This window comes from Anolis carolinensis, chromosome 3, assembly GCF_035594765.1.
Source record: "Anolis carolinensis isolate JA03-04 chromosome 3, rAnoCar3.1.pri, whole genome shotgun sequence".
Taxonomy (NCBI): Eukaryota; Metazoa; Chordata; class Lepidosauria; order Squamata; family Dactyloidae; genus Anolis; species Anolis carolinensis.
In genome coordinates, this window is record NC_085843.1 from 233,452,601 (window position 1) to 233,596,779 (window position 144,179).

At 42.2% G+C, this 144,179-nt stretch overlaps 2 protein-coding genes across 6 annotated transcripts; one reads left to right on the forward strand and one right to left on the reverse strand.

The window, feature by feature from the left end:
* Positions 1-668: 668 nt before the first annotated feature.
* ldb1 (LIM domain binding 1) lies at positions 669-79,260 on the reverse strand. Of its 5 annotated transcripts, none has more exons than XM_003224229.4 (11): positions 78,843-79,259; positions 16,388-16,490; positions 14,354-14,398; positions 13,521-13,596; positions 13,234-13,336; positions 11,031-11,203; positions 10,225-10,347; positions 8,687-8,770; positions 6,235-6,358; positions 5,724-5,866; positions 669-4,237 (listed from the first exon to the last, which is right to left on the reverse strand). In XM_003224229.4, exons 1-11 carry the CDS (start codon positions 78,865-78,867, stop codon positions 4,007-4,009), a joined length of 1,230 nt encoding a protein of 409 aa, XP_003224277.2. In that variant the 5' UTR covers positions 78,868-79,259; the 3' UTR covers positions 669-4,006. The 5 variants fall into 5 exon arrangements, with proteins under 5 accessions (XP_003224277.2, XP_008114273.1, XP_008114276.1 ...); XM_008116066.3 differs by having other exon boundaries at positions 5,718-5,866; positions 78,843-79,258; XM_008116069.3 differs by lacking the exon at positions 78,843-79,259 and adding an exon at positions 40,973-41,392 and having other exon boundaries at positions 5,718-5,866.
* Positions 79,261-100,659: 21,399 nt separating this feature from the next.
* Positions 100,660-130,713, forward strand: pprc1 (PPARG related coactivator 1). The gene is made up of 14 exons (XM_008116070.2): positions 100,660-100,814; positions 108,566-108,706; positions 109,968-110,120; positions 116,340-116,438; positions 116,903-119,732; positions 120,604-120,657; positions 121,569-121,629; positions 121,835-121,902; positions 123,943-124,780; positions 126,615-126,767; positions 128,195-128,261; positions 129,266-129,387; positions 129,889-130,040; positions 130,322-130,713. Exons 1-14 carry the CDS (start codon positions 100,707-100,709, stop codon positions 130,423-130,425), a joined length of 4,950 nt encoding a protein of 1,649 aa, XP_008114277.2. The 5' UTR covers positions 100,660-100,706; the 3' UTR covers positions 130,426-130,713.
* Positions 130,714-144,179: the final 13,466 nt, after the last annotated feature.

The following is a 144,179-nucleotide window of genomic DNA, read 5'->3' on the forward strand; positions in this document are numbered from 1 at the left end:
GGTTGGCGGTTCAAATCCGGGGAGCAGGGTGAGCTCCCACTGTTAGCCACAGCTTCTGCCAACCTAGCAGTTCGAAAACATGCGAATGTGAGATCAATAGATACTGCTCCGGCGGGAAGGTAACGATGCTCTGTGCAGTCATGACGGCCACATGACCTAGGAGGTGTCTTTAGACAATGCTGGCTTTTCAGCTTAGAAATGGAGATGAGCACCAACCTCCAGAGTCAGACACGACTAGACTTAATGTCAGGGGAAAACCTTTACTTTTAAACTACAGAATGCATTATTGTCACCAAACACAGCTCTTCAGAAATGGAAAGGGAGGTGGTAAAGAATGTGGTTTTGTAACTGAAACATTTACTCCTTGGAGGCATCTTGTTGGCTGTTCCTTTCCAGCCAAATCTTGGAATGGTTACTTTTCCAGTTGACGATTTCCAGGGATAAATTCTCACAATTGAGTAGAACTTACACAAATGCTGACTTACCATTCACCTGGGAGTAGCAATGGGATTTAGGCCTTAGGCCACACTGACAAGGGACTCTTATGAGTTGTAGTCTGCCCTACTTCAGACTGAACTCTAAAAGGCTGGTTTTCACATGGGAGAGAAAATCCCACCCCTTCCCTTCTCAGGATCCAGATGAGAAATGAGTCTGGAAGGAGAGCGCCAAACCGAAAAGTTGTTTTATTGGTACCATACATGACCATAAATGGCACAAACTATGCAAAAAAGGCTTTACAGTGCCCCAGGGGGAGGTGGTAGGTTGGAAGGTAAAAGGTGGGGAGAGCGGGACAGAGCACACGTCACCAGTTCATGCCGAGCCACAGCAATGGGGGACGTGACACTCGTATCTTTAAGGTACAAAAAGGATACAGAAAAAAATCCTGTAAATTATAGCCTTGATGATCATATTGCCTGTTTCCAGGGGGTGGTGGTGCAGGATGAAGTATCTGGACCCAGGAACACAGGACTTACTCGCCGCCCACACTCCACCCCTTGATTTCAGATTAATCTAGGTGGGCTCCTCCACATAAGAGGAGGATTTCTTGGTTTCCAGAACAAGTCACATGAAAGCCAAGCCCTTATGATGGGCTAACTGTTATGATGTACTGGGTTGCTGTGAGTTTTCCGGGCTGTATGGCCATGTTCCAGAAGCATTTTCTCCTGACGTTTCCCCTGCATCTACGGCAGGCAGGCATTCTTAGAGGTTGTGAGGTATGTTGCAAACTACGGAAGTAGGGTTTATATATCTGTGGATCATTCAGGGTGGGAGAAAGAACTCTTGTCTGTTTGAGGCTGGTGTGAATGGTGCAACTGGCCACTTTGATTAGAATTGATTAGCCTTTTTGTTTCAAGGTCTGGTTGTTTACTTCCTGGGGGACACCTTTGTGGGGATGTGTGGGCTGGCCCTGATTGATTCATGTCTGGATTTCCTCTGTTTTCTGAATGTTGTTCTTTATTCACTGTCCTGATTTTAGTGTTTCTTAATACTGGTAGCCAGATTTTGTTCATTTTCATGGTTTCCTCTTTTCTGTTCAAATGGAAATGAACCAACCTGGACACAGCATATTATCTGAGAACACAGAAATGCTGAACCACTCGAACAACCACTATATCAGACTACACAGAGAAGCCACTGAAATCCACAACCATGTGGACAATTTCAACAGAAAGGAGGAAACCATGAAAATAAACAAAATTGGCTACCATTATTAAAAAATTCAAAAATCAGGACAGTAAATAAAGAACAATACTAAAAGAAACGGAGAAATTCCAGACATGAATCAATTAGGGCCAGCTAACACCTCCCAACAAAGGATTCCCTCAGGCAGTAAACAGCCAGACCTTGAAACTGAAAGGCTAAACAATACTAATCAAAATGGCCAATTGAACCATTCACACCTGCTTCAAACAGACAAGAGTTCTTTCTCCCACCCTGAACATTCCACAGATACCACACACATAGTTTCCAACATGCTTCTGGAAGTTGGCCATACAACCCGGAAAACTCACAGCAACCTAGTGATTCCAGCCATGAAAGCCTTTGACAACATATTATGATGCAACTGGCCAAAATACCTTAGTAGATATGGGGCAGGAATCCTGCTAAAGAAAACATCCTTATGGCAAGGGACCATCTTGGAGAAACAGCCTGAGTAAGGCAAAGGGATGGTTACGAGGACAGCTCAATCTGTGACCCTTATAGAATTATACGAGTTGGAAGAGATCACATGGGCCATATAGTCCAACCCCCTTAAATGCAACCATATTCAGCGTCTGTCCAGCAACGAGACACCACCCTACACTGTGCTCTTCTCTCAAAAAGAGAAAGGAAACCCTCCTTACACATGGTGACTTTGAGGCTTCAGTGACACAAAAGGAGGTTTCTCCAAAGTTGAGGCAAGAAACGCAGGTGGAAGAACGTAAGTGACATTCAAACATTGGAGAGCACAGGATGGGTGGTTTTAGGAATGGGCCATGATTTCGTGGGGATCCAGTGAACCTGGACTCTTCCCATCCAAAAGGATGGATCTGGCTGGCTTGTTAGAAGACCTTGCTCTATGATGGTGGAAATGAATGCCCTCTTTGACTGAACAGGAGGCATCTCCTTTCCCAGGTTATGTTTCCTAAGCACTTCCAGCTGTCAGTCCTGTCCCCTTGCCTTCTGCACTGCCCCAAATGGATGACAGAAGCCTTAGGAACTTTCCAGACACTTGAAAAGGATGCCCATCTTGAGGAATCCTCCCCCCTCCCAACCACCATTAATGGGGGCGCAGCTGCATTAGTGAGAACACAGTGAAAGAACAGTATCATACACACGGCCTACAGCGCAGAAATATACAAGCACGAGGTACACAAACCCGAAAGGTGGGGAGGAGGAGGAAGGGGTGGCAGAGAAAGGGCGAGCAGCACACACAAGTTACACAGAGGGGGCAAAGTGGGGCAGCCATGCTGTCCTCAAGAGGATTGTATAAAGGAAGTCTGCAAAGTCTCTCCTTGGTTTGAAGCTCTCGGATCTGTATATAAAAACAAAGACTCCCATTGGTAGACAAGCCTGTACAAAAATCAGGATTGGGGAAAAATAGGGAGGGAGGACAGATTCTTTCTTCTCCATATTTTTTCAAACTTACAATTTTAACATTTTTTCTTTAAAAAAACCCAACAAGTGAAATGGGGGGGGGGGGGGGGTCAAGATTGCTGTTTTCTGTCATGGCGGACCAGGCAGAGGGTTGGCCCTCTTCTTACGGATCAGACCAGAAGTGACAAATGCCCCTCCACGTCAGTAAGAGGACAGTTTTCTACCCACATTCCATGAGTGTAAACCCTACACACTCCATCCCCTCCCCCTTGGCTCTCTGGGCTGTTTGGCAGAGCAGGAGGAATTGCAATGCCAGGCTTGCAGCATCCAGGAGGGGCTGCTCAAGACCCATCTCACAAAAACTAGCTGCCCCAGTACAGGTCATATTGTTGCCTACTTTCCTGCTAGAAAGGAGTTCTCTGGATGCTGAAGGTGAAACTGGACTCATAAAATGGGCCATCCAATCGACCCTAACCATTCAGCCTCCTTTCTCTTCTGTGGTATTCCCTGCCAATCACGCCAAGGGTTGCACAATGAACTTGGAACCACCATCCCATGGCAATGGTGCTTGGGGTCTCTGGATGTGTGTGTGTATGTGTGTAGGGGGAGAAAGAATTGAAATTCTGCTGGGGGAAAGGGAAGACCCCGGCGTCGCCTGGCCCAGCGCCCCAAGTTCTGCCCCCAAAGGGGCACAGCCAAGAGTGCAGACAGCAGGGAGGAGTGGCTGGGACAACTGGAAACAGGTCGGTGGGCAGGCTGGGTGCAGCGGTGCCCATCAGCCTGATACACCTCCACGCCAGGCAGCCAGCCCATGCTTCTTCACAAATTGTCCAGGTAGAACGGTTTCGACTCAGTCCGTGCGGGGTGGAGGGGGGCAACCAGCCAAGGCAGGTAAACCAGGCCAGGCTGGGCAGCGGGTGGAGGGACTTTACTGTGATGCTTGTGACGTCGGATTCTCAGACTTGCTCTCCTGACTGGAGGGGGGCTTGCTGTTCCAGGGGCTGTTGGCGCCCAGCGCGGGAGAGTTGTTGAAGCTGTCCTCGTCGTCAATGCCGTTGGCAGCGTCGAACTGTGTGTTCTCCAACCGTGTGATAAGGCGCTCGTCCTCATCGCCAAACTCCCCACCCATCAGGGTTGGTTCGCCCACCACCATCACATCCTGAGGAGGGAAGAGGGTCCCGAAACATAATCGAGGTGGAGACTGCCCTGACCTACTCCACAATGCCCGGGGGAGCCAACCGCCACGGAAATCAAGGGCCGCCTGCCTTTCACTGCCCGGGATGGAAGGCCCAGATTGCTTTGCAGCCATTTGGCTGGCTCTGTCCCTCCTCAAGTCCTGTCCCTATTCCTTACTTGGAACTAGAGATGTGAAAGCCTGGAAAAAATGAAAAAAAATGGGCGAAATGTTTTTTTTTCCTCCCCCCACCTTTTTCCCCTCAAAGATTTTTAAAATGATTTTGGAATATTTTCTTTCATAATGATATAATGTTTAAAACAAGATATTCACATATTTACTGCTCTAAACTCACTTCAAAATCTATGTAAGAAGACTTTAATGTAAGACTGTGAGCACTTTAAGATCCTTAGAATTCCTGATCTTGGTTTCCTTCTTTTAGTTCATTATTCTCCTAGGCACTATGTCAGTTTAATTCTGTTGGGTTTCATCCCTGGACTGCACAAGTCTTTGTGTCATCAAGTTTCTAGTCTTCAGTGAGTAGCTAGACTAGAGACAAGGCTAAGATGGGGGATTTCTTTCCCCACATTTCTATGCATGTTTCCCAAAGGGCTTTGTCTTTGACACTACTGCTAGCCACCATCTCCCCCCACCACCTTTGATAATCTCCTCCCTCGTGAGAAGAGCTGGCTCTGGCATCACAGGATCCAGAAAAGTTTCCTTCTTCTAAGTCAGTGGTTCTCAACCTGTAGGTCCCCAGATGTTTTGGCCTTCAACTCCCAGAAATCCTAACAGCTGGTAAACTGGCTGAGATTTCTGGGAGATGTAGGTCAAAACACCTGGGGACCCACAGACTGAGAACCACTGTGGTGGTTGCTGTGCTGAAGACTAAACTAGACTCTAGATCTGATTATTCTGTGGAATAGGAGGGGAGGTACCTCTTGGTGGATCCCTGGCTTATCCATAATAAACTGGCAAGAATTTCCGACACTTACTTCTCTAGCAAAAGCATCAGACAAAATGCTTCCTTATTCCTATATTCGGCTGTCAAAAAAGATGGGGAAAAGCAAGTATAGGGTTTTTGATACCTGAGCTTGGTTCTGTCACTAATCACAAACCTCCAGGTTGAGGATATGCTTAGAGCAGGCATGAACAAAGTTCAGCCCTCCAGGTGTTTTGGACTTCAACTCCCACAATTCCTAACAGCCTACCGGTCCAAAACACCTGGAAGGCCGAAGTTTGCCCATACCTGGCTTAGAGGCATTCTTGCTCCTTAATTTTTGGCAGATCTTCACCTGTCTGAGCCACTATTCTGCACCTGGCTAGGACTGGAAGATCTCAAGATTTGCAGTTTAAAATAGTTGCTGGAAGCTTAAATTCTTCCTGCCTTGCCATGACGTCCAGTCCCAGGCAGGTGCAGGGCTCACCTTTACAAGGAAAGAGAGAATGAAAAGGGGATGCTTACAGGTACCTGACTGGAGAGGGCGAAGGTGCTGGCTGGGCTCTTCTTCTTGCTGTTGCTGTTGTTGGTGTTGCCTCCCCCAGAGCTCATGGTGCTGCCCCCTGACATCTTTCTTTTCCGGCGCTTGCTAGGCTGCTGGCGAGCAGGTTCAGCTGCAAAGGAGTTGCCAAAGGGAATGCCAGTCAGACATCTCAAACACAGTGGAAGAATCTGGTCTTTCCTCATTGCTCCAAAAGCCAGACCATAACTTAACATTCAAGAGCCCCAGGATGCAAGTTTCCCCAAAACCTGCTTCACCTTTCTCACTGACCTACATGTCCCTCATTAGGGGTTTCATTTGTCCATCCCTTAAAAATGCTTACAAAGCCAAGAATTCTGGCCAGCCACAGAAGATGCAAATTCTCCTTGGATGCTGCATTCAGTTGAAGCACAAGGACCCAGCACCATCTAGTGGACCCCATGGGAAGCACACTGAAGCCACAGAACATGTCACCAACATATCAGCCTGGAGGACACTCACCAGGTGGTGCCACCATGCGCTGCCACTTCTGGAAGAGGCATGTCTTGAGACAATCCCGAGGACTGAGGCTGTAGGTCTTATGCCGTGACATCAGTTCCTGCATTGGTTCTAGGATTACACAAAGCTGAGAAGAGAAAAAGAAGGGAGGGAGGGTTACATATTTATTTGTTTATTATTTATTTGTCATATTTATATCACATAAAGGCACAAATCAATGCCATACCACACATATCTGGCGAATAAAACATATATATTTAAACAACCACTAAAAACATAGCAACATTAAAATTATTAAAATCACATAATCCAATATCGTAGTCCAGGCTGTTCCAGTTATCATTACACCATTCCACATTCATATATTGCACTAATAAATTAGCCAAAGGCTTGGTCCCATGTCCATGTCTTCAAATTTACCCTAAAGGTCAGCAGGAAGGGGGCTGATCTAATGTCACTGGGGAGGGAGTTTCACAACCAAGGGGCCACCATTGAGAAGGTCCTGTCTCTCGTCACCACCAACCGCATCTGCGAAGGAAGCGGGACTGAGAGCAGGGCCTCTCCAGACGATCTTAATCTCTAAGATGGTTCATAGAGAGAGACACGTTTGGCTAAGTAACCCAGGACGGAACCATTTAGGGATTTATAGGCTAGAGCCAGCACTTTGAATTGTGCTCAGTAGCAGACTGGCACCCAGTGGAGCTGACGTAACAGAGGAGTATGTTCCCTGTACTTTGCTCCAGTGAGAAATCGGACTGCCGCCCGTTGAACTACTTGAAGCTTTCGAACAGTCTTCAAAGGCATAGGGTGTGTTGCAGTAATCTGTTTGGAATGTAACAAGAGCGTGGACTACTGTGGCCAAGTCTGACTTCCCAAGGTACAGGTACACATGGAGTACAAGTTTTAAATGTGGAAATGCTCCCCTAGCCACCGCCGAAACCTGGGTTCCAGGCTCAGTGATAAATCCAAGAGTTGCAAACCCGTGTCTTCGGGGGAGTGTAACCCCATCCAGCACAGGCTATAACCCTATACCCTGTTCAGCCTTCCAACTGACCAGAAGTACTTCGGTCTTGTCTGGATTCAATTTCAATTTGTTCGCCCTCATCCAGATTCTCAGTCGCCAAGCACCAGTTCAACTCCTTAGCAGCAGGTGGAAAAGAGTGATAAAGTTGGACGTCATCATCGTACAGGTGACATCGAACTCTAAAACTCCAGATGATCTCTCCCAGTGGCTTCATGCAGATATTAAACAACATGGGGGACAATACAGAGCCCTGTGGGACCCCACAGGACAAAGGCTGCAGGGCCGAGCAGGTGTCTTCCAACAACACCTTCTGAGAGTGACCCTCCATGAAGGACCAGAGCCACTGTAAAACAGTGCCCCCAAGCCCCATTGCTGTGATGTGTCTCAGAAGGATACTGTGGTCTACAGTACTGAAGGCTGCGGAGATGTCCAGGAGAACCAATAGGGACACATGCCCCCTGTTAAGTTCCCTGTGTAGATCATCTACTAAAGAGACCAAGGCTGTTTCAGTTTCATGTCCTGGTCTGAAGCCAGACTGCAATGGATCCAGATACACAGTTTCTTCCAAGAACATCTGGAGTGGTGAGGCCACCACAAAGGACAACCCTAGACAAATCTGCAGCCAGATGTGGCTCTACAGACCTAGAGATTTTGCACCTTGGGCAATAAACTGAAGAGTCAAACAAGAGCATGTGGCACCAGCAAATAATGTGGATTATTAAACATCCATTGTTTCCCATTTTAAAATTTAGCATTACTTTCTGGGATGACAATGCCTTAGTCCCTCTTTGTTAGATAAGTACCCGTGAGTTGAGACCTAGTTTCTAGATATGGGGTACATGTACAAACAAAATGCCTGATTTTTCTGCAGCCCAGCTTAGACTAAAGCATTTCAGAGAAGGGCAGCTGTGAAGAACACAATAAAGCCAATACTATGTATTTGTTGTACTCTTTCCATGTAGTTTCCTATAGAACATTTGTCTAAAAGGATTTTGTTAGGACCTTTCCTAGAACTAAGGATATATATATAGTTTGAAAGCATGGGAATTTGGAGTAGTTTTTCATATATAGTCATATAGAACTGTTTTTTCAATTCTGGCTAGATAATATATTACCTAGTACATTTGAAAAGAGCCAGTTAGGAAGAAAGTGCTTGCTTTTACATACAGATTAACAATTGGTCTCCTCTAAAGCTTGAGGCAACTTAGGAGATATCTAAAAATCAAGTAAACCTATATACTCCCAATACATACACAGTAAAACAGTGTACTAAAATGAATGTCAAAACAATGGTAAAATCAGAGTTTTCAAAAATAAAAGAAGCATCACTTCTGAAGTGCCATCTTTGAAGCATAGCCTTTCTATTTACTTCTTAAGACTAAGTAGAAGAGACAAGCAAGAAGTGGATTCCATAGCCTTGGGGCTACTTACTCGGAGGTAGTTGAGTGTGGAGTTTGAAAGTCCGCATCGGGTGATGTTCTTGGACAACTGGTCCAGCATCTGGGGATCTTGTGCCTGGAATGGGAAAGTTTGGTGGAAAATCGAAAAGTCAAAACAAGAATACGTGGCACCCAAAAGTGCTATATGCACCAAATATTAGAACCCTCAGATCTGTAAAGATCTGCTAGACAGGACCAGCACTAAGAAAATTAGCTTTTAACGTAATAACATCATCATCATTATCATCATTTTACCCCACTTTAGCTCTCTAAAAAGAGACCCAAATCAGACTGGGGCCAGGGCAAATGCCTTTGCTAAATGAAGCATGTGATAAAAGATGGTAAGGTTTTTATCAATGGCTACTGGTCCCTGTATGCCAGTTGCTGATGAACATGGGAAGAAGGTATAGCTGTATTCATGTTCTGCTGGCAGGCTTCCCACAGGCAACTCATCAGCTGCTATATAATTTTAAAGATGGATTAGATATGCCTCCAGTCTGATCCAGCATGCCTTTTCTTGTACAGACACATCTTAGTTATGAAGTTAGCATGTTTTGGGTATTCCTTCTTTTTTTAAAAAAAATGGTGCCAAGAGTACAAATGACATGGAAACAACAGCTGGAGGTTCCTATACCATGAAAAAGAGCAGCTCAACATGTTTAAGCAAATGATTTAGCCAAAGCTAACAATATGCATGTGTAAAATAAAACATGTAGTTCAGGCAAGCCTTGCATAAATAAACAGCCACATTTGGATGAGCTGGAACAGAATCCTGCTCTTTCCCAGCTCAAGTTTGTTTACTGCATTGTTTACTGCAGGCACATTGTTGTAATATGATACAGGAAGTCTGTCTTTTGCCAGTCCTTCTTCACTATTTTCCCAATAGTGATGCTGCTGTTCATTTAGCTCTTACTAATCATTATTGCCAATATTTTTTTATCAAATGTGTAACCTGGGAGGGTTTTTTTTAAATTCTTTTGCATTACTTTACCCACTTTGACTATTTTTAACAATAAAAGGAATCAGGACTGGATAACTTAATACAGGATTGTGGGCTAAATTTTGACATGTTGCAAGCCACACCCAGAAACACACAAACAACCTGGCAAAATAATGCAAGAAGAGACCAGACAACTATTTCCAGGCCTTGTATACTGGCCTCCTGACTTTTTAAACACAAAATCATCACTCCTGGATAAGCAAAACCCCATTCCCCTCCACAACTTTTTCAAATCCTTGGGGTGAGTAGGTGTTGGAAGGTCATAAAAAGCCCATAAATGGAATAAAAGCCACATGTTTGACACTCAATTTGGGAATTTGAGATTCAAAATCCACTTCTGCCTTCCTGGCTTAGGCCCAAAGAAACTCAGCTGAAGAAGGCCAGAGATGCAAAAAGCTGCAGTTTCTGGCAGTTGAACTCATCAACAGGAGGCAAGCACAAGCTGCTGAATGCCTTCATCTCCAGAAGAAGGCTGACATAATCACTTAAACCAAGTTGAGCAGACATCTGGTACCCAGCACTGGACTTACATGCATAGCAAGGATGCTGCGGGGAATGAGTTCCCGGTGCTGCCGGATGCTGAAGTGCCACGTCTTTATCCTCATCATGTCATCAAACATGAACTCCAGGTAGAGACGGCCCTCCACACATACCTGTGCAAGTGAGAAGCAAACATATATGAGCTCTCTCCACAGTGTAGATAAACAAGCATGGCCTGCCATGGCTAGTTGTAACCAGAGCCTCATAATAATAATAATAATCATCATCATCATCATCGAGAACACCTTGACTGGCTTGTGCCAGAGATCGAACTACAAAGACTCTGGAACAAGCCAGTCAAGGTGGTCCCAGTGGTGATCGGCACACTGGGTGCAGTGTCTAAAGGCCTGTACTTAAACACAATCGGCGCTGACAAAATTAGCATCTGCCAGCTGCAGAAGGCCACCTTACTGGGATCTGCACGCATTATTCGCCAATACATCACACAGTCCTAGACACTTAGGAAGTGTCCGACGTGTGATCCAATTCAACAGCCAGCAGAGTGTCTGCTGTGGACTCACCTTGTTGTGTTTCAAATAATAATAATAATAATAATAATAATAATAATAATAATAATAATTATTATTATTATTATTATTATTATTATTATTATTATTATTATTATTATTATTTATATACCGTCTTATCTCCTCAAAGGAACTCAGGACTCTTCCCTCCAAGAAATGAGTTCCATAAAGAGCTCATGATGAAATGGCAAACTACTTGCATTTTCAATTCAAGGCAAGAAACTGCTGCAAAGTGGAGCACATGTGCCCAGGCTGCTACTCTCTCTCACCTGGGTGAACATCGGTTTGCCATGCTGGGTGACCATGGTACACTGGTCACAGTCGAGAGAGACAAAGTTGTTGTGGAAGGACTCTTTAGGGTGCTTCAGGACATAATACAGCTCAGTGGCACCTCCTTCGAAGATGCTGCGGAAGTAGCGGGGAATCAGGGTACGGCCAATCGCTGCACGGAGGGAAGAAAAGGCAGACAAACACCAGTGACTTTTCAGCCATAATTCAGGAGTTCATTCCTAGGGATGGAGCTTTCCCCCCACAGAGGATCCCAACCATCCAATGGAACTTTTACAGATCTAAAAGGAAATCACTACAAAGAGGAGACCAAATTAAAGGTTCAAACCCTGCTCCAGATTATGGAAGGCCTGAAGGAGGATGCCTGTGCTGCTTCTCCCTGCAGCAAGCTTACTGTCCATCATGATGATGACAACAACTGCAGAACCAAAGACCATATGTCTGGACTTCCTGGCCCCAGCCGTAACTGCCCACCCTTGCTCTAAATAGAGATGGCACACATTTTCATTCTGAAACAATTTGCCAGTCTCCTTGAATATGGAGGATAAAGAGGAGTGTGCTTGCTGAACAAACAAAGGGATCATGAGGCCCTCTTGATAGCCCAAGTGCTCTTGATGTCCACTTGGCAGACAGTCATCGCATTTAATATGATGATACCTAGTACATCAAATGCTCTTCCATTAGACCTCTGACGTGCTCCAACTATTCATAGCTTTTGATACACTTTAACAACTTACTTACGCAAACCTTCTCTGTTCAGTCCACCCTGACGTTTATTGCACCACGTAAGAATATATGCAAAACTGTCTACCATGCAAATTTTATGTTTTAGAAAAGTTTACAGCTTCAAAGCTTTTGGATAAAAGCAATATATATGTGTGTGTGTACATATGCAAATAAAATAAACAAATGACAAACACAGTCTTGTAATAATCGTTCTGAAAACTGGAGGATTTTGGAAGAACTAGTACTTTTGGGTTTCTAATGAAGATGGAAATTTTAATACGTGGCTTTTACTGCCTTTGTTCCCAATCCTGTTAAAGATTGTGCCTCTAGCTCAGTGGTCCTCAATCTGTAGTTCCCCAGGTGTTTTGGCCTACAACTCCCATAAATCCCAGCCAGTTTACCAGCTGTTAAGATTTCTGGGAGTTGAAGGCCATCTGCGACCCAAAGGTTGAGAACAGGTTCAGAACCACTGCTCTAGCTGCATCCACCCTCTCCCAAAATCATCTTAAATATCTCCATTTAGATGCAAGAGTCACTTCTCCTGTATGGTTTTTAACAATTCTGGCTGATAGCTCGAAAGTCAGCATACTGTTATTGATGTATTTTGACTGCCCTAATAAAAAGTATCACTCACTCACAAACACACACACACACATATATAATTTTGCCGCATGGCTAACATATGTACATAATACATTATTTCAATTTCTGATAAACCTTGGACAAGACTGCATTTCAATCAAATAGAAGTTATTCAAAATGGAAATCTAAGCTGGTTCTTGGTTTTGGATGTTGAAAACATCAAGTAAGTGAGATTTTTTTTTCTTCAAACAATTCAAACAAAGCTAATTTTCAACTGCTCAAAATGACCTCCAGTTTCAGCTAGAAAACCTATGGCCACTTAGCAATATCATAGGTATTAAATGTCCATTGAGGCAACTGGACTCCACCAGAGCTATTATTGGATACTGTGGGATGAAAATAAAAAGCTGATTTTTACAGCCCTGCAAGTAGTGTATCTGAAATGGAAAATTACATGACTCTCCAGACATTGTTACACTACTGTCAATTCTACCCAGAAATGATGAGGGATTGTGGAGAGATTTCCTGGAAGTTCAGGAAATCTGGTGGGCTGGCATTCCCAATTCTTGGGAACAATCATTATCCCTCAATGTCTGTACAATGTACCATGTTCTTCTGGATCCCCTCTTCATGACTTCTGCAAAGTCAAGTGGCTCTGATAGAGCTATAAGCACTACGTTCCAGATCCCAATGTTATAGCCAGCAGTGGAAGGAGGGAGGGACTACTCTGGACGGGTTAACTCAAGAGAAACTGGGTATCATTTAGGTATGCAACTGAACTCTCATCCCGTTACAACATCACTTTGGAAAATTATGAAAATTGCCTCTTGAGCCTATGATAGTAGAGAATGTCAACCACCCCAGCCAGGGACTCACTGTATCTCTTTGGTCCATCTTCCAGACAGAAGGTGATTGTTAACATGGCGTCATCTTCAAAGAACTCAGTGGTGAAGGCATCCCACCACAGATTGTCACATTCCTGTGGGCAAAGAGGAGGGGAGTTATCTATGAGGATAGGAAAAGTTTCAAAGAGGCAGCTAGACTTCAACTGCACCAGGGACTGACATATTCTGTTACTGCCCTAGACTCCCCCTTTCCCTCCCCAGCTATGGTGACAGCATCCCCATCTTTGAAACCACTGAAGCCTCCCCACAAAAGTGTACCTCTGTCCAGTTTTGCAGTCGCTTATTGAGCTCAAATATCCTGTAGTCAGTCTGGTTGCCATACGGTGTGTGCCTCCTGCCAATAAGTAATAAGAAAATTAATTTTAAGCATGCACTAATTTTTTAATTAATATTTCACAGACATATTTTTTAAAATCTCAAATTCAAAACATTCCTGGTTCCAAGTATTTGCATAAGGGGCACTCAACCTGTAGTATAGCATTATAAAATAATACATTACAACATACAATCGGGAGATCACCAAGAACAAGCGAAGTTGGCTGAAAAATATAATCACTTTTAAATGCCTGTGTAATTATGTTTTGACTTTGTATAGAAAAGATTGGCACAATGGCACTAGTTATATTTCTACAGGGAGAGAATTCTGAAGTTTTAAAAATGCTTTGTCCCAAGCACAAGGCTCTAAAGATTGCTCCGTATCTTCTCTACCTTTGAAATACAATGGGTAGAACATTGGTAAGACACAATGGGTAGAACGGAGTGGGTAAATCTGAATTTTTGTCCCTACACAGTCATTAACTCACTGGAAAACACTTAGTGAGTGGGGTCTTACATTTCTATTCTGAATATTAGCAACATTTAAAAGTTTTTAAATACATACATACTGCATTCATATATAAGTTAATGGTTTTGTTTGAGTGCAGCTAAACTTAACATTTCAGCTGCAGTAGACCAGTCTGAACACAGTTTCATTAACCTAAAATGAATGTCTTGCAGTTGCCCAAATTGTTGCCAGTACACTTGCCAAGTTGCACCTGTCTTTACTCTAGCTAATGCAAATGAGCAAAAGGAATAGTGATGAAAACTCTTACCCAATTCCAGGCTCCAGGTATGTTGGTGGATACATAGGAGTTGGTCTGCCAAGAAATAAAGACAGTACAAGATGGATTAACCAAGGTCCTGCCCATATCAGTTCATTACTATGCAAAGAGTCAGCCAGAAAGATTACTTGGAAAAGGACAGGGATGTCTCTGTCTTTGGGCTTCTTTATAATATTTTTACTGCTTAGTTATTTAGTTACAGTATTTATATTCCACCCTTCTCACCCCAAAGGGGACTCAGGGTGGATCACAGAACATATATAAGGCATTCAATGCTGTTATACATAGTCAGGATAGACAACAGAACAGATAAGAGGTATATAGGCATTTCCCATTTTCAGCATCCTGGAGGTTGTGCTTGACTCCAGCCACCAGGGCAGGGGGTGCTGTTCTCCATCCTTCATGTCGAAGAGCCCTGTTCACAGACTTCTTCCTTTTGTAATCGCTGGCATTTTTCTAGTATTTCCTTATGGTGCTATTAAAATACCTCCCCGCTTAAGCGGTACCTATTTATCTACTCACAGCTGTTTTCAATCTGCTAGATGGGCAGTGAGCTGGGCTGAAGGTCAAGCACACACTCCCAACCTAGGCTTTGAACTGCCAACCTTTCGATTGGCAAGATTTATTGCAGCTGGTGGTTAACCTGCTGTGCTAAAGCCCGGCCCATTGTTTCCATTATGTGCTTAAGCTACCACAAATATTCACATGTAAGTCAATCCCATGTGTGAATCGAGAGCAACTTTAGAGACCAAAATTATGGATTTTGATATGATCCACTGATAATTAAAGGTCATTCCATGGAGAGGGGAAGGTGCTAGAACTGCCCCAGGTAGCCAGTTGCCAGTTTCCTATCCAGGCATTCAAGAAGACCATTCCCTAATCTACTCAGAGAAGGGGACTATTCCTCTCCCACCCTTTCACCCTCTCCCTCTCTCATTGCTTCTTTTAGGTTTTCCCACGATGGACTCACCTCTTGCCTTTTACCACTCTACTCAGAAAAGGCGATGGTTTCTTTTTTGATATCCCATATCTCTCCAGTGTTTCCTTGCATCCACTTCTTATCAAAAAAGTATAACATTTTTATTAAGATACCCATGGATAGGTTGACCTAGATTTCTGAGGTTTTGTTTTTTTTAAACCTAAAATTTATACAGTACCTTTTAATTTTAAATCTCTCAGCTTTGTCTGGTCTTTATTTTCTTTCCTTCACTCTTCATATTCTTTGCTTACCTTACCGTGACCATGTAAAACTAAAGGATAAATGCATGGCTAGTTGTGAGCTGCCTGCCAGGTGTGGGCATTTGCAAAGCCAGCAGTGGATTGGGACCTGGGACTCCCCTTTCCACCTTTCTCCTCCACCTCACTGACAAATTCTTAGCTTTCTCCCATCAATATCTAACTTGCAAAATTTGTGTTTCTTCCCACAAACACATTCCTGTCTGCATCTGAACACAAGGAATCTGAAAGTCTAACTCTTACCCACCCTGATACAAGAGATCCCATTGTTCTCTAGTGCCTGTATCTCTAGAATTGGAATTGCTCATCATTTTCACTCTTCTAGGAAGAAGAGAAGCTGCAGAATCAGCTGGGAAGAAGGGCTAAGGACTTAAGCCAGTGGTTCTCAACCCATGGATCCCCAGATGTTTTGGCCTTCAACTCCCAGAAATCCTAACAGCTGGTAAACACTTGGGGACCCACAGGTTGAGAACCACTGGGCTAAGGGCTTAAGGGTAGTGTTCAGTATTCTGCATGCTGAGCTTCACTCATTTGATTTGGGAAAAGGACAGCCTTAGCTTATGGCTGCAAATCTGCAAATGACCAGAAAAAAGCAATAGAAACAGGGCTTAGCTGTCTTTTGGAGGGGAGAAGCAGAGGACACCCCACAAAGTTGTACCACAAAAGAGCCTCTCATTCACTTTGCATGTTGTGAGTCTCTTGCAGTGTTGATTGTGTGTGTTTTGTATTCCTTGTGATGTTCTTACTTTCTTTGTAATTGTGTAAAGGTTAATATAAAGGAAAGCTTACCCCACATCTCGATCCAGCATAGTGCCTGGGTGGAAAGGGGGGAAGGCGTTGCCGTTTGGGGGCTCCTTTGGAGAGTACAGCTTGAATGACTTAGAGGAACAGCCTAAGACAAAAGGAGGGGGGAAAACAATAAATAAAGGCAACGTCTTCAGGAGTAGACCATAAGAATGACATATCTGTCTTATCTTCATGATGTTACAGTTCTTTCAGCTTCCACCCTGCTACCATATAATTCATGACTCAACCCCTTCTGACAAAAGAAATGTCGTAATGCAATATGTTACATTAGGCATAACATAAACATAAAGATGAACTGGTTACATTTTGCCACACTGTGATCACTGGTAAAGGGAAATATAAGGTTCCCCAAGCCAGGAAAACACAGCAGAGCATTACAGCAGCTGTACTTTCTTCTACACTTCCAGAAGCCAAAAGGCATAACAATAGCTCTCATAACTACTGCATTGTGTGGTTCCCCAGCAAAGGAAACAGAGCAAAAGGCTGTGGATGTGTGTGTTCCTTCCTTCTGATGCAAAGCCCCAGAGAAGAGGTCAAAAGTTTTTCAAAGCACAATGCTATGCCTGGCTCAACTGTGGAAACATCACACAACACTACAGTAGCTTTAAATCCCACTTGGTTTGGGAGGAAAAGAGAAGGGTTCTAGGGAAACTAACCACTGTCCAACTCAAGGCTACATTTTCAAGTTAGGGAAAGGAGTCTAAGGCAGGAGGAAACTGCTGTTAGCAAAACCAATGCAAAAAGGCTGGCGGAGGAGGCAGGGATGTTCTTTCTTGCACTAACATTTGCAAGGCTGCTTTCAATATCAAAAAAGTGGTACCACATTCATAGTAAATGAGGAATCTACTGCATCTTCTTAGAGCAAGCAGGGGCAACTGTGCCAGGTACATGGGCCAATTTCCATCATCAAGCAAACCAAGTAAGTAGCATGGGTATGTTTTTTCTCCAGACCCAGAAGTGATGTTTCAGCCAATTTTAGAGGAGTTTGAAATGAAGGGAAGCAATACCGTATTTGGTCAGGGTCATTTTGAGACTGTGAGTGCTATTTCATTGTGTGTGTGACTACTGAGCTGAATGATGGACGAACCCAGAGCACAAATCTTGAGCTCAGAGAGCAAAGGTGGTCACTATTCAGTGTGGAAGCATTCCCTGTTCCCAGGGAACAAAAATGTATACATCCCCAGATCAATGCCGAACTCTTTTGTGTGTAGATGTACAATGGAAATAGTAGCAGAGTTCCTGAGAAAAGATGAATATTTTAATCAGTATTGGTGAGTGCTACCCTACTACTATTGTGATTTTTAACGCTTGCAAGTGCTTTGGTTTCCAGCATGCTAAGTGCTGTGGATAGTTTACTGCTTGGAAACGTCTTGCCATATGCAAACTTGTATGGGATACTGGCTCTTTATGTAAAACATCAGTGCCAAGAGGTTGTTTTACAATCCTCATCCTCTATCAATTCTGTCATTTCCTTATAAAAAGAACCAGGAAAAGCAAAAACGTAGGACAGCTCTAGAATAGAACTTTTTGAATAATTCTCTTCATTCATTCTGCCTCTTTCACATAAAGGTAAAGGTTGACATTAAGTCTAGTTGTGTCCGACTCTAGGAGTTGGTGCTCATCTCCATTTCTAAGCCAAAGAGCCGGCGTTGTCCGTAGACACCTCCAAGGTCATGTGGCCAGCATGACTGCATAGAGTGCCTTTACCTTCCCGCCTGGAGCGGCACCTATTGATCTACTCACATTTGCATGTTTTCAAACTGCTAGGTTGGCAGAAGCTGGGGCTAACAGCAGGAGCTCACCCCGCTCCCCAAATTCAAACCGCCAATCTTTTGGGCAAGTTCAGTGGTTTAACCCGCTGCCCCACCAGGGGTTCCTCTCCTTCACATACTCCGCTGCAAATAGTGCAGCCGGGAAAAGATTAATGGGATACGGTGGCTCCCATCCAGTTGGACCAAAATACAGCTGGATTTCAATTCCGAGGGTCTCAGCCAAAAGGGCCAGTAATGAGGGATCACAAGAGTTGTAGGCTAACAGAATCTGGAGAGAATCAAATGCTGGGAAACACTTCATTAACTCCCTCCCCCCTCTTCCTGCAGTAATAGCTTTACGAGGCTTTTATATGGAGCAAAGTTTTTCAAATGTATCTCTGGTCTGCAATTTGGAACAGAACATTCCTTCCTATCATCTCAAGATTTTACAAATTAATTCTCTAGAAATGCTTGCCATTAGCAAACCAGGTACACACATTTCCACCACTATCACAAACAACATCTGGATTGGATTGCTGTGAGTTTTCTGGGCTGGATGGCCATGTTCCAGAAGCATTTTCTCCTGACTTTTGGCCCATATCTATGGCAGGCGCCCTCAGGGGTTGTGAGGTCTGTTGGAAACTAGGCAAGTGGGGTTTATATCTCGATTATTGTTCCCCTATTTACTGTCTGATACATCTGGAGAGCATCAATTCCTATCATTCTCAATCAAGACAGCCACTGGTGACACTGGTTGTGAGTGAGGGGATATATGGTTAAACATTTATTTTAAAAAGTATCAAGATAGGAAAGATTTTCTAGACACTCAGCAGTCATTTTGAGATTTAGGGAAAGATCTTAAAAGTTATATGTTCCAAGAAGAAAAGAATAGCTCCCTCCCATTTACGTACTACCAGAAATCTGCCACAAAGTCCTTTATCTGGTAAATGTAGGCAGTTACAAGCAGTGAAGCAAACTGTGAGAACCTCTTTTATCATAATATCAAAGCATTCCGAGTATTTCACATCCTTCCTGGTGCAGTGTGAGGTTATTAGTTCTATTATGTGCTGATGGAGAAAGGGGACCTGACATATGACTCATGCAAGGTCATATGCAGAGTCAAGGGAAGTGTGGGTTGAAATTTAGTTAAATTTCCGAGTTAACTCCTCCTGTCTAATCTCTCTCCCCCCCCCCAGCCCATATAGAACATTACTAAAAACTAAAAATATCGTAACTATGTAATAGGTTTGGACAACTATTAGAGGTTAGGGAGTAAGACTGTTCCCCAAGGAGACCTTGGTACAGCCTTTCCTAAACAGAAGTCAAAACTTTTTTCCTCAATAAAATGTTGCTAGAGATGAGGGAGCATTTTTGTCATCCCTTCAAAAAAGAACATGTTTATTATAACAGGAAATGACCTTTTTTAACAACAGGAAGCAAACCAGAAATGACCTAAAAGTCACTTCTGGTTCACTTCCTGGTTTTCAGAGATGTCCTCTTCTGGACATAGTGGCCAAGTGAAGGAAAAATATGACAAAATTGATCTTGTTGGCCCAGAATCTGTGGAGAATTCTGCACATGCAACCTCCACTTTGTCCACCCTTGAACATAATGTCCATCCTCCAATTAGTTTTTAAATAAAATGTTGTCTATAGTAGCAATCTCCAACGAAAACTACACCTTTATGCTTTCCCTCCCAAACGGAATATATGAATACGAATCTGATCACTGGTTCTTTTAGCCCAACATTATCAATTTGGATTGGCTGCTATTCTCCAGAATTTGAGGAAATATTATTTCCTAAACCAACCCTACCCAATGGATCTAATTTACATATGTTTTAATTGTTATGATGTATTTTAATGATGTATTTTTATAGTTTTAATTGATTATATGTACTGTTTTTGTTTTATTATTATGTTCTTGGCATTAAATGTTGCCAACTGTTGTAAACCGCCCTGAGTCCCCCCAGGTGAGAAGGGCGGGGTATAAATGCTGGAAATAAATAAAAAAATAAGAGTTTGCTGGTGGTCTCCTACCCAAATACTAGATCTGATTGTGATTTCTAAATCCCAAAAGACTGGAAGTGTTCAAGTAGTGTTATAATTCACTTCTTACTTCTAGTGCTAAATACCACATAACTTCATTCTCATGCATTCTTTCATGAAAAATTAGTCTAACCTTAGAACAGTGTTTCCCAACCTGTGGTCCGTGGACCACCAGTGATCCCCAAAAGCTAAAATATGGTCAGCGGCCTCACCATTACTACGCCATTGCAACGAGAGCAACTTATCTTGCAAAATTCTCTTATAGTGCCGAGGCAATGGGAATGTCTGGAGGGGAGCGGCTGACTACCCACAAAAGGTGTGACAACAAGCCCCGTGACTGCAGTTTTAGTTGCCATGACTAAAAGAATTAGATCAGGAACATGGATTTGCTACTCCATTTTAACCCCTTTGTCCTTTGTGGGGCAACTATGAACATATTTGTTCTATTTCTACTTTTTGTTCCACTACTTCATCTTCCCTCTTTAGTTATACAGATTTATGAATGGCTTCTTTGTACATATCTGAGAAAAACCTTGGAAGTTCTGCCAATATTGAGATCACCAATTTAGATCTTTTTCTTTAGCCATTTCTCCTGCCTCTTCTGCAAGTGAAGTTTTACTGAAATTTTGCTGGACAGTATGGAGCCCAGGAGAGGCAATGGGAGAATGGTGGATCAAAGGAGGGATAGATATGAGCTTAAACGTGGTAGGAGAGTACAGTATCTTCTTCCACATTACCTGGAGACTGTTGTGTTTAGAATATTTGTATGCAACCTATTGTACTTTACAAGGTAGGTATGATTTCTGCAACCAACCAGAAAGTGTCACTAGAGGGCTCCATTGGCTGCTCCATCAATGTATGTCACAGGCGTTGCAGTCTAGTGACACATATTCTGGATTTTCTCCCCACTGTGCCCCACTTATTATGGCATAGCTATGGATTTTCCTCTCATTCACTTGACAAATGTACTTCAGCCTAGAAGAACAGACTAGGCTTCTATTTCCCACAGAAGAAACACCATACCAATGCAACCAATGTACCAATACAACAAGCCCTGCCAAGCTAGAAAGACCTGTTATAACCCTGCCAGGTGCCATCCTGTCTGGGTAGCACATTCCACAGCACTTCACCTTCAGCACCCAGTCATTGGCCCTGGCTGCTTAATTCAAGATGAGAAGGTCTAGAGAACCAACACACAATTCCCACCATGGAGGTTGGGGAGAAAGAAGGAGATAGTTGCATTTAAGAAGGCCTCTGCTCAAATGTTGTAGGGGATAGTAATTGCAATAGGATTCAAGGTTTCCAGATCCCAACATTTCACCCATATACATTTCTGCCAATGCTGAACTACACAGTTGTGATCAAAATATTGCAATGAGTGCACTTTCTATACTAAATGCTTTTTGATGAATGTGCTGTCCCATTAGTAAGATTCATTCTTCTCCATGTAGCTGCTCCAAAGCAAAGTTTGAAGAGTCACTTTTGGGACTATGGCTTCGAGAATGCACCAAATGTTGGTGGGCTTTTCAATGAATTTTTCTAGCTTTGTTCCAAAACAAATGACTACCCTGGAAACAAAGTCTCACACACATAGGATGTCCCAGAGTAAACTGCTCCACCTCTTCTTTGCCACCATCCACAGACATTGGTTGTACCTAGACATAGCTGCAGCTCCTTCAGTCTCTAATGGTATAAATTAAGGAATGTGTGTGTTCCCATAAATGATTTTTGCTCAATGCAAAGCAGGATGCCATTTTCGCTTGACACAGATTTAAATGACCTGGCATACACATGAACAATGATTAAGTTATTCTCTCTTGGGAAGATGAACTTTATGCATTCTGGAGTTCCTTCTCACTCACATGCCATTTGACTCCAATCTAAGAGCATCTGGACCTGCTGCAACCCAGTCTCAAATGTACCATCATTTCACTTTGGAAGCCATGCCAACCATTGCCAATGTCCACCCCAGCAGAGCCCCTTGTTCCAGCCCCACCTTCTGACTCGGGCGCAGAGAGATCTTCCTGAACAGGAAGAGAGCAAGAGGGACCCTCTGCGTGACCTTTCCGTTGCTGTGGAGATGGAGAAATCACCAAGGCAACCACCTTGCTCCTCCCCTCCCAGCATCCCTTGACAGGCACCATCTGCTGCTGGGAGAGTAATGGCCTTTGCCAGGCTGGCTGCAAACCCAACTCAATCCAGTTTGACCAAGATGGTCACTCAGTCTGGCTGCCCTGGACCTCCTGCAGCATTTAGACCTGCTAACTACAGATGTCCAAGCTCCCTTCTTCTGCAGCATGCGGACCAAAAGCCAAAGTCCTCATCAGAGTCAAGTGTGTGTTTTCAGTTACTCCAGCCAGAATCACTCTCTCAAGCATTGCATCCATGGTCTCCAAGGGACTATATACCATCAATACTAGTCCTGGGCTTTTGTGTGTGAGGGCAAGCCACAGCAAGCCTCAAGCTCACAGCTTCCCTGGGACATATAATTTTCCCTTCCTCCTCTAGTGTAGCTCTAAGGAAAACAGAAATTTCACTTTATCTTTCAAATCTGTCAGAGTTCAGTGTTACATCTGATCTTAACAAGCTGTGACTTGTTAAAACTAGGGTTTGTTGACACAGTCTGCTTCACAAATGAGAGTTTGAAGTTGACTTGTTTCAATTCAAGGCATTTGATCAGGTTTGAGTGTCATGATTAGCTGCAGTTACAATCCAGAAGAAAGAAAAGCTTTGAAAGGTATCCTCAAAAGAAGAGGAAATGGATATTTTGCCCTTGTAATCCTGGCAGATAGGTTAACATTACAAGTGAATGCAACCAAACAGTGGAGGAAGCATCCAGGACTGTGCAGATAAAAAGCCTTTAACAAGAGATATTTCAAACAGGATCGTACTCTGGAGCACATCTCCTTGGACTGACGTATTCAGAGGAGGGAAATTATCAGCAGCAAGAAAGGACCAAGGCTCACACGGCATGAAAAGGATCTCAAGCTCCCCTTACCCCAGGGCAGATTGATTACACCAAAACCATTCCCCAAAATTGTACAAAGCACATTTTACAGTTCTTCTCTAGTACCCTTCCTCCACAAATCCAACACCTTACTTGTGTCCTCTCCTAACCATGTATTTCCAATATTTATGTTAAATCTGCTTCATGAAAGACTGGGATGAGTGGTATGTGGGTGCAGTAGATCAGCAGGAATTTCTATTTGACAGTGGCATCAACAGGACTCTCCCTTTTCCTTAGATTATACTGCTGAAATAAAGCATCTTAGGCTAAACCAGTGGTTCCCAACCTTTGGGCCTCCATGTGTTTTGGACTTTAGCTCCCATCGTTCCTAACAGCTGGAAAGCTGGCTGGAATTTAAGTTTAAGCCTTCTTCCTGCGTTTCTTCTTGGCGGCCTCCTCTCCAGCGCCTGCCAGTTTCCCATTTGCACATGCGTCTCCTTCTCATCGGCATCCAGATTAGCCCAGCTGGACGCCAATGAGACAGAGGGTGCATGCGCAAAAGGGAAAGTGGCACTTTTTGCGCATGCGCCACTACTCAGAAAAAACCGCGAAGCAGCGAGGAAGCAAAAAGCAAACCGCAAAGTAGGGAGGGAACACTGTATTCTTACAAAAATATGTGACAAGCAGTGAACTAAAGCATCACCCCCAAATCTAACAGATTGACCAAACTCTCTTTGAACAGGCCTGTTCTCAAGTTGCCCTGAAAGTCCTATCCTAGCATGAATGACTATTAAAATGACAAGGCAAGAACTAGAGCTTGCTGGACGGACTCTGGAAAATGAACCCCCACCAAAGTGCTAGCAAAACCACTACCCTCCATACTAACGAATTGGCTTGCTGAATCAGAACCAGGTCCTTTCAGTCTAGCTGTGTTACAAAATGTATCCAGCCCATAATCTCCAGAAGATTGCAAACATCCACTGCCTGTCTTTACCAACTGCTATTCCAGTGTATATGATGGCTGCTTGACCCTCCTCAACTTTCTCTAATCCTTTTCAAACAAATTTAGTCTCCATCATTTCAACATGCTGCAGAAGAAAATTCCTGAAGCTCTATCCTTTGGCTAAATCTGCAGCTTGGGACTCTAGGGCAGGCATGGGCAAACTTCAGCCCTCCAAGTGTTTTAGACTTCAACTCCCACAATTCCTAACAGCCTACAGGCTGTTAGGAATTGTGGGGGCTGAAGTCCAAAACACCTGGAGGGCCAAAGTTTGCCCATGCCTGCTCTAGGGCAGGGGTCCCCAAACTTTTTAAACAGGGGGCCAGTTCATGATTTTCAGACCGTTGGAGGGCCGGACTATAGTTGACCACCGAGCAATAATAATTAATAATAATAATAACCACAACAACAATAATAAAAAGAGGGTTGGAAGAGACCCTTTGGGCCATTGAGCCCAACCTCCTTCTGCCTTTGTGCACCAAAAGCACAAGCAAAGCACCCCTGACAGATGGCCACCCAGCCTCAATGTTAATACTAATACTACTACTACTACTACTAATAATAATAATAATAAAGAGAGTTGGAAGAGATCCCTTGGGCCATTTAGTCCAATCCTCTTCTGCCTTTGTGCACCAAAAGCACAAGCAAAGCACCCCTGACAGATGGCCACCCAGCCTCAATGCCAATAATAATAATAATTATTATTATTATTATTATTATTATTATTATTATTACGATCTGCCAGCTGCAAAAGGCCACCCTGCTGGGATCTGCGCGCATCATCCGAAAATACATCACACAGTCCTAGACACTTGGGAAGTGTTCGACTTGTGATTTTATGATATGAAATCCAGCGTATCTATCTTGTTTGCTGTGTCATAATAAAATAATAATAAGGGTTGTAAGAGAAGAAGAGAACCCTTGGGTCATTTATCCCAACCCCCTTCTGCCCTTGTGCCGTGGGGTCGGATAAATGGCTTCGATGGGCCGCATCTGGCCCCCGGGCCTTAGTTTGGGGACCCCTGCTCTAGGGCAATGGAGCAAGTCTTCTTACATTGGTTTTGGCTGAGTTAAAACAATTTGCCATCAGAACAAAATGAAACACCTCAAATTGTTTTGAGCCAAAGTATACAGTAGAGCTATTGAATGCATAGTTACTTATGCTAAAGATCTACACTGCTGTAATGTATGCCACAAACTAACCACATCAAATGGTACTACTGTCCCATTGAATATATAGGTGATACCACCAGCACAATTAAAAGTGTTTTGGCACGAAGAGCATTTTAATCCAGAAATTAAGTTCACCACTTTCTCGATTTCTGTGAGGAGACCCATCATTACAATGCATCAATTGGGTTTTAAAGAATGTAGAAACAATGTGTGTCCACAAACCCTTTGTTTTTGTATCCTCCAGATTCTTCTCCCTACAGAGCAAACATCCAGACTGCAGCAGCTAGTACTCCTATCTGTCACATAAGGACACTGCTTATCTTGTCATGTCCTACACAGAACAGGAAGCTGGGTGGAGGCTTTTAACAGCTGCAACCGGTCTAAAAACTTACTACTTGTTGTAGATCATGGAGGTCAGGAGATCTCTTAAGCCTATTTTTGCAGCCCTCCAAAGGTTTCCCTGGGCTCAACCCTTTTAATAGTTTGATACAATTGTTTTTGTTCCAAAATGGTTAATAGTGGTCATAGTCTCTAGGAGATTTTACTGGTTATTCATCAGGTCTGCGACCTTCTTTTGGTCTCATAGAAGTACTATTTCAAAACACAAAGTTATTACAGCATAAAGACCTATAAATCCTGGTTTAAAAAGATCTTCACAGACCTAAAGAGATGAGGTGCTTTAAAATGCCGAATAATTTGACAACATAGTGAACAATATTTGCTTACACGTACACAGTGAGATATCTTGGAGATTTTTTTTTTTTTTCCGTGTCAGGAGCAACCGGAGTTGCTTCTGGAGTGAGAGAATTGGCCGTCTGCAAGGACGTTGCCCAGGGGACGCCCGGATGTTTCATCTTGGAGATGAAAATTTATTTATGTTTAATATACACCTTATGTGCATAGCTTGAAAGTAATTTTATACAATGTTTTCATGATATCGGGAGCCCCCAGTGCCACAATGGGTTAAACCCTTGTGCAGGTAGGATTGCTGACTGAAAAGTCGGCGGTTCGAATCTGGGGAGAGGGGTGAGCTCCCATTTGTAAGCTCCAGCCTCCCATGTAGGGACATGAGAGAAGCCTCCCATAGGATGGTAAAACATCCGGGCGTCCTCTGGGCAACATCCTTGTAAACGGCCAATTCTCTCATATCAGAAGCGACTTGCAATTTCTCAAGTCGCTCCTGACATGAAAAAAATGTGCATGAAACAAACTTTGTCTACACAGAACCATGTAAAAACAAAGTGATGGTACACACTGTGAAGAATTTTGGGATATTTCACATCTCTGGATAATGGATGCTCATCCTGTATCTCAGCTCTCTCCAAGGCACTGAAATTCACCAGCCTTTACATAATAGGGAAGATTGTGGCAAAAACTGATCATATGATAGACCCCAGAGGTATAGATGTTTCATCTGTAGAGACTCACTGCAGGATGGTGAAGTAGAACTTTACATGATAGCTACAAAATATGTTATTTGATTGGTATTATATTGGTATGGTATTTGATTCTTTTTAAATAGACAATAGAAGAGATCCATGAATATTACATTTATCGAGCATTCAGCAACTGGAGGTTTTTAATCAGAAACATCCATCCACAGTAGCAACATCCAGCCCCCAGCTTGCAATGTCAATGGATATACAAGTTGAGCACCCCTTATCTTGAAATCTGAAATAATCCAAAACTGTCCACATGAGATGCTAAGATAGTGACACCTTTGCGTTTTGGTGGTTCAATGCACACATAATTTGTTTCATGCACAAAATTATTTTTAAAATACTATGTATAAAATTACCTTTGGTCTATCTGTAGACTGTGTTCATGGAAAATAAATTAATTTCATGCTTAGACTTGAGTCCCATCTCCAAGCTATTTCAATACATATACCCTGTTTCCCCGAAAATAAGACATCAATGAAAAATAAGACCTAGTAGAAGTTTTGCTGAACTGCTAAATATAAGGCCTCCCCCGAAAGTAAGACCTAGCAAAGTTTTTGTTTGGAAGCATGCTCAGCACCTGCCAAACAGAACACCAGAACATGCAGGATTGGTAAATGTACATACTAGTTGTACATGGAAATAATGGTAGTAACAAGAAATTCTTGATAGGATTCAGTTTGTCTGGTTATGTTGGTTTGTGATGACAACTACTGTACAGTATATAATAAATGTTCATTTTTTGTTCAACAATAAATATGATTTCTTCTTCATAGAAAAATAAGACATCCCCTGAAAATAAGACCTAGCACATCTTTGGGAGCAAAAATTAATATAAGACACTGTCTTATTTTTGGGAAAACGCGGTACATACATGCAGATATAGGTATTATAAAATCTTTTTAAAATTTAAAAAAAACCCCACTTCTGGTGTCAAGCATGTGTTATACTCAACCCATACAGAAATCCCTAAATTCCTTTGTGTCACCTAAATCAGTAGGTCCCCAAGAAGTCACATGGAATGTGTGTTCCATATATTGCTGGATTGCAACTCCCAGCATTCCACATCACTCAATATGCTAGCTTTAGCTAGGGCTGATGAGAGTTTCAATACAGCAACATCAGGAAGGTCATCTTTTGCCTACCTATAATCTAGAATTATGATATGGGCTACCAGAATAGAATGCTGGTTTCTGGGTGAACCTGAGCTTTGGCATCTCTCCAGTGAGAAGATCTGTCATTGAACAAGGTCCAGAGGTAATGCTAATGGTTCAACAGGAATACAGCCTACCCATCAACATTGAAGTGCCATCATGATCCACAACACCCAGCATGAGAAAGCTATCACAAGCACAGCATAACCTGGCTTTGGATCTCCATCCTTCCAACAGTGGTCATAGCATCCCATCTTAAGGAAAGAGGGAGATCAATGAGTGTGAAATCTGAACTGTGGAGATTCATATCTCTCCTTGTTCACAGAAATAGGACAAAGCTTTGCCATGAGGTTGACAACAAAGGAGTTATTTTGGTTTCCCTGGCTATATCAAACTTCGAAGTTAGTGTTACATAACTTTTAGCAGAGCAAGACTGGCCTGATTAAAACTGGGTTGTGTTGGCTACTCACACTTTAATCAAACATACATTTTAATGAGCTAGAATAGTTTTGCCTTCCTTTCTCCCTTAATGCCACACAACCTTCTTCTGCCAGTGAGAAATGCCCCCACAGCTATTACAGCACTATCCACTATTGCTTCCACATCACCACCAATTTTGACATCTTATCAAAGCTCAAACTGTACAACAAACATGTTTGTCTAGTTTACTCAATGCACCTAGAAAGAAATTAAAATGAATGCACCACACTGCTTCAAACTGTAGTTTGGGGAATCACACTGTGCAAGTAGAAAGCTAGCATACCAAGGAGAGGACCTAGCTAGCATTTTCTTCTGCATGTATCGCTATTTATTTTTATTATTAATATATTTAAAGCCTGTCCTATAATGTATAATCTTAGATTAACATACAATACAACCAGTTCGACCAATTTAAAAAATATGAAACAGTATCAATAATTTAAACAGACTAAACATATATTATACAATTTGACAAAGAGAATGAAAATAAACTAGAGACAGTTTAAAACAAGCTCTTTATTGGCAGTAACCATATCTGGTGGATCATTTGAAAATGATACTACCACCTCACCTTCAGACTTCATTCTGTCACTTTAATACATATGTTTTAGGCTCTTGGAAGAGACCACATGGGCCATCTAGTCAAACCCGCTGCCATAGAGGAAAAGCACAATCAAAGCATCTCCAACAGAAGATCATGCAGCCTCTGTTTAAAAGTCTCCAAAGAAGGAGCCTCTGAGGCAGTGAGTCCCACTGTTGAACTGCTCTTATGGTCTGGAAGCTCTTCCTAATGTTCAGGTGGCATCTCCTTTCTTGTAATTTTAACCCATTGCTCTATTAGGTCCTAATCTCCAGGTTTGCAGAAAACAAGCCTGCTCCCTCTTCCTTATGGAATCCTTTCACTTAGTTACACATGGCTATCATGTCTCCTCTTAACCTTCTCTTCTGCAGGCTAAACATACCCAGCTTGTTAAGACGCTTAGGTCATGGTCTCCAGACCTTTGATCATTTTAGTTGCCCTCCTCTGGCACCTTCCAGCTTGTCAATATCTCCCTCAAATGGGACAGTATTCCAGAATAGAGGGGCACAATTAAGTGCTCAATAGAATGCTCAATAGAAACAAGGATCAAAATATTCCAGTATTATATTGAAAACTGATTCAATCATGTGTTCCATCCCACTGAAAACAGTTTACAAAGTGGGCAGAGGTTATACAGCAATGCAAGTGTTGGGTGGGTAGTTTAAAAATAGATACTAGGTCAGGAGGAAGCATGCATGTGTAAATGTTTTTGCTTGTATAGTGTCTTGTATAGTATAGTATCAGACCCAAATCTCGATTTGGGGAGATGCTTGGACTGGCAGGCAGGTGCTCCACCTCAGGACATCTAGACAAACTACTTGCTGATGGGCACAAAATGAAAACAATTCTAGACTTACTTTATTATGTTGCTCTTGGGATGAGTCAAGGCACAGGGCAGAAAAAAAGAAGTGGCTACCCTACATTAATGCAAAAAACAGCAACTTATGTCACCTGGAGGCCAACTCTGAATTAGTTAATGATAAGGGTGACTCAAAAACTAGAAAGATCAACAATGGTCGAGAAGGGAATGATAGCAGAAAGTGTCTGTAGTTGTAAGAGTGCTAAACACTCCTCAATTATATTCAGGGTCTCGTCCTCACAGGACAGCAATTCATGGGGAGGGAAGAAAATGTGTGAATATTCCTCTGATCTGTAGAGAAATAGCATGGGAAGCATCTATTAAAACACTTCTCTGCCCAGGAAGTGTGTGCTTGTATAGCTGGACGACTCCACTACTGAAACAAATAGAAAGTGATGCAGAGAAAAACTGAGCACAGTCACTATACGACAGGAAGTCAATATTCCACTGTAGTCTGACAACAAAAACGTAGAAGGGAATTTGGGGCTGCCTCTTTCCTTTCAGTGCCCTGGATGTTTGTCTGTAGTGAAAGATGTGGGCAACTTTCTCGTTTTAGGTAATGCTACGAAATCAAAAATATGATGCTGCAACACACCATGCATGAAGTGAATTCAGGGGGGTGTACTTGGAAATCTTACAAAGCATGAAGAATGTGATGGCCAATATGTGTATCTTTCATACCTTGGCTTTCTATGCCAGTTGAGCTCCTGATGTAGAAGAATTTTCTGGCATTATTCAATACTGTGCTTTACTTGATTCTTCTTCATATACTGGAGGAGTAGCCAATCTGGCACACTCCAGATATTCTGGATCACAACAAAACCGGAATGCCAAGGGATTATATAAACAGTAGTCCAAAACATTTGGAAAGCACTAGTTTGTCTACTTCTCTCATACGAAGAATGTATCACACAATTAGATGGCTATGGTCTGGAAGTACAGTAGAATCTCACTTACCCAACCTTCGCTTATCCAACGTTCTGTATTATCCAATGCAGTCTACCTTTTAGTAGCAATGTTTCTGTAGTCAATGTTTTCGATACATTGCAATGTTTTGGTGTTAAATTCGTAAATACAGTAATTGCTACATAACAATACCATGTATTGAACTGCTTTTTCTGTCGATTTGTTGTAAAACATAATGTTTTGGTGCTTAATTTGTAAAATCATAACATAATTTGAGGTTTAATAATCTTTTCCTTAATCCCTCCTTATTATCCAATATTTTAGCTTATCCAACATTCTGCCGGCCTGTTTATGTTGGATAAGTGAGACTCTGCTGTAATCCAAAAAAAAAGTACAGAAATTCATTAGTATGTCAGGTAATACTACACTTTAAAGCAGTGGTTCCCATACTTTGGTTCTCCGGGTGTTTTGGATTTCAGCTTTCAGAATTCCTGTTGGTCAAGCTGGCAGAGCTTTCTGGGATATGAAATCCCAAATACTTAAAAGGCTGAAGTCTGGGAACCACTGCTCTAAAGCATTTAGAATTGTCCTTGGTCAGAGAATAACATATTGTGGTTTCATGGATTCTTCAGCCACGTTAATCACAATTCCTGTGGTGTTCTCAGGAAGCTTTTCACAGAATAAGAACTGCATTACACTTGGTTGTACCAATGAGACACAGAAATACAATGGAACAGCACCCACTCTGTCTCCATTTTCCAACCCTCCACCCCAAAAGTGATGACTATAGCATACAAGTGTTTTATATAGGCTGCTTAGGAAAGAGTTGGTCTTGACTATTAAAGTCTTGTATGATTTCAGGTTACAATGTTGTGAGGCACTACCTGTTGTCTGAACCTAGAACTTTGTGGTAAAGCCTTGCAAATAATGATGTTACCTGTTACTGCCACCACTACCAAGTGTCAACTTTGTTACTTTTAATACTGTAAAAAGGACAATGTTATAAATCAGAGTAATATTTCTTGTGACTTCAAGTTATTTTGTTGATTAGAAATTTCTCAGCCATTTTAAATATTTAATTAGCTTTTAAAATATTTAAAATAAACACATTAGTAACGTATTACTAACAAGCAATGTAATTTATAACTTTTACGATAACTGAGGCAAAAACAAAAAAAGAATTAACACCATTGAATTTTGTTGATTTTTTTTTCGTGTCAGGAACAACCTGAGTCACTTCTGGTGTGAGAGAATTGGCTGTCTGCAAGGACGTTGCCCAGGGGACGCCTGGATGTTTTGATGTTTTTATCATCCTTGTGGGAGGCTTCTCTCATGTCCCCACATGGAGCTGGAGCTGATAAAGGGAGCTCATCCGCGCTCTCCCTGGGTGGGATTCGAACCTGGCAGCCTTCAGGTCAGCAACCCAACCTTCAAGTCACAAGGCTTTAACCCACTACTCCATCAGGGGCTAATTTTATTGATGCTAATAGCTAATATATTACCTTCAGAAGTTTTGCCTAAATGTACAAGAGGACCATCCTGCTGTATGGACATCAGGATAGTGCTTGCAATATCTGTTCCTTTCTGCTGGACATTTGCCAAAGCTGAACGTGTTTTGGAAAGAGCTTCAAGCTACTTAAATTAAGGGTCAGCATTTCATATTTGGACTTGGAAGCCTAGTCATACATAGCAGGAACACGAGAGGCTGCAGCGATACTAAGGTAAACCCCGTAACAGCTGTCACGATGAAAGATTCTTGAGAGGAACAAGTATGTATTAGTTATTTCCTGGGAGTCTTTCATCAGGATGATGTCCGAGTGTAGTTAATGTGTATTACAAGGCCACTTACTATCCCTTTACAGAGCACAAATATTTTTCACTAAATCAGAGTAAACAACTGCAGCAATAAATCCAAGGAAAGGCATCTGCTTAGGTAATTACTCTAATTTGATAACACTAGAAACAAATACTTAGAGGAACCAAATCTCAGATCACTTAACATTCTTGCAGGATTGATTACACAGTTTAATCCTGAATTACCTGAGAAGAGAACAGACCAAACTATAATAGTAGTTTAATTGAGGTGCTTCTCAATAACTTAACATTTTCTGCAATCACCAAGACACTCTGCATTAATTTCAAAAAAAGGAACATTCTTAACTACTTTTCCACACATCACTCATATTACAAATATTCTGTATCCCACATTATATCTCTCCATATATAGGGCCCCTGGAGAGCCACAACTTGTCCAAAAAGAGATCAAGGCTTCTTGTGATGCAACATTTGGCATGAGCTTCTAAGGAAAGAAATGGACTGAGCACTGCAATAATGGTAGCCAAGCCACTTCTGAAAAAGTTTCATTCTGGAGAGGAGTGAGTGTGAATCTAGAACTCCTCTCTTTTTTTGCTTCTCTTATTAATGTGGTTTTGTTTTTTGCACACATATACACACTCATTTCACTCCACTAATCATTAGGGACACCTATTATATGATAGCAGGAGACAAGGAAGTTATGAAAAGATTACAGACAAGCATTTCCTCCATCTATTGAGAAAAGTTGTGTTCAACAGATGGAAGAAAATCCAAGCAAAACTAGATTCTGACACATTTCAAGTAAAGAAAATGTGGAAATGTTCAAAGAAAAATACCCTTCACAATTTGCTAGGAAAGGAAGCACCAGATAAGAAAAGAGAAATGTTTAAGATCCTCTTCTTTCTACTCCTAATGAACTAAGCCAGGAGGTCAAGGGTGGCTTGTATTCTCTCTCTTTTCCCAAAAGAAGGGAGGTATAGACAGGTTCCAGGATGCAAGAAAGAACAGGCCTCCCTTTAGATCAGTGGTTCCCAATTTTAGGTCCACCAAGTGTTTTGGACTTCAGTTCCCACAATCCCTAACAGCTGGTATGCTAACTGGGATTTCTGGTAGTTGAAGTTGAAAACACCTGGAGGACCAAAGGTTGAGAACCACTGCCTTTAGATCAGTGGTTCTCAACCTGTGAGTCCCCAGGTGTTTTGGCCTATAACTCCCAGAAATCCCAGCCAGTTCACCAGCTGTTAGGATTTCTGGGAGAAGAAGACCAAAACACCTGGGGACCCACAGGTTGAGAACCACTGCTTTAGATGAAAAACTCCTAGAAGTTGGAAATGTCTCAAGCTACATATCCAACGTGAGAACTAAAGGTAAAGGACCACCAAAGCTTCCCAAAGCTGCAGATAATGAAGCCAGCTGTCCCTTCCTAATTTTTCCAGAGCTTCAAAATCCTAAAGATTCACTCAGCATCTGTACATTCACTGTTGCAACAAATAATGTAGTGATACCCTAAATACCAAGAAATGTACTGAGACTTATCTATGCCATAGCATTTCTACGTTTGGACCTGGAAACTGGACTAACTAATTTGAAATGTGGTGCTGTAGGAAAGTTCTAACAGATACTATGAAGTATCACAAAAAGACAAATAAATAGATCCAATACCAAATTAAACCAGAACACTCAGTAGTAAAAGGTAGACAACCACAAAAATGACTGCAGCTGTCTAACTCTGGACATAACATAAGGCAACAATTCATTGGAAAATGTAATAATGTTCAGTGAAGCGGAAGGAGATAAAGGAAAGCCACAAGTTTACATGAGTTTACAAGACCTAAGCAGGGCTCTTGGAAGACTTGCAGCAAAGGTGAAGATGCATGACAACAGTAATGTTGTTTTTTTTTAATTATAGCACATGCTTCTCAGACACATAATGTTTGTGTTAACACTAATGCCAGTTTGCAAATCTTGTTATAATTATTGTATATGCATTTAAGCATTAACATAATTGCTACCACTTGAACTTTTTGCAATTAGTTCTCCTCTGACTTGACTGTTTACAATTCCTATTCTTCTTGAGATCATATGCATACATATGTGCTAACACAGGATCAATTCTTGAATCTCAAGAGGTAGAGTCTAGCTCACAAAATCTTGTGCCAGAATAACATGGTTAGCCTTTAAGGTGTCCAGAGGATTCTATTAGATACAGACTTCTTCCTAAAAAGCGTAAGCCGCACTATGGAGAAAGGAGAGCAAGGTGGTTAGTGAGTACTGGGGCAAGTATGGAAGTGTAAAGCCACATAAATTACAGTACATTAGATGGACTGCCTTCAAAAGCAGAGCTTAGCATAATCTAATTAATAAAAGCGAGGGTGGAGCCAAGTCAACAAGATGGATAGTATCATGAGTTCTATCAGCAGCTTAGGGCCCTTCCACATAGCCATATAACCCAGAATATCAAGGCAGATAATCTACAATATCTGCTTTGAACTCGATTATCTGAGTTCACACTGCCATACAACCCAGGTCAATGTGGATTTTATACAGCTGTGCAGAAGGGGCCTTGGTGAGAAAAACAAACTAAGAAGGTTGTAGTATGAGGCATTCACTGCCAGATACTTTGAGTCTTATGAGATAAAGGACTCAGATTTCAGCGTTATGATTTGTAGCTCTGTGACTATTTTTTGTGATCGTCTTCTACAATGTGGCACCCTCTAAATGTACTGGACAGCAATTTCAGTCTACTGTTACTCCAACTTGGATGACGGTGGAAAATATAGTCCAGCACATCCCTAAAATGTGAAAAGATGTGCCATGGATGAAGGCAAATTGATGTCTTCCTGATTAATGAAGATAACTGGTATTATTTTACTGTTTTGAAAGAAACAGAAGGAAACCAGAATGTAATATCAAATGCAGAAAGATCCAAGACAGTTTCCTACATCACTAAGTTGTGGTCAGGAACCTTTAGCATGATCTCCTCTGGAGAGGAAACTATTTTTTATTTACAGCATTTTTACCTCGCCTTTCTCACCTGAGGGGACTCAAGGCGGCTTACAATAAATAGGTAAAATTCAATGCCCCAAAACAATACGCTAAAACATCAATTCATGTAAAAAACAAGTAACATTACAGAGTAAAAACACATTCTACAAAATTTAAAACATATCTAAGCTAAAATCCATTCTTCAAATTTGGTGTCATACTTTGTTTATATTTCTAAATCAATGTGTGTCTGTCTCTACATTTCCACCATCATCACTGGTGTATAATAGTCTATATTACAGTACCGAGGCTTTATGAATGAAGGGCAAAGTTGGGGAGCGTACAGACTTGTCTATGGGATTATCTTCTCTACCAGAGTAGCCCTAGGAGCTTTGCTCCACAGGATTAAAACCCAAGGCAGTATGTTCTGGCAATGCTTAAGGCCGAGACCTAAAGTAGTTAGAAGCCCAACCTTAGTAAACCGTTATTACAGACTGAGTTGGAAGGGGCCTATTCATCATTTTAAAATCCACAGAAAATGCCAAACACAATATACAAATGCTCTGGAGACACAATAAAGTATATGCCCAGTGGTTCCTGCTTCTGGCATACATTCTGAAGAGGTAGATTCCATTTTTCCCCATTGTTACCTATACAGTGAGATACGCAAGACAGGGTGTGATGGGAGTTTAGATGTTTTCTTTGGAGTAGATGAGCATACAGCACATCCATTATTTGTTCTCCCAGCCCAAAATGGATTGAGCTGCATCGAGTCTCTTTTAAGAGAGGAAAGTGGAATGGTAATAATAACAATAAGAATGGGGCATTCATTTATTTCTACTTCTCTAAAATTCGAATTTTCATATGAATTACCCTTTATTTAGTAAAGCCCAAGTATCATCCAGGGAAAGAAGAGAAGAGCTGTAATAAATCAAATTGAACATATACCTCTGTGTAACTGGGAGCCTTTGGCAAGGATACAGGAGGAATTAAGGGCAGATTGTGTGCTTTTAAAATTATACTTGTCAGCTTGATCAGCAAAGTGTTGTGCAACCACGAGTCCCCCAAAGGTTGGCACCAGGGTATTGCTTGAAAGAGTGGGTGGCAGGCTTTAAATCTAGTGCCAAGGGCCTACAGCGTCTGGGCTAGGGCTCTCCACTGTGTAATCCTTAAATTAAAAAAGAAGCAAATTGAAAAGCCACATTTCCATTAGACTGGTTTCCAAAAGCTACAGAATTGAACTGACAAAGCTACATCTAATCACTTCATTTTTGTATCTTTTTTAAGAGAAGCAACCATTGATCTATCCAACCATGGATATATCACTACTTTCACATAGGGAGTCATGTTTACCCAGCATGACCTGATCAAAGTACAGTATAACCTCTTATAAACAATAGTTTCAAATTTAAGGAACTTAATTTGTCTTGAGTTCCACTCTTGGGGGAAAAGTAGGATATAAACAAAGTGATAGTCTGAATTCCTACCACCTGTTGAAGCATGAAGAAGCTTCCCCAAGAAATTCCTACTAAGTCAAAACATATTTTCTAGGGACTAAGAAATACTTTTAAATAACAGGCATCATATCACACTGTTAGAGCACTATGATCACTCTGCATCACCAGTAGAGAGAACAACAGGGATAATAATCAGCTTACTTATTGGATCTGCCTCTAAGATGTAAGATGCAACTGACCTCAGACCACAAAACATAACAATGATATCCTGTAATTGGTGGGAGACCTTCAGCAACTCAAAAAGTTAAAAGCATAACTCCATTCTCAACCAGAACATTGAATGATGTGCAAGACAAAAATGAAGAAGCACTTACAAAAATATCTGATCTGTATAGCATACATTAAATTTATTATGATGAGATGAAATAGAAAAGCAAAAAGGTTAGGGGTACTGAATGTGTGGATACCTCCACACATTTCTGAGCTGCAGATCCCAGCAGCTCTAGCCAACATGGCTAACAGCTGGGAATTATGGCAGTTATAGACTAGCACCATTGCCATACTACTTTTTGGGATCCATGGATGCTAGGAAGAAAGATCTTCTCCAAAAGTCTTCCAAATCACGGAACACATACCACCTTAAGCTTAATAGCAGAATTACATATACCATATTTGTACTGCAGGGTAATGTATTATCCTCTGCTATTCATTTGCCAAGAATTAGAACAGGCTGCGAAACATGTGGGTCTCCAGATGTTGATGCACTGCAACTCCATCGTCAGCATAGCCAGTTTTTTTTGGGGGGGGGGGTTTGCGTGTCAGGAGCGACATTCTTGTATTTTTTTATGTTTTTTATGTTTTTGATGTTTTTACCTCCCCAGATTCAAACTGGCAAGCTTCAGGTCAGCAGGCCTGCCGGCACAAGGTGGCCCATTGTGCCACCAGGGGCTCCTCAGCACAGCCAGTGGAGCCCCCAGATGGCGTAGTGGACTAAGTGACTTGAAGGTTGGGTTGCTGACCTGAAAGCTGCCAGGTTCGAATCCCACCTGGGGAGAGTGTGGATGAGCTCCCTCTATCAGCTCCAGCTCCATGCGGGGACATGAGAGAAGCCTCCCACAAGGATGGTAAAAACATCAAAAACATCCGGGCGTCCCCTGGGTAACGTCCTTGCAGACAGCCAATTCTCTCACTCCAGAAGCAACTCCGGTTGCTCCTGACACGGAAAAAAAAAAAAAGCACAGCCAGTGATGAAAGGTAATGGGGATTACAATCCAACAATATCTGGAAACCCACAAACTCTTCACTTCTCCCATTGCTGCTTCCCAGACAGTGCCAACATATAAACATCAATCATCACTTCAGCAATGCATGCATACCTCTTCAAACAAACTCAAATACAGGGGAAACAGAAACACCCAGGTCATATCAATCAACCAAAGAGATTAACAACTTGGCTGGACTGAATGTTGACCTACTTGCTTTGTTCAACCTCCAAAAATGCTTCTCCACCTCCTTACTGACCCCTTTGTACCCTCACTAGGCCCAATGCTATCACAGTACTAGAGTGCATGTGGCCACTCTGTCACTAAGATATTGTTGCTTTCGAGCGCTGCATCATTCATCCCATGATCAGTATAACAACCCGATGGGAAAACTTAGATCTTGGAGGACAGATGGGGGGCCCTTACGTCACTCTTCATCATAGCAGCTATTCACCAAATCCTAGAGGGCAGCTGCATCCCATCTCTATTCCCAAATTTTCCATAGTGAGTGCCGTCTTTATGTATGTGCAACGCTGTCAAGTCCTCCCTGGCACCAGATTTTAAGGCACTCAGATAACTAAGCTTAAAGTTATACAAGGAGCTTGCTGTAGTCTGCCATGCCTGCAGCCTAGATTTTTAACACTGCCCCCTCCCTCCATGGTTGATTTTTCTAATGACTTGCAAAAGGACTTGCAAGAAATAAGTGGAGGAACTCCGACTGGAAATTCAGGTTCTGTGGTGGTGCCTATCCACACCAAATAGAGTGTAAGTGTTAAGTATGCAGGGCCTGCTTGAAGCAAAAGTCTGTGAAGAACTGGCTATACTGGTATTTCAGAACGTAGCCCCAACACAATCTAAACTATAATGGACAGCCATTCAGTATTATATTACCACACCTGAAACCACCTAGGGTCATTCTTCTTTCCCATGCAACTAAATGACACTTCCATTTTAACCCATATGCGAGTAGCACTGTTATCTTATTGGATCAATACCCTTTACCCTGACCTCAGAGCATTCTCTAGAGCACAGAATTAGCAGCCATCAAATGATTCCAAAACAAATGTGTTCTCCATTACGGAAATGCTACATTACATACATATATGCATGCAAGATGATACAAGGAGCTACTTTCAACTTCAAAGATCATACCAAATGAACATTTCAGCCCTCCAGGTAGGATTCCACAGTACATCAAAGCGTGCTAGGATACAAGGATACTTAAGCAAAATGACAGAATGTGACAATTTGGTTGAAAAAAATACTCCCCATAGTTTCCCCCATGATGTGGTGTAGTATCACAATCTCAAAGATTTGGGCCAAATCCTTTTAGATTAAGAAAAGTTTTAAAAAAGAAGTAAAAGAGGAAACTCAGTAGATCAGGAGGCTTGTTTGAAAATATTCCCCCCCATTCAGTCAGATCACAACTCCAACACTTAGGGAAGATAGAAACAGCACTCTTCCACCAATACCAGAAAGTATTGTTCTTTTAGTCTGGGAGAGGGGTAGAAATCTTGCAACAGTGTTTTCTCTGGTGAAAAATACCTCAGTTGAGTGTGGAGGAAGGTATGTCAATTTACAGAAATAAATTGGAGCAAAGGGCAGGAGAAAAGGTCTCCGCTGGGCCACAGAGGCTGCTAAAAGGGTAAATGTGAGAGGCTGACAGCTTGAGAGGAAAAGGCCTCTCCACACTCTCAAAAAATAAAACAGTGGCTAGTGTGGTGCACCTCCAGGGATGTGCCTTCTTCTCACACCATCCCCATCACTGCACCCCAACTTGCCAAGTTCTTGGCACCCCCATTCTGAAAGCCTGTGAAGTCACCAGGAGAGTTCAACATCACCTGTCTGGCCATACACCTTTTAGTGGAAACTTTGGCATTAGCTGGCTGCCCCTCCAAAGCAGAAGGTGCCCACCTTTCCACAACAAGATCTTACTCATTTAGTTCTTCCCCCCAATTTCCAAGAGGACCAACTTGTCCTGGGAACAGAGTGTTACCCAGCATCCTTGCCGACCATCTCGGAGTGAAAGGGATGCATGAGATGGTGAATCCAAAGGGGAAAAAAACACAAAGGCAACCAAGAGAGACTTCTTTCTCTCCTAGGTGACATCCACGTGCATCAACACCAGACATGGGCAAACTTGGGCCCTCCAGGTGTTTTGGACTCCAACTTCCACCATTCCTAAGAGTCGGTAAGCCATTAGGAATTGTGGGAGCTGAAGTCTAAAATACCTGGAGAGCCCAAGTTTGCCCATGCCTGATCTTACACTGAAGAATTAATTCAATTTGACTCCACGTTAATTGACATGGCTCAGTTCTGTAAAATTATATGAGTTTACAAGGTCTTGAGCATTCTCTGACAAAAGAGTGTTGTCGCCTCAGCAATCACAAGACCCATGATTCAATAGCAGTTAAAAGTGGTGTCAGACTGCATTGATTCTACAGTGTAGATGCATCCCAAGTCAGATTTTCACCAGGAGACCATGCGGCCTTTGTATCCAGAGCGGCTCCTTAACATGGCAGACCCACTCCCCCTTCAGACCCCATCCCTGCCGTCTCCCAAAGCCCCATGGAGGGAAGAGGCCATTGAGGAGCCCCCCCTCCACCTTCTCCCTCTCATTCACCACCATCTCCAAAGCCTTTCTATGCAACCCAGGATTCCCGGATCTGCCCAAACTTGGTCTGAGCGTGCAAAGCCACCGGGAGACCTACCTGGGGAGAACTCCTGGGTCTTGCTGTTGGGCAAAGGGGTGAGGGTGCCAGGCTGCAGGGGATGGCCAGAGCTCAGTACATCCCTGCCCTCGGGCGCCTCACTCCAACCCAGCCATGGCAAGAGCCCGGAAAAAAGTTCAAAATGAAAATAATACAAAGGCAGCTGGGCTCCGGGCCGCAACTGGACTGGGCAGAAGCAGAGATCGGCCTAGTCAGGGCTGAACAGCAACAGCCAGAGGAAACAGGAAGGCTCCGATGGAGGAAAGGAGGAGGAAGCCCGTCCTTTGTTTGCCAGGTTTTCCCCGAACAATGGCTGCTTCTGCTCCTGCTGCTGCTGTCTCAGGCCTTCTGTGGGGGTATGGAGGAGGCTTGGCTGTTGCACACACGCTCTGCGTACACACACGCAGGCGCACACACATACACACACCTCCCTGAGCCTTTCAGAAAGGGGCCCAGAAGCTCCAGAGGAGGAGAGAGGAAGAGGAGGAGGAGGAAGAGGAGAAGGCGGCCCTCCCCCTTTTCTCCCTCCCTCTTCCCCCTCCCCGCCTCTCCAGGGGCTGCTCTGATCGCATGAAAGAGGGAGGGACCTTCCATGCCCAGGCTGAGAAAAACAAAAGAGGGAGAGAGAGACTCAGACAGAAAGAGGTAAATCCCAGAGAGGGAAGGGAAGGGGGGTGAGGCAGCCAGAAAGGCTCTAAAGCGGAGGCAATGATGCCATCCTTAAAGCCTGGGGAGTGGGGCAAGGAGACCTCCTCTCTGAAGCAGTCAGAGCTGCCTTGGATTAAGATGATAAAAAAGGAAAGGATCTCACAGGGAAGGAAGTACCAGTCAGGGCTTCTCCCATCTTAGAAGAAACTCTTGGGCGGCGCAACAGAAGCCTCCCATCTCCCAGCCTGAAAGCAGGATGGAGGGAGGTTCCACCTGATTCATGCCAGGTCCCGCAAATTGCCTTCAGTACAACTCCTTGGTGTCCAAATCATTTAAATTCAATCCTGTGGGTGGGGAGTGAGGGTGCCTTTGAAACAGTTTGAAGTGCATGCTTCTTGGAAGAAGTTTCTTGAAAGAAAGGTGCTATTGTGAAAACAGGTCCTAGCAAGCAGGCCCCACTGAGTTTGTTAGCAGGAGTTAATTCCAATTTATTTTTTATTTATTTACTTCATTTCTATCCCACTCTTCTCACCCCAGAGGGGACTCAGAGCGGCGTACAACATGCATCTAGGCAAAAATTCAATGCCTCATTATACAAACCAAATAAAACATAACATAAAATCACTAGAAACAATTAAATTAAATTACAATTTAAAATCATTTACATATTAATATATAAAACAGCATCTAGATACACCCTACTAGGCCCTCCCCCCTCCTCTTGTCATCCCTTACTTCCAAGTAAACATACACTGAACTTGGGTGGAACTGGTATTGTGCCACCAGTTTAACAACAAGAAATAACACAATTAAGAAATCAGAGAAATGTATTGAATTGGCATTTTAACTATTCCATTTCTACTTGTTAAAAATGGAGGAGAGCAAAAGCATGCTTTTCTGCAATGAGGCATATTTGTAGATCATAGAATCATAGAGTTAGAAGAGATCTCATGGGCCATCCAGTTCAACCCCCTGCCAAGAACCAGGAAAATTGCATTCAAAGCACCTCCGGCAGATGGCCATCTAGCCTCTGCTCAAAAGCCTCCAAAGAAAGAGCCTCCATCACACTCCGGGGCAGAGAGTTTCACACAGCTCTCACAGCTAGGAAGTTCTTCTTAATGTTCAGGTGGAATGTACTTTCCTTAAGTTTGAAACCATTCGTCTCCAGGGCAGCAGAAAACAAGCTTTCTCCCTCCTCCCTATGACTTCCCCTCACATATTTATACATGGCCCCCAACATGTCTCCGCTCAGCTTTCTCTTCTGTGTGCTAAACATGCCCAGCTCTTTCAGCTGCTCCTCATAGGGCTTGTTCTCCAGACCCTTGATCATTTTAGTAGCCCTCTTCTGGACACATTCCAGCTTGTCTACATCTCCCTTGAATTGTGTTGCCCAGAATTGAAGACAGTATTCCAGGTGTCATCTAACCAAGGCAGAATATACTTCCCTGGATCTAGACACTATACTCCTATTTATGCAGGCCAAAATCCCATTGGCTTTTTTAGCCGCTGCATGATATTTTAGGCTCATGTTTAACTTGTTGCCCACGAGGACTCAAAGATCTTTTTCACGCATACTGCTATCAAGCCAGGAATTCCCCATTCTGAATCTGTGCATTTCATTTTTTCTGGCTAAGTGGAGTATCTTGTATTTGTCCCCGTTGAATTTCATTTTGTTAGTTTCGGCCCATCTCTCTAATCTGTTAAGATCATTTTGAATTGTACTCCTGCCTTTTGGAGTATTAGCTATCCCTCCCAATTTGGTGTCATCTGCAAACTTGATGATCATGCCTTCGAACCATTCATCTAAGTCATTAATAAAGATGTTGAACAGAACCGGGCCCAGGACGGAACTCTGAGGCACTCCCCTCATTGATAAGTTGGCTTTATATTGGTGTCAAGGCACCGAGCTATCCTAGACCCATCCAGCTGAAAATGATGTTCACAAAACCCAGGATTTGGTTTCTTTTTATAAGGAACACACACACACCTTCCATGTAGCTGCCTTGAATCCTATTCTGGGATTCCAATATATTAAAAAATGTGGAAGGGTTGAGTCTGTGACACATTGTGATGGCTAAAACAATAGAACTTAATTTGTATCTTCACTTGGCACAGTCAGCCTTGAAAGGTGACAGCCAAAATTACCACCTTCTTCCTGATCCCAATGGAACGTTGCAGCAGAAATTCAACTAGAGCAGTATGGTGTCGCCGAGAAGTATTATTACTTTTTTACATGTAATGCACTGTCAGGAAAAAAGAATACAAACTTAGCCCAGGACTCAGCCTTAAAATATACCATAGAAAATGTATGTCAATTCATGCTTTCTTAACATCTTTCCTTCTCTTTCGAAATCATGATACCTAATTGCAAGGGTCCACAGTGGAGCTATGGGTTAAACCCTTGTACCAGCTGAATTGCTGACCTGAAGGTTGGAAGTTCCGCAAGATGGGGTGAGCTCCTGTCTGTCAGCTCTAGCTTCCCATGCAGGGACATATGAGAAGCCTCCCAGCAGGATGGTAACACATCCAGGCATCCCCTGGACAACCTCTTTGTAGACAGCCAATTCTCTCACACCAGAAGCGACTTGCAGTATGTTCTCAAGTCACTTCTGATGCAATAAAAAAAACCCTAATTGCAGATTTGTAACCTATAGGCATACTTGACCCTTCTTCGCACCACTCATTAGCTATATCAGGTTGATCTATAGAATTGATCTTTCTGAAATATTTATATAATATTGGTTGAAAACAACCTCCCTTTTGCCACCCACCCCATATGATAGCCGAGCCATCGTAAGATATACAAAGTTTAAATATATAGTTCCCACTAGATGAGATGCTTTTCAAAACCTGAACCTTTCCACAACATACTATAACATCTAAAATCAACAAAACTAATTGGGCCAACCAAAAATGCACTAAACATGCCATACCAACTTTCAATACTCAATTGGCTTCTTCAATAGGCTAAGGTGTTAAAATCATACAGGAGCAGGAAAAACATGATATTTGTCATAGGCCAACATTTACATTAGCCTTATAAGATGCTGTCCAGAAATAAGGTATGCTACAGTGTTCTCAGCATCTGTCTACTGCCATTCTGAATTCTGGAATATTATGAAATAAGGGCTGGGGAAGTGCGTTAAAGCACTGAGCTGGAGACTGAAAGATCCCAGGTTCAAACCCCGGGAGCGGCGTGAGCGGCCACTGGTAGCTCCAACTCCTGCCAACCTAGCAGTTCGAAAACATGCTAATGTGAGTAGATCAATAGGTACCGCTCCAGCGGGAAGGTAACGGCGCTCCATGCAGTCATGCCGGCCACATGACCTTGGAGGTGTCTACGGACAATGCCAGCTCTTCAGCTTAGAAATGGAGATGAGCACCAACCCCCAGAGTCAGACATGACTAGACTTAACGCAGGGGAAAACCTTTTAACCTATGAAATAAGGGACATGTAACTTCTCCAGCAAATGAGCACAACTTATAATTTTCTATGGTGGTGGTTCACCTCTTGGGAACTCTGTATTATTTTGTGAAACCATGCAAATTCACTTCTTACAACTATAGTCTGGTGCTACTGCTGTTGCTAATGTTTTAAATGCTCCAACAAAGCTCAGCATTTTTGTGATATACTGTATACCATAGTCGGATAAGCCATGATGATAGAAACTACAGATTTTTTTTCATGTCAGGAGTCGTTTCTGGTGTGATTGAATTGGTCGTCTGCAAGGACGCTGCCCAGAGGATGCCTGGATGTTTTTACCATCCTTATGGGAGACTTCTCTCATGTCCCCACATGGGCTAGAGCTGAAAATTGTTTTGTTGTTGTGAAATAACTAATATCTAGATTTAGCCACAAAACTAAGCCTTCAGAACAGCAGGGGCAATGCTTTTAGAATGCTCAGCCAACATGTACTGGAAAAACTGAACCAGGAACTGTCTCATTCACAACAGATGTTGGAACTGGAAATCAATTACATTTAGAAAGCCAGATACTCATCTAAGCAGGTAAGGAAACGAAGGAAGAAGCCTGCAGGAGAACCGACTCTGCATAGTTTGAGTAACTGCATTTTTATCTGTAGCTGAAAGGCTACACATCTGTTTTCTTTTTCATAAAAGGAGTTGGGGCTTGGATTTTGTGCTGAAATACTGCATCTCAAACACACTCTTCAGCCAAGTGCTGTGTGAAAGAATGCCACTGGGACAAACCATTGCTCTGCTTTAGGGTACAGTGTAGCAATAGGCATGGTTCTAATTATCAGGATCTGAGCTACAGAATTCAAGCCACACATTTCCCAAGACTCTGAGGAACCAGTCAAAGCATGGAAGTACAAGGCCAGGCTTGCATTGTCCATGCATCACGTTTAGTATCCTGTCTCCAAGGGGGACCAGCTCAAAATATGCTGACGAGAGAAAGTCTAGACCAGTGGTTCTCAACCTATGGGTCCCCAGATGTTTTGGCCTTCAGCTCCCAGAAATTCTAACAGCTGGTAAACTAGCTGCGATTTCTTGGAGTTGTAGGACAAAACACTTAGGGACCCACGGGTTAAGAACCACTGGTCTAGAGCATTGCTTCTTAAACTGTGGCTCCTGACCCCAAATGAGACAGAAAATCCCACAATAGTTGCTTTGAACTGGGATATATGGCATTGTGGACTCAGATAACCTAGTTCAGAGCAAATATTGTGGGATTTTCTGTCTTGATATTCTGGAATATGGGGCTGTGTGGAAGGGCCACTGGAGACACATAAAAATTTCTTAAGCCAAAAGGTGTCCTCAGTAAAAAAAAAGTTTGAGAAACCCTGGTCTAAAGTACTGTATCTGTATATGCCTTCAAGTCACCTGTTTAGCTAGGATGATCCCATTCATTTCATTGAGTTTTCGTAGGCAAGGAATATTCAGAGGCAGTTTTACAAGGTCCTTCCTCTGAAATATAGCCTACAGCACCAGGCATTCATTGGTGATCTCCAATCCAAGTGTTAATAAAAGCATATCCTGCCGTGAATTGAAATGCAATTTCACTCTCTTGTAATTTAGGTTTTAGATTTTATTATCATAGCCAAAAACCTCTTCAACAAGAAGTTCAGATCAGGTGGATTCTGTGATTCAAAATGTTTGGGGCCAGCTTGGATTGGTCTCCCAGTAACAGCCTTTCTCAGTAGGGAAAATGTCACCATTGTATCTATGAACTAATTAAGTGGTACCTTCCCAAATAGATTGCTGTAACTACTATTGTGCACTAAACTGAGATTTTCAGATATAGGGCGGAACACAAACATAATTTAATTGATGTCCACCGAGAGTCTTGTTTCTAGAAAAAAACATACTGTATCCCCCCCTGAGATTATCACTGACATTTTGGCTATGTATAATATGTGAGAAGTCATAGGGAGGAGGGAGATTTGGATGAAGAACAATGGCTTCAAACTACAGGAAAGGAGATTCCACCTGAACATTAGGAAGAACTACCTCACTGTGAGAGCTGTTCAGCAGTGGAACTCTCTGCCCTGGAGTGTGGTGGAGGCTCCTTCTTTGGAGGCTTTTGAGCAGAGGCTGGACGGCCATCTGTCGGGGGTGCTTTGAATGCGATTTTCCTGGTTCTTGGCAGGGGGTTGGACTGGATGGCCCATGAGGTTTCTTCCAATTCTATTATTCTATTATTACAGGACCATATTTCAAAGATCAGCAATGGATTTTGTAGGGAACAACTTTAAAAATAATTTTAACATTCCATACAAATTGCACGAAGTGATCCTCTTTTGCAATGATGTAGAACATTTTAGTGCTAGCCTGGTTTTCTGGGCTCCTGAAGCAAGGAGACATCTTTTCTGCCAAGTTGGTTGGATGCAATAAGAAAAAGCATAGGTAGGGAAATGTTATATTAACAAATCAAGTTTTTAAAAACCACAGCTGTTGTCAGATTCATAAACCTGTTCTTCTATTCGTAAGTGAACCACAGCGTTCCTAAAATAATAAAAGGCAGCATTCAACTTTCTTTCCCTAACTGCTTCTGAACCATTACATGTGCCAAGGAAGGCAAAACAGATGAGTTAGCATCCATCTCCAGATGCAAGGGATGATTCTGACTCTGACTGAAAAGTCCTCTAACCAATTGGGTTTTGCAGGGAGGATTTGTTACACGTCATATCACAGCACCTTCATGGCTTCTGGCAGAAACACCGTAGCAGCAGATCTGTTATTTGGCATGGCCAGCTGCTACAGCTCTAGTGATGACGTCTGGGAAGTGCTGGTCCTATTATGTTCATTACTGCATCAGAGGCTTGTGACTCATTCCCAAAACGCTGGGCATCAAATGGTTTGTCAGAACAGTGAATGGGTAGAGAACCTAAAGGGGAAGTTTTTCAGGTACACCCAAAGTTTGGTAACAACAACCTCATAAGAACCAAAAGAATACAAACCTTTGTTGTTTATCCCTTTCTGCAGGGTCCATTTCTTGTGCAATTAGTGGTCTTGACAGGCACAATTCTAACAATCCATGGCGGCTAAGAAGCATTTCAAGGCCAAAAAATTGCACAAACTAGAGAACTGAGTATCTGAATAAACAGGAGTTCAGAAGTATTACAGTAGAGTTACAGTAGATTATTCGACACAAATGGGCGGGCTGAATGTTGGATAACCGAAACTGACGGATAATAGGGACGCCCTATTATCCCTCCCAGCAAGCTGGTTTAGGGAAGCTCCGTGTGTGTTGCTGCCTAGCAACGCGCATGGGGCACCTCCAAAGGTCCAGCCTGGCACATCGAATAATATGGTAGGATAATACAGATAACCAGAAGTCAGTTAACCAGAACTCTACATTAATTTAGCAACCAGTGTTCACTCAGTGCCTCCCAAGAAAGAGTGTTTCAGCTCCTGGCAACAAAAACTGTAAGATATGTTTGGGGAGTACAGAAACATAGTATCACACCTATGCTATATACGCTTTCGTGTTTTTCTCCACTTTTGCAGTGTATTACTGTATTGAGAAAAACATCAAAACCTGTGCTTCTCAAGGCAGCAATAATGACAATTTCACCACAAAACTTTTTACCACATATGTGGGGGAAAGGCCAGATGTTCATACTGGATTCAGGAAATATTCGAGGGATCACATTACAATCATACAATGGATAATGGAGTACACCAAAGATTTTCTAAAGTAAATCAGCTTTATAGATTATATAAAAACCTTTAATGAAAAAATGATGACGTGCTTTAAAAGAAATTGGAGTGCCACAACACTTGATTGTCCTGATGCATAACCTATAGTTAAAAGAAGAGGCCACTGTAAGAATGGAATATGCAGAAAGACAACAGTTTCCTACTGGCAGGGGCTCAGACAAAGCTGCATTTTATTACCCTCTTACTTGAATTCATATGATGAAAGTATCATCTAGAAAGGCTTATAAGTAAGGAGATGTGAAAACTGGAGGAAGGAAGATCAACACTTTAAGATGTAAAGATGCAACCATACTGTGCCTTTAAGCTTTTTCGACTAGTTGACCCTAAGGTGAACCTATCACAAGGATTTATTCAGAGGGTTTTCCTTCCTCTAAGACAGAGAGAAATGTGACTTGCTCAAGGTTATCCAGTGGGTTTTGATAGATGAGCAGATATTATAACTCCCCGTATTCAGAGTCATCATACTCAAACTACACCAGCCTGGCTCGCCTGACGCCATACTACTAACAGAAAAAAGAAATAAACTGGAATAACTATAGAGAAAATTCAAGGGAGAACGTGAAAAAGCATGATTACAGTTGAATATTAGGAAAGCAAAATAATGATAACAGATGATTTACATAACTTTAAAGTGAATCATGAAGACGCTGAAATACTCAAATACTTTCCATACTTGGGTTCTTAAATCAAAACAGACACTGTGGTTGAGAAATAAAGAGAAAGACTATGACTTAGAAGGGTAAACTTTGAAAGAGCTAGGTAAGATCCACAACTGTAAAGATGGATCATTGAATGCCACAGTCAAGATTGTCCGTGCCATCATATTCCTGAATTCTATGTCTTAGTGTGAAAGCTGGACAGTGAAAAAAGCTGGCAGGAAGAGAATCATACTTTGGGCATATCATGACATAAACCTATATCTACTAAAGTACAGGAGAATAGAAAAAGAGGAAGACTACATCACAGATAGTTTTCATTAAGGAAAGTCATAGTCCCAAACTTTCAGGGCCTGAGCAGGACTGTTGTTTTCTTAATCGTGTCAGAAGCAACTTGACATACTGCAAGTTGCTTCTGGAGAGAATTGGCCATCTTCAAAGACATTGCCCAGGGGATGCCCAGATGTGTTACCACCCTGCAGGGAGCTTCTCTCATGTCCCCGCATGAGCTAGGGCTGACAGACGGAAGCTCATCCTGTCTCATGGATTCGAACCACCAATCTTCAAGTCAGCAGTTCAGCCGGCACAAGGATTTAACCCATCGCGCCACCGCGGCTCAGGACTGTTGATGACAAAGTGCTTGGATGTTTCTCATACATAGAGATACCATAAGTTGAAGACAACCTGACAGTGGTTAACACCTACCAGCAATTTTACTCAGTGTACCAGAGACGATTGGCTACAATCATTTCTTTCATTCCTAAAAACTATAGAAGTTGTTAACTGAAACATAGCTCCATAAAACATAGTCACTTGCTAGAATTGGCAATTAGATGATGAGCTGTTGAAAGGAATATTATTGTTCCTAATCTTACTAAACAAGGAAAAGATACTACTGTAAAATTGTTCATTTGCTATTTGCTTTACAGTCTTCAGTTAGGATGAACAACTTGTTGTCATTCAGGCCTATATACCTCCTATAAACCATACTGGCTCGAATTTATTGGAACTGTAATCCAAAACATCAGTAGAGCAGTGGTTCCTAACCTGTGGGTCCCCAGGTGTTTTGGCCTACAACTCCCAGAAATTCCAGCCAGTTTACCAGCTGTTAGGATTTCTGAAAGTTGAAGGCCAAAACATCTGGGGACCCACAGGTTGAGAACCACTGATCTAGAGAGCACCAGGTTGCTATCTTATTGACGGGCTTTTCAATAAAAGGAACCAGTTCCTAACACTTACAATTTTGGAATCAATTACTGCATTTTAAGCAGCATTAATCAATGTACTTTCCTTTCCCCAAATCCCTAGATGGAACATATAGTTAATATTTGGGAAAGGGAAAATAAGCCTTGCATATGCACTCAGCTGAGTCATATTCCCATCCTTGCATGCCCTACTAGGGGCATCCTATCAGCAGACCTCTCTTGAAGTGTATTCTCAGCTTCATACATAGTTTACAGGAAAGGATTCAAAGAGATCCAGCACCAATAGCAGGTTCTAATGAAAATTAATAATTATAAATGCACTAAGGATTTGGATATGACTGGCAGAAGATCCATTAATTTGCTCTCTCCCTATCTCTCTGTTCTATATACTTAGAAGCCAAGAAGTACAAGAAACAACCTCCATATCTAACTCCCCCCCACACACACCTCTTACACCTGCAGCTCTCTATTTGGTCCTTTGGCTTGAGTCTTAATTCACCAGCCCTTTTACTGTGCAGCTAGCACTGGGGCTGTGGGAGCAATAAATCACTGGGGGACGGAGCTTTATGGCCATTGATCCAACCACGTGGGTGTGGGTGTCTGCCACAGACAGAGAGCTTTCCCCCCTTGTTAGAGGAGAGACAGCTAGATATTCAGGATTGCAAAGTATGATCTTTTCTTTCTTCTATTTTTCCTTTTTGGTCCTTTTGTTAAAACAGGAGGCATAATGGATTCTGATATCTTTAGGAACATGAGCACACAGGTTGGGTTTAATTCCAGGCCATACGTTGAGGACCCTAGGCTCAAAAGATTTAGGCATGTGGGGTTGCTGGCTCCCCCTCAAGAAAGCCCCCAAACAGATACAAATATAGGACTGCCTATCAAATATTCAAACTTAAGGATAAGAAGAGGAAGAGGAAAAAGAAGAATTACTACTTCATTATTTTTATATCCCTCCACCATCTCCCTGAAGGGACTCAGGGAAGCTTACAAACAGTACCAAGTCCAACACAACAAAGGTACAAGCTAAAAACACATTTAGAAACATAATAAACATATAGCGATCTGATTAAAACAAATTAAAAACAACAGAATATAAAACAACCATAAAATAAATCAAAACAACCTTAATAACTAGAACCAGGGATAAGGTGGGCAAGATAAAAAAAAATTGGAGAGGGCTGGGCATGGGCCTGTGCAAAAAGGAGATTATAGGACCAGGGCTGGGATAAAGTGCTGAGTTCACTGTAATGATCAGTTTGGACTGGACATTCATAGACAGAGGCCTAATCATTATCAAACACACACTGGAACAACCCAGTGTTGCCTGCCAATAGATCCTGGCATATTCTATGGGTGGATGCAATATGCATACTCTTGGAGAGGGCTGAATTACCACCCCGCTCTTTAAGGCAGGTGGTCTAGTCTGTGATTTGTTGAAAGAAAAAAGCAGGGGAGGGGAGAGAAATCTCTGTTCACTGCAAAGGCCACGGCTGAGCAGGTGTTTCCTGTCACTTGTTACTGGCAGTAAAATGCTTCCTTCAGACCCTCCTGAACTGGCCCCTTCACCTTCGGCCTTCCACCCCCAGTCCTGCAAGCAAAGATCCCAGGGCCAAGGCTAAGATTAAGGTGGCTGGGGCTTGGGAGCAGTTCCTAATATAGAGCTCCCTTCCTTTAAATCAATGTTTTTCAATCTTCCTAATGCTGCAATCCCTTAATACAGTTCCTCATGTTGTGGTGACCTCCAACCATAAAATTATTTTTGTTACTACTTCATAACTATAATTTTGCTACTGTTATGAATCGTGATGTAAATATCTGATATGCAGGATGCATTTTCATTCACTGGACCAAATTTGGTACAAATACCCGATACTGGTGGGGTTGGGGAGGGAATGATTTTTCATTTGGGAGTTGTGGTTCACCAACAATCAAAGGGCATTCTGAACTCCACCAATGATGGAATTGAATCCAACTTGGCATGCAGAACTCCCATGACCAACAGAAAACACTGGAAGAGTTTGGTGGACATTGACCTTGAGTTTTGGAGTTTATTTATTTCATCATCATCATCATCATCATTTAATTACTTATTAATCGCCCTCCATCCAAGATGCTCTAGGCTATTTACAAGATAAAATTATTTATTTATTTAATTTATATACCGCTCTACTCCCCCAGGGAGTTGTAGTTCACCTACATTCAGAGAGCACTGTGGACTCAAACAATGATGGATCTGGACCAAACTTGGCACCAATACTCAGTATGCCCAAATGTGAACACTGGTGGAGTTTGGGGAAAATAGACTTTGACATTTGGGAGTTTTAGTTGCTATGATTTATAGTTTACCTACAATCAAAGAGCCCCTTCAACCCCACCAATGATCAAATTGGGCAAATTGGTCTTTTGGTGGGACGGTTTGCTGTATGTTTCCCAAAAGGAAGAAAAGGACAGGTGAAGAGATATTCAGCCTTCTCTGCCAAAGGAGTTCCTAAGACCAGTTCCTGACAGTCTTTGTCAACCCCTCTGACAACCCCACGCAACCCCCAGGTTGAGAACCACTGCTTTAAATGTATGACCTCATCTGGGAGTGGTGGCATACAAGCTAATTAAATAAATACAATATGGAGAAGAATGGACAGCAGACCCCAGATCTTTGTGCCTGAACTGAACCCATTTTGGTTCTATAATAGTATGAGTCTGATCTACTATAGTTTACTCAGTTACCAAAGTCACACACAAATTCTTAGATATTAGAAATACTGGGTTGAAAAAGAGGATGGCGGTTCTTTGCTTTTCCTTCAGAAGTTGGCCCCTTCCCTTGTAAGGAGGAGCCTGGAGCAATTGCCCCAACCGAACCATTGACAATCTGGTCCTGCCCAAAGGCTTTTACTCCTTTTGTCACTCTTGATCAGTGAAGCTTCCAAACAGCTTTTCCCCAGCAAAGAAACCTTTATACACCGTATTCCCAGGGCTCTCAGGAGATGGTGCTTTGGGTGACGGTGGTGAGCACTCTCCTTCCCCATCTGCCACATGAGATTGCATGCTTCCTTTTCTAGCAGGCCCTCAGACACTTCATAGCTACAATCGGCTTTAACTCCAGGTGGATTTTATTGTGGAGTGAGGCATACAACCATTCAATGTATATCCAAGATACCTGGCATGATACTTTCCCTAGCAAATTACCCACAAAAGGAATCGCTAACAAACCTTTTCATTGCCCTGCAGCGCTTAGTCAATTGGAACAGAGTAGTTAGATTTTTTCTGTTCTAAAACTGGAGGACAATTTCAACAAGAATGCATTGTCGTTGTGTGTCTTCCAAGTTGTTTCTGACTTTCTCTTGCATTAAGGCTAAGTATGTCTTGCCCACTGGGTTTCCATGGGCAACAGGAAGTCAAACCTGGTCTCCAGAGTCAGTCTTCCAATGCTACAATATCAAAACTAAATAAATGTAACATTTTAGACCATGGCAATAATGTGGCCAAGATAAAATTATGCAATCGCTATTTTGTTATTTTACATAATACGTGTATATAATATAACAATATATTCCATATATATATATATATATATATATATGTACAGTAGAGTCTCACTTATCCAAGCTAAACGGGCCGGCAGAAGCTTGGATAAGCGAATATCTTGGATAATAAAGAGGGATTAAGGAACAGCATATTAAACATCAAATTAGGTTATGATTTTATAAATTAAGCACCAAAACATTATGTTATACAACGAATTTGACAGAAAAAGTAGTTCAATACACAGTAATGTTATGTTGTAATTACTGTATTTATGAATTTAGCACCAAAATATCACGATATATTAAAAACATTCATTACAAAAATGGTTTGGATAATCCAGAAACTTGGATAAGCGAGGCTTGGATAAGTGAGACTCTACTGTATATATAATATTATATATAGAGAGAGAGAGAGAGGGAAAGAGAGAGAGCGCGCACCTGGTGGTGCAGCGGGTTAAACCTCTGAGTTGCTGAATTTGCTGACTGAAAGGTTCGAATCCGGGGAGTGGGGTGAGCTCCTGCTGTTAGTCCCAGCTTCTGCCAACCTAGCAGTTTTTTTTTTCCTGTCAGGAGCGACTTGAGAAACTGCAAGTCACTTAGGTGTGAGAGAATTGGATGTCTGCAATGACGTTGCCCAGGGGACATCTGGATGTTGTTTTGATGTTTTGCTAGTTCCATGAAACCATGCAAATACAATAGACTAAGTTTAAAACCTACACTAATAATCAGCAACTGAGCCTCATTCAGATTTATAAAGACTGTTCTGTGGCCCAAAAAGCCCTCTGCTGACTCTGCACTTCACTTTCTCTTCCACTACTGCTTCTGAAATAGGGTATGTGGGACAGGGAACTCACAAGCAAGTGAACAAGCCTGTGGCTTTCACAGGGGGAAAATACTTCAAGAGAAATGCTTTCTAAGTAACCAGGGAAATTTCTCTGGCACAAATATTCCTCATGTAAACCCTAACACAGCAGTGAAGGAGTACGGGCCAAATTTATAAAAAGGGAGGATACCACACTATGGTTCTAGACTGGCAAAGAAACTAATCTACATTCTAACTGTGAATGATGTAGAAGCAGTATTTTCCAATATATATGACTGCTAGTCATGCAGAACTATGTAACTCAACACCCCTTTGCAACTTTCCAGTTCAGTGGCTTTGCCCATCATTTCTGCATTTCGTTCACTGGCTGGTTTCTTGTTACTTCTATATATGTCCTCTTGTCACCAACAGTAGAAGAGAAAGCTCAGACTAGCCCACAAGTATGGAGTCAGTTCTCTCCCATGCCTGTGATATACTGGCTAATAAGGCCGTGGAAGTAAGTGACTTAAGATCCAGCAGGTAACCACATGGGAGCTTAGATAAAAGATCAGAGAAGAAAGGAACAACAGTCATGGCATTCAGAAACTTAACTTTGGAACAAGGTTTCGCTCACAAGGCCACAGCCTACAGCTTTCCAATCATCTCCTTTTCATCGCACACATTTTCACCAATGACTCCAAAGAATGACACACAATGTTTTATAGTTCCTTTGCAAGAACTGAACTGTTTATAATGTTTGTCAAATATACCGCTCCATAACAATGTGCTACCTAGGCGTTGTTTGCAGGTAGCTTGTCACAAAATTGCCTAGCTTGTTGCTTCAAAAAACTCAGTGAAGCTAAGTCCTCCCAATACACAAATCCATATGCAGCCTATTTGGAGGATCTCAAAAGAAGCTGTGCTCTCCATGCATCTGAAAGAAGAATTTTGACATTTGGTAGTAGGTAAATTTCTGCCCCCTTCACACTACTGAACAAGTTAGTTAGCATACTGTTGAAGCATGATGCAACTGATTTTGTGAATGGACAACTACACCCATTTGTTATGATCAAGGCATGGCACTATACAGTAAACAATCAGATTATTTTTTTCATGTCAGGAGCGACTTGAGAAACTGCAAGTCGCTTCTGGTGTGAAAGAATTGTCCATCTGCAAAGGACACTGCTCAGGGGATGCCTGGATTTTTTGATGTTTTACCATCCTTGTGTGTGTGTGTGGGGGGGGGGGGGGGGGTTCTCTCATGTCCCTGCATGGGGAGCTGGAGCTGACAGAGGGACCTTATCCGAGCTCTCCCCAGATTCGAGATGGCAACTTTCAGGTCATCAACCCAACCTTCAGGTCAGCAGTCCTGCCGGCACAAGGGTTTAACCCATTGCGCCACCAGGGGCTGATGAAGCTTTAGGAAGACTCACAGGAGGAAATAAAGATGTTGGAAGCCTGCATGAACCTAGAAGGTAGAGAGGATTAATAAAGGTAAAAAGAGAACTGTTAGGTTACAAGTGATGGTGAAACACTGAACATGTCGGTATTCCCTGAGTCCAAAAAGTTATTTTTAGATTACAACTCCAGAATACCTGCTGGATTCTATTCCAAGAACTGGTTGCTCCTCCTTCTTATGCTAAAAAGGACTTCAGTTTAGTGAAGTTGAAGCAATTCGGAAGAACCTGTTGCTGCTTACATTGGGAAGGGAAGGAACAATTTACCTGTTTGAAATCAGTCCCGCCCCCCATTTTAATATCACTGGATGCAGTTTCCTTATTGAACACAATTCCCTATTGCAAAAAGCAAATTTAAATCAATTTTACAGACTTCATAAACAACTGTAGAGCAAAGAAAGAATGGCGAGAACAAATTGGAAAATTCCTTTTATTTTTATAATAGCAAAATTCAGCACAACACTTTGGCAGTTGGTTTGGTATTTGTTGCTGAACACTTGCATGCATGCAGTTTCTGGATCCCAAGCTAGTTGGAAAGTGTTATCTGCTGCCACCACTGAAGCCAGCAGGGAGCAGCAGCAACTGCAACACCAAGATTAGAACTTGCTAAATGCTCCTTCCTGCTTGGACCCAGAGTTGGAGAATCCAGGAGGGGCAGATGGAGGAATACCTATTCAGCAGGGAGCATTCAGTTTAACTAGGCAGAGTCCCAAGAGGGACTCGAAGCCAGGCTTGGATGGGTCTACACTGCCCTCCTGGGGCAGAACTGGCAGGAGAAACTGTACTGCTAGTGCGTTCAGCATTTCCCCAGGAATCCCAGAGGCTAGAGCTAATGCAGAGGGTGGGGCAGGGAGTGAGTCTAAACCACCATGTATGCATATTCATAAGATAGGGTATCTGTGTATTTTTGCAAACATAAACACTGTTATATATTAAACATCTTTATAGACTTGGGATTCCTTAAGGTGTCATATCTGCTGTGCACATCTGGAGATCTGTTTTGAACACTGACATTTAGCTTACTGCTTTTCCCCCCCTTTACGATTGCTTTGACCTGTTTTCTTTTACTGTGTGCGTGAGACTTGGTTTCAAACCAATATGCTCTAAACATAACTGTGGAGTTTAAGATATTCATGCTCTGGCATATCCAAATTCCACTACTATAGAGTAGCCTAACCCAAGAAGGGTGAAAATCATGTGGCGCGTCAGATGTTGCCAAACTGAAGCTCCTAGGAATGATGAAAGTTGCAGTCCCAACAACTGAAGGGCTACCCAATTCCCATCCTGTCATATAAAGACACATATTGCATCCCCAGCAAGTCTTCAAAGCAGGTTTGCTTCATGGAAATTCTGGAGAGACCCAAACAATCCTCTCCAGCCTTTTTCTCCTGGATTCTAGATCACAGACCTATTTCATAAATGTTGTGAGGGGGAAAATGTTCCCTCAAAGGCAAAAGGAGCCCTGCAGGTTTGCCCTCCTTTCCAGTAACTGAAGGAAACCACAAGCTACATGTGCAGGTAACTGATAAGAAACCCCCTTTAAGGAAGCCTGCAAAGAGTCTAAGTGAGAAGGGCACTTTATCTCCCATTGGTATTTTTCCTATGCACCATTGGTATGTTTTTCCTATGCACCATTTGTTCTTGGAAGCTAAGCAGGATCCACCCTGGCGAGCACTTGAATGGGAGGTCACAAATAAATGCCAGGTGCTTTAGGCTGCATTTCAAAGGAAAGAACTAGAATACCTCTTCTGAGAATTCCTTGCTTAAGAAACACTGGTGAGATTCATGGGAGGAAGAAACCTTTGTGCCGGCTGAACTGCTGAGCTGTAGGTCAGTGATTCGAATCAAGACAGGGTGAGCTCCTGTCTGTCAGCCCCAGCTTCCCATGCGGAGACATGAGAGAAGCCTCCCATAGGATGGTAACACATCTGGGTGTCCCCTGGGCAACGTCTTTGTAGACAGCCAATTCTCTCACACCAGAAGCGAATTGCAGAATTTCTCAATTCACTTCTGACACGATTTTTTATAAAGTCTACTTGAAGACACAGAGAAACACATTGCTGTGTGTAATCTCTGACTTGCAATGTTATTTATATTAAGGAACCCTACTGGATACCCAACACCACCCCACAATGCCAATATGTGGCGAAGACCTCAGTGATACCCTAATTTCAACTACATTTCATAATCAGAGGTATTCTATGGAGGAGAACAATGTTGGGGCAGCTATGATGCACTAGCATGAGTGGACATCACTGCCTATTTGCTTTTTAACCATTTTACATACCATTCATATGTATGCATGGTGTTAATACTGCAGCTGTAGGTTTTTCTAAATATTAACCCCACAAAATCCATTATACGCATTTTGTAATAACTTGTCATATCTATGATACAATTTCTTTAGAGCTGAATGCGGAAATCCTGAGTCTCCCATCTTAACAGTAGATCAGCTTTCAACATTATCAACTTCTCATTATCTGTCCTATCAATATTCAAAATCTTCATCCAACTTCTCGAAGTCATTAGAATAATTCTAAAAATCCTTGAGCAACAATATGCATAGGAGTCATTTTGTTTTATTTCTGTCCCGATGGTGCATTCTACTACCATACTTTTGATACAGGGGTGAATTCACTGATTAATCATTCTTAACTGAGAAATGCAGCTTTTAGAGCTCATGTAATCACTATGAGGACTCTAAAAAAAGCAATTTCTGCACACCTCTTGACTCAACCCTAGTAATATAGTTAAGGTAATTTCCCAGACATGAAGCGATTTGCCTGTTTTTGTAAGCCAAAAGAAGCCAAGATCTTGATTAAATACCATCAAAATAGCAGCCATATTGAAATTCTGGTCTAACTGGTTAAAGCAAGACAGCTAATTGAGAGAAACAGAAGAGAAATGCTTCAAGCAGTTACAATCTATTCTTGCTCAAGAGCATGAAGCATGGAAGGCTTAGTAAACATGCAAACCTCAGGGTTCTCACAGTTTCAGCAAGAGCCTGTAGATTCTACATAATATCTATTTGCAAGATGTAGTCTGAAAACATTGTGATGCTTTCCACTGCTATAAGTTCAAAAGGAAATCTGTTACTTCTCTAATTATGGAGCAGGAAGGAGACATTGCTAGCTTCACTGCCACCCTGTTGCTCGAATCTGAAAATACTTTTCTATAGTCAGGGAGTCCTCATGAAACCTTGCATAAAATTAAACAATTGCTGGCTCCCTCTTTTGCAAACCACAGTCTAGATCAGACAATCTTAATGTAGGGCTCAGGCGCCTCTTAGGATTCTACAGATGGGCTTCAGTGATCTATGAACTAGATGCAATAAATTATTTTGGTTTCTCCCTAATCCATCCCTTACTTTGGAAAGTAGGTGAATTTTTTTGATGAGAGGATCCATCACTTGCATCAGATTCTAAAGAGATATATGACTTCTCTGGAGCAACAGATTAAACCGCTGAGCTGCTGAACTTGCTGACCAAAAGGTCAGCAATCTGAATCTGGGGAGCAGGGTGAGCTCCCACTGTTAGTTCCAGTTTCTGCCAACCTGGTAGTTTAAAAACATGCAAATGTGAGTAAATCAATAGGTACTGCTTTGGCAGGAAGGTAACAGTGCTCCATGCAGTCATGCCGGCCACATGACCTTGGAGGCATCTACAGACAAGGACAGCTCCACAGTTTAGAAATGGAGATAAGCACCAACCCCCAGAGTCGGACAAGACTAGACTTAACATCAGACTTAACACCTTAGACTTAACACCTTTACCTTTACTATATGCATCCTGAAGATGTTATAGTTATGGTATTTAGCTTCAGTAATTCAATATCCACTTGATTATATATACTCATAGAATGATAAAGTTAGAAGAAACCACAAGGGCCATCCAGTTCAATCCTCGTTAGTAAGGAATACACCATGATCCCTAGTGACAAAAGCACTGGGGAACTCCTAGTACTCAAACCCTTTGCCAGTTGAGAAGAAATATGTTCAACTAGACCAAAGGTTAATATAGTCTATGGCCAAACAAAAGGGAATTCCAAAAGGAGGACAGGAAAGAAAATTGTAACTTTTATTACAGTGTGATGTATGTTCTGTACTATAATAACATGTAATCTCAGTTTTACTATTTCACAGATTTCTCTTTGCAATGTTCAAAGTAAAGTTTTGTTTAAAAGCAATACTGCAATATGGGAAATAATATTAATCATACACACCTAAGTGTTCGTCAAACAAACACTGCAGGTTGAAATGTGATGTGGGGGATGGCTGGATACAATTACTGGCCTTACTGATGGGATCACATTACACTCTTCCTAAAAACACCCTAAGTATTCTTTAGGAAAAAACAGAGGAAAATTTTCAGTCAAGAAATTGGAATTATAATTTGCATTCTGTCTCCCGTACCATTCATCCAGCAAAATCCTTGTAAGGAAAAGTGTGAGTAAGACTGAAGACAGAAAACTATACAGTTAGAATCAGATAGGCCTCTGGCATACTCAGTCATCACAAACAGTCTTTGCTACAAAACAACAAGCTTCCCCACCTTCTCATGCAGAAAAAACAACAACAGTGCAGTCTTCCTGAATGGCTTGTCCTGCCCAGTAAGGACAAAACCACACCAGGACCCCTTTACTGATTAGAAACAACTGTTTTTAACTGGAGTGGAGATAGGGGAATTCAACAGCCAAGAAGAATTTATAGTCACAACTTCTGCACTCTATGGATTAATGACATTTTACTTGTTGAAATCATGTTAGTTCTTAATGTAAAAAAGATACAAAGTTTTCATACCAATTTTTTTATATTTCTGGAAAGTTAACTTGAACTGTTTGCCATTCTAATTCTCAATGCCAAACGTGGCTTTCAGCATCAAAATGCAGAACAAAATTGACCGTCCCTTTCACAAAATAGCTTTTCTCATTTTTGGCCCTGCTGTCTGGTGATGATGATGAGAATAGTAGTTAACCCCATTTGAAGGATATTAGGTAGGAGTATACTACACAAAGTACTTTACAATGACAAATGGACATTGCAGTTTCATACCAGAAATTCAGGCCTCTCTCTGCTCAGTGCCTCAATACATTTGTAAACATACACATAGGTAAAGGTAAAGGTTTCCCCTGACGTTAAGTCCAGTCGTGATCGACTCTGGGGGTTGGTGCTCATCTCCATTTCTAAGCCGAAGAGCTGGCGTTGTCCATAGACATCTCCAGGTCATGCAGCCAGCATGACTGCATGGAGAACCGTTACCTTCCCGCCGGCGCAGCACCTATTAATCTACTCACATTTGCATGTTTTCGAACTGCTAGGCTGGCAGGAGCTGGGGCTAACAGCAGGCGCTCATTCCGCTCCCGGGATTTGAACCTGGCACCTTTCAGTCCGCAAGTTTAGCAGCTCAGCGCTTTAACACACTGTGCCACCAGGGGCCCCTGGTGCATAAAGACAATAAAGAAGATACATAAAGACAATAAAGATAGTAGAAATAATCAGGGTCCAAGTAGAAAAAGATAAAACAGGCTAGAGTTCATCTCCTTCTCCCATTTGTACATACTATAATGATCTTCATTACTATCCAGGACTCAGCAATTTTTCCCATGTTAATAAGCTAGTCCTTGCCAGACAGATCACAATTAGCTAGCAAACTTGATCAGAATTACGCAGCTATACCTTTTCACAGCCTTCCTCAGCTTACAGATGTACAGGACTTCAGATAATTGTACATTATACATTGACTGTACAATAGTCAAAGCCCTTGTATTTGTATCATCCGTTTGATTCATGTTTCTATTTCGTTCCACCCATTTGGATTGTACGGAACGGGACCCCCCCCCCCCCCCCCGAACAAACATAAACTCAATACAAAAGGCAAGCGAGAACGGGTACCATCTCCAAATCTGCTTTTTGGATTGATTGCCGCATGCATAGGCCCTGCAACCGAGTGCTGAGTAAGGAGTGCTGCTTACTCGGTGCTCGGGTGCAGGGCCCTGCAGGCCCAAAGCGCCCGGGCCTGCCAGGGCCTGCAGCTGAGCACCAAGTAAGGAGCACTGCTTACTCGGTGCTCAGGTGCAGGGTTTTGCAGGCCCGAGCACTTTGGGCCTATGCTTTAGGTTGCGGAGAAAGGCCACCGGCACCAAATGCAATGGGTCTTCAACCTCAGCCAGGGAGCTCTTCGACTCCCTATATGGTGAGGCAAACTGATCGTTCATCGCCGAAAACTGAAAATAAATATCTGCCCTCCCAATTTCGGGAGGCTCAGTAGAAACAGATCGGGGGCCCACTGAAAGCCGGGACACAAAATTTACTCCAAATGCACACAAATACTGTATAGTAAATAGTATGCACTGCAATAATATGACCAGAGACAAAACAATTAAGTTACCAAAAATTAATTTAAATACAGAACACTGGAACATATGCAGAAGACAATTTCCACTAAAACAATATATAACCACAAGAAAGAACAAAGTTAACAGCTCCACCTAGCCATTCCATGTATTTATTTCTTGTATTCTGTTGTTAAATTTATATCCTACCTTTCATCCAATAATCTCAACGTAACACACACTGCTCTGCTACTCCTCACTTTATACTCACAACAACCCTGTGAAGTGGATCTGGATAAGAAAAAAAGAGCAACTGGTCCAAGGTCATCCAGTATGTTTCATGTCAAAGCAGGGATAGGATCCTTGGCCTCCCAAGTCCCAGCTCAACTCTCCAACAATGACCCTGAATGACTTTCGATAAACCTCTGCAGTGGTTGAAAATAAAGGAAACCTTGGAAACATTTCAGTGGGTGATGGGAAAGAACAACAAGATTTGGGGAGGGATTTCAGTCAGACTACCTGAAACTGAATTAGCAACCTGATACTCTTCCCTGTGCTGCTTTTAGATTCCCTGTGGGATTTATTGGGTCAAGGAGGGTCAAGTTTCTGAAGCAAAGAAACACTGAATCTGCTTTGCCATTGATCTTATTGAATCACCCTGGCAATTCTATGGACTCAACAGGAATAATGACCCAGTTCTTGGCTTTGGGGATGGTAATTTTGACAAGTGACATCTGAATTATGCTCACATTGCCTAGCTTTCTTTCCCCCTAAATATAACTGCAGAATCTCTGGCAGGTTTATGAAGAATTTGAATACTCTGCGCAGTTAGCAAAAAGAAAGTTGGTGAGGAAGAAACACTAAAGAAGTAGAACTATGTGCCACACAAGAAAACAAGTTATTGCATTTAGAACCCCTTTTCTAGGTTGCCATTTAAAAAAAAAATAGCCTCCAAGTGAAGAAGTCACCAAAAGCCTTAGGAAATTTAAAAAAGTACACTGCTTACATGTTGGCAACAGCTTTGGACTTTATGCCAATTAAAAGAAAGTAGACACAAAGATAGTAAACAATACAAGCTAAATTATATTTTTGAATTTAAAATGGTTTTAAATGTGTGGTTATATACCTCTTTTGAAAAATAAGTGTAAAAATAAAATGCCCACAATTATGCATATATACTACAATAAGAAATCATATGTCAATGTAATCAGAAATACAGGTATATTAATAACTCACTCCCAAGTAAGGAGGTAATGATCTGCAACCAAACAATACAGTCCAATGCATTTTGGGATCCCACTGCGTTCCACAGGATATACTTCCAGATAAATGAGATAAACTCCTATGGGTTGGTTTACACCACACAGATATATCAATTTCATACCACTTTCAGGTCTCCATTCTAAAACATCCTTGGATTTGTCATTTACAGAGATACATAAGAGCCCTCTTTGAGAAAGCTCTAGTGCCTATATACCCTCTTTCATCTCTACTCATATTACAAGCAGAAAGCAAGTGAAGTGTGCCAGAACTTGTAGGTATCTGAAATGGCCCACCTGCTTAGCATGGAACTCCACACAAAATGCAGACAAACAAATGACTCATCTCCTTTCAGTGACTATTGTCCCCTCCCAGCAAGCTGTGCCATTATGAGATTCACTTCTAGGAAAATAGGTTGGATATATGGTCAAAGCAGGCAAAGCAGAAAGTATGGAAGGTACAACCTGGCCAGGAAAATGAACCTGCTGAAGAAGAGGGTGGGTCTGGCTCAGAAGAAGCACTATTGACACGTGTGGGAGAAAACATCTAAGCTGAAGCTTGTCATCCCAGGAGCCAGGCTAAGCCATTGCTTGCTGTCCCATTAAGCCTTTCATTATGCCTTGTGCATCTTCAGCATCTTCAGTTCCACAGGTCCTAAGTTGCAACCAAGCTACCCTTTCCCTTAGTTCACAGAGGCTGCTTTGGAGCAGTGGATTAAATAGTCCCGGGAGTCTTCAGAATGTGTGTCGGAAGAAGGCTCCTGTCCTGACTCAATGTATAAATTAGCCTTCCATTCTTACAACCCAGAGGCCCTACCCAGCCAACTCTCCTGGGCATAACTCACAGTCAGGATCTTAGGCCTTGCTATTATCTCCCATGTGGAGACTGCCATAGGCAGGCAATACAAAAACTGTAAAGACTCTTGTTTTCATGGCTGTACTACAATATCCCCAGAGCTGTATTTGTAAGGCATGGGGGTTAGGACATCTGCAGGAATTTATTTACTCAAATATTTCTAGGGATGGCATAACACAGAGGTCCTCCAAACTGTTGCAACAAAACCTTAACTGCAAAAGCACAGATTTGAGAGTAAAGAAAAAGGATGGGGAGTTTCCTGTTCCTTTTCTAATGTAAATATCTCTTTGCAGCTGCACCTACATAGGGGTTTCCAAAGGTGACTTTACCCTTGAAAAGACAGAGAAGCTTTAGCAAAGTTCCTTTCAATATTGTGCAGGTGATTTTCTTTGTGGAGCAACTGTGAGTTAGTGTAGACACATTCTCCTTCAGCAGAAGGCAAGCCGCACAAGGGATGGCGGGAAGGCTGATGGAGGGGAATTCCAGTTTCCCCTGCCTATCCCCCACCTGCCCTACTGGGAAGCTCCTCCTGCCCTCTGCTGCTCTCCTCTCCTGGAGACTAAGCCAGCCCCCTCCCATTCCCAAGGCTGATGCATGCCCAGGCGGTGCCATGTGTGCCCCCAGGCTAACAGCACGGAGGCTCCTTTGTGTTTGTCTCAGAGCTAGTTGGCTGGTGAATTCCCTGGGCAGCCGAGCGGCAGAGCAGAGCTGGATGCTGCAGCGTGGTTGGCAGGGGCTCACATGCACCCAGCATGTGACAGCTCCCAATTAACTCCCGCTCCAGTTCTGAGTGCACACAGTGAGAGCGGCATGCATGGCCCAGGGTGACACTGCAGCCCACACATCCCCCATCAGACACCTCCGGCAGGCATTCCCTATTCCGGCACCCCCTCCTACCACTCATGAAACTTGCTTCTGTCAAATCTCACTATACATCATGCAGCAACAGCCCTGAACTGAACCGGAACATCTGCCACTGACAGCATCTACTGCCGCCTTGTGGCCTGGCAAATATGGGAATTACTTGCCCTCAGATCAACATGGATTCTGTATCTCCTTCCAGCATCTGCTACTGGGAGAACTTGAACTCTTGTGCCATAAGCCTCTTAAATCAGGTTTAGAGAACATGGATTGCCAGAGTTATAAAATCCTAGTATATACATTGCAACATCTCAAGAAGAAGATTTCCTTGTTTCTGCTTCAGGAGTCTCCTGGATCCCTGTGTTTCAACTTCTGACCTGCGAGATGTTTTGGAATTCAACTCCCGGAAGCCCCAACCAACACACTCAATGCAGGAGTTGAAATTTCAAAGTTGAGGACTGTGACCAAAAGTTATTCCACAGCCACACTGAATAATCCAATGGCTGATTGGTCTTCCACGGCCCTAGCAACAAGTTTAACTGTGACCAGGCAGTCACAGATTCTTCTTGACTTAGCAAAATGTCTCTTGTTTTTGTGACTGAAGTCTTGCTCTGAGGATGTTGTCTTCTCTCTAGGTAAATGTATATTGCCTTTCCCTACCTCCCCTCCTATATTTCTACTACAGCCAGCTACAAAGAGGGAGGCAACCCAAGTTTCCTGCTTACATAACACTACTAAAATACAGCTTCACCTATCCATGGTTTCACTTATCCTTTTAAAATGCATGCTTGCTGAGGCAATTTAATGGGGTTGCAATCCAGGAATTACATTTTCTAAGCTTTTTTTTCTCCCTGACAAAGACCATCAAGGAGTTATCTTAAACCTGATTTGCCTAGAGAGTAATCCACCTTCCTCAGGTCACCCCTCTCCTCAGAAATAACAGTGCCATTTATCACCCTAGTCTGTACCTCTGAAGGGTTAAGAGGAGAGCCTCCAATTCGTCTATTCTAAACATTATTCCTGTCTAGGGTAAATTGCACAAAGTACTAATCCTGTGGGAGTCTGAGGTAGGCAACACCTGCCTAACGTGGCTCACTTTGAACGTGCCTGGTGGCACCTTGGTGCTCATGAAAAGCATCTGGCTGTCGCCCAAAGTCAGCCTGAGCTTTTAAGTGACACCCTCTGTGGTTGTTAGCTTGGGCCTACAGATCATAGACGGGAGAAAAGCAAAACTGAGTTAAATCTCCATTGCCTCAAGCAGCACCTCCCTCTGCACTAAAACAAAGGGGAAGAATATCTATTAGAAGCAATGCAAACATCAGAAAACTCCTTCCTTTTTCTCCTGGCATTATTGGCACAGCTATCAAAGGAGGCAATCCCACAACGGAATCGTCCTACAACAAAAGGGAATGTCCTTATCTCATTTTTCCTCTCTTTATCACTGTGTCCAGCAAAAACAATCCTACGTAATTCATCTAATGATCATTCGGAGTCAGCATTCACAACACTAGAATACATAGAATGCATCCAAAAAAGCACACAGGGATGAGAGGCATTTTATATTTCAATTATCACATAACATAATGTAATGATTTAAATGTTAAGACTAGGACCCTGGGAGACAAGGGTTTGAACCCCTACTCAGCTATGCAAATCCATTGGGTGACACTGGGGAAGTCACACTTTCCCCGTTTTAGAGGAAAGCAAGGGCAAACCTGCTGTGAACAAATCTTGGCAAGAAAACTCCATGATAGGGTGGCCTTGGCATCGCCATGAGACAGGCACACAAAAACGACAACAGCACTACTATTTCCTTTTATAGTGGAACTCTTTCAGAACTGTTATTACATTCCAGGTCCTGGTTACGAAATACTTTCTCTTTAAGACAGGAGTGGAAGACTTGCAGTCATCTAGATTTTGTTGGACTGCAACTCCCAGCCTTTCATTTGTGGTAGCCAGGGTTGTTAGGAAGTAAAGTCCAAACAACAATTCCCATCCAGAGCCTGATAAAATCTGTTCGGAGCAGGATGAAATTGCCAGTTCAGAGATCATGAAATATGACTCACATCAATCTCAGATTTCTACTATGTCTGTTACTGTTATTTTAGAAAGTTGCTGGTCTTCATGGCTGTAATTAATTATTCCTGAATTTTCAATAGAACTGAAGAGGTAATGAGATAGCACTGCATTTTTACACAGTAGCTTATTCCATCCTTAGCTTTTTAAGACTACAACTCCAAGTATCCTGTTTCTGGCTGGAAAGTTCTGATTGCTGTCTTTCCGAGCTATGAGCCTGTCTGTAACACTCCCACAGAATTGCAACTCCTTCTCTGCCCAGGCCAGTGTATGTTCTCTCTATTCTGAGGTAACAGAAGCAAAAGCACACATAATTTTTAATGTGGTTGATTTGCTGGGTCTCTGTTATATCTTGAGGATATAGGGTAGAATGCAATTCATGAGCAAAGGTTACCATGATTTATAAGTACTATTTCCTTACCTGTGTGTCATAGCTTTTTGAGTGCTGGATTGGGAGAGAATCCCAGCCTAGTCACAGAAACTCCCTGGGAAACCTTAGACAAGACAGATTATCTTAGCCTAAAGGAAGGTAATGGCAAATCTCGGAATAAATCTTGTCAAAAAAGAGGTCCCTGTACGTTGCAGATGATTTGAAGGCACAAGAAATTTCCTTGGCTGAGAATAACCACTAAACCAGGTGTTCCAGTCTAAGACACTTGGATCTTATTTTCTAATGCAGAGAATGCATGGTAGTTATAACGATGGATTTGGAATAGTGGTTGGACCACTATTCAATGTCAACAATTCAGTGTCTGACTTCTGGCAAATCACTTATAAAAAGAGCAGCTTGCCTACAGAGCTTGCATGGAGGTCTGTATCACAATCAGGAGAGAGCAGTAGAAGAATGGTGCAAATAGGGTATCTTTCCAGACGGTGTAAAATTGAAACTCCCAGAGGCTCTGGCTGACATAGCCCATGATAAAGAAACTTCAGAGATGCCATTCAGTAACATCAGAAAGATTACACACTCTGCAACCCTGCTCAAGATCCTTACATGGTAGGTGCTTTCAATGGACTGATCTGCCCCAGTGAGGAGAATTTGACCTTATCTCTGAGGCAAACAAAAGTAGAGGAAGCTGGTACATTTTGTTTTGTTTCATTTTGTTTATTGTAATCATCTGGGCTTGGCCCCATGTAAGACGCCCCGAGTCCCTTCGGGGAGATGGAGGTGCGGTACAAAAATTAAATTATTATTATTGTTATTATTCTTATTACATTATTATTTATTAGTCCCTGTCAAAGAGTCCCCAAATTCAACTTAGTAAAGTTGGAAAATACTGGGGTTGAAAATATAATTTCAAAATGCCTTGTTGCACATATGTTTCTCACATCTGTATTAAGCAGAGCCCCCGGTGGTGCTATGGATTAAACCCTTATGCTGGCAGGACTGCTGACCAATAGGTCAGCGGTTTGAATGCGGGGAAAGCAAGGTGAGCTCCCTATGTCAGCTCCAGCTCCCATGCGGGGACATGAGAGAAGCCTCCCAGAAGGATGATAAAAACACTGAACATTCAATGGGCAACTTCCTCACACCAGAAGCGACTTGCAGTTTCTCAAGTCACTCCTGACACGGAAAAAAAATCTGCATTAAGCACAGAGATAAAATGAGCTTCTGAGTAACACAAAGCCAAAATTCTAATTAAAACTATTGAACAGATCACAGGTAATGGGGAAGCTACAAACAGAACAAAGCAGAGCAAGCAATGTAGAAAAGCAGCAGTTTATACAGTCACCAGTTGAATCGGGTGCCTCTGTTCTGAATCAGGGGGTGTAATATTTAATTACCAATCTATCTCTGAAAAACTGGAATCTGTCACACACATGATATTTGCCATAAGCCAGTCTTTAAAAACACTCATAGGGAGATGAAAACATGGGTATGAATCCACAGGGTGAGAACACTGTCTTGGTTTTCAGTAATAACTGAGTGACAGTTGCTTATAACGAAGGAAAAGGTCTGTACAAAAGCACTCCGGGAGAGCTAGACATGGAGGCTTGGAAATGTTACGTGTTTAAACAGCAATTCCCAAATCTCTCTGCCAGCAGGCATTCCAAAAAGCTGCTCTTCTAGTGTCAGGTAAACAGGCTTTTCTTGCCCATCTCTGGCTGGATATCCTCAGCAGCAGCATCCTGTGAAAAGCCAGAATATATGTTCGATAGCTGCCATAAAACAGTTCTGGGGAGGAGGGGGGATGGATGCATCCCCGTCATATAAATGCCAATGCTGCAGTCTACCCTCAGCAGTTATAACAGAACCACCTGCCCTTCACTCTGCTTGAAAGGGATCTTTTCAGACAAAATTCAAAAGCACAACACTGCTTAAATTTAGTGTCAAAACAGGTGAAGCACGTTCTTTGCAGCTATTTGGATTTTTATTGATTTGACTGCAAGAGCGATGATAGAGTTTTGGGGCTAAAAATAAGATGGTCTTCTGGTTGAACTCCATGCATCAAAGCAAAAGTTCCTATATATAGTAGAGTCTCACTTATCCAACATAAAGGGGCCGGCAGAATGTTGGATAAGCGAATATGTTGGATAATAAGGAAGGATTAAGGAAAAGGCTATTAAACATCACATTAGGTTATGATTTTACAAATTAAGCACCAAAACATCATGTTATACAACAAATTTGACAGAAAAAGTAGTTCAATAAGCAGTAATGCTATGTATTAATTACTGTATTTACGAATTTAGCACCAAAATATCACGATGTATTGAAAACATTGACTACAGAAATGTGTTGGATAATCCAGAACGTTGGATAAGTGAGTGTTGGATAAGTGAGACTCTACTGTACCTCTTTCAGGATGGGAAACATTCCACTATCTGGATGCTGTTAGACTATGATTCCCATCAACTTCATATTTGGCTATGCCGTCTCGGGCTAATGAGAGATCCAATCGGGCTGTGGCGCAGCTGTTGAGCAGCTGCCTTAAATCACTCTGACCATGAGGTCATGAGTTCGAGACCAGCCCGTGGCGGGGTGAGCACCCGTCAATTAAAAATAAAAAATAGCCCCTGCTCGTTGCTGACCTAGCAACCCGAAAGATAGTTGCATCTATCAAGTAGGAGATAAGGTACCACTTATAAAGTGGGGAGGCAAGATTAACTAATTTACGACCTGGAATGGAATGAGGAAGTGCCGTCAGTGTGGATGATGAAGCAGCTGCTCCCCCCTGTGGCCAGAATCGAACATCCCCTCAGAAGAAGGTTAACTTGCCTCTGCGTGTGTCTCTCAGTCTCTGTTTGATGTGTTTATGGGCATTGAATGTTTGCCCTATGTGTGTTATAATGTGATCCACCCTGAGTCCCCTTCGGGGTGAGAAGGGCGGAATATAAATACTGTAAATAAATAAATAAATAATAAATATCATCCGGAGGGCCCACATTTCCTAGTGCTGACATACCTGCTGCTAAAAGGCTATGATTTTTTGTGTGTGTCAGGAGCAGCTTGAGAAACTGCAAGTCACTTCTGGTGTGAAAGAATTGCCATCTGCAAGGACGTTGCCCAAAGGACACCCGGATGTTTTACCATCCTTGTGGGAGGCTTCTCTCATGTCCCTGCATGGACAGAGGGAGCTCATTCGTGCTCCCCCCCCCCCAGATTCGAACCAGCAATCTTCAGGTCAGCAACCCAACCTTCATGTCAGCAGTCCTGCTGGCACAAGGGTCTTACCCAACTGAACCACCGGGGGCTCCTGGAAGGCTATGATGGTTATTATTCAGGTTATTATTTCATATAAACGAAGACAAATAAGCAAAGGATAGTAGACCACTGATGTGTGGAGCCAGTGGATACGTTCAGAAAGCAAATCCAGATGGCTCTGGGAAGTGAGCCACGTAATAGTCTACTCAAGGAACTGGAAGCTCAAATCCTTTTAGACTCCTGCTGTGACATGACAACTCATTCAGAAAGCTAACCATTTCCCTCCTTACTGAAACAAACTTTGCTTAGGGGCCCTCAATCACTTACATTCTAGACCACCAATCTTCAGCTACAAGACACCCATTCATGTTTATTTGTATGAATGATTGTGTCACCCACATTTGCATGAGAATCTTTGTCTTGCAGCAGGCAATAGAAATACATCTTCAGCATCAGCCTCTCTGTTGTATCTCCCTTCTCATCATGAACTTTAACAACTGGGTCAGTCCCTCTTTCAAAAATAATAATAATCAAGAAACAGAACAATATCTGGTTAGTAGAACAAGGGAGGGGCTTGGAACAGAACAGGATGTTTACGAAGCATCTTTCTCTCTCTCTCTCCCACCCACCTCCCATGACTGCAAAGTACTAGCCTTGGCCTTTCCACCCTGGGGAATGGAAGAAATTCAGAGTTACACTACATATAGAAATGGCCAACGGAGTCAGCTCTTTTGTGGTAACTTACGAATGCCACAGCTTCCTCTTTACAGGCAAAGGCACCCACAGCTGGAAACTCCTCCAAGTTAATGCTCCCCCCCCCATAAGAGCAGCCACGCAAGAGGCTCATTAAATGTTTCTAGCTGGCAGGAGGCCAGAACCAGGCTTGTTTGTTCTATATTCCGATAAACAGTCTGTCATGGGCTCTAGGAGCAAAATCATGGAGGAAAAAAAACCCACAGTTACAAGCAGCAGGACGATTTATATGCACAGACGCAAGATTCTGGCTTGTTTTCTTCTCCTTTGCCGTCTCCTTCCCCCTTGCAACCTTGAAAATATAGCTAATTCTCATTTGCAGTGGGACACCGTTTTCCGGAGGGACCGTCTGAATCCCAAAATAGTACAATTGTAAAGGTAAACGCTGCTATCTGCTGCTACAACTTAGAACAAGACATGGCAACTATATAGCACATGCACACACATACATACACCTTGGGGAAGTGGGATTTAATCAGCCTCTTGGCACAGACAAGCTCAGCCTGGAATTCAAAACAACAAAAGCGGGGGAGAGCTGTTGGCGCCAACACTACCTTCAATTAAGGATGCAAGAAGGATCAGCCTCAACGTCCATGAGTTGACCCCTAATGCTAGATTCTCTTTGGGAAATTAGGCACTTTGGAGCTGTGGGTTTTTGTATAGGACGAATGCAGATTTCATGGGACATAGGAGTTGCTTTCCTTCCTGATGCTTTCTCTCTCCCTTCCCCTGAGTGTCAGTGGCAGGCAGGGTGGGCCAAGGAAGAGTGAAGGAACTGGGAAAGCCTGGAGGGGAAAATGGGGGGGGGGAGCGAAGAAACCCATGCTGTGCCTGGTGCTTTAAATGTTTGGCCTGGCTTTGGAAAGGGAACACGTGACTTTCTGCTTGAGGAAGCAGCAGCCGATCTGGCAGCTTCCAGCGGGAGATGGAGGAGGAGGAGGTAGTGGTGGTGATGGGGGAAGGGAAGGAGAAGGGAAGGGATTGTTTAGAAACAGAGATTGCAGCAAAGCCAGGGAAGCAGATCCATGCAGACAACAGGTAGGGGACAGATAGCTGGGGAATGTGAGAGCTTCTTAGACATTCAGAAATTCAGGACCAGAGCAGATAAGAGCTTGCTGCATTCAGAGTACAACACTGTAATGTCCTCTGCTTACTGGAGGAATCTGCTAAGTAAAGCTGGACTCAACTGGTGCAACACTGGGAGCAGTAGGACAGGACTGAGGCAAGAAATCAAGATGGAAAACTTTATAGTAAGAGTACATGGACTCCTCTAGAATCAAAATGTATCAGAATCAACTACAGAAGGTCACCAGATAAGGATCTTGTGTTCCTTTGGAAAGACCTCCAAACACAGCATATTCTTTCCACACTGCATGGCGGATTGAACCACATGGGCTTGGTGGTCTCTTCCAACCCTTAAGATTCTTTGTGCCTTCAAGTCACCTGTTGACTCTATGGGTTTTATAGGATTTTCTTAGGCAAAGAGTATTCACAGATGACTTATTACCTTCCTCTGAATATACTCCACAAAACCTTTCAAGATTAACCAGGACTAACCCTACTTAGCATCCAAGACAGTGGTTCTCAACCTGTGAGTCCCCAGGTATTTTGGCCTACAACTCCCAGAAATCCCTGTCAGTTTACCAGCTGTTATGATTTCTGGGAGTTTAAGGCCAAAACATTTGGGGACCCACAGGTTGAGAACCACTGTCTTGGAAATACTGCCTTCGATCCATTAGCAAAACCCATATGTTCTCATTATGTCAAGTGTTTCTGAAATAGAGGTGCCACAAGCAGCAATCTTGTTCCTAAGCATGTTGGTTATGGCAGTGGTGATAATAAGGATAAAAATGGGGGAATTATGAAAACGTCTTTCCTCAATGTTTGGATTCCCCCTGCACACCAAATCTCATTGAGGGAACACATACAGTGATTTCCAACCTGTAGGTCCCCAGGTGTTTTGGCCTACAACTTCCAGAAATCCCAGCCAGTTTACCAACTGTTAGGATTTCTGGGAGTTGAAGGCCAAAACATCTGGGGACTCACAGGTTAACCACTGACACATGAGGAAATTCTTTCCTGGTACCACATTCAAGGACAAGCACTCTAAAAGCTCTGATTATAAGGTTCTGTATACAATATTCAGAGGTGCACCCAGAATTTGCAAAACTTTCAAACATAGAAAATGCTCCTGAACTCATCTGGAAGAGATCACTCTCCATACCAAGATGGTGAAAGATAATTATGTGAGACCCATTTGATACAATTTGGTCACTGGTATTATTATTATTATTATTATTATTATTATTATTATTATTATTATTATGTTTATTTATACCCCTCTATTTCTCTCCACCAGGAGACACAAAGCAGCTAGCCAAGCCCACCTCAAGCAGATGACTGGCCTTGATCTTCCAGCTGTTCACCCCAACTCAAATGCTATAGATGTTAGACCAGGTGACAAACAACACATCCCACAATCACAAAACATCATATAACCTCAGAAGAGTTTTGAGGTGAAGGGTTCCAGCACAACCTCCCACACAAACCTACTTTCACACAGCCAGACACACCATGCGAAAAGCACTCCAAACCATCAATTCCCACAGCTCTTCATACTTTCCAAAGCCTTGCCTTACAAAATAGAGCAAACCCACTGGGTAGCTTGAGTAACTGGCCTTCAGCACTGAAATTGAAGCAGTGCTTATGATCTCTGAAACCCGCACTCATCATGGGAGGCAGGCTTCCCTTCTCAGACATTAAAAAAGCAATAAACCCAATACACAAGTAACATTCTTCAGGACATCTGCCTTCCAATATTGAGGGTATAACCCACGAGGCATTCAGGGCAGCCCTCCCTCCGGAAGAAGCCCCAGAAGAGGTCCCTCCCACAACTATTTTGGAGATGTTGATCTAGCCACCCTAAACTGCTCCCCTCCCCATTCACAGCATACTTCTAGCTCCACCAGCCCCCCATTATTCCAAGCCCCTGAGACCTCCCCCAAAGAGCAATGACTCCAACAGGCTTTTAGGCCAAGAGCAGGCACCCCATGGCCATCACACCCCTGCACCACAGCTGCAAGTAAGCACAGAGAGGGGCAAGCAAATAAAAACCAGGGGGCAAACAAGCAAAACAGAAACAAGCAAGTAAAACAGGCAAGGAAGCAAAACAAGGGCAAGCAAATAAAAAGTGGGGCCAGTAGGCAAAACAGGGGCAGGGAAGCAAAATATTTATTTATTTACTATATTTATATATCGCTTTTCTCACCCCTGGAGAGAACTCAAGGCAGTTTGCAACATATTAATGGCAAAAATTCACTGCCAACATATATATAATAGAAAAAAATCGTAGTAACTAGACACTAATATATAACTCTAACTCAAAATCATTAAACCATTGAACATATGCATAAGCAACATTTAAACACTAAGGCAAAGCAACAAAAACATCCTAATATAAATATTAAAATCACATGATCCAAAAATCGTACATTGAGGTCATTCAGATTGTCATTGCACATACTTCTTAATTATTCTTTGCACTGCATTACTGGCCAAAGGCTTGGTCCCACAGCCAAGTTTTTGTGTTGTCAAAGGCTGGAATCACTAGGTTGCTGTGAGTTTTCTTGGCTGTACGGCCATGTTCCAGGAGCATTCTCTCCTGACGTTTCACCCTATGGCAGGCATCCTCAGAGTTTGTGAGGTCTGTTGGAAACTAGGCAAGTCGGGTTTATATATCTGTGGAATATCCAGGGTGGGAGAAAGAACTCTTGTTTGTTTGAGGCAAGTGTGAATGTTTCAATTGGCCACCTTGATTACCATTTAATAGCTTTGCAGATTCAAAGCCTGGCTGCTTCCTGACTGAGGGAATCATGGAATCCTTTGTTGGGTGGTGTTAGCTGACCCTGATTATTTCATGTTTTGAATTCCCCCGTTTTCAGAGTGTTGTTCTTTATTTACTGTCCTGATTTTGGACTTTTTAAAATACTGGTAGCTAGATTTTGTTCATTTTCATGATTTCCTCCTTTCTGTTGAAATTGTCCACATGCTTGTGGATTTCAATGGCTTCTCTGTGTAGTCTGACTTGGTGGTTGTTAGAGCAGTCCAGCATTTCTGTGTTCTCAAATAATATGCTGTGTCCAGGACAATAAATAAAGAACACCACTCTGAAAACAGGGAATTCCAGACATGAAACAATCAGGGCCAGCTAACACCACCTAACAAAGGATTCCCCCAGGCAGGGAGCAGCCAGGCTTTGAAGCTGCATGGCTTTTCCATACTAATCAAGGTAACCATTCACCCCTGCCTCCGACAGTCAAGAGTTCTTCCTCTCACCCTGGACCTTCCACAGATATGTAAACCTCCCTTGCTTAGTTTCCCACAGACCTCACAACCTCTGAGGATGCCTACCATAGATGTGGGCAAAATGCCAGGAGGGAATGCTTTTGGAACATGGCCATATAGCCTGGAAAACTCACGGCAACCCAGTGATTCCAGCCATGAAAGTGTTTGACAACACATTGGTCACAATTTACTCTTGAATAATGAGATATAACATCATAGAAAGAAAGTAAAAGATAACAGGGAAATGTGGGGGAAATAAGCTTTATAACCAGGCATGGGCAAACTTGGGACCTCCAGGTGTTTTGGACTTCAACTTCCGCAATTTCTAACAGACTACCAGCTGTTATGAATTGTGGGAGTTGAAGTCCAAAACACCCAGAGGGCCCAAGTTTGCCCATGCCTGCTTTATAACATTTGTTTAATGTGTTGGGGAAACTCTTAAGCAACCTGCGATTTTGTTTTCTTTCTAAAGGCCAGGAGGGAGGGTGCTGATCTAATCTCACTGGGGAGAGCTCCAAAGCCAAGGAGCCACCACTGAGAAGGCCCTGTCTCTTGTCCCACCAAGTAAAGAGGGCCAGGGAAGCTAAATATATGGTGCGCTCATATAACCAAATATAGGGGGCCAAGGAAGCAAAACAGCCCATGGTGCGCTCATATAACCAAATATAGGGGGGCAAGGAAGCAAAACAGCCCATGGTGTGCTCATATAACCAAATATAGGGGGGCAAGGAAGCAAAACAACCCATGGTGCGCTCATATAACCAAATATAGGGGGCCAAGGAAGCAAAACAGCCCATGGTGTGCTCATATAACCAAATATAGGGGGGCAAGGAAGCAAAACAACCCATGGTGGGGTCATATAACCAAATATAGGGGGCCAAGGAAGCAAAACAGCCCATGGTGGGGTCATATAACCAAATATAGGGGGGCAAGGAAGCAAAACAACCCATGGTGCGCTCATATAACCAAATATAGGGGGCCAAGGAAGCAAAACAGCCCATGGTGCGCTCCTATAACCAAATATAGGGGGGCAAGGAAGCAAAACAGCCCATGGTCCGCTCATATAACCAAATATAGGGGGCCAAGGAAGCAAAACAGCCCATGGTGGGGTCATATAACCAAATATAGGGGGGCAAGGAAGCAAAACAACCCATGGTGCGCTCATATAACCAAATATAGGGGGCCAAGGAAGCAAAACAGCCCATGGTGTGCTCATATAACCAAATATAGGGGGGCAAGGAAGCAAAACAACCCATGGTGCGCTCATATAACCAAATATAGGGGGCCAAGGAAGCCAAACAGCCCATGGTGGGGTCATATAACCAAATATAGGGGGGCAAGGAAGCAAAACAACCCATGGTGCGCTCATATAACCAAATATAGGGGGCCAAGGAAGCAAAACAGCCCATGGTGTGCTCATATAACCAAATATAGGGGGGCAAGGAAGCAAAACAACCCATGGTGCGCTCATATAACCAAATATAGGGGGCCAAGGAAGCAAAACAGCCCATGGTGGGGTCATATAACCAAATATAGGGGGGCAAGGAAGCAAAACAACCCATGGTGCGCTCATATAACCAAATATAGGGGGCCAAGGAAGCAAAACAGCCCATGGTGGGGTCATATAACCAAATATAGGGGGGCAAGGAAGCAAAACAACCCATGGTGCGCTCATATAACCAAATATAGGGGGCCAAGGAAGCAAAACAGCCCATGGTGCGCTCCTATAACCAAATATAGGGGGCCAAGGAAGCAAAACAGCCCATGGTCCGCTCATATTGCGACCCCAAAACCCATGGTGCGCTCATATAATCAAATAAAGGGGGCAAGCAAGCAGAAAATGGGGGAAAGTAAGCAAACAGCCTATGGTGCGCTCATATAACGACCTGAAAGCCCGTGGTGCGCTCATATAACCAAATATAGGGGGCAAGCCAGTAGAAAATTGGGACAAGCAAGCAAAGCACCCCATGGTGCGCTCATATCACGACCCCAAAGTCCCCTCCCCCGGGGCCCTGCAGTCTCCTGCATTGGTGAGGACCCTGCAGCCTTCCATTCCCCCTTTCCCCAATGTTGCTCCTTCTGCCCCTCTTTTTTGGGGAGGCGGGGTTTGATAGGAGCTTGCCTCTCTCCCTGTGGCCTGCTCCTGGCTGCAAAGGGGCCCGAGCAGGGGCGAGAGAGAGAGAGAGAGCTGCCTTCCCCGCCTGGCTTCCTTCCTCCCCAGCCTCCCCCGCCCCCTTCTTCTCCTTTCTTGCCCCTTTCCCCCCGGCTTACCTGGGCATGCACACCCCACTGACATCTTCACATGCCCGGCCCGGCGCAGGGGTGGTCCGGCGTGCCCGCTCGGCGGGGCCCTGGCATCCGCCGCCCTGTGAAAGACCCCCGCCCAGCAGCAGCAGCAAGGCCGACGACGGCGGCGACGCTGCTGCTCCTCTTGCGGCTGCTGCTGACTCCCAGCCTTCCCCGCCGGGAAAAGGAAACGCAGCAGCAGGCAGGAGCGGAGCGACCCGATTCTTCTCCTTCCCCTCTCTCTTTCTCTTTCTCCCTGGGCTAAAAAGGAGCTCAGTGCTTGTATGTGTATGTGTGTGTGTGCGTGCCTCTATCTCTCTCTCCCTCTCTCTCGCTGTGCGCGCGCTGCGTGCGCGAGACGGAGACGAAGGCGGGTGGGGGCGCTCTCTCTCTCTCTCTCTCTCTCTCTCTCTCTCTCTCTCTTTCCTTCTCTCTTTGCCTTTCCCCGGCTGTCTCCCAATCGGATCCCGGGTCTGATGAATATGCAAAATAGGTTAGGGAAGGAGGAGGGGGAAAAGAGGGAGGAGAGCGAGCGCGCGAGCTTGTCAAAGTGACCTGAGCCGAGGAGGAGGGAAGAGGGGAGGCAGAGGGAGGGACAGCCGTGTGACGCAGGCAGGGAAAAACACCCCGCTCTCTGGAGGGAAGCGAAGGGAAAAGAAGGGAAGGGAGGGGGAAAGCAGTATAACTCTGCTGCCTCCCTGTCTGTGTATCTCCATGGCGCGCTCTCCAAGCGAGGGACATGTGCTGACACGTTTGCCAGCGGGCATCCATGAGGGCATGCGTGCGTGTGTTCGCGCAGGCAGAGGCCTTGTTGCCAAGCCAGGCCTCACGTGGGTGGGCCTCCCGCTCGGGCGGGAACTCGCAGCCTTGGGCAGAGTGCTGTGTCGCCGGGGAGACCCTCGAGGGACAGAGCAGCGTTTCTCAACCTGGGGGTCGGGACGCCTGGGGGGTCACGAAGGGGGGTCAGAAGGGTCGCCAAACACCATCAGAAAACACATTTCTAATGGTTAGGAACCCCTTTGTAGGTGAACTATAAATCCCAGCAACTACAACTCCCAAATGTCAAGGTCTGTTATCCCCAAATGCCACCAGTGTTCAAATTTGGGCATATTGAGTATTCGTGCCAAGTTTGGTCTAGATCCATCCTTGTTTGGATCCACAGTGCTCTGGATGTAGATAAACATGTAGATGTTTAGCCTGCAGAAGAGAACATGATAGCCATGTACAAATATGTGAGGGGAAGTCATAGGGAGGAGGGAGCAAGCTTGTTTTCTGCTGCCCTGCAGACTAGGATGAGGAAAAAATGGCTTCAAACTACAGAAAAGGAGATTACACCTAAACATCAGGAAGAACTTCCTCACTGTGAGAGCTGTTCGGCAGTGGAACTCTCGCCCCCAGACTGTGGTGGAGGCTCCTTCTTTGGAGGCTTTTAAACAGAGGCTGGATGGCCATCTATCGGGGGTGCTTTGAATGCGATTTCCTGCTTCTTGGCAGGGGGTTGGACTGGATGGCCCATGAGGTCTCTTCCAACTCTACTATTCTATGAACTACAACTCCCAGACTCAAGGTCAATGCCCACCAAACCCTTCCAGTATTTTCTGTCCATCATGGGAGTTCTGTGTGCCAGGTTTGATTCAATTCCATCAGTTGGTGGAGTTCAGAATGCTCTTTGTAGGTTGAACTATAAATCCCTGCAACTGTTGGGAATCATCCTGGACTACTCAAGTCTAAATGTAGTCAGATAGATGATAGAGTTAGATTGAGGGAATCCTTTCCCCTTTTCCAAAGCATGCCTAGATAGGATTCACCATTGTTTCCTGCTTCCTGTCCTATTTAGGTCAACCCACCCTTTGATGTTTCTAGAAATGTGATCTCTCCTAGGACTTTGACTTAACTTCTCCAATTTGGCTTTTGGAATGTTTATGGCCCTAGAGAAGAAGCAACCCACAAAGCTTGGTCGCCATTCCAGCTTGCTGCTTTGTTCCAGGGAGGACGCACCTCTGTCCTCTATTAGTCAAGATGTAGCTATCTAGAGCTTTGTTATTTTAATCCGTCTATGTGTATTAGAATAGGATAGATTAGATAGTTAGGTCCAAACCTTTTCTATCCATCAATGGATTTCTTTTTGCCTCAATAAATGCTTTTAAACTTTAAAGCTAACTTTGCATCCCTTTGCCTTCCTGATGACACAGAGGCTTTCCAAAACTCACACCGCGTAAGACTCACCGCTGCTGCAATTTTTTACTCTGCTATTTTAATGGGAATTTACCTCATAAAAAGGGTGATTACAGCTACAACTCCCAAAGGACAAAATCAATCCCCCCCAACCCCACCAGTATTCAAAGTAGGGCATATTGGGTATTTGTACCAAATTTGGTCCAGTGAATGAAAATACATTCTGCATATCAGATATTTACATTACGATTCATAACAGTAGCAAAATGACAGTTATGAAGTAGCAACGAAAATATTTTTCTGGTTGAATGTCACCATGAGGAACTGTTGCAACATTAGGAAGGTTGAGAACCACTACTCTAAAGATGTGAAACTTTCCTTTTGGGAAACATACAGCAAACCGTCCCACCAAAAGACCTATTTGCCCAATTTGATCATTGGTAGGGTTGAAGGAGCCCTTTGATTGTAGGTAAACTATAAATCCTAGCAACTACAACTCCCAAATGTCAAAGTCTATTTCCCCCAAACTCCACCAGTGTTCACATTTGGGCATATTGAGTATTGGTGCAAAGTTTGGTCCAGATCCATCATTGTTTGAGTCCACAGTGCTCTCTGGATGTAGGTGAACTACACCTCCAAAACTCAAGGTCACTGTCCACTAAACTCTTCCAGTGTTTTCTGTTGGTCATGGGAGTTCTGCATGCCAAGTTGGATTCAATTCCATCATTGGTGGAGTTCAGAATGCCCTTTGATTGTTGGTGAACCACAACTCCCAAATGAAAATCATTCCCTCCCCAACCCCACCAGTATCAGGTATTTGTACCAAATTTGGTCCAGTGAATGAAAATACATCCTGCATATCCAATATGTACATTACAATTCAGAACAGTAGCAAAATTACAGTTAAGAAGCAGCAACGAAAATAATTTTATGGTTGGGGGTCACCACAACATGAGACACCGTATTAAAGGGTCACGGCATTAGGAAGGTTGAAAACCACTAGCATAGAGAGTCTCGCTGCCTGCCTGCCTGTTTTCCAGCCTTCGTCTTCTCTTGCTTACTTGCTTGCCTTCCTTCTTATTTTACTTTCCTTCCTTTCCTCTTCCTTGCTTTCTTTCTTTCTTGCTTACCTGCCTTCTTTCCTGTTTCCTTCCTGTCCTCTATCCCTGCTTGCCTTCTTTTTGCATTGCTGTGAGTTTTCCGGGCTGTATGGCAATGTTCCAGAAGCATTCTCTCCTGACATTTCACCCACATCTATGGCAGGCATCCTCAGAGATTGTGAGGTCTGTGGGAAACTAAGGAAGAGAGGTTGATATATCTGTGGAAAGTCCAGGGTGGGAGAAAGAACTCTTGTCTTCCTGAGGCAGGTTTGAATGTTGCAATTAATCACCTTTATTAGCATTGAAAAGTCTGGCATCTTCATAGCCTGGCTAATTCCTGCCTGGGGAAATCTTTTGTTGGGAGGTGTTAGCTGGCCCTGATTGATTCATGCCTGGAATTCTTTCTCCCATCCTGGACATTCCACAGATATTCAAACCCACTTGCCTAGTTTCCAACAAACCTCACAACCCCTGAGGGTGCCTGCCATAGATGTGGGTGAAACGTCAGGAGAGAATGCTTCTGGAACATGGCCATCACAGCAACCCAGTGATTCTGGGCATGAAATCATTCAACAACACGTTGTCTTCTTTTTGCTTTCCTTCCTGCCTTTACGCCTGCCTGCTTGCCTGCCTGCCTGCCTGCCTTCTTCCCTCTTCATTTACAGACTTCTTTCTTTCATTCCTGTCTTCCTTCCTTTTTTGCCTTCCTTCCTCCTTTCTTTCTTTCCTGCCCCTTTATTTCTTTCCTGTCCGCTTTCCCTCTTTTTTTCTTTCTTTCTTGCTTGCTTGTCAGCCTTTTTCCTACCTTCCTTCTTTCTTGCATCTTCCTTCCTTCCCTATCTTCCTGCCTGTCTTCTCTTTTCCTTCCTTCCTTCCTTTATTTATTGTACTTATACTGCTTTTCTCACCCCTAGGGGGACTCAAAGCGGTTCCCAACATAATCAATGGCAAAATTCAATGCCTTACATGTATAAAACAACACATATCAAAACAACAAAAATTATAATGGGTTAAAACCATTAAAATTATAAAACTATAAAATAACATTTCTTCCCTCCTGCCTTTCCTTCTGCTTGCCTACCTGCCTGTCTTCTTTCTATCTTTCCTTCTTGCTTGCTTCCTTTCTTGCCTACTTTCCTTCCTTGCTTGCCAATAACATGTGCAATCTGCAGTTGGACCAGTCTCTCCTTCAAATCATAGGTATTCTTCTCTATTATGAAATACAAACTGCACTCTTCTACACGGGGGATAGGTTTTGTGAAACCTTGCTTCAGAGGAGAGTTCAGTGGGCTGTATCTTCCATACATAATTTGGGGGGGGGGGGGTTACCAGCTGTTAGGATTTCTGGGAGTTGAAGCCCAAAAACATCTGGGACTCCAGGTTGAGGACCACTGTTCTAGGAGGTAAATGTGGCTTACCGGTACATAGATCTCCTTACATCATGAACTATCACAGTAGCTCTGAGAGCTCTGATAGGTTCAGGCACAATGGATCTATCTACGTTATAGAATTAATACAGCTTGACACCACTTTAGCTACTTCCAATGCCATTGAATCATGGGATTTGTAGTTCAGTGAGGCACCAGCACTCTTTGGCAAAGAAGGCTAAATCTCTTGTAAAACTATATGCCCCACAATTCCATAGCATTGTCACAGCAGTTAAAGTGATTTCAAACTTCATTAATTCTACAGTGTGGGTCCACCCAGTGAGCTGAACTTTTCCAAACTCACTTTTAACACTTCATTTGCTACACCATGTTGGCCATCATTAAGTCATCAAGAGTAATTTACATTTCGTGATGTGGTGCAACTCTAGTCCTTTGTCAGGGTCCTATGCTATGGACCTGCCATGCCTATATTATACATACACATACACACACACACACACAAATATATATATTGTACATTTGAATATTTTGCAGGCATTATTCTCATTCGTCCAAAGACGCTGAATATTGTGTAATTTTCTTTAGTATTATGTTATTCATCAATAGTTGCATTATTCTGCTCTCTTAACAAATATATAAGCTGCTAATGGGACTTCAAGGTCCATCTAGAAGCTGCTAGTAGGAGCTAATTGCCCAGCAGAGACTGGTACAGCCTATTTCATTCAGTAGGCACCTGAAGATAATAGGACAGGATGAGTTCTAGACTTGTTTTGAAAGAGGCTAGCTGCCCAAGGTCTTTTTCACTGGAAAGGTCAAAATGTGGGAATGAGACAATGTTTAATTGCGTGACCATTGAATGAAAAGGCCACAAAAAGTGTAACGGACAGTGTCTTTGGACAAATGAGAATAATGCCTGTAAAATGTTCAAATATACAATCAATAAATATTGAACCATCACAAAAGGCTGTGAAGTCCGACAATGATTTGATATAGTAGCATCTGACATGCTTTCTGGATTAGGCAGATTATTCAAATCCATTACATGGGCTTCAGGCCTAGCTATGGAACAGGGACTGTTTGGGTTTCCCTTCTGGATGATCTACACCAGGAAATGGATATCAAGAGATTGTCAGGTTTTAGGGCATTATCATACCAAGCTGAAAAAGCAGGCAAAGAATAACAGGAGGCAGCTGTAGGATTACAGATGGGATCTACTCTTTCAACTCTAGTGTGATGCTAGCCTTAGTTGCATTGGATCTTATGCAGGCTTTCAGTACATTGACTATGTTATTCTTGACTGGAACTCCCAGTTCTGTTCCTTCTTGGGGGGTAAATTCATTTCCGGGGGGGGAGGGGGGAAAGGGTTCGAGTCAGGAGTGACTTGAGAAACTGCAAGTCGCTTCCGGTGTGAGAAAATTGGGCATCTGCAAGGACGTTGCCCAGGGGATGCGTGATGTTTTACCATCTTGTGGGAGGCTTCTCTCATGTGATTCTTAAAGTGTTAGAATTTATATTCTGGAATTCTGTCATAATATCGGTAATGATAGTTCTTTGTCTAATCATTGTGAGGTATTTAAGATTCATTTATGGACTGCCAGACTAAGAAGTGTTGAATGCTTGAAGTATCTTTAGCCGCAGTCCTTAAAGCACACTTACCTGGGAGTAAGGTCCATTAACCAAATTGAAACACCCTTCTGTTTGGGTTAAATTGTTGCCAAGCAACTAGTTAAAGTCCTACCTTTTATTCATATGTTACGTTTTTTAATTTTTTTTACTCAAAGTTTAATTATTGAAATTAATTATTTACAATTATTGAAATAATGTCATGTTGGCAATAAATGACAAATAATTTGAAATCATTATATGATAATTTAAAACCCCTATTATGTAGAGTCAGGTAAGAAACAGTTTCTTTTTATTCATCTTGGAGTAATGTTTACCCTTCTCTGTGTCTTTTCCAAGTGACACCCCAAATCGTTTCAGTATTTCTCTTAATTTTGTTGTGTATTATTAATATTATCAGATTTGCACTGCTTTTCTTTTCTATGTTCTTCTAGTTTTACTAAACCTTTATTCCTATCATCAAGAAAGACCTTATAAGGAGCACTGTAAAAATCCAGTTCAGATTTTCAGCATTATATAAAAATTAATATTGTTCTCTTTGATTAATTATTTAATTGAACTGATGGTGAATCTGGGCATGGTGGTAGATTCCTCTGGGAGAATGTACTACAGTCAATATATCTATATTTTAAAGATGTGGAACTGAACGTATTGTATATTCACCATATCTCCTGAAACAGTTCATCTAAGGAAAGGGGGGAAAGCATTTCAAATCCACATTTTTTCAATGTATTTTAACAATTGCTCGAACATCCTGAGAAGAACAGAAGTGGTGAGGCAGAAATCTATATGAATCTCTTATCTTGTCCCCAAATTCCTAGCATTGCAGGAACTGAAAACTTTACTAAAGTGTTTAGAAATACAGACACTGTTGCCAAGTGAATATGTCCAGAGAGAAGAGAAGTATTGTAGATGTGAACTGTTTTCAGCATTTAATTCTTTGCAGTGCTAGAAATTTAGAGATTGAAGGAAAATGTCATTTTGGGGAGACTTATTATTATTTGACGAAAAGCAGTGCCATCATTTTGCTCTATTTTGTAGACTAAATACACCTCTGATGGCTACGGTATTGGCCTGAGTCTTGTGAGATCTAGATTCAAGTCCAGCTGAGGCATTAAACTTACTATACCAGTCATGCTGGGGCTGGATCTACACTGCCATATAATTCTGTTCAATGCAGTTAATCTGCATTCTGAAACTGGATTATATGGCAGTGTAGATCCAACCTTGGACAGTCACTTTTGGTTTTATTAGCCAGTCCTATTTCACAGGGTTGCTTTGAGAATAAGGTAGGGAGAGGGATACAGTGTTCCCTCACTGCTTCACGGTTCACTTTTCGCAGATTCGCTGTTTCGTGGTTTTTCAAGAAACTCTAAAAGACAATTATAAATCATAAAAAATTACAATTTACAGCCTAATGAAGGGAGGAAGGAGAAGCCAAAGGGAGAGAAAAGGAGCCCAAGCAGCAACGGGGGGAGAAGGCGACGATTTATCAACACATGATTGGTTGATAAAGACTTAAAATAAGATATAAATATTAAAATAAATATAGCGTCCCTACTTCACGGATTTTCACTTATTGCGGGTGGTCCTGGAACCTAACCCCCGGGATAAGTGAGGGAACACTGTGCATGTTCATTGGAGAAAGAGTGGGGTAGGGAGGTCAATATCAGAATAATAATTTTCCTGAGAAAAAGCTATCAAACTCTTCAGGCTCTTGTGAAAGATAAATGTAACATAACATAAATGTATGCTTTTGACATATTCTGTATATAAAGCAAATCCTTCTTCATTCTGCTCAGTCTAGAATTCCGATGTCTGATAAAGATAGGTGCAATCAATGAGCCATCTTTATTTTTAGAACTAGAAGTAGCAAGGCTTTACTAAACAAACAACCCCAATTTCTTTCAATGGTGCTGCACAGCTGCTTCTCCTACGTGTCTTCAAGATTAAGGGCTGAATTCTTACTAAGCCTTGATAGAGGTTCTTGTAGAGTATAATGGTTGTCTTCACAGCAAAACTGTCCCTCGAAGCCAATCTTGTGTATGGAATAAATAATGCTTTAATTTTTTTTACTACAGCTCCTAGATTGACCAGTAAAAGCCAACCTTCTAAACTTTGTTTAAAATACAGTACTTTACATCCTGATTGACTCTCCAGAGACATTTGTGGATTATGACAAACCTCTTTACCGCATGTGGGGAGGGACGGAAATTCTAACTAACAATATAAATTTCAACCAGAAGATATATAGGATACTTCACTTGGGCAGAAAAAAACAAAATGCAAAGATACAGGATAGTACAATAGTACATATGAACAAGACCTTGGAGTCTTAGTGGACAACAAGTTGAACATGAGCCAACAATGTGATGCAGCAGCTAAAAAAACTGCATCAAAAGGAGTAGGATATCTAGAATAGATCAAGAGGAGCCATAATGCCTCTCTGTTCTGCTTTGGTCAGAATACTGTGTGCAATTCTGGGCACCACAGTTAAAGAGACATATTGACAAGGTGTCCAGAGGAGGAAGACTTTCATGATCAAAGGTCTGGAGATCATGCCCTATGAGGAACAGCTCAAAGAGCTGTGTCTGTTTAGCCTGCAGAAGAGAAAGCTTAGAGAGACATGATAGTCGTATATAAATATTTAAACAGATGTCATAAGGAAGAGGGAGCAGGCTTGTTTTCTGCTGTCCTGGAGACTAGGACTCAATGGAACAATGGGTTCAAATTACAGCAAAGGAGATTCCACCTGAACATTAGGAAAAATTTCCTGACCGCAAGAGCTGTTCAACAATGGAAGCTCCCTCCTTAAAGGCTTTTAAACAGAAGCTGGATGGCCATCTGTTGGGGGTACTTTGTGCTTTTTCTGCATGGCAGGGAGTTGGACTAGATCAGTGTATCCCAACCTTTGGGCCTCCAGGTGTTTTGGACTTCAGCTCCCACAGTTCCTTACAGCTGGTAAGGAACACCTGGAGGCCCAAAGATTGGGAATCACTGGACTAGATGTACTGTATGGGTTTCTTCCAACTCTATGATTCTAAAGAGATGATGATAATGATGATGATGATGATGATGATGATTGACACAGCAAATGAGATATATATGCTGGATTTCGTATTACAAAATCACAAGTCGAACACTTCCCAAGTGTTTAGGATTCTGTGATATATTTTCGGATGATGCGTGCAGATCCCAGTAAGGTGGCCTTTTGCAGTTGACAAATCGTAATTTTGTCAATGTTTATTGTTTCCAAATGCCGGCTAAGATCTTTTGGCATGGCACCCATGTACCGATTACCACTGGGACCACCTGTACTGGTTTATGCCAGAGCCTTTGCAGTTTGATCTTGAAGTCTTTATAACGTCTGAGTTTTTCCTGTTGTTTTCATCATTATCATCATCATCATCATCATCATCATCATCATCATCATTTACCCATCTCTCCTGATGGCTTGAGGTGGGGTACAACAAAGTGTAAAACATATGAACATAACATATATACAATACATTACATAGATAAAAACACCAAAATATAAAAACTTGCACCAAACACAGGTACAGAATTGACATTGAGTAGCAACAGAATGTAAATCAAAACTCATGATTGAAAGTTGATTGGGTAGAGCTGCTGGAACAGATGGATCCTCAATTGTGTTTTTTATTTTGACAGCTCACTTAACTGTCACATCTCTTTCGGCAGATCGTTCCACAGTCTTGAAGAAGCTGATGAAAAGGTCCTCTGGGTGACGGTGGCCAGCTGGGTTCCGGTTGGTTGGAGTAAGCATCCCACAGAGGACCTCAGTGTCCTAAAAGGGGGGATTGCATAGGAGAACACAAGTACTAGCATACAGCTCAGAAAAATTATTTCTATCATGCTACATGTTTGTCTGCTTGATGCCTTCCAATAGTCTCCAAATTGTAGAGACTTGCCCTATGGTTTTCTTAACAAGGTTCATTCAGAGGAGTTATGCCATTATCTCTCTCTCAGGTGTAAGAAGGTGCGACTTGTCCAAGGTTACACAGAGAGTTTCCATGGCCAAGCAGGGAGTCAAACCCTGGTATATCAGAGTCCAGGTTCAACACTGAGATTACTTACATCACCCAAGCTCTCATTTCATATTGCATAGGTAGAAGTAGGCAACTGTAGCAAGCTCAGAAGTAAAGTTTGTATCTCCAGGTCCTATGTGGGTTGTGCAAACTTGCAAAACGAATGAATGAAAGACTGAATGAAAAAGGGGACGTATTTTTAAATACATTATAACTGTACCCTCGATTTGCTTCCAACACAATAAAAAAAATCTGGCTTTAGACTATTATATATTTAAATGTATTTAAATATTTATATGTTGTAAGTTTAAAATTGTAATTTGTACTGTTTTAGTGTTATGAGCCACATTCAAGAGAAAATAGTGATACATTAACAACAATAATGATAACATCATCAACAACAACATTAGGCTGTATGTAGGACCAAGCCCACTCCTTGCCCTCCCCTGCTCTATAAGAATGCTTGGCATGGTATAAATGTTCTATCAAGAAATGAGACCCCCCAAAGAAACCCAAATATTAATTATATTAATTTATGAATTATTATTTGTGGATATACAGCCAGCACATTGGATTTTTTTATCTTTGCCTGCAAAGTAACCTTTAAAGAATCTCATTGGAATGTTGCTTCACCACACATTGGACTTCAAGAAACAATGCCCCAAATCACCATAATTACTTAACAATGCCCACACATACCTAACAATGGAGCAAGCCAGGGGTCACAGAAGATGCCCAATGCCCTCTTTAGTTCTGGGAACTTGCCTCATCTATAGCACCTATCCAGATCCCCTCTGGGCATCCTCAATTGTAAGTAACTATGCCTTTTTCCATTGGGCAGCACCTCCTTTGTCTAGCTGGCATTGGACCATCAGGATTCATCAACCAGCCACCGGTGGAGTAGTGGGTTAAAGCCTTGTGACTTGAAGGCTGGGCTGCTGATCTGCAAGCTGTCAGGTTTGAATCCGACCCGGGGAGAGCACGGATGAGCTCCCTCTATCAGCTCCAGCTCCATGCGGGGACATGAGAGAAGCCTCCCACAAGGATGGTAAAACATCAAAACATCCGGGCATCCCCTGGGCAACGTCTCATGTCCCCACATGGAACTGGAGCTAAAAGAGGGAGCTCATCAGCACTCTCCCCGGGTGGGATTCGAACGTGGCAGCTCTCAGGTCAGCAACCCAACCTTCAAGTCACAATAAAGTAAGATGTCCTTAGTGCCCTACAGTTCAACCTGGACTTCAGGAAGCACTGGTTCACATATTCAACAGTGGAGAAAAAAACCTGCTCTGAATCTGTTATGGTATCCAGACTTCCATTGCTCACCCAGAAAAACTGCACTGAGGCAAGGATTATGTGATTAACTAGGACAGAAATTGGGCAGGGGAGGTTCTTGTCTGTGGGGAGGCCAGTTGGGAATTTTCCAGCAGTTTTAGAGAAGGACAAAGAACCCACATAGGAGGTGTCATGGGAGGCAGATTTCGCTGATTAAAAAAATTAACATGGGAGTGTTCCCCAAAGGGAAGACAGGGTTTCTGAAAACTGATGTTAATTCCATCAGTATGAATTAATAGTATATTAGCAGCATGCAAATGTTTGCCCATCCCTGCCTATTACAGTAGGAAAATTTATTTTAGCACTACAGTACAGTGGTTTCAGGAGCCCCCAGTGGCACAGTGGGTTAAACCACTGAGCTGCGGAACTTGCTGACCGAAAGGTCGGCAGTTGAAATCCAGGGAGCGGGGTGAGCTCCTGCTGTTTGCCCCAGCTTCTGCCAACCTAGCAGTTCAAAAACATGCAGATCAATAGGTACCATTCTGGCGGGAAGTTAACGGTGCTCCATGCAGTCATGCCAGCCTCATGACCTTAGAGGTGTCTATGGACAATGCTGGCTCTTTGGCTTAGAAATGGAGAGGAGCACCCCACCCCCCCCAGAGTTGGACATGACTAGACTTAATGTCAGGGGAAAACCTTTACATTTTTACAGTGGTTTCAACTTAATGTCTTGAAATCCCCCAAAACAAGTCCAAATGTCTTGTAGAAGTTAAGGGATCACATTCACTTGAATCAAAAAGATCAAGGTGCTTTAGCTCATGACTTTTGTATTCAGATCAGATATTGAGTAGCTGTCGTTATGCATTTCTAATTTTGGTCAAAAAATCAACCTCAAAAACTGAGCTGACTTGTCTGCTAGTCAGTGAGTACTGTACCTTAACCTATATAAAAAAGAGAGATATATTATTTATTTATTTATTTATTTATTTACAATATTTATATCCTACCTTTCTCTACTCCAAGGGGGACTCAAGGCGGCTTACAAATGGCACCTATGCAGTGCCCTGCATGAATAAAATTATTAAAATTAAAACAGACATTAGAACATAATTAAAATACATTCCAATATAAGACAAGTCATCCAAACACAAAGTCTAAAGCCGTTCCATAATCCATTGTATGATTTCCAGACAAAATTATTGCACTGTGCTATTTATCAGTCTTTATATTTGAGTAGATTGGTGAGAGAGCTTAGTCCATCCTGGGAAAACATAAAAGAAGCACCAATCCCCTCTTATCTCTCTACCACAATGTTACTTCTGTCTTTTTTGAATTTTTGGGTGGCAAAATGGTGGCAGTGGAGGTCCGGGACAGCTGACTCCCCTCCCTGAGTTGGCATTGGTACGTTCCCCTCTCTGTACAATGACACCTGACTTATCCACAGGTCATAGCAAAATGTGTAATTTTGGCCCCCAAATCTGCCCTTAACTTATACGTGAGGTTATCTTAAGGACAAGTATATACGGTACTTGCCCATAATGCCAGCATGAGTACTGTGAACATGCATGCATCTCTGCAGAATTAGCATTTAAATGTAATGAATATGGGAGGACATTGCAAGGTTGACAGGAAAGTCAATAAAAGGTGCCCAAAGGCTGAAGAAAAGAGAGGCATAGGAAAAGGGTCAATGCCAGGGCTACTAAAAATGGTGGGCCACAGATCAATACTGATCCATAAATTATCATCTGGCAGCCCATAGTGAGTTTCCAGAACAGTATGTAAATATGGTAAGTATAAATATGGCACATATATACCTCTCACTGGTGTGGGGCAGAGGGAATTGTAGGTCAGCCACATCAGATAGTTTGAGAAGTACAGGTCTATACAAGAGCTGGCTACTTCCTCCTCGGGGAAAACAAGGCCACCTCTCCCATAGAAAATGACCAAATAGCAACTGCTGAAGCTTGGGCAGTATGCCATTTTGGGGCAAAAAAATTCCACACACTCAGAGTTTTGGAGAGGCATTGAGCAGAATGCAAAAACAATTGATACTATGCACTGCCTTAGCACTCCATTTTGATTTTAATGTGTCTGAAGATAGTACTGAAGAGAAAATAAAGCAGTTTCCATGTAGGTGTCCAAAGGTTCTGTGAAACACCCCTAGGACTTTGTAGATCCCAAAAAGAGAAGTTAATCTACTATCTTTTGACGTTTTGTTGAAAGATTGGAGAAATTTTCTCTGAGTTATCCAAGGGTGTACCTACACTATATAAATTAATGCAGTTTGACACCACTTTAACTACCGTGGCTCAATCCTATGGAATTCTGGGAGCTGTAGTTTGGTGAGGCACCAGCACTCGTTGGTAGAGAAGACTGAAGACTTTGTAAGACTGCAACTCCCAGGATTGAGCCATGACAGTTAAAATGGTATCAAACTGCATTAATTGTACAGTGTAAATGCACCTTAAGTCATGCTTATTTTGATATCGGTTCCCATTTACTGACTGACTCACATAAAATATGTTTAAATTAACATTATGGCATAAGTTAATTAATGGTGTTTGGGTTTTTGTAGATCAATTTTCTTGGGGCTGGACATACGGTAGGTCCAATTCTTAGTTATAAAAATTCTCCAAGCTGATAGACAATAAGGCACCACAAGCAAAAACAATTATGTTTTAAACTAGGATGTTTCAACAGGAAAACAGGGAGAGTAATACATTCACTTATTTTGGAATGACTAATTCATTAAATTATCAAAAGGTCACAAAAATATTTGTCATCAGTAGTGAGACTAAGGAGTAGATGACTCAGTAGCTTTATTTCCTGCTAATTTAAAATGGAACCAATACCCCAAGATATTGCAAAGCAATGGCTACACCCATGACCCTACTTGTTACAGTGTCCAAAATTGTGTCAAGTTACTTTTTTAGACTACCAGCTCCCAGAATCCATCTATGCTGGTAGGGGGGTTATAGGTATTATAGTTCAAAAGGTAAAACGTGCATCCCTGATGGTGGCTTTGTGCCCAAGATGTTTCAGATTCTGTGCCCCATAGGTCATCTGTGAGCAAAAAGACAGATGTGCCACCTACAGACAGAATCAAGAAAATACCATATATCTGAAAGTTATGTTGCACTTGTCTACCTAACTTGAGGTAGACATGACAACAGCAAAAATCCAATCTCTCCAGAGCTGCAAGCCTTTTCATTTGGGGAGCTTTATTATCTAAGGCCCCTTTTACACTGCCATGTAATCCAGATCATCAAAGTGAATGCTTTGAACTGCTTTGAACTGGATCTGCTTTGGACTGGATTATATGAGTCTACACTGCAGTATAATCCAGTTCAAAGCAGATAATCTGGATTTTATATAGCAGTGTACAAAGAGACCTAAACTAACAAACCAAGAGGACAACACAACATTGTTTTTTAAGGTCCCTAAGGGATTGTTATGTTAGTCCGTTGCAGGAAACACGTTGTAATATAACAAAGCAAAGCATTTATTACACATTAATGTCGGTGTCCATTTTGTCAAATAAATCCACAGTTTTGGATTAAAATAAAGTACACAGTGTTGGGGGCTGAGATGGTAGGTAGTGTGGTCAGAGATAAATTATATGGAGAAAGAACTGTGACAATTAACACTGGCCTTTCTTATAACCCATTGCTAACACTATAGCAATGGGTTATTAGTTTATTTGGGTGCTGAAAAATCACTATCTTAATCCAAGCCCCTGGTGACAGACTGTAATTTTATAGTGAATTGTTAACTCAGCTGTCTTTACTCTAATCTCTATCAACCCACTAATAAGCCTCTCAAGGTGGCTTACAAGATTTGGAAAAAAACACAATAAAAAAAATTTCAGCTAAATTAAATATAACATGGATTGTGAAATACTGGTAAACTTTGCTGCGCTCAGTCCAGTAATTATGCACCTCCTTTTTATTCTCCAAGAAGGCATGATAGTTTTGTGTTATTTCCACTGCTTTCCCATCAGAATTCCTCACCAGTTTTTTTTTTTGCAATGCCATCTCCATCTGTTCTTCAGGCATCTTACTTTCCCTGTTTGTTTCTTTCTGTGAAGAGAGCTGGTTCTTCGTTGAATTTAAAATGTCCCATTTCCTCTCTCCACTTTTCCTCTTTGCGTGCAGCTTACTCTAATTGCAACAAGTTGAGTTCCAAGTGTAAAAGTAGTTGCATTCAACTTACTTAACAGAGGAGAATGAAGGGGGCAAGATTTTGCCCTTTCCAGTACACTCAGGCAAAAGCAAACTGCTGTGACATCTCCAGGCTGTGTATCCCTTTTCATTGGTAACGTTTGCCATTTTGATCACAATCTGATGGTGCCTGTCTGTCAGGGGTACTTTGTGCTTTTTTTTTTTTTTTTTTGCATAGCAGGAGATTGGACTAGATGGCCCATGTGATTTCTTTGAACTCTATACAAGACATGATAGCCATGTATAAATATGTGAGGGGAAGTCATAGGAAGGAGGGAGCAAACTTGTTTTCTGCTGCCCTGGAGACTAGGATGTGGAACAATGCTTCAAACTAAAGGAAAGGAGATTCCACCTGAACATTAGGAAGAACTTCTTCACTGTGAAAGCTGTTCAGCAGAGGAACTCTCTGTCCCAGAGTGTGGTGGAGGCTTCTTCTTTGGAGGCTTTTAAGCAGAGGCTGGATGGCCTTCTGTGGGGAATGCTTTGAATGTGATTTTCCTGCTTCTTGGCAGGGGGTTGGACTGGATAGCCTGTGAGATCTCTTCCAATGCTATGATTCTATGATTATTCTATAATTCCCCCATGAAATGTTGAAAGTTGGGTTCTGCAGTTTGCACCCCACTGAGACTTTTATCTCCAATTTAAATAAGATCTTTTCTAAAACACATGAAGAAATTTGCTTTCTCTCCCATCCTGCAACTAAATGATGAACATCAAATCTGGGAATAAGGCCCAAAGCTCCTCCACCCACTATCAGCTCTCAGCTCCTCTTTTTTTTTACAAATTGTACAGTGAATGACTAACTGAGGTTCTCCCTTATCTTTATGTCGAAGGATTAGCTAAAGAATTGTTCATGTATTTTTAAAGTTCACAATTGCTTATGATTATTTACTATTAGTATGTTGTTTGTTAGTACCTTGGAGGCATTTAAAAAGGAATTCAGCAAATTCATGGAGAATAACACAATCGGTGACTAATAATAACAATAAAGAAATCTTTATTTATATCCCACTTTTCTCCCTAAACGGGACCCAAAGCGGCTTACGACATCATATAAAAGACAATACAGAACAGTATACATATGTAAAACAATAACCTATAAAAACAAATTTACAATAATAAATAAATATATATATTTTAAAATATTTGTCTAATCAAGTTATTGCAGGCAATTCAACAAGACAGATGGTAACGTTAGCACGACTCAATACATATTAGCCTTCCTGTTATTACAGCTAAGTGTCTTCATCAAAAGCTTATGCGAACAGGAAGGTATTTAGCTGCTTCTAAAAAGATTTCAGGGAAGGGGCTGTTTTAACCTTCTTGGGGAGGGAGTTCCAAAGAGTTGGAGCGGCCACCAAAAAGGCCCTCTCATACAACCAACCACGTTTGTGAAGGTGGCGTTGAGAGGAGGGCCTCATTAGAAGATATTAATGTTCAGGCAGGTTGGTATGAAGAGATGCGGTCAGATAGTTAAGTAGGACCTGAACCGTTTAAGGAAGGTTCTCAACCTGGGGTCCCCAGATGTTTTTGGCCTACAACTCCCAGAAACCTCAGCCAGTTTACCAGCTGTTAGGATTTTTGGGAGTTTAAGGCCGAAAACATCTGGGGACCCCAGGTTGAGAACCACTGGTTTAGGGCTTTAAAGGTCAAAAGCAGCAGGATTTGGTAGCCTGTGCAGGTGCTTTAGCAGTGGGGTAGTATGCCCCCTGGGTCCAGCACTTGGGGCTGCAGATCTCTGAAATAATTGAAGTTTCTGGACACTCTTCAAGGGCAGCCCCACGTAGATCCCGTTACAGTAGTTTAAATGGGATGTAACCAAGGCATGGACCACCACGACTAAGTCCGGCTTCTCAAGGTACGGTCGCATCAGATGCACAAGTTGCAATTGTGCGAAGGCCCTCTTGGTGATGAGTCCAGGAGGACCCCCAGACTGCAAACATGTGTCTTCAGGGGGAGTGTGACCCCATCCAGCACAAGCTGCGACCCTATACCCTGATCTGTCTTCCAGCTGACCAGGAGGACCTCTGTCTTGTCTACTCAGTACAATAGCTATGTATTATCTCCTATTGCTGTTGTGTGCCTTCTGACTTATAGCAACTCCAAGGCAGTTATGTGGAAGAGGCTTGCCTTTGCCTTTTTCTGAAATTAAGAGAGTGTGATACCCAAGTTCACCCAGTGGGTTTCCATGGGCAACCAGGGATTCGAACCCTTGCCTCTGGAGCTATAGTCCAATGTACCACATTGGCTCTCTGTTATTGCTCTACGCCTGTGAAACATGGACGGTCTACAGACATCACACTCAACTCCTAGAATGTTTCCATCAGCGTTGCCTAAGAAAAATCCTGCAAATCTCTTGGGAAGACAGGCGGACAAATGTCAGCGTGCTGGAAGAAGCAAAGACCACCAGCATTGAAGCAATGCTCCTACGCCATCAACTCCGCTGCACTGGCCACGTTGTCCGAATGCCCGATCACCGTCTCCCAAAGCAGTTACTCTACTCCGGACTCAGGAACGGGAAACGTAATGTTGGTGGGCAGGAAAAGAAATTTAAAGATGGGCTTAAAGCCAACCTTAAAAACGGTGACATAGACACTGAGAACTGGGAAGCCCTGGTCCTTGAGCGCTCTAATTGGAGGTCAGCTGTGACCAGCAGTGCTGCGGAGTTCGAAGAGGCACGAATGGAGGGCTTAAGGGAGAAATGTGCCAAGAGGAAGGCCCGTCAAGCCAACCCTGACCGGAACAGCCTTCCTCACTGCGGGAGAACATGCAAATCAATAGGTCTCTTCAGCCACCTAAGAACCCACCCCCAAGACACCAAAGATGGAAGACAACCCTTCTTGAACTACGAGGGATCACCTAAGTAAGCAAGTAATTGCCTAGAGCAGTGGTTCTCAACTTGGGGTCGCCAGGTGTTTTGGACTACAACTCCCAGAAATCCCAGCGAGTTTACCAGCTGTAAAGATTTCTGAGAGTTGGAGGCTAAAACATTTGTGGACCCACAGGTTGAGAACCACTGGCCTAGAGTGAACATCCTATGCCTCTAACAACCATTTCCTGGGGAACATAACCAGAAAGTTGCTTATGTTGTTGGAAGGCTTTCATGGCCAGAATCACTGGGTTGCTGTGTTTTCCAGGCTGTATGGCCAGATTCCAAAAGCATTTTCTCCTAACGTTTCACCCACATCTATGGCAGGCATCCTCAGAGGTTGTGATGTTTGTTGAAAACTAGGCAAGTGGGGTTTATATATCTGTGGAATGTCCAGGGTGGGAGAAAGAACTCTTTCTTGTCTGCAAAGACCAATGCTGGTGGTCTTTGCTTCTTCCAAAACGCTGACATTTGTCTGCCTGTCTTCCCAATTGCAACATTGATTATTTTGATTAGCATTGAATAGCCTTGCAGCTTCAAAGCTTGGCTGATTCCTGCCTGGGGGAATCCTTTGTTGGGAGGTGTTAGCTGGCCTCGATTGTTTCTTGTCAGGAATTCCCGTTTTTGAGTGCTGTTCTTTATTTCATGTCCTGATTTTGGAGGGTTTTTTTTTAATACCGGTAGGCAGATTTTGTTCATTTTCATTGCATCCTCCTTTCTGTTGAAATTGTCCACATGCTTGTGAATTTCAGTGGCTTCAATGGGCCTTGAAATCTGCTTGGGGTTTGGTTCCAGCCCCTCCTCATGATTTCATAGCAATTAAAAGTGGTGCCAAACTGCATTCATTCTACAGCGGCTTCCCTCCCGGCCGAGCTGCAGCTGAGCCTGAGTCAGAGCTTGCAGCCACGCAGCTGCCCACGTGGAAGCCAGTGCGCGACGCGGCAGAGGCCGGATACGCCCAGGCTGGAACCGCGGGAAAATGAGGCCATGAGGAGGCGGGGCCAAGTGACGTCACCGGCTTCTCTAAGACGAGAGGGCGGCCTGCCCACGAGGCAGAGGGGCACAAAGCGGAAGTCCTCTTACTCCGCCTCGCCACAACTGTACTGCCACGCCTGGCTGAAGCTTCTGCTTGGAGGCTTCATTTGGACCTCAGCTCCCAGAATCCATCACCATTGGCCTTGCTGATGTAGTTGAAGTACAAAAGCAATCTCTGTATTAAATCAATGTATGAGCATTTGGTAGACTTAGTTAACCAGCACCCATGGGGATTGGAAGGTGCCCGGAAAATGTAGCTTCTAGTTCAGGCATAGGCAAATTTTGGCCTTCCAGATGTTTTGGATTTCAACTCTCACAATTCCTAACAGCCTATTAATCACCTTGATTAGCATTTAAAAGTCTTGCAGCTTCAAGGCCTGGCTGATTCCTGCCTGGGGGGGGGTGGTCTTTTTTTGGGAGGTGTTAGCTGGCTCTGATTGTTTCATGTCTGGAGTTCCTGTTTGCAGTGTGTTCAAAATCAGGACAGTACTGAACCAACCTGGTGGTTGGTTCAATGGTTGCCTTATACTCTGTTATAATGTTGTTTTATTCTGTTTTATGATACCGTTTTTTTTTCCAGTGAGTAAAGCAATAGTTTTATTGTATGGAAGAAGGTTAACTTCACAGATCTAAAGATACAGTGCAACATAGGGAGAGCCCACATGGTAGATCAGAAGATGATGATCTATCATAGGCTTTCATCCAGGCCAGTTCAAGGCAATCAATGGCATTACAGTTTTATTAATGCGACATTCAGCAAACAAGCTGCCCTTTTCTCTGCTAACATACCCCTTATTAAATCATTATTATTAATCAAACAACATTATAGTATTTGGAAAATTCATGTGAAAATACATTCTAGACAATGAGATGGTTCCATATCGTGTCATGTGAAGCTGGACTGGTAAAAATGGACTGTTTTATGATATCGTTTTATGTATCTCGGTGTGTTATTTTAACTAAGTTGATCAGGCTTGTACCCATGTAACAAGGAGTCCCTCCGGGGAGATGGAGGCAGGGTACAAAAATAGTTATTACAGTATTATTATTAATCAGGGCCAGCTGATACATCCCAACAAAGGATTCCCCTAGGCAGGAAGCAGCTGGGCTTTGAAGCTAATCTAGGTGGCCAGTTGCAACATTTACACCTGCCTCCAACAGACAAGAGTTCTTTCTCCCAAACTGGACCTTCCACAGATATATAAACCTCCCTTGCCCACTTTTCAATATACAGTAGAGTCTCACTTATCCAACATTCTGGATTATCCAACACATTTTTGTAGTCAGTGTTTTCAATGCATTGTGATATTTTGGTGCTAAATTTGTAAATACAGTAATTACCACATAGCATTACTGCATATTGAACTACTTTTTCTGTCAAATTTGTTGTATAACATGATGTTTTGGTGCCGAATTTGTAAAATCATAACCTATTTTGATGTTTAATAGGCTTTTTCTTAATCTCTCCTTATTATCCAACACATTCGCTTATCCAACGTTCTGCCGGCCTGTTTATGTTGGATAAGTGAGAATCTACTGTACCTTACAACCTCTGAGGATGCCTGCCTTAGATGTGGGTGAAACGTCAGGAGAGAATGCTTCTGGAACATGGCCATACAGCCCGAAAAACTCACAGCAACCCAAAATTATTATTATTTAGGAAGTTCAAATAGAGAGAAGAAAGAGGTGGATATAATAATAGTAATTTCCCAGTACATCACTTATATCACCAATGCACCCATGAAAAGTAACAAGGAAGAGGACAAAGTTGGATAACAGGCATGGGCAAACTTCGGCCCTCCAGGTGTTTTGGACTCCAACTCCCACAATTCCTAATAGCCTACCGGCCGGTAGGCTATTAGGAATTGTGGGGGTTGGAGTTCAAAACACCTGGAGGGCCGAAGTTTGCCCACGCCTGTTGGATGAGGATGATAATAACGCACCAGCTGAAGAGAGTGCTGCAGAGTTCTAATCTCTAGCCCCAATGATACTCTAGGAAAGCCTCGCTCGATGTACTTTGCGTAAGCCCCGCCCCTTCCTGCCCGTGCCGAGGCGCCTTCTGGGAGCGGGAGTTCCCCAGTGCCGGCCGGGCTGCCGAAGCGAGGAGGCGCCAAGATGGCTGCGCGGTGGGGCGGCGGCGCGGGGCACGCCGGGGCCGGGGGCACCCTCCCGCTGCGAGGCGGCGCGGACCCCGCGTTGGGCGGCGGCCTCTCCTCGACGCAGGTACCAGCCGTGCTGGGAGGGAGCCGGAAAAGGCGAGCAAGGCGGGCAGGGAGGCTGCGGCCAAGCGGACACGTGGAAGCGGCATGGCCGGCGTGGGAGGGCGGGCGAGTTGGCTGGAGGAGGCCGTGGGGCCCGGTTGTCGGGGCAACGGGGCTCTCTGAGGGGAGGCTTCCAAGCCTGAGGGGCCGCTAGGTATTGGACTTGGCTGCGAAGGGGGAACCCGGGAAGGACGTCTGCCGCCACGTCTCGAGGAAGCTTTGCTTTGAGGCCTCTTGGGAGGACTCCCGAGGCCAGACAGCCCCATGGGACCCCTTCGGGGCTCTCTGCTCGTCTGAATGGAAAACACGGGAGCAATTCTCCGCAGACGTGGTTGCAGTGCCCTTACACACAGCCATATAACCCAGAATATCAAGGCACATCATCCACAATTCCTGCTTTGTACTGGATTAGCTGAGTCCACACTGCCATATAACCCAGTTCAAAGCAGATAATGTGGGATGTTATATAGCTGTGTGGAAGGACCCTCCTTAACCCGCAGCAAAGGGAATGTGGGATATTTGCGCCATTGCACTCAATAGTAAAGACTTGCTGTATATATTTCAGATTTCAATATTCATGTCAAAAATATGTAGAGTGATTTTACATAGGATTTGTACTACATTAGAACAGTAAAGACAAATATCACTTAAGGAAAATAAACATTAAATATTAAGTAACTAAAAAAATAAGGGGTAAACATTTGCTATTGCAACACATCCAATGAAGTGGTTTAAAACCATTATAAAAAGAATGGACTAAGTACGTTCCAGTTTACTTGGAATACACAAAGCCCAGAATGAGGCTGAAAATGTTAAGCATTGTCATTTCATTTTTTTAGGGGTGGGGGTGGGAGTGCTATGGGCTGGCTCTACAGTACTGCCAAACAATGCAATTTGAACTATTAAATGGTCAGTGTAGACCAGGCATGGACAAACTTTGACCCTCCAGGTGTTTGGGGCTTCAACTCTCATAATTCCTAACAGGCTGTTAGGAATTGTGAGAGTTGAAGTCCAAAACACTCGAAGGATCAGTTTGCCTATGCCTGGTGTAGATGTTTATTTACTATTTTTCATTTAGAATATTTATATCCTTCTCTTGCAGCGCAGTCTCAAGAGTGGGCGACGAATTGTTAATGTTAATTGTTAGTCTCCTGCTCTTAGACTCACAACCTAAATAAATCGAAATACACAAGTTTGTACTGCATGATATGGGTCTTCCACACTGACCATATATGTGCATATATTTGGCAATGTACAGCCTAGCGTTCAAACACTTGTTACAGTGTGGCTTCTTTTTTGTGCCTCAGGGTGAGGACGCCATGACCAGCATTGTAGGGTAGGGGGCAGACTAGAATCATTATTGAAAAAGCCACGAGGACCATTCAAGTCCAATCTCCTCCAGACAGGAAAACGCCATCAAAGCACCCCGGACAGATGGCCGTGAAAGTCTCTGTTTAAAAACAAAGAAAGCATTGTAAAAAGGATCCCTGATGCTTTTGCTTTTCTTTAACTCTTGCTGCTTTGCTTGCCTCACCCCCATTTGCTGTTCAGTCCTAATTAATGATGCTGTCTTATGATACAGGCAGCTCCCTGTATCCACACATTCTTTATCCACAGGTTCAACCAACCATGGCTTGAAAATATGTTGTTGTTTTTTTAAATGCAAAAATGTAATTTTATATAAGAGACACAGTTTCACTGTTCTGTTTCATATAATGGTACTGGAGCATCTATGGATTTTGATACTCACGAAGGATTCTGAAGCCAGCTGTAACACTAATTCTTCTAAGACAGTAGTTCTCAAACTGGGGTCCCCATATGCTTTTGGCCTTCAACTCCCAGAAATCCTAACAGCTGGTAAACTGGCTGGGACTTCTGGGATTTGTAGGCCAAAAACACCTGGGGACCGCAGGTTGAGAACCACTGTTCTAAAAGAACACAGTTCATGTGCATCTCCGTCTTCTGCCAGCGTATGCCATCTCATGTTCTCTGCACTGACACTCTCTTGGTTATTAAAGATTTTGCTGCAGTGTTTTCACTTAACACAAGCAATTTAGGGCAGAAGCCATTTATGGGAGTCAAGGGTGTGATAGGAATGATAAATAACAATGAAGTGTTTGCTGGCTATTTTGCAATCTGCTCACTTAGAGTTCACACTGGTTGGACTCTTCCATACCGGCTTCTCCCTGATGTACTCATTCAGTGAGATGAATGAATTAAGTATGTAACTGCAGACAGTGCTCCCAACCATGAGAAAAGAGAATAATTTGTTTTGTGTGTGTGCAGAGAGTGATAAAGGGAAGCGAGTTGACATAACTTCTATTGCTGCATTAACAGGCTGTTATAATAGGTAGGGTGGGAGAGGTGTCTAATTTGCATATAGCTGTTTTACATTGGGTTTGAAGCGATATATCCATACACAAATCCCTGAAGTTAATTTCTATTCTGAACTCTTGCCTCCCCAAGATTATATCTGGTTGTCAGTATTTCTGATACCTCCCATTCACTGTTTAAGTTGAATATGGTTGCATCCTTCTCCTAGACATCCTCCCATACCTGTAGTGTCTAGCAGAAAATAGTAAAGTGGAAAAGAAATTGATCTATTGATAGGGGTTTCTGGATCCTGAGCTGGAGATGTAAGTTGCTGTAGATTTGGTGGAAGGGAGGGGTATTTCATCATCACAAGCATAGGGTTTTGTGGGTGAATGTTCAGGAAAGAGATAACATACGTTAGGTGTACCTGTAGGTATAGCTTTCAATAAAACATTACAAAAACGTCCATGATTTTTTTCACTCAGTATCTGTCCAAATTTCATTTATTTAGTTAGTTGTGTTATACTCAGGGATAGCTGTGCATCCTTTCTTGGAGGCAGGGCGCTAATGCTTCCTTTCAAGAAGGTGAGATGTTTTGTCGAAAAATGTTTTTACACCTATTGGCGTCCTTTGCAACATCATGAAAAATATTACTGTTGCTTATAGCAAAAAATATATATAGTATTTTTTAGACTTCAAAAGAAAAAAAAACTTGATCCAAATCTCATGTCAAGTTGTAGCCTGTATTGAAATCTTTCTGCTTCTGTGTATTGTTCACATTGCTTTTGATCTCTTGAAATATAATACATTTATATTTAAATATAATCCCCTCCATATCCAGGCATTCGGCATCCATGGATTTAACCAAGCACAGCTTGAATTTTTTTAAAAATCCAAATGGCAAACCGTGATTTTGCTATTTTTATAAGAGAAAATGGAGAAAGAATGTGTAAAAACACTTACAGCTAAACATTAAAACAAAACTAATAAACTTAGATGATTTATATAACTTCAAATTGGGCAATAAAGGCATATAAATAAAGATTTTGTGTATTTGTGTTCAGCCATCAAATAAAATAGTTACTATAATTAAGAAATCAGAAGAAAACTATGATTTGGAAGGACAGCCATAGAGGAACTAAATAAGATCCTTTAATGTAAAGATACTAAATTCAGAATAATTCATACTGTAGTATTTCTGATATGTATGGGTGCAAAGGTAGACAGTGGGAAAAGGTGACAGGAAGAAAATAAATGAATTTGAAATGGTGCTGGAGAAGAGATCTACATATACCATGTATTGCTTGAAAAATCAAATAAAGGGTCTTGCAGCGAATAAGTCCTGAATTCTAACTAGAAGCCAGTATGACTAAACTGAGGTGCTGTCCTTTGGACATATCAGGAAAAGTCAACAGGAAAAAATGATAACGCTTGGCAAAGTGGAAGGCAGTGGGAAAAGAAGATCACATTACAGATGGCTTGATTCAATCAAGGGAGCTTCAGCTCTGAGTTGGCAATATCTGTGCAAGGCAGTTGATGACTAAAGATTTTGAAGGTCATTCATAAAGTCACCATAAGTTGAAGTCAACTTGAAGGCCAATAACATCAAGGCCAACATCTAGGATGTTTAACAATCAGATAATTAGCTTGAAAGCATAGCTGAGAGATGAACCTGGAGGATGATCAGCAATAGTACAACTGTGGAAACACAAGTGTATAAATGTTAGAGTTCTTAAAAAATAACACACTTCGCTGCTTCTGTGAAAAATCGCTGAGACTATTTCTGCCATCTTTTTTATTACTTATTAGACACAACACATTTTACAGTGTGTCATAGAAAAGTTAACTGTTTAACATAAAGAGTCAAGGAACTGAATGATGAAATTGACATAAATAACTACAGAGGTGTGGTTTATTTTTATTTGTTATGCTAATCAACAAATTCAAGAAGACAAGCACTCATTCACATATATGGAATGATGCTTGGTGAAATTAGACATTAACTTTGGAGACCAGATAAAATACTGTATGTTGTATTAATGCTTAGCAATGATGTTAATTTATTCGTAAATTTTGATTTTGCTCTATGTCTATTTTTGCAATAAAAATTGTTAGATAGATAGTTGTACTTAGTTACAGTAGTGTACTGGGATGGTCACGTCAATGTAGGTGATAAGCATGGAGGTTAGCCTCCTTTGAACTCAAAGCAGAAATTGTATGGAACTTAGAGCAATCATTATTCTTCTTTGTCAAAACTTTTCTTTCTTTTCTTCCACACTGCTCCACCCCAACACATTGCATATAAAACGTGTACTGTGTGTACAGTTTCCCCCATACTTTTGGGTCCACAAGTTCATTTGGAAGCTTGTGGCAGTGGTGTGCACAGTCTCTTCTCCCAGCCTGGAGGCTTCTACCTTCTAAGACACTATCTTGCTGGAAGAGTCCCCAATTATTGTTCAGGGTCTTCCCTCTTGGTATGGTGCTCTCTGACTATGGCTCAAACATAGTTCTTCACCTAATGGACTTGCTGGATAACATGATGTAATTGTGCTGTCTTAGTGATCTATTTTGCTTAGGGTAGCTAGCACATAAAGAATCCAATCCTTTCTCATTGCTGTTCTAGCATATGTAGAGAAGCCAACATTTTCATTATGGAATTGTAACTCATTAATACTTTTATGAATGCGTCATTGGTGCATGTGGCATCTAGCACAGTTCAGAAGCAGAAAGACAAGTGCCAGTCTTATCCCTACGCCCAGCCCGTGAGCACATTTCATGTATTATTGTTGAGGATAATTCTACTTAAGTTTCTGTATCAACTATGACCAGACCAGGTCAAAGATATACTGACCGCTAGCCATGCACTGCTAACCTTTCATCTGAATTACTGCAGTGAGTTTGGATGTGGGACTATTAGTGGAAATATCAATTCAGAGAGTAAATAGCATGTAGAAAGTTGATTACTTTGAATGTATCACCCCAGTGTTACATCGACTTCACAAATTACCAGTCTAGTTTTGATATTGGTGCTAAGCTTTAAGGCTTTTAATATCTTAGCACAAGTCTTTTAGGGACCAGCTGTTCCCCTATGTTCCTGTCAAATTATTAAATTGTCTTCACATCACATGTTTACATCAGAACCTTTAATAAAGACAAGATTTGTCAGTTGGCAGAATTTTCATTCATTCAGATATGTTCAACAAGACAGGATTGCCTGTGTGTGCATCAGTAGCAGGTGGCAGGACAATGTGATACAGCAGCACTCCTAAAACTTGGGTTGACTATTCCTTGGTTGGCATTAGACCGCATTGAACAATGCTGAACATAAATAAGGCAACATTAATGGAATTCTAGTGGTTGCTCATGTGGCAAACACAGTTGGTGTCAGTTGCTTTTCTGTGACTGCACTCCGATCATATAACATTGTCCTTAAAGTTATTATATAAGGTCAGTTAGATAACGTTTAAATCTGGAATTCCACTTGCATGGTTGAGCTCCATCAGATCCTTCAGTACATGCTTTGCTGGTCAGATTGCCATCCAAATGTGTCAATTCAGCATCCAAAGAACATCTGTCAGGACAGTATGAGGACTCCTCCCAGATATCATGTGTGTGTGCGCTTTCTGCTGACTCAGGAGTGGGAGTGCTTCCTACTTGTTTATCCTGTTCTTTTAGGAGTATTTAGAGGGAAATAGCACTTAGAATGTAACTACTTTCTCTGAGCCTTAAAAAAATAAAAGTGATTTTCCTCATTTAATCTGAATATTTTGTGGTGGCTCTGAGTACCTTGCAATCTCTCCTCCTTACTCTTTTTACCCCCAGTGGTGTCCCTAACTGTTTATTTTGTTCCAGTAAATCTCTCCTCTCCCAAGACTCCTCTGAGGATGCTGTAATTGATGATGTTTGAAATATTTGAGGGCTAGATTTTTTCAGGGTGGATGATAGGACCAATGCCTTCATTCGCAGTAACACAGAGAGCCTTGTTCATGACTTCAGAACTCTGAATGTCTGGCTTGAAAACTTCTCATGTGACTGAGGGATGTTCTATGCTTTAGGCTAAGCAATAAAAGGACATGAAAACAGACAACTGAATAGAAAGAAATTAGCACATAATGGCATCCTAGTCTTGGGTAGAAATGCAGGACTGCACTGGTAGGCATTCTGTGCCTCTAATAAAATGGCTTTCCGACTAACAACTTGTTCATCAATATGTTTATTTGTTTGGATATTGCATTCTAGCTGTTTATGAGTAAAACACTAAGGCCCGTGTGGCTTTTGAGGATTTAGAATAAGGATATGCAAACTAATGTCCTCCAGATGTTTGGACAATTTAGAAGGGACAATTATGAAGGGTTGTGAAGGCTGTGATCCAAAATATTCAGGTTGTCTAACCTTGTACATCTGACTTACAAACTACTCATAGTTACAAATGGGGGTGAGCAACAGGGAGAGAGATCTACCTCTCAGAAGGGAATTTCACTCCTAAAAGAGTTATCATGGGAAAAGGTGTTTCCACTGAAGCTTTCTCACCAATCCTTAGTTCTACAACAAGCCAAATTTTCCAAAATCCAATTATCACAGAGAGACAACTGGATTTTGAAAAGGAGGTGAAATCTCCTGAATAGGGGCATAGACAGCAAAATAAATACCGCAGGGATTTTAACCCTTCCCTATGCTATCCAAAACACACACACATATATGGCTGGGGTTACACTTAAAATGTACCTGTTCCAACTAACAGATACAACTTAAGAACAAACCTACAGAACCTATTTTGCCTGTAACTTGGGAACTGCCTGTACTAGAATGAAGATAAGCTTCACTTCACAGGTTTTTTAAGGTGCCCGATACTAGGTTGTTGTAACCTGATAAGTGCAACATTATTAATTTTCAAGCTTTGCCTCCAAATGCAAGCCTTCCTATTGTTAAAGGTTTCTTTATTATATACTTGCTTGTTTGAAATATAATGAGGCATCTACCACTAGCAAGATACCAAATGTCAGAATGCAGCATCATAAACCAACAGATCTCTTGGTAGGGAAAAGAAAACCAAATTATCAAGGTTTAATTAAGAAAAGAAATCATGTGAATTAAAATGCCTTTTCTTTAAAAACATTGTTATAAGTAATTGGTGTAAAAAGTTCCCACATTAGAAGCAGAAACTTGTAGATCACAAACACACAGCTGGTGGATGCTATAGCTTGCATGCCTCTTTCCCACTCTTGGTACTGTGCAAGCAGTTCACTAGCCAGCTTAGGCTCCCCAGGTGCAGAAATGTTGGTTTACAGTCAGTATTAGGAAGGACTTTATTGATTGCCTTAATCAATTATGTTTAATCTATTCATCCAATTCACTTTGTTTCTTTTTTACATGCTGTTCTCTCTCCCTTCTTCCCCAAAGTACTTACTGGCAGAGGATTTACATTTGGCATCATTGGAGGCAGAAACCATTCTCGAAGCAGGAGAATTTCTTGAAACAATGCAGGACTACTTAGACTCTTCTGTCATCTCTATCATTGAAGATTTCAGTAGTTTGAATGAGGTATGGTTCATTCTGTTCATTTAGAGCTGAGTGGCTCTCCATCATCCTGTGGTCTTCCTGAAATGGCAGCCCATGTGGGACTCTGCTATATCAAAGTAGCAAAAGATAAAAATGGATGTTTGTTTTTGCTTAAAGCATAAATATGATAAATTATGCAAATCCAATACAATACTCTGCTTTCATAAAACTCTTATGATTTAGCAGTTGTGTATTATATGGACTAGATGGAAAAGGGATGGGTGTATGGAGGTCTAGTTGCCTAGTCATTACATGGTCTACTTAAGTGTCTTCTCATTTAGTTCCATAGTGATCATGAGCTGATTGCCTTTCCTGTCTCAGCTATTAGTTATTGGTTATCAGTTGTTGTTGAGTTTGTTTTTATGATTTTTATATGTTTTTATGTATTCATTGTAATTGAATGTATCTTATGTTGTGTTATGTTATTGTTGCATTACTTGGCTTGGTCCCCATGTAAGCTGCTCCGAGTCCCTTTGGGGAGATAGGGTAGGATATAAGAATACAGTTGTTGTTATTATTATTATTATATTATTTTCTCAGTAATCTTCAGGGCAAGTGCTATTTAAAGTTAATCCAAAAGTGGGCTATGGATATATACAGTGAAGCTTCCTTTGCCTGTTCTAATGTTTTTGTGGCTGGTTGCTCACATGCTATCATTTGGTTCTTAGTAAATGATGAGCACATATTTGGGGAACAGAGGAAGCAAAATGATAAAAGTCTTTTAAAGATCTGAAGTTTGCCAGCCTCCAGTTTTCATTGTTGCTTCATAGCTTGGAGCAGCAGTAGGTGCTGATGAATTCAGCTGTATCAGATTTCCCCATGTTGATATCCTTCAGATGCTGTACTATGGTAGGAATTGTGGCCCATATATATAGAGTGCTGTGAACTAAAAAGCATTTCATGTATTAGCAGCAGTAGCAGCAACAACAACATTATTATTATTATTATTATTATTACCATTAGATTCTGAGGCTTTTGGGACATAGAAGTGTTGTGTTCTTTCATCTTGCATTTCTGATTTGGCTGTATTTATCAGTAATCCCTTTTCATTATTGTATTCTTTGACCTCTAAACCTTAACTACTACCTCTTTATTGTGTGAATTTAAGAACATTATACCAGTCTTAAGTGCCATTTCCTTTCCTGATTATACCATCAGGTAAAACTACATTGGACATCCTTGAGATTTGTGTATATACTGAATAGTTTTTCTCTGCCTGGTTTGCTTTTCTCCCCAACAACAGACAAAGGGCCACATGGATGCTGAGAATGAGCTTTCCCTATTGACTGCAATCACTGAGATACTGGACAGCACCGATGATGAGTCTCTTTCTCCTTTTGACACAATTCCCGACTCTGAGTTACTCACGTCTCCCAGGGAACGTGAAAATTCTTCAGTAAGATGTCATTTATAACATTACTCATTGGGCAGATGACTTTTTGCTTTTGGTTGAAGAATAGGAAGAATCTTCCTATCAACTTGTCTGTGTGTATGTACCTTCAAGTGGCCTGTTGACTTATCATGACTTCATGAATTTTTCATTTTTTAAAGGCAATGAATATTTTAGGGCAGTCCTAAGCAACCACTGGCTCTCCAGGTGTTTGGAACTTCAACTCCCAAAAGCCCTAGCTACCTTGTCCAGTGGTCAGGAATTCTGGAAGCTGAAATTCAAAACACCTGTAGGGCCAGAAGTTGGGCAGGCCTGTTTTAGGGTATTTAGGTCCCTTGCCTACCAGCTTAGTCTATATCTATATTTTCTATATCTATATCTATATCTACATTTATATCTATATATCTATATATATCTATATCTATATCCATAATAAAAGCGAAAACCCATATGTGTGTATGTGGCACAGGTGTCTGCTCACACAGACAGCCTCTGGCCTCCACAAACGGTATAGTTCCCAGTGCTAAGACGCCACCAAGTCACTCCTTTCCACTGACATTGCGGTTACAGTGAGCGCCATGAACATGTAGCCTCACCCCTGCCAATGTCCTTCCCAAACACTACGGCCCACCACCCAAGGAATGCTTTCATTTGGGGACCATTTCATCCTAGATTTTAAATTTTCCTCCACCACAGACAGGCATCCCAGGGTTCTCCATTGGTGTGGAATTTGCATGACCCCGCCTACTGCCCTTCCCTTTCAAATCTGTCTGCATAACAAACACAGCCAAACCGAGCTGCAACTAAACTTACTGGAGGAGTTTGGGGGATTGACTCCACATGGTGGAAGTTGTAGTTCACCTTGCATCAAGTCAGAGCACTGAAACTCCTACTGGGGAATTTAGAGGAGTTGTAGTTCACCTACACCTAGAACACAATAATGGGTCTGGCTCTGGACCAAACTTGCCATGCATACCTGATATGCCCAGATTTGAATACTGGTGGGGTTTGAGGGGAATTGGCCTTGACATTTGGGAGTAGTAGGTACTGGGATTTATAGTTTACCTGCAATCCACCAATGATGGACCAGGACCAAACTTGGCACACAGAGCACCCAAAACCAATAGAACATATTGGACTACTTTGGGGAAAAGGGAGTTATAGTTCATCTGCATCCAGAGAAACAGTGACCCCCACCGACAATGGACCTGGACCAAGCTTCGCACAGAGAAGCCTCATGACCAATTGAACATACTGCAGGGGTTTGTGGGAATGGGTCTCGATTTTGGGAGTTATAGTTCACCTGTATCCAAAGACCATTGAACCCAGCCAACAATGGATCTGGACCAAGCTTGGCACACATAACCTACTGTGGATACTGACAGATATTTCAGGACAATTGCTCCGGGAATCTGGGAGTTGTAGTAGTTCACCCCCATCCAGAGAGCACTGCAGCCAGGCAATGACCAGCCAACGACAGATCTGGACCACACTTGGTACACAGATCCAAAATGGCCAACTTTGAATACTCACAGGGTTTGGCGAGGATTCACCTACGATTCTGGGAATTGTAGTTCACCCACTCCAAACTGAGAATACATAACATTCAAAGACATATAATGCCTTACTCAAATGACCCAGGCACCGCCGGGTTCCCAAGCTTGTCTGTATACAGTGTTCCCTCACTACTTCGTGGTTCACTTTTCACGGATTCGCTGTTTTGCTGTTTTTTTAATAAACACAAAAATATTATAAATCGTAAAATAATATTATAAATCCCTCTTTCTAGTTCCTTCCTAAGGAGAAACCTAAAGAAGGAAGGAGAAGCCAAAGAGAGAGAAAAGGAGGCTGAAGCAGCTTTGTTTTTGCCTCAAGGCAGCGGCAGTGGAGGGAACGTCCCTATATAGCGTCCAAATATAGCGGCCCTACTTTGCGGATTTTCACTTTCGCGGGTGATCCTGGAACGTAACCCCTGCGATAAGTGAGTGAACACTATATAATAAAAGTCAGTGTTTGTATGCGGCTATGTGGCAGCTTTCTGATTGGCCGCCACTTCCACAGGCCACTGTGACCGTCAGGAATGACGGACATGGCCCAACGTGACACACTTAACCCCCATGGCCTGGTGCCGTTTGGAGGAGGATGGGCCACGGATTATGGGATTTGCAGTACTTTGAAATGCTTCGACTCCCACAGACTACTGCAATGCTGACCAATGACGGAACTGGACCAAACTTGGCACACAGAACCCCCATGACACCCTTTATGTCCTGGTGCAGATTGGGGGAAAATGGACCATGGATGATGGGATTTGCAGTACCTTAACTCACTTCCTTTTTTTTTAAAATATATTTTATTGATATTATCTCATATTTCATGTTGTGAGTATATTGCACATTTAATACAAACATTCATACCTACACATCATTTATCTCTTATCACATTTCTCAATCATCTTCCCATCTATATTGTCTACTCACATATCTAATATATCATCATTCTATTCATTCTTTTTTCCCCTCCCCTCCCCCTCCCCTCTCCCACCCCACTCCCTTCCCCCCACCCCTACCCCATACCACAATTCCATTAGAAATTTAACCATGAGCACAACTTTTCCCATTTCTGTACAATATTTACATTGGCTTCGCCTCTTTTTATCCAATCTGAATATATTGTCCATTTCTCTTTAACTTTCCTCATTTTATCTTCCTTCTTATCCTCAGAGGTTACATTTGCAATAATTTCTGATTGAACCTGGTCAAACAAATAATTATTCCAATTCACCATATTCCACTTTTTTTCATCTCTCCAGCCCCATGCTATTACTGCCTTCCCTGCAAGAATCATAGCTTTGAATAGATCTTGGTGTTTTACATTAATCTTATTGTTCCCTAATATCCCCATCAACATTAATTCCATGTTTACTTGGAGTGATATTCTGAATAATTCTTCTATTTTCCCCGTTATTTTTTCCCAAAATGATTTTACCCTTGGACATTCCCACCACATGTGGGCATACCATCCCTTGCTTACTCCACAATGCCAACATGTTGAATTTTTGTCCCTGATCATATTTGCTAATTGTGCTGGGGTGCGGTACCATTTCCATATGAATTTCCTTTCCATTTCTTTGTACTTCTCGATTTTAATTTTTGTGGCCTCTCTTTCTAAGTTCTCTATTGTTTGTCTTGTAAGTACCCCCTCTTTTTGCCATCGGTCTTGTAATGTTCTTATGATATATTCCTCATCTTTGGTCATCGCTTTGTATATTACTCCCACCAGCCCTTTCTCTGAAGTCTGTGCTTTCTTAATTATGTGTTCCATCATACTCTCCTTAACTATACATTCTCCATATTTCCCTTGTTTCAGTTTATTATATAGTCCAATATCTTAATCCAATTTTTATCTCCCATCTTATCTATTATTCTGTTTATGGGGATAAGATGGCCGTTCATATCGTATAAATCTTTAATCCTATAGTATCCTTTGGCCTTCATTTCTCTCCACCAGCCGGAATCAAACTCCTTCTCGTAAAGGCTTTCAATTGGGGTCCATTTTGATATTCCTGGCATCCATTTAAATTTCCATTTTTTCCAAATTTTTAATGACAATTTTCTGGGGCCTCTTGTTCTTTTAATACTTGTTTCCAAGTTCCTTGTAAAAATTCCAAAACTTGCCTCTCTCTTATTAACTCCTTCCTCTATCTTAAACCATTTATCTCTTTTCTCTCTCATATTTTCGAATAATGGTTTTATTTGGAACGCTTCATAATATAGTTCTAAATTTGGGATGCCCCACCCCAGATCTTCCTGGTGTGTAAAGTATATTTTATTTGGTAGTCTTGATTTCTTTTCTCCTAAGATCCATTTCTTGATAGTCCTATTCCAAATATTTAATTGTCCTTGTTTAATTTCCAATGGAAGAACTTGGAATAAGTATAATAATTTAGGTATCAGAAACATTTTAGTTGCTTTTATTTTCCCTAAGGTGCTCAGATTTTTGTTTTTCCAATTTTCCATATTGTTAGAAATTTTCTTCCATGCCTGTTTATAATTAATCTCCACCATCTTTCCCATATTCTTATGTATAATCTCTCCCAAATATTTTATTTTCTTCTTACCCATACCCATTTCTGTTATATTATCTATTTCTCTTTTTTCTTTTTTGTTTACATCAAAATACATAATTTCTGATTTCTTTATGTTTACCCCCAATCCTGTTTACTCACTTCCTGAGACTATTGCAACTACCAGGAATGACAGAATTGGATCAAACTTGGCACACATATCCCAAATGACACACTTTACATGCTGCACCAGTTTGGGGGAGAATGGACCAAGGATTATGGGATTTGCAGTACTTTCAAACACTGTCTCTGACCATTGTTACTCTAACTAATGATGGATCAGGACCACACTTGGCACACATACCCCCCATGGCCCAATTTACGTCCTGGTACAGTTTGACGGAAGACATACCAAGGATAATGAGACTTGTAGTACCTGCACTCACTTCCTGAGACCATTGCAACTGCCACAAATGACTCATCAAGACTAAACTTGGAACACAGAGCACCCATGACCCACTCTATACCCTGGTGAAGTTTGGAGTACGATGGACCATGGATGATGGGAATTGCAATACCTTCACTCACTTCCTGAGAACATTGCAACCCCCACCAATGCCTGAACAAGACCAAACTTGGCACATAGAGCCCCCCCATGTCCTACTCTACACCTGGGTGCTGTTTGGAGGAGGATGCACCATTGACTATGGGACTTGCAATACCTTCACTGGCTTCCTGAGATCACTGCGACTCCCACCAACGATGAATCAGTACCAAACTTGGTACACAGAGGCCCCATTACCCACTCTACATCCCGGTGTGGTTTGGAAGAGTTTGGATTGTGGATGATGGGACTTGCAGTAGCTTCACTCTTCCTGAGACCACTGTAACCCCCACCAATGTCTGATCAATACCAAGCTTGACACATACAGTCCCCATGACCTACTATACATCCTCGTGCTGTTTGGAGTGGGATGAACCATGGATGATGGGACTTGCACATGGGAGTTGTAGTTCACCTGCACCCACTGAACCCCGCTGACCCTGGACCTAGACTAAACTTGGAACAAGGGCAAACAATGGCTTCCTCCAATGACCCGGGCACCGCCAGGTCCCTAAGCTAGTACTTTATAAACTTTGACTCAACCTTTACTTGGTTAACTGGAAGATAGATTTGGTGGAGGATGGTGTAATATTCACTTTGTTTTTGTAATGCCAAGAACTTGTCACACAGTGGTAGAAGTTGTTGCCCCGGACCTTTACAGTAGCCATGCTTTCCCCTACCCAAAGCAGACAGAGATATGAGTGACTCTAGCATCCTCTTTCTCTGCATTGGCACTTATCCTGTAAGTTTTGCAGGCGCATACTTCTTGGTATTGTGAAGTCAGCTCTTTGTTTTTTGAGCCCTCATTAGACCTCTTTTTGGTTTTCATAGATACAAGTCACATTTCCATGTTAATAGTCGTCATCATTGTTCTCCTCAGGAGCTATGGAAGTGTTTTTATGCACTCAGTCTATATGGTGTTTTGGTAGCCACATCTTTGTTGCATATTAACAGTGGTGACACCATTGTCTCTCGGCTAAGACAAAATAAGATTCCTTTTGTTAACCATGTATATATACACTTGGTCATTCAGAAAATCTTGGCAGGAATCTCTCTTGGTGTCCTCACATAGCTCACTGGAAATTGCATAGAGTCAGAGTGCCCCCTGATGGGCATGTTCAGAATCATGTAGTTGATGTGATGGGTTAGTCCCTTGCATTTTGCTTAAGATAAACAAAGAGCCCCAGTGTACATTTAAGAACTTGGAGGTTGGCTGATGTCCTATGCTTTCAAGTCATTTCAATCTATGGTGACCCTAAGGCAAACATAGCATGGGTTTTTCTTCACAAAGTTTGTTCAGAGGGGACTTAACCTTCCTCTTGAGGCTGAGAGAGTATAGCTTGCCCAAGGTTGGTTTTCTATGGCTGAATACACTGACTACCCCACACTGGTTTTAATTTGGAATGGTCTTGTATATCCCTGGTAGGCATCAATTAGTTGGCGTGTGAATAAGCTCATTTTGTACAATTTGAATGAAATTGTGATTCATAGAATCATATTATATTTCCATTGAAAATATAATGCTCCCTTTCCACACTTTTTTTCTTTTTTTTAGTTTCAGAGGTTTCTCAGCTTATCTGTATCACCCCCTAAGAAAGACTTGAATACCGAGGATTTTACAGAACCTAGACTGTGTAACATCATGGCAGAGAAGGTGAGCTAGTAGGGTCTTTTGTAAACTGAGTACTAGGTGTTCCAGTTTAATATTTCTGGCTTATGTGCTCCTTTATTAACATTTTCCTGCTTCTTTACGAAGTCTGAATCCCTGCTTTGTATTTGTTCTAATGGGATGGGGGAAACACAAAAGTGCAAATGAGTTCTAGTATAGCAGGGTACAGTTGCGTAAGTGCAACTTCTAATGTCAATGTAGTAAAGAAATGAGAAAAAATAAACTTGCTTCCTATTGTTAAAGGCACAACGTGATTCATTGAATGAAGACAGGACAACTGTAAGAAACCAATGAAATTCCAGTAGTGGATATTCTTTGTACAATATACTTTACAGGCAACACAACACTATAGCTATAATGATAAATCAGTGTCAGAGGCTCACCTCCTTTGTTAACCACATAAGGATTTATTGCCTGATCTGCTGTACTACTCTCTTCTTCATCTGCAGGTTGAAGCCAGCACTGCCAGCCTTCCCTTGTCACTGACTGCAACTTGTGCAAAGGATTTGCCTGCTTCAAAGAAACCTAGTGGCAAAGCGCTTTGGGGGGAGCGGAGGCCGTTCCGGCACAGGGAGCGAGACCCACCTGTGCTACAACGCAGTGATGGGGAAGAGGAGGAGGAGGAGGAGACTTCTGCAACAACCTGCCATCAGGGGTTTGTGGCAGATGTAGTAGAGATTCCGGTAGCAAAGGAGGTTAAAAGAGACCCTGGTGAAAGTGATGGCCCCTATATCATTGCCCCAGAGAGTATCTCCCTCAGTGAGCTGGTGAGGTCAATGCATCCTTACTGTCAGCGCAACATTACTGTATGCTTGAGCCCTGAAAGTCAGCCTCTTGCTGAGGAACTCCTTGCTGGTCCAGTTGTCTTGGAAATAGTGCCAGAAGATGGAGAGAGCATAGAAATACCAGTAGCCCTGCAGAATTTTGAGACAATGGAGCTCCCACACAAAACCAATAGTAACTGGCCTGACCCTGTGGTCCCTGAGCTGGAAAACATATTAGCTGAAGACAACACCAAAACTCCAGTCCTGAGCAAGGAACTTGACAAACAGGCAAAGGAAGCAAGCAGGGCTGCCCTGCAAAATGCAGAAGACATTCATATACAAGTAAAAGAGAAAGGTCAGAAATCAATAGGTGACCAGATGAGCAAATCTGCATCTAAGCATGTAAGTGTCTCTGGCTCAGAGAAGGCACAGATATGTGGCCAGTCCAAGAAGAAGAGGAAAAAATGTAGTGAGGAAATAAAGTGGCACAAAGAAACTGTAAATTGCAAGGAGATTAGTGCCTCCTCTGAAGAACACTACAGGACTAAACCAAGCAACTCTGTATGCAATGTGGAATTAACTGAAAAAGAGCTGGAGAAAGCTGAACAGCAAGGCCAGAGTGAGTTGCTCCCAAACCAAGCATCCCAGCCAGTTGAAAACTTAGATACTCAAGAGGAGGAATTGCTAAAGAGCGAATCAAACAAAAAGCCTCCAACCCCACTTGAGCCAAACTTGGAAAGTGCAGAAATCGCACCACACAGAGAAGAGGGACTTTCTAGTCAACACAGAGGGAGTGCAGACCCAGAGCCTATTTATCAGAGAAATGTGCAAAGTGAGCCTGGAGAAGGAAGTTCAGCCATCTTGCCAGTGAATGAGATGGAAAGCCCAAAAGCTTCCCAGTTACTCCCCAGCAGTACTGTGGATCTTGTAGGGCAACCTCCTAAGAGCCCCCTCTGCCCCATTAATGAGGAGGCTAAGGAAGCAGCAACAAAAGAAGCTAAGCCCAAACCTCTTAGCTTAAGTGAATATAGACGGCGTCGACAGCAGCGCCAGTCTAACGATGGAGGAACCAAGAGTATAATGGAGAACCTTAGCGCCAGCAAGTGGCCCACTCTCCCCGAACTTCCCACAGAGTTGGCTGACCTTCCTTGCCTAATAGTTCCTCCACCACCCACCAAGGTGGCTAAGCCAGAGCTGGTGAAGGAGTGCGAAAGGCCCACTGGCTCCTCCACTCCTCCTCCTCTGATTGGTAAAGACAGCTCCACGCTTGTGTCCTTGCCAGTCCCTACTGCAGCAGCAGTTGCAAATTCTTCTCAGCTTGGCTGTGTGAACAGTGCTGCTCCTACAACAGCCCTCTCCATTCCACCACCATTGCCCAGTCATGCAGGTGCCTATCCCCCTGTGGGAGTGCAGGTGCCCTCAATACCACCCCCACCTTACCTTCCTACAGCTCCTGGGTCTTTACTCCCTCCCGCTTCTGATCCCTTCATCTTGGGCTCGCAGCCACCACCAGTGCCTTCCTGGCCTCACTTTCCCCCTTTGCCAACCAGCTACCAAAGTTTGCCACCTCCACCCCTTGCTCCTGAGATTTGTCCTCCTGTCTTTCATATGCTTCCTCCTGTGCCATCTCCGAACTGGCCTCCCCCACCTGTCCCCTTGCCACCTTTTGCCCCAGGCCTCCCTTGCAGTTCTATGGAGTGGAGCCTGAGACCACAGCCTCCCTTCTGGACTGGTATCCCAGTACCACCACCAGTGTTGCCCTTCTCTTATGGGGATCAAAGGACTCTTATGCAGAAAACCCCAGTTGGCACTTTGCCTGCTCTGGCTCCTTCTAAAGAGATATTTGCCCAGCACAGTAAGCCCTTGACACCAGATTCCTCTCCCTTCAGAGGGCACAATTTGGCAGTGAGTGAAACACCAGGACTGTCCATCAAAGGGCCTGGAGGGCAAATTCCTGCTCCAGTCAAGACAACTGCCAGAAGAGTATCTAACCCAAGGAAGCAAATACAATCCTTGGCTGTTGAAGTCAGTGAAGAGGAGGCCTCAAGCAGTTTTCAGCAGTTTGAGAAGCAGTCTTCTCTCCTCTCCATTGTGGAGTCCCCAGGGCATGTTAGAAAGAGCTCCAGCCCTCAGGCCTTGGAGGAACCTCCTTCTCTCCCACCTTCCCAGCAAGTCACAGAACTCACTGGCACACTGAAATCATCTGAAGAGTCTTCTGTTCTGCCCGCTCTCCAGCAGAATGCCAAAGAAGCTTTGCCTACTTCCCAACAACAAAAAGAGGAGGCCTCCTTCCTGTGTGCTCCCTCACTAAAGGAAAAACAAACAATGTCAACTGAGACCGATAAGAAGAATGCTAGTCCCACAAATTCCCCTGCACCAACAATGCCCCAGAAGGTGAATGAGGCTCGCCAGTTTTTGAAGAAACCAGCCTGTACATGGAAGCATCAACCTTTCTTCAGCATTGCACAGGGCAGCCGCAATAAGGATATTGTTCAAGCATTTATCAGTGAAATTGGTGAGTTGCTATATTATTTAATGTGACAATTAGCAGGGATAGCTAGCAATTCATGTGGTGGTACTACAGGTGGTGGGATAACATTACAGATTGTCTCCCTTTGTTGTTGCTCTCTTTGACATAACCCTATTTTATGGGAGGCAGCCTTTTTAAAATAAAGCTTCCTTGTAATGTGATATATTTTCCATAAAGCAGAAGTACAGAGAAGTTGTATCAGAATTGAGTGGTAGATCTGCAGTGGACTAGTAAGGAAACCTAATTTTCTGACAATAACCTGATTAACATGATTTCCCTGTTCTAAATTAAAATGCTGAAATGAAAAAGTTTGGAGAGAGTATTAAATAGTGTGAATTTATGTATAGACTTATAAATTTCATTCACCTTTGGTAGTCAAAATAAATTCCTGGACTCAGAATTCTTTAATTCTCAGTTTGAGTCTTTTATATCAGATTCCAGTTGATGGATCTTGGGATTTTAGTTATAGGAGAAAAGATTCTGAAAGTTTCCACAACACTGCTCAGAAGCATAGATGCAATGTCTTTCTACCCCACGGTGTGTCTGGAATCTGTTTATATCTTTAAAAAATTCAACAAAGGGCTAACATAATCAGTATATTATGCATAGGTAGATGAACTTGCATTCATATATTTGCATGCTGTCCCATGTATTCAGTATTTCTAAAACAGTGATATATTTCCTCTTCAGCCCATTTCAAATGCCAATAGGATTAGGATGCAGAAATGAAGGCTAGAGGGTAATTGGAAGTAGCCTCTTCTCTTGAGCGGAACCTGAGACAGTGAAGCTTCCATTGGGAAATCATGAAGTCCCAAGTCCCAATACTTCATTAGTATTGTCCTTTTTCTTCCCTCAGGAATTGAAGCCTCTGACCTGTCCAGTCTGCTAGAGCAATTTGAAAAGACAGAAGGTAAAAAATTAAATGGGGGCAAGCTGTTGTGCATCGTGACTTCTTCCTTGCTTTGCTAATTTTGCTAGCTTCCTTGAGCTGCCTTGGATCTCATACTGGGTCAAAGGCAGTATATAAATAAAATAATTAAATAAAATTAAATAGTATTTAATTGAGTTTCCCAGGGGGTCAAGACAATACTTTCCAGTTCCAAGGCACTTTTGATTGCAATCTGGTAATTGTAATGGTCCAAGTCACAAGTCTGTTCTACCTGTTTTACTCAAATCACAGCTTCTTAGAAAAAGTAAAGCAGGCTGGGCTCAGTTAACTGGTGTCAGTGAAATCATGTTTCATCAAAAATAGAAAACATACATACCAGGTTTTCCAGATCATGACTACCAGCGCAGTGTTGCTTATCTTGTGGATTAATTTGACTGTTGTAAGAGTTTCAAAGTACAGAATAGAGTTCCTTGAATTAAATAGTATATTTTTCAGTATTTATAATACTTGGATTGCTGTTATGTTTGTTCTCTTGTTTATGCTGTAAGCTGGATGGATATTGTAAATTGTTCAGTTGCTGACTTGTAGATAGGCAGCATATAAACCTTTCAGGTTAAAAATAAAATAGAAGAGAACAAGGCAGATAGAGAAACACCTATCTGAAACTGTTCTTCATGCTATGCAAGATACAGAAGATGTACCTCTTTTGCCTCTCTCATCCACGCCTTCCATTGAAATTCTTGTTGCAATAGAAGCTGAAATAGTTTGAAAGTACAGTTTAAACTGTGATTTCCAGAGTACATTTTTTAAAAATTGTGATGCTTAGTGAATCAGATCATGTGCATATATCAGATAGGGCACAATATCTCTTGGCAGGCTAGTTTTACTCTTAATGACTAACAACTTTGACTCTCTGTTTTATGTTTCTTCAGCTAAAAAGGAAGCATCTAATGTGACAAAGGCCAAGGAAAATTTGACTTTAGGGAATGATGGGTGAGTATAGCATCCAGCCATAACCAGTTTTGTTTTCATTTCACCCTGGTCAGGCAAATAGTCCTGAATTTTTGGACCAGGCAAGAAACTTGATTCAGGAATCTTGCTAGTGTTGGCTTTATGTTACTGCTTTCTAAGAGTAAGGGTAGAGACTGCTGATAATGTGTAACATTCTGTAATAAAACCCCTTTCCTCCCTTCTTCAGTTCTGAGTTACCACAAGAAAAGAAAATGGTAGACCGGCTTCAGGCACCAGAGCTCACCAATATTGCAGGTGAAGGTTTTGTATTACATTTTTCTTTTATTTTGTGTGGGTTGGATTTTTTTAGAAGTGACCCTGAAACTGAAAATGCTAAAACATTTCTAAGTGGGAATTAATTTGAGGATGGGTGGAAGGCAGAGTGGAGTAGGAAATGGGGTTGAGGAAGAAGACCCTTCTTCATTTCACTCATATATTTTTTTCTCTCTTGAGTAGTCGTCCTTTTAAGATTAGTCCTGTTTGCAGTATGTGGTGGGATCTTTGAAATATACACATACAGACTTTTATGGGGATTGAAGCCATGGTAAAGTGAAAACATTTATTTAAAGGCTTTATATCATTTCCCCACAAATTAATAGCAATTCAAAGTAAATGATAAAAGACTCAAACAGTTGTAAATCACAATACTTATTTGGTAGGGGGGTTCCTTTTACTTTCAGCAGGGTAGAGAAATGATAACCCTTGAGGAGTACAATGAGGATAAATCTGATAATAGTGGCAAAAGGTGTAGGTGATCATCTACAAAGCCCTGAACGGTTTGGGACGGTTTGGGGCCTCTCCCCCTACGAACCTGCACGATCTCTTCATTCGTCGGGGGAGGCCCTCCTCTCGCTCCCACCTCCGTCACAAGCGCGGTTGGTGGGGACAAGAGAGAGGGCCTTCTCCGTGGTGGCCCCCCGGCTCTGGAACTCGCTCCCCAGGGAAATCAGGAAAGCCCCCACCCTGGTAGCATTCAAGAAGAGCCTGAAAACCTGGTTCTTTACTCAGGCCTTTAGTTAAAGATTGCTCATCCCCATAGCAATCTATCTGTGACCATTCTTGTACCGGTTTGCACTTTTTACCTATGTCTGCTTGATAAAGACACAGGGTCTATTCCCATCTCAATTTGCACTTCCAAGAATTTGCAGCACTTTATTAGTCACCTCGTGTTTACAATATTTATATGGTGCACCTTACCCAGTCTACTTTTACAACCTATCCGTTTTAATCCATGTTTTTATTAGTTCTTGTCATTTTTTTAATGGCTAATGTTTAAGTTTTTATAATTGTGCATGTATTTTGTCTATTGTTGTGTTGTGTTTTATATTGCTATTGTTTTTATTCGGGCTTGGCCCCATGTAGGCCGCCCTGAGTCCCCTTTGGGGAGATAGAGGCGGGGTATAAAAATAAAGTTATTATTATTAATCCAGCACCATCATGAAGGGTGTGCTTTGCTCACCTGATTTACAGTTATAGTTCAGAAACTCCAGCTAATTCAAAACATGACAGTCAGATTGGTTACAGGAACTTCTAGCAGTGAGCATATTACACCCATATGAAAGTTACTCCAATGGTTGCCAACTAGTTTCTGGGCAAAGCAGAAAGTGTTGGGTCTGACCTTTACATCCCTACATGGTTTGGGTCCAGATTACTTACAGAATCAACTTTACTTGTACAATCGCCCCTTAGGACACTTAAGTCCTTGGGGAATGTTTACTCCAACCAGCCGGAATCTGACTGGTAATTCACTCAGAGGAACTTTTCATGGGTGCTCCAAGACTGTGGAATGACCTGCCGGAAGAGATCTGACAATTAAATCAGCTATCAGAATTCAAAATACGACTGAAGACCAACCCATCTCTTCCGGCAGACCTACCAGTCAGTATATAATTTGATATTTGTATTTTGGCTGTGTTGTGCCCTGCCTCAAGCCATAAGGAGAGATGGGTAACACATAAAATTGATGATGATGATGATGATGATTATTATTATTATTATTATTATAGACTTGGTAAAATAGAAAGGTAGAAGAAAGTCATTTTGGAGCCTTGCTAACTTCCACCTGCCGAAGACTACAAAACTGAGCTTTTTACTAAAGAAGAAACAAAAACAAACTTTGCCCCAGCTGTCTGGATCTGCCCAGTGGAAGGGACATGGGGATAGCTCATTGGAAAAGGGATGGAAATCCAAATTGCCTTAGCAGGAAAAGTGTGTGCTGTCTGTTCTGCAGTGCATAGGTTATCTGTTTTAGCTGTTCTTCCATATCCTGAGGACTTTTTTCTGTTTTTTCTGCAGGCTTGACTCCTCCAGCCACCCCACCTCATCATCTGTGGAAACCTTTGGCAGCTGTCTCACTTTTGGGGAAACCTGGGTCTCAGAAAGGTGCCAAACCTCACAGAAAAGCTCCAGCCCATGTAGGTTCTGGTGAACATGACTACTGTCAGCTCACTGCTGCTCAGTCGAATGGAGGTGCCCGATGGAATGTCAAACAAAATCTGGATATCACTATAAAGCCTATCACAACCATGGCGAATCAAGCACCAGAACAACCTGCTTCTGCTAAGTTTCCTGCTCCTGCCATACTGGATCCTGCAGGCACCATCAGTATGACTACTAATTGCCAGGATCCCAAGGAGGCTCCCAGCCCTATTAATTCTGGGGAGGACCAGATCAGAGCATCTACTCCTGTAACAGTTAGCTCAGACCCTGTAATATCAGAGTCACTACAGTTAAATAGCGGCCTCCTAAACCTGCACAAAGAGCCATTGGACCACCGGACTAATACATCAAAGTCTAAGACTAGGGGCAGTGATGGGTCATGTTCTGTATTGCTATCGCCAGCTGCATCACCTTGCTGGGATGGAGCAGAATCAACCTTACAGCAACCCCAGGAGGTTCAGCAGAAGCGCCTGGCTTCCAAACGCTCCTTGCGATGTTACCGAGGGAGGCAGAAGTCAGTCAGCCCCCAAAATGACAGCTATCAAGGCAGACGAAATCGTGCGAGCCAGTCTTTCAGCTCCAGTTCTGATGGGGAAAGTGATTCTTCCTTATCTTCCTCTTCTTCCTCTTCTTCGTCCTCTTCCTCCTCATCACGGTCACGTTCTCGGTCTCCACCATCGAAGCGCTGGCGAAGGTGAGTAGTCATTTTCCTCTTGCCTTCCTCCTGTTAGGACACATCACCTCTGAGTATTCTCTGAATCAGTTGCTGTGCTAATTAATTGACATCTTGAAGTTTTGTGTATTTTGAATTATATTAACATTTTATTGGCATTTGTACTGAAATGTGGAAAGTGGTGTGGCTGCTGTTTATAGTATGTGTAGTCATGTATGTTGGAGATGATGTCTCTTCTTCTGCAGGTTGAAGCTAGCACTGGGGTGGCCAGGTTCTTTTATGGCTTAATGTGTTCTGGATTCTAGCATTGTATAAATATGCTCACACCGGTTCTATTCCAGAGCAATTTCTGGTCTGAACATTTCAATTCCCATTCAGTTTGTTTATAGCAGTGGTTTCCAACCTTTGGGCCTCCAGGTGTTTTGGACTTCAGCTCCCACAGTTTCTAACAGCTTGTAAGCTGGCTGGGATTTCTGGGAGTTGAAGTCCAACAAAACACCTGGAGGCCCAAGGTTGGGAATCACTGGGGTGGCAGTGATGGCAGGAGATTTCTAAGTAAGGAGTTTTGTTTATCAGCATTGCTGGAATCTGCTCCTGCCAAAAGTGCTCTATTTAGGAGCTGGGCTCAGAAAAGGGAAATCAAGATACTCTTGTCCTTTGTGCAGCAGATGAATGACAATATTGGATTATGCAAGTTTCTGCAGAAACTCCGAACCCCCAACTTGGTTCTTTCAGAATAATTTGTAAACTGCCCTGCTGTGGTTGTGTATCCAGCATTCCTTTGCCCTTTCCCTCTTGGTGTGAGAGCTGACCAATTCTAAAGTTATATCTTGGTTGATAACAGAGATATAAAGGACTGTTCTACCTCCAGATTGGCTATTTTGGACCATATCTCTTTCATCTGGCCTTTGCTTCTCTTCCATCATGTCTGTTGTTAATTTCAGCTGTTTCAAGTCATTGCCCAAGTTTCAGCTAGTATATTCACTGGTGTTACTGGCTAAGAACATAATTATATTACAATGAGTCTAACCAATTTTGAAAATGTATTTCTTGAGCCCAGTTATTGTATTTGTAGGAGAAGGTAGAAAATGGAATAGGTCATTCTCAAAGTTTAGGGAAACTAGCAACAGTCCATATGACGATCAGTTCATTATTTCATTCATATGTAATCCATCTGAAACAAACCATAAAGAGAATTGTAAAGCCCTATCAATAGACATTATTTATTTATTTATTACGGCATTTCTATTCTGCCCTTCTCACCCCCGAAGGGGGACTGAGGGCAGCTTACAACCAATTATAAAACACCAATATAAAACAATTACAATACAACAATAATAATACATTAAATTAATTAGGTTAAAACATCCATTAAAACATTTAAAGGCGCTTTCTGAGTCTCAGTCCAAGTCTATCAGTTCTTGGTTGTAAATTCATAATTATTGGTTTATTTATTACATAAATAAACATGAAGACTTTAATTTGCACATTTCATACTGGGCACAAAAGTTGAGAGTTTCTTTGCAGAACTTGCCTGATGATGCAATTTCATGACCCGATGTCTCATTCTGAACAGTACTTAAAATGAGACCTTATTTTGGGTTTGCCAATTGTCAGCAGGTGGCAGGGTTGTATATAGAAGGTGAGGAAATGTTGATTTGTTATTTATCCATCCACTGAGCTGAGCAGTTCATCCTTGCAGAAGGACTGGCTTTTTCATTTCCATTTAGCTTAATATTGCTTACAATGATTGAGTGACTTAGAAGTCTCAGAAGAACAACTTTGTCTTGGTATGCATATCTGTGCATACATATATGTGCAGATGTTGGTCATTAAGCAAATCATTCACCTTTAGCCGTCGCTCACGAAGTTCCAGCTCTTCCTGTGGAAGTTCATGGAGTCGGTCAAGAAGCCGGTCCCCGTCTCGATCTTCCTTTTACTCTTCCTACTTATCAAGATCATCTTCCCGCTCCCCTTCTCTGCACAGGAGAAAGAGCCGCCGGAGAAGGTGAGAAAATCCTGTTGTTTTTGCTTTTTTTAGCAAAATATTTGCTATTGAATACCTAAATCGATTTGCTAGTCACAAATACAGCATACCCATTGAATCCTATTTACATAATGATTTATCTTTCAGTGAGACTGCTTGATTGAATTTATCCTGGAATGTCCTTTCCACTGTACAATTTAGCGTCAATCCAAATTTAAAATTACAATGGATTTTGTGTCTTAAACCTGGACTTTGAAGGAGAAAATGACATAATCAAGGAAGAGAAGATAAATATTTTTGAAATTAAACTGATGATCAGTCTATTTTTTTTTAAACAAATCTGTATGTTAACAACTTGATAATTTTTTGTACTACCTAAAATTGATCCAGTTAATTCATTTTATGCAGTTAGTAATTTTTTTAGGGGGGTCTTAAAGAAAATTATTAAAAATAATTTCAGTATTGACATAACACAGCCTATTGTCATTGCAGTGTAAAAAAAGTCCGCTTTAAAATAGCATTTTAAAAATCTTTATTTACAATGGCTTTTATTTTAACTATAACCTTTACTGCAGTGCTATCATAACTCTTATCTGAGGAACTTAGGGTGATTTTTAAAGTCCTTCAGCACTTGTTTTCATTTGGATTGGCTTGAACTTCCTCAGGGCGGCATAGCAGAATTTCACCTGGGTTTTCCCAGTTCTAGGCTATATTCTTGCCACTGTATGAAAACTTGTGTCAGCCTGTTGGTTGTCATTTTGCAAACTTTTTCTGAAGAGGGAAGCAACCTAAATTTCAAGTTTTTTTTTTCTTTTTAACCCAACGTGATCCTTCTAATACAGTGCACTCATTAGTTGTATTTTAATTTTTTTTATCCTCGGCTTCTACTACACTCAAGTCAACTACCTATACAACTAAAAAAAATTAACACTGCTTGCTTTGTTTTCCCATGTTTATTCCCCAGTTAGACTCCCAAGATCACAGCTATTTAAAGGTTGTCCTGGCAGACTAAAGTGCCTCATTCCTCTGTGGAGGCCAAGTGATCTGATGAGTGCTTCTTTTGAGTCAGGGATGGGAATCATGGTGTTCTCCAGCTCTTGTTGGACGGCACCTCCTAGCTCTCCAGTATATCAATGGTGAGGAATGCTGGGAACAACAGTCCAACATCTGGAGAGTTGCATTATTCCCAACCCTGTTATAATGGTGAGCAGCACACAGGCTGCATGTGTTCTCCTGGATCAGGACCTGTGATGTGTTGGGGGGGGGGCGGTGTCAAAAGCAGCTGTTATCCCATTTCTGACTGAAACAAAGTTGTTCCTTTCTATTTACTGCTATTTCATTATGTTCATTAAAATAATGATATATTACTGGGCAAAAAACTTAGAAAAAGCCTTTAATCCTAACTCTCTGATGCTCTGACTTCTTTAAAAACCACCACAACAATACAGATATGCTTCAAGCAGTTCCCGTGAGCGTTACCAAAGGCAGAAAATCAGATACAAAGAGCGTGCAATAGTGAGTATTGCTGGGATGTAGTAGCATTACTGGGGAAGGACAGCAGCCCTATAACTTTTCCTTTTGTGGAACTGACATACTTCCATTATGTGGACCTAAAGGCATTCAGTTCTCTACCAGAAGCAGGGGCTTGACCCAGATGAAGAAAAGGCATCTGGCCTAGGTGAAATTAAGCCATGGCCACATGTGGCCACATGTGGATGTGTCATAGTTAGTAATAGACATGTAATTCTAGCTTCCAGAGGAAATGCAAATTTCTATTACTGTAGGACTATTCTTGACTCTTCACTGAAGTCTCAGGAACCAAATGGTGGCTGAATTAGATGTTTAACCTAAACGAAGGTAGTGCTTCAATATCCTTGCCACACCAATGATTGGCAAAACCAGAGTGATGTATTCGAAAATATATTTTACACATTTTCTCAAATTGTAAAATGTGCACTGGTTGCACATTTGGCTCCCTTAGTTGTAGTACAAAAAGCACTTGCTTTGTCTGTTCATCCATTCATGTAGTCATGAATTACTAGGGGACTGCTCTCCTATTTGGGCTTTTGCTCCTTTCCTTGAAGAACATTGGAGACTGCCTCAGTCTTTCAGGCAGGCCTGCAAGCAAGGTCTCACACTAGAGCAGTTTCTGAATGTGTATGTCCAGAAGAGAATGGTGATTGGGTTAATAATTTCTCTAATGCTTAAAAAGGAATATATATTTCAGTATAGAATTGCACATGCTTGTACAGAAGCATTATTGAATCCAATGGGGTGGTATCCAGTGATATCCCATCATACTTATTTGCTTCGTTTTCTAGAGAAAAGGGAGTCATTGTCACTGTAGTTCAGAGAATAGAGGCTCATCGATTTCTATTAGCCTTCTTAGGGAAGCAGGAAGAGCATTTAAAAAAATGTGTATATGCTTAATATTATTGAAGTGGTTGGATTGGCAGGAGGAAGGCGGTTGTGTGATAGGACTGTGCCTGAGTTTTGTCCGTTTTTAACTGTGTACGTAGGAAGAACGCCGTGTTGTCTTCATAGGAAAAATCTCCAACAGGATGACACCTTCAGAGCTGCGACATCGCTTCTCCATTTTTGGGGACATTGAGGATTGCACACTGCACTTCCGGGAGCATGGGTAAGAGATGGATTTAGCTTGTCTGTGGATGGTGTAGGAAAAGTTAGCAGTTAGAATATATAATACTTACAGTATTAAAACCAGTGGTTTATTCAGTGAAGGCAAATGATGACAGACTGAGGAGAAATATTGCTTCACCTCTGTATCTACAAATGAACTTGTGGATTTTCCTGCCGCAAAAAATAGTGAGATCTGCCAACTTCCAGGGTTTTTAAAATTCATGGAAAAGATTAAGATTAATCACTGCCATGATAAATGTCATTATGATAATAGTAATAAAAATGCCATGGTCATGAGATGGTAGCGGTAATAAAAAGAAGATCCAGGGTTTGCAAAATGTAGGAATCAAGACAAACTTGGAGCTCTTAGAAAGAGGGAATAATGATAAAGAGATTGAGGGTTTGGAGCATGTGGTCTGTTTCTTCACATCTTTATTTTTTGTCTCTTACTGGGAACATACTGGGTGTAAAGTTACTACATCTTCTCCCTTCTACTTGGTAGGGATAACTATGGCTTTGTGACGTACCACTGCCCTGAAGAAGCCTATGCTGCCATAGATGGTGGACATGCACTGCGTCGTCCTGATGAGCAGCCCTTTGACCTGTGCTTTGGTGGACGCCGACAGTTCTGTAAAAGGAATTACACTGACTTAGGTGAGATATTGGATATGATTGTGAGAATTCAGTGTGTCTGGAGTGTCAGCCAGCTGGGAGTATTTAAGTGATTGGTTCCTCTTGTGAAAGCAGTCAGGACCCTCCTTAACTTAGTTAATTCCATGGTTCCTGGCATTAGTTACAACATATAAGTGGTTCCCAGCAGAGAATGTGGATATTTCCTGAATCCTCCCTTTGTTTTTATGTCCAGATTTACTTTCTGGTGTGCACATTTGGTAGCCAATTCTCATTTATGAATGTTTGTTCCTTCTGTTTTTCAGACTCTAATAGAGATGACTTTGAACCAATTCCTGTGAAAAACAAATTTGACTCTCTTGACTTTGACACCTTGTTAAAGCAGGCTCAGCGGGGACGCCGGAGGTAACGCTGGCTCTTCCGGGCTCATTTTGCCCGGTAGGTATCTGCCTACACCAGCCTTTACCTCAGATTGGCTGCAGGGGTAGGTGCCCCCCAGGCCTAGCTGCTATGTTCAGCATGATTTTTTTAAGGAAATATGGTAAAAAATCAATAAACAATTTATATCCTGTTTTTCTAAAGACTATTTAAGAAGCTCGACACTTTGTTTGACAGTGAGGATAGGAATGGACAAGTACCCCCTTCAGTTTGCTTAATCACTATGCAGACAATAAACTCTAATCATAGACCTACTAAATCTGCTAGTTTGTCCATTTGTGTCTCTTGTTGTGGGAGGTTAGAGGGAATGAGACTACCAGTAACTATTCTACAAGTATTTTGAATGAGGTATAAAATCCAATGGATAAAAGTATTTAGAGGAGGGCCTTATTGGATATCAGTAGTTGGGATTTGCTGCATCTTAGAGAACTGTGGTACTTGGAGTGCTGATTGCTCTGTCTTCTGGTGTTGAGTCATGGATTTTCAACCTATGTGTTTAATCCAGACTGCAAACTGCTAACATGTAGGAATTCTTTTGGCTTACCCCTACATCTCCCCAACTTCCACTATCCATTCCAGACTTATTCTTCCTATTGTGTAGACCAGTGGTTCCCAAACTTATTTGACCTACCGCCCCCTTTCCAGGAAAAATATGACTCAGTGCCCCCTGAAAGGGGGGCGTGCGTGGTTCCTCCTCAAGAGGGCAGGGCTGAGCCCCTCCCCTAGTCCAAGATGCAAGGCTGGGGGGGGGAGGTGGGCGGGGCCACAAATGGGTGGCCAGGACTGGGATGGGCAGAGTTACGAACTCGGGCAGGACTGAGCTTCTATCCTTGTCCTGCGGCGCCTGCCAGAACACAGAGGGCAGGGCTAGAGGAGGGGGCGGGGCCTCTTCCCAAGTGCCTGACAGGGCTAAACCTCTATATCCCACCCCTGTGTTCTAACAAGCGCCTCAGGGGAGGTATACAGAGGCTCTTGGGAAGAGGCCCCGCCCCTAGCCCCGCCCTTTAGTCCTAAAAGGCCTCTCAGGAGAGATATAGAGACTCAGCCCTGTCTCGGACTCTTGAAAGGAGGCCCCACCCCCTTCCCTAGCTCCGCCCTCTGTGTCCCAACAAGCGCCTGAGGAGAGGTATAGATTATCAGCCCTGTCTCAGGCTCTTGGGAAGAAGCCACGTCCACTCCTTTAGCTCCGCTCCCTATTTGTCCTAACAGGCGCCTCAGGTGCTCAGCCCTGTCTCCAGCACTTGGGAAGAGGCCCCGCCCCTCCCCTGGGCCCCACCCCTGTCTCCTAATAGGTGCCATCACCGCCCCCCTGGATCGCTGCAGCGCCCACCAGGGGGTGGTAGCGCCCACTTTGGGAATTACTGGTGTAGACTGTGTAGATGAACTAGCAGATTGGGAGAGGGTGATACTCTATATTCGTATGTATTGCCTCACCTGGTTATAAAAACCAAGGGAGCATCACTGCTCTTCAACTTTGAAGAAGGGTCCCTGCAAAAGTGCTGTGATGAAAAATTCTACCTGGAACTTTGAGTAGAAAATATGATCCAGCAGCACAGATATGGCCTGTATGGGGGATATTATTACATTACCTGACCATCTGGCCTGCAGAGGGCTTGGTGTGGGGGAATTAGGGGTCCTGTATTTCCCCACCCCTCCTTTATTTCTTGGAAGAGGGTGATTGAACAGTGAACTAAAGGAGTGGTTCATCTGCCCTCTGCATTTGCCAAACTTGAAAGTAGCATGTACTTGGCTGAAGCGGGGGCAAAACGCCCTTCTGCAGTGAATTTTCTGAGCTTTTTCCATTGGTTTTTGGCAGGCTCCTTTGTGTGTGTGCTCTTTAGCCAGAAGCTCTGTTGTCGTATCATTTTATCTATATTTTATATTTCTTCTGGCCTGAGACCTAAGTTAGTTAAAATAGTACATCTGAAAGCCATTAAATAAGTAAACCTATTACAAACCTAATTTAAAACATGGTAAAGAAGGTGTGTAGCATAACAAATCTCATTAAAAGACCCTTCTGCCACAATCAGCTAACAGCCAAAGTCCTGTCCAAAAAAAATGGTCTTAGCTGTGGGCAGAAATTGGCTAGAGCAGGGGTTAACTGAATCTCCCAAGGAGAGAATTCCATATCGGAACAAACTGGGAACAGCTTTCTCTACATATTGCGACTCCACTGTATTTGTACTCAATGTAATTCTACAGCAAGCTGAGAGCTTACTTTAGAATTCCCTTGAGAACGTCCATGATAGCAAGGCTTGCTTGTTTGGCAGAGAAGCAGTCATTGAGATATTTTCTACCTTGGCAAGTTGGAGCAGATGGCAGTGGCCCCTTTCACCACTTGATGGCACTGTGCATTAATCAAAGGACAACACAATTGTTGACGTTAAAACAAAATAATGTAAATATGGGCCACCCTCTGAACCCTTCCCTGGAGCCCAGCACAATCTTTCAATCAAGCAGCAAAAAAAGGGAGGAAATGGTTTATAAGTACTAAGTGAAGAGCAAGATTTCTTTTTAGAAGAAAATCTTATCCTCTTGGATATGTTGGGGATCTACAGTATGGGTGTCCGGCTTGACTTTCACCCCTTTCTCACTTTGTTAATATTTAGAACCATTGTGCTTAATATTCAGTTAAGTAGGGATCTATTGATTACCTGCAGATATACATATTGTTGCCTTTCTTGTTTCAGAAATAGCTGGCTGAGGGGTTTGAAGGACAGACACTCTTTCACAAACTAGAATCTTTTTGGAATGTTTTTATACAGGCACAGAGACTGAATTGTTTTATAGAATGTGTCATGCACACTCAAAAGGAATGCTACCTGTATTAACAATGCACTTTAAGCCATCATATGAACCTGGGGTTTACAAAGCATTGCCAGTGGAATGTGTCTTCACCCAATTCCTTTTGGGCTGTACTCACAAATATATTTTAATAACATTGCAGTTTGCCATCAGAATTTGTAGCACTAAATGCATTATAGTTGAGAATAAAAAGAAATCCAGTATCTACATCTAATAGAATGCTCTGCAATAATGCCAATGCATGTGGTAAGTTACCTTGCATCAAGTCAGACCATTGGTCCATGTAGCACATAATGTTAGCCCTAACAGTGGCTCTCCATGGTTCTGGGTGGGTGTCTTTCCTAGCTATACCAGAGATGCCCAGGATGAAACCTTCAACATGTTGTGCATATGCTCTGCATACCCTCTATGTCTGTATTCTAAAGCTGGAATAGGGCAATGAAGCTTCCCAAAGCCCCTTGCCCTGCCCTCCCCATTATAAAAACTGATTTTCCCGATTTTCATATGAAAATGGATCTAAATGTGTGAAAACAGCCTGCAAACATAAAAACGGTCTACAAAATGCTTACTGTGCCCACCAATGGCAACCAGAAGTAGCATGACATCACTTCCAACATGCCCAGACATGCCAGTATGGCTCATGATGGAGGTGAGGGGACTAACCATCTTAACATTGGAAAGCTACTTCGTGTGGAAAAGGTAGTATTGTCCTAGCAGCTCTGCTTTTGAATTCTCTCTTGGTCCAGCATGGATTTTTAGAAAGGCACACTTTCATGGAAGGCACAGGTGCGAAAAATATTTTTTCTATTAAAAAAAATAAAAACACAAAATCATATTTAATAAATTTTTGTATTATTGATGTTGGGATTAAATCCAAAATTCCGACAAAGTATCTACAGTTCTCACCTTTCTAGGATTCCTCTGAGTCCTTTTGTAATTCATGATAGGCACTTCACTTTCAAAAGTACAAAAATCTGCTTTAAATTATAGTGAGGTATAAAAGGGAAGTGTGAAAAGGCAGTTAATCAGTAATGTGAATGTGGATAGGAAAGTTCAAGCAGACCTATGCAGGATCTCAGTGTGGAGGTAGAAGCTGGTTCCTTATTTGAAGTTCCTCCTTTTTGTGGAAGCAGCCTGAATTATGAACAGAGACATTTAACAGCTGAATCATGGAATAAACTTTGGACTACCTCAAACTGTCTGCCCATGCCCCTGAACATGGATGTTTCTGTTCAAAGTTTCCTTAGTGCAAAGTGCTTGCTACAAGGAAGTTGCCTCTTTTTTTGCTTTCAATGCAGAGGTTCACAGGTACAAAAAGAATACTGAGTAAACTATTTCTTATTTTGGGGAAAATAAAATTCTTCATTCCTTCAGTTCCATTGAGTAATAGGAATTACAGTGGAAATAAGATCTCTTTCTGTTTAGGCTTCAGACTGAAGACAGTGCTGTATAGGTCAGAAGCAAGGCTGTAGCCTGGGGGGGGGGGGGGTGTTTAAGAGTTAACCCTCCCCCAGATGTTTCAGATTAAAACATCCTGGTTTAATCATGAATTTTAACAGGTTAACCAATTCATTAGTAAACCAGGTTTTTTAAAAAGCTGAAACACTTCAGAGGGGGAGGGTTGAACCCTTAAACCCCCTCTGGCTACAGGCATTTTTCAGGCTGGGGCTCTAAATTTCAGTTTATGAATAGTTCTGGGGGCTAAATTCCAGCACAGAATAATGAGCATGACCAAAGAAATGTAGATGGTATCAGGTTTAATTCATTATTAATTTTTGTATTATCCCACTGGTTGGGCAAAGTAAAGATCAATTCTCTGCTGGTCTATTCAGAAACAAGCTCTAGTGCAACTCCTTCCATGCATACAGAGGACAGCTCAGTGTTAGCAGTTCCATGCCTGCAAAATAGTGCAGTTCTATGTAGTATATTTAAAGATGAAAAATTTCTGTTGCCATTTTCTGATCACAGCATCTTGAAATAACCTTGAATGGCATATTGACTTCTGAACAGAGAGGAGAAATCTGACATGTCACAGACTCCATCATTCTGTTCTGCTAGAAGGGATATATATCTCAGATAACATTCTGAGGAAACAGGTGCTCCTTGTTGAGGCATTTTTTATGTTCTCGGTTAAAGGAATTGGGAACATCAATCTCAGTGCAACTACGGTGTCTTGATCATTCATTTTCTACTATGGAAATAGTTATCAAAGTATTCTTAGATTGCCCCAAAATATATTACTGGTAAATTATCCTGAGGAGAATCCTCAAAATACATCTATCATTTTGTGTGTTTAATGCTAGGAATCTCAGTATTAGGATCTGAGATTTAAACGGTATTTGATCACACTGGTGAACATCTTTCCATTGTATGTCAAGGAGAACTGACTCATAAGATGAAAATGGAAATATCTTTGGTGTCAAGTTTAATTCTGGTAAGAGGATTTCTCAATAAGGCAATTTCACTTCTGTCCTCATAACTAGAATACAGATGATGAAACTATGTTAAGACAACTTTCTTGAAGTAACTATTTATTTGTTGGCGGGGGGCACTTCATGTACCTAGAAGGTAGGCTTTATTTGCTCACACCAGATAAAACAGCTTTGTTTCATAAAGCCAATTTTGGGATTACAAGTGAACTTGAATTACTGGGAAATATCCCTGTTGTCACTAAACATTTTAGAATTTTAAAGTGATGTATCATTACAAAATGGCTGCTTTGGGAAGCATTTAAAAAGTGCTCTTGGTGAATGTGGCATGGCTAGCCAGAAAACACTTGTTTCATCCAAATGTAATCTTGGAAAGTCACAAGATGAAAAATCTGAATGGGATCTTAATCCTAAACATATAGAATTAGTTGAACTCTCAGGATTGTCCCACCCTTCCAGCACAACAATATCTACAACTCAGTTGTTCATTTCTCCTACGTGCTTTCCCCCTCTCTGCAATCCACTATACCAGGAGTCCTCACTTTTTAAGCAAAGGGCTGGTTCATGGTCTCTCAGACTGTTGCGAGGGGTGGACTATAGTTTGGAAAAAAACATGAATTCCTATGCATGTTGCGCATATCTTATTTGTAGTTCAAAAAACATGAAAGAATAGTATAATACTTAAAATGAAGAACAATTTTAATCTACATAGACATACCAGTATTTCAATGGGAAGTGTGGGCCTGCTTTTTGCTGATGAGATAGTCAAGTTAATTAGGATTGTTATGTGCCTTCAAATCGTTTCAGACTTAGGGCTACCTTAAGTCTAAAGTTTAGGGGTCGAGTAAATGACCTTGGAGGGACACATCCAGCCCTCATTTTACAGCATAAGGATACCTCTGGGCTCCTACTGGGCCAAACACATTTGGACATGTAATAAGAAAGGTAGGCACTTGAAGACCAATGTTTCATAGAATCTTGGAATGAGCCTCATGGGCCATCAAATCCAACACCCTGCTCAATGCAGGATCTCCCACTAGCTAAAGTATCCCTACCAAGTAGTTTTGAGGCTTTTTTGAAAACACCCAGGGAAGGGGATGCCATCACCCCTTTCAGCAATTGGTTCCATCGCCAAACCACTCTTACTGTGAAGGTTCCCTTCCTAATATTCAGTTGAAATCTACTCTCCTGTAACACCAGACCATTGAATCTTTCTGTAGTAGTACTTGGGATACTGGAGTGCAATCAGGTCACCCCACAGACTCTTCCAACAAGCTGAACACATCCAGCTCCTTCAACATTTCCTCATTTGTTATGTATCTGTTCTCTCTTTATCTTCTCTGTTACACTTTTCTGAAGTCCAGATCATCAGATACAACTTACATGTATTTGAGTACTGCATTTGATGACATGATTTGGATTCACAAGCCTCAGCTATACATTTCTTCTTCTCAATCTCAAAGGTACTACTGGATTTCACTAAATTCCTTTAGTCCTTTAATTCCACAACAGACTAAGATGGCCATCTCTTTGAACACCATCTGTATTTGTGAATGTGCACGCTGAATGGGTGATAAGCATCCTGCCACATGCTGCTATGCCTACAACTGGTACACAGATCCCATTGAGCTTCCAGAGTGTAATGCCCAATGGTTAGTTGCATTGGCAGGCCTTGTTCAGTTTTGCTGTTCTTCAGATAAAAGAACTACTATCTAAGTAAACTACATTGACAGGTACTATATATATGAAAACCATTTCTGTATTACCAGACATTGGTGGAAAACACCCTTGATTCAAACAGATGTAGCTATTTCTGACTTTTGATAAATTGTAGGCTTTTAGATTCTTGACAACCCCCCTAGAATAGAACTTGTGTGGAAAAAGCAGGACAAAAACCTGTTCGATAGTTAATAAGTATTCTGCTGTGAAGCTTTTATGCTTTCTGGAAATCCAGTAGCAAAGCCAGCCTATAATTTTAAGGGTAGTCCTATGTTCAAACATTATGTTTATATCCAAAGGCAGATGTGTTACTCTGGAATATTAATATGCAAAATCTTGGAGAGTGAGAAAACAAAGTTGGAAGTTTTCATAGACTTCCTCAGCTACTTCCTCAGAGTTAAGTGCATAGAAATAGACCTCTATATGCAGTTTGTGTGTGTGAATAGCCATGGAAAGGAACACTTGTGGATATAGAGATGATGTGACAAGTTCTATTTTGAGGATGGTTGTCAGGGGACAAAGGTAGGAGGAAAGATGTTGCCTAAAGCCAGGATGAGAAGACAAACATGAATGGTGGAGGGAGTTACTGGAATGTGATACTGGCTGGGAACCAGAAGGGAGATGTGATCAATTGGCCTTGAGGCTGGGTGTTACATGTATAGTGTGCCAGGAAACTATTGTCTTTGTTCAATCCATTGTCAATGGATGTATTTGTAGATATATTTCAATTCCACTGTTTCTCTTTCCAATCTTCCTTCATAATTTGTTGTTGTTGTCATTCAAGGACAACTGTTTTGAGGTCAGATATAGAATGCCCAGGAAGGTTGAAGTGTACTGCAACTAGTTTTTGTGTATTCTGGATGCCTTTCTGCTGAAGGCTGAAGAGTAGATAATATCTGTACAAAGCTGCTTCTGTAATGGGTATGCTATGCCCAGGAAACTCGGTGAATCTCTGCAACTTATGCAGAAACAATATTGATTGAGCCAAATCTGTTGTGTGGTAACAAGAGCTAAAAATTTAACTATTCTTTTTCTCAGAGTTAATTGGCTCAAATCAAACAGGGAAGATATATAGAATAATGAACCCAAAATAACATACCCAAATCCTTTATGTGGTAGCTAAAGCTTTAAGAGTTGAATCAAAAGAAATGGACTGTAGATCACAAACGTTTATGCCAAGTCAAAGCGGTCAGTCTTTAAGGTGCCACAAGATTGATTTAAATTTAAGAGTGGCATGGAAATAGTTAGTTGTGATGTTCTCAGGGATAAAACCACACCTTTTTGACAGAGAGGAGTTGTTAATTTGATTAAGACTAATCAAAATCTTACAAGCAGGCAAACTTTCAAGTTCCCCAAAATTCTTCAGGCTAAGTAATACTAATAAAAAGGCTGTGATTGTACTTAATAGAAAATGAGAAGAAACAGAAAAGACAAATGAAAAGACAGTATGACAATGTGTTCTACAATTAGAGTTGATTTCAGAATGGAGACTGCAGACTGACTGAATCACTGGTAAACACCTTATACCTAGCAGTATACTACTGAAATAAAGGAACAATGGACAGTCTCAATTTCTTCAACCACAAAGGTTGGCCATAACTCAGATTTGTCTTTTGCCTTAGACACAACATCCTGAGTTGACACAGAGACAAGCAGAAAGACATAGCCTTTATACAAGCAAACCTAGAAATTACATTTTGGCACAAGAGGTTTTTAAAAAGTCAAATGAAATGTTAATCAAATATAGCGCAAAGATTGGGAACTTTTGGACTTTCAGAGTGGGTTTTGGGGGTATGTGGGGGGAGGTAGTTCATATAGCCCTTAATTGGCATTGGTGGGAGAACTTTCTGGAAGCAGAAGTCCAAAACATTTGGATGGCAAAAAGTTAACTGCCTTTGACACAACAGTTGGTGATCAAGACTGTGCAAAGCTTTTCTTCAGGTGGTTGAAAAGATGTGTATTTTACCATCAAGTGACTGATTGTATCAAAATGAAAATCTCCATATAAACTAGTAGGCCTGTGCAAAAAATCGGACACAGGTTGTAATTTCTAAGTGTACAGTAAATCCATATTTACGACCAAATTTACGAAGCCAGAGCCGCACCCCCTATGTAAACAAATCAAAGTACTCATTTACAAAGTCTTCGTAAGAAGTTCGTTAATTTTAGCAAGTCTTTGTGAGTCAGGTTGTTTTTGTAGCGCAAGCAAACTTCCAGGGAGGCTAGCCAAAATTGCTGTATCACATGCTCTCCTCGGCCTATCAGGGCTGAGGGAGAGGGAAGAGGGAGGCGATTGCCTTTAAATGCAGGAGCCACATTGCCTCTGTTGCTATTGTGCGAACTGGTAGGGAGATCAAGGGTAGTGCAGGAGCTCAATTTGTTTGTTTTTGCTTCTGCCATGCCATAACTTTTTGTTTTTAGTTTGCCTAGCAGCTTAGGATTTCTTTTAGGATCATTTTAGCAGCAGCCAGACCAAAGTTTACTGCTGCTACAGCTTAGGATCCTTTTAGGATAATTTTTCTTTGCATGTTGTTGTTGGGGGGGGGGGGGGGGGGCATTTAGGATTCATTTTGGGTTTTTTTACCATTCCCCCCCCCTTTGGATTTAATTTAAAATTAATTAATTCTACAACCTGCTTTATTTATTTTCTAGTCTATTTTAATTCGGTTTTAATGCTATATCAAGTACCAACTGCAGCTACCAACCTCTTCCTTTGTTTTTCTTTCCCATATTGGTTCAAAAGTATAATTCAATTCTACAAAGTGCAGTGCTTGTGTTTTTTTCTGTTTTCTGGGAGGAAAATCCTTTGCCAGGGTGCTGCTGCAGGGCTATATTAATACAAGCACATATTTTGGGGTCTGGGCCCCTGGTGGTGGTGCAGTGTGTTAAAGCGCTGAGCTGCTGAACTTGCAGACCAAAAGGTCCCAGGTTCAAATCCCAGGAGCGGAATGAGCGCCCGCTGTTAGCCCCAGCTCCTGTCAACCTAGCAGTTCAAAAACATGCAAATGTGAGTAGATCAATAGGTACCGCTCTGGCAGGAAGGTAACGGTGCTCCATGCAGTCATGCCGGCCACATGACCTTGGAGGTGTCTACGGAAAACGCTGGCTCTTCAGCTTAGAAATGGAGATGAGCACCAACCCCCAGAGTCAGTCACGACTGGACTTAACATCAGGGGAAAACCTTTTACCTATTTTGGTGTCCATTCAGCATTGTAGACTAGTTCCAATCAACCTGGTCTTTTCCTTTGGTATATTTTGGGGGTGAATTATAGTACCACCTGCAACTACCAACCTCCCTTTTTGCTTTCCTTTTCTATATTACAAATCTATTATTAGTTCAAATATTTATTTAAATTCTACAAAGTGCAATAGTGTTGTAAGTTTTTTAAATCTGGTAAAACCTTTAAAATACCCTAAAAACCAGTAGATGTGCAGATCTTTCTGAAACTTGGGGGGGGGGGGGGAGTATGCCCTTGGTTATGTTACATAATTGTAGAGAAATTTGAGGTGATAGCTCATATATATATATATATATATATATATATATATATATATATATATATATGTATGTATGTATGTATGTATGTATGTATATATGTATGTATGTATATATTCATTAAAATTTCAAGGAATACCCCAAAATCAGTGGCTGAGCTAAACTTCTGATACTTTGGGGGGGGGGGGTTACAGTGGTAAATGTGTACTACAATTGTAGAAAGTTTCATCCCAATGGCCCTAAAAATGAAAGCGAAAGGAGTCCTGGAAGTTTCCCTGTTGGCGAGAATGAGCAGAGTAACAAAATGAAATAACAGAATTTTCAGAACTTTGTATTGGAAACAAATCGGACTCTACAAATTTTCCAGAATACTTTAGAAACAAAATGAGGGCACCCAAATTTCTTAATTAGAAACAAAATGAACTTTTGGCGTTTAGCACACATCTACTATGAACAATCAAGACAATTATATCAAAAACATAAAAAAGAAAGCCATTATGTGCTCCATCCCCTGCAAAAGGAACCAAGAAGACACATCTAAAAACATTAGCTAGATTAAAACAAAGTGGTTCTTAACCTGTGGGTCCCCAGGTGTTTTGGCTTACAACTCCTAGAAATCCCAGCCAGTTGACCAGCTGTTAGGATTTCTGGGAGTTGAAGGCCAAAACATCTGGGGACCCACAGGTTGAGAACCACTCTGTTAGAAGGATGCACCTATCCCTTTCAGGAAGAATACTGTGAAGATGGAAGTCGGTCTAACTCAAGCCAAAACAAGTAACACTTACAGGAGGGTTACTTCCATCCCTGCCCTACAGACATCTGTGTATTCTATGCATAAGAAAACGATATGAAATGCATGTGGTAACCGTAAGTTGATAGTTAAAACAAAGGCACATAATTAAAACAAAGGCACATAATTACAGTGCTCCAAACAGAAAACGCCTATCTTTCTTTTTCTTATTTGTCTGTAAAATGTTTTATATTTAATATAAAATAATTTAAATTTGATATTCAGACTGATGATAATCTTAGCATTCATGATGGTCAAACTTTTGTTCTTTACATCACAAGAATTCAGCTTACTAAACAAAAAGGTAATCCGGAACCAATGTACAGCACAGTTGGTGAAACTGAACTTGAATGTTATTCAGGCCTTGCACTATTTACCACCATTAGAAACAGCAGCATATGCCTAAAACCTCAGGTAACTTTACAGCAACGTTACATTTGCTGGCTGACCATTTATTAGATAATTGGCTAGCTAAAACAATAGATAATGGTTATGAGGTTAGTAGAAGGAACATCTTTTCTATGCTTGGATGCAGGACCGGCCTGAGGTAATTTTAAGTATCAAGCGGGGGGGGGGGATTTGTGTCCCCCCCGCACCGTGGGAGGTATGGCCATGTGCCGCGGGAGGTGGGGTGTGGCCAGATCTGGCCCCACCTCCCATGCCCTGGCCCCTCCTCTCACACAGCGTGGGCCAGACCTGGCCCCACCTCCCGCCCCACACACCCTGGCCCAGCCGGCCAGGAAGTGGCGGGAAAGTCCTTCCAGGCCACAGCGCAGCCAGGAAGGACTCCCGCTGCAGCCTGGCTGGCTGGGCAAGGCCAGCCGGGCCAGGGCGAGCGGCGCGGGAGGCAGGGCCAACCCTGGCCCCGGCTCACGCGCCACTCGCCCTGACCCTGCCTCTTGCGCAGCGTGGGAGGCGGGGCCAGGGTAGAAGCTGTGGCCGCACGATGCGGGGCACCGCCCAGACATGGCCCCGCCTCCCGCGCCGCTCGCCCTGGCCCGGCTGGCCTTGCCCAGCTGGCTAGGCTGCAGCGGGAGAGCTCACTCGCTGCCGAACAGGCCTTCCTGTTCAGCGGCGAGTGAGCCCATGGTCCCCATGGGGGGGGGGGGACCTCGACAGTGCCCCGGGGGACCGTGCGCCCGAAGCAGGCGCCTCAGTGGCTTCCATGTTGGGCCGTCCCTGCTTGGATGAGATATCTTTCAGTATCTTTCAGAAGGCAGCATGAAGAAAAGTGAGAAGAAAGGTGAAGTAGAAGACATGAAGTAAAGTAATAACAGAAATAAAGAAAGAACAGAAGAAGCATATTGCAGTTGGAATGGAGTTGCTTTCCAGGTTATTTTCTGAAGGATTGTCTGCATGTTATGAATAGGCTGTTTGGCTCTGCCTATGCCCTATCTGCCCGAGAAGTACATTGTTTTCAACTATTTCTCATGCAAAAGCAATTATTGCAATTCAGCTCTTGCCTCAAACTTTTCACCAATCAAAAATGGGTGCAAGAGGACTGTGTAACAGCTAGGCTTCTGCAACTGATGATATAGAATCTTGTATATATCTACTGTATCTACTGTAAAATAAAAGTCAAATTTTGTATGTATGTTTGTGGGCAATAGATTTCCAAGTCAGCTCCAACTTCCAGAAAGCACTGTGACTCCCACTGATGATGGATCTGGGCCACACTTGGGCACACATTACCAACTTGATCAACAGAAAATAATTGTTATTTTTATTGTTACAAAAAATCTAACCCAGGTATCACCAGGTATGTAAGCTGGTATCTATATATCTTTAGCTATATTCTATCTATCTATCCATCCACATGGATGGATAGATAGAAAGGTTTGTTTGTATGTATGTATTTTCCAAAATTGCTCCCACTTTCATAGAGCACTATAACCTCCACCAACAACAGGTCTGGACCAAATTTTACAGTCAAGAAGTTCTTCCTAATGTTCAGGTGGTATCTCCTTTCCTGTAATTTGAACCCATTACTCCGAGTCCTAGTTTCCAGGGCAGCAGAAAACAAGCCTGCTCCCTCTTCCTTATTATACCCTTTCATATATTTATGCATGGCTATCATGTCTCATCTCAAGCTTTTCTTCTGTATGCTAAACATACCCAGCTCTTTAAGATGCTCCTCATAGGGCATGGTCTCCAGATCTTTGATCATTTTAGTTGCTCTCCTCTGGACACCTTCCATCTTGACAATATCTCTTTTAAACTGTGGTGTGAGATCTAACCAAAGCAGAATACAGAGGCACCATGACTTCCCTTGATCAAGACCAGTAGTTCTCAACCTTTTTTTTTTAACACAGCCCACTTGATCAGGTTCCACTTTGACCAGGGGGCACTTGACCAGGGACCTTTCTCGAACGTTAGTACCAAAAGGATTACAAATCAGTTTTTGGTCAATTTAGATTCGGTTTGGTTATTTGGGGTGATTATTCAGAAAATTGCATTGGATAGACCACATCAGCTCTAGTTTCTGA

Coding starts and splice junctions, on each gene's coding strand:
- pprc1 (XM_008116070.2), top strand. CDS start 100,707: ATGGCTGCGCGGTGGGGCGGCGGCGCGGGGCACGCCGGGGCCGGGGGC. Junction 108,707..109,967: donor ATTTCAGTAGTTTGAATGAG/GTATGGTTCATT, acceptor CCCCAACAACAG/ACAAAGGGCCACATGGATGC. Junction 116,439..116,902: donor GTAACATCATGGCAGAGAAG/GTGAGCTAGTAG, acceptor CTTCATCTGCAG/GTTGAAGCCAGCACTGCCAG.
- ldb1 (XM_008116066.3), bottom strand. CDS start 78,867: ATGTCAGTGGGGTGTGCATGCCCAG. Junction 16,491..78,842: donor AGTGGGGTGTGCATGCCCAG/GTAAGCCGGGGG, acceptor CTTTTGTCTTAG/GCTGTTCCTCTAAGTCATTC. Junction 10,348..11,030: donor GCAAACCGATGTTCACCCAG/GTGAGAGAGAGT, acceptor TCACTTGCACAG/GTATGTGTGGAGGGCCGTCT.